Source organism: Cololabis saira, chromosome 19, assembly GCF_033807715.1.
Source record: "Cololabis saira isolate AMF1-May2022 chromosome 19, fColSai1.1, whole genome shotgun sequence".
Taxonomy (NCBI): Eukaryota; Metazoa; Chordata; class Actinopteri; order Beloniformes; family Belonidae; genus Cololabis; species Cololabis saira.
In genome coordinates this window covers 40,759,283-40,903,461 of record NC_084605.1, presented here as the reverse complement: position 1 = coordinate 40,903,461, position 144,179 = coordinate 40,759,283, and the positions used below count along the sequence as shown (strand labels likewise).

Sequence of the window (144,179 nt, the reverse complement as noted above, 5' to 3'; positions counted from 1 at the left end):
CCTGCTGAGGCTGCTGCCCCCCGCGACCCGGTAACGGATAAAGCGGGAGAAGATGAGTGAGTGATGAGTGAGCTTGTCAGTTGCCCCAAGAGCTAATGTTAATTACCATTTTGCCATTCTAACTTGCAGCTGCCAGGATTTATGTTGTTTTGGTCGTTAAAATAAGTGTACACTCCTTACGGTCTAATAACACACCTAGGGTTGTTCCTCTTTATTACTTTTGAAAAGCAGCTTAAGGAGCCTTTGTGTATACGTATGTGGAAATTTGACTTGCCTACAGCAATGTGACTGTTGTACCGGGGTATCATAACAAGTTTAGCAAGTTGTTACATATTGTCCCACCAGCAGGTTTCATCACCTCATATGCATTTAAAAAATTTGGTTTGACTTAAATAGTCATGGGCGTTGTCAGCGGACTTAGTAGGAATTAGGAATTTCTTTTCTTTCTTTTTTTTCTTCTGACGAAAGGAAGGCCTTTTTGCCCCCCTAAACGTGCCCAAAAAGTCACCAAATTTTGCATGCAAGTCAGGCCTGGCGAAAAATTTGATAATTAATGGTTTGCATTAATGGGCGTGGCAAAATGGCTCAACAGCGCCCACTTGAAAACTTTGTGCCTCAAGCCCCACGATACGGTTTGACGTACATGCACGAAAATCGGTACACACCTGTATCATATCACAACTTAAAGAAAAGTCTCTTGGCGCCATGACCGAAACCGAAGAGGATGTCAGCCATTTTGAATTAGTCGTGTCATTTTGGCGAAATTTATGCCATTCCTTCGGCAGTTAATACGGCCCGAACCGTAACGTGGACCCGGGTGTGTTATACATCAAAATGTGCGTCTCCATCTTGCGACTACGCGCATTACTTTTCTCTTTCAAAAGTGTTACCGTGGCGACGCTAGACGCCAAAAAGCGCGCCCCCCTTCATCTGATTGGTCCATATTTGATAGTTCCCCAAAAGTCACCAAATTTTGCATGCAAGGCAGGCCTGGCGATAAATTTGATATTTCATGGTTTGTATTAATGGGCGTGGCAAAATGGCTCCACAGCGCCCCCCGGAAAACTTTGTGCCTCAAGCCCCACAATACGGTTGGACGTACATGCACGAAAATCGGTACACACCTGTGTCATGTCGCAACTTACAGAAAAGTCTCTTGGTGCCATGGCCGAAACCGAACAGGAAGTCGGCCATTTTGAATTAATTGTGTAATTTTGGCGCAATTTATGCCATTCCTTCGGCAATTAATATGGCCCGAACTGTAACGTGCACCCAGGTGTGTTATACATCACGTTTATTTGTTTAAAAGATTCTTTTCAAGTGGTGCTTTAAAGTAAATACATTAGTGCCATAGACTGCCATAGACTGAACAAGAAGAACTGGAAAAACTCCCCATAGTGTCAGTCATAGATTTTCTTAGAAGACCTTTTGAAATCTTTTCCCCTTGGGCTGCATGTGGCGTTGTTGCAAATGAGTGGAATGAGCAGGCCTGGAGCCCAGCTGCAACACATCCACCTCACTGCAGTTACAATTTGCTAATTTAGCACCAGTGGCGGCTGGTGATAAAAAAATTTGGGGGGGGGGCGCACTGGCGAGTGGGGATTACAACACAACTATAAACTCTACTTGAACATAATTTTTTATTTTTTATTATTTATTTATTATTAGGGCCCGAGCACTTGCAGTGCGAAGGCCCTATTGTAATTGCAGGAATTATTCTTCTTCTTCTTCTTATTGTTCTGACAAAAGGAAGGCCTTTTTGCCCCCCTAAACGTGCCCAAAAAGTCACCAAATTTTGCATGCAAGTCAGGCCTGGCGAAAAATTTTATATTTAAGGGTTTGCATTAATGGGCGTGGTAAAATGGCTCAACAGCGCCCCCTTGAAAACTTTGTGCCTCAAGCCCCACAATGCGGTTTGTCGTACATGCACGAAAATCGGTACACACCTGTATCATGGGGCAACTTAAAGAAAAGTCTCTGGGCGTCATGTCGAGAAACCGAACAGGAAGTCGGCCATTTTGAATTAATCGTGTCACTTTGGCGCAATTTATGCCATTCCTTCGGCAGTTAATACGGCCCGAACCATAACGTGCCCCCAAGTGTGTTATACATCAAAATGTGCGTCTTCATCCCACGACAACACGCATTACTTTTCTCTTTCAAAAGCGTTACCGTGGCGACGCTAGACGCCAAAAAGCGCGCCCACCCTTCATCTTTTTGGTTCAGACCGAAAAAACTTTGCTCCTCAAGCCCCATAATACGGTTTGACGTACATGAACGAAAATCGGTAAACACCTGTATCATGTCGCAACTTAAAGAAAAGTCTCTTGGCGCCATGGCCGAAACCGAACAGGAAGTCGGCCATTTTGAACATTCTGAATTAATCACGTAATTTTGGAGCAATATATGCCATTCCTTCGAGAATTAATACGGCCCGAACCGTATCGTGAACCCAGATGTGTTATACGTACAAATGTGCGTCTCCATCCTGCGACTACACGCATTACTTTTCTCTTTCAAAAGTGTTACCGTGGCGACGCTAGACGCCAAATAGCGTGCCCCCCCTTCATCTGATTGGTCCATATTTGATAGTTCCCCAAAAGGCACCAAAATTGGCATGCAAGCCAGGCCTGGCGATAAATTTGATATTTCATGGTTTGCATTAATGGGCGTGGCAAAATGGCTCAACAGCGCCCCCCGGAAAACTTTGTGCCTCAAGCCCTACAATACGGTTTGACGTACATGCACGAAAATCGCTACACACCTGTATCATGGCACAACTTAAAGAAAAGTCTCTTGGAGCCATGGCCGAAACCGAACAGGAAGTCGGCCATTTTGAAATCTAATTGGTCCATATTTGATAGTTCTCCAAAAGTCACCAAATTTGGCATGCAAGACAGACTTGGCGATAAATTTGATATTTCATGGTTTGCATTAATGGGCGTGGCCTAACGGCTCAACAGCGCCCCCTATAATACTTTTCTCTGCCATAACTTTTGAATGGTTTGACATAGGAAGTTGTGGGTGGTGTCATGGGACTCTGTATGGAGTCTTTGAGCTTCGTTGGCCTTAATTAGCCCCGCCCCTTCTTCTGATTGGTTGTCCCGATTTTCTGCTATAACTTTTGAATGGTTTGACATAGAGAGTCGTGGGTGGTGTCATCAGATTCTGTATGGAGTCCTTGAGCTTCGTTGGCCTTAATTAGCCCCGCCCCTTCTTCTGATTGGTTGTCCCGATTTTCTGCTATAACTTTGGAATGGTTTGACATCGGAAGTCGTGGGTGGTGTCATGGGACTCTGTAATGAGTTCTTAAGCTTCATTGGCCTGAATTAGCCCCGCCCCTTCTTCTGATTGGTTGTCCCTTTTTTCTGCTATAACTTTTGAATGGTTTGACATAGGAAGTCGTGGGTGGTGTCATTTCTGATATGCTTATGGGGGGCGGTGGCCGTGAGTGCGAGGGCCCGTTCATCGCTGCTTGCAGCTTTAATTTTTATTATTATTATTATTATTTTATTATTATTATTTTTTATTATTATTTTTTATTTATTATTTTTTATTACATATCACTACATATATTATATATATACTACATATACATGTAGTATTTTACATAAACATATTTAAACATTTTCAAGTAACAAAATAACATATTTGAACCATTTTTCAAATTTTTTCAGTTATTATATAGAGATAGATTGACAGATATTGTCTGATTTGATTTGACTAATTTCAGGTCAACGCAGGTCAAGGACTCAATACAGCGTCCGATGAGACCACCCACAAATCTCTATGTCAAACCATTCAAAAGTTATCGCAGAAAATAGGGACAACCAATCAGAAGAAGGGGCGGGGCTAATTCAGTCCAATGAAGCTCAAGGACACAATACTGAGTCCAATGACACCACCCACGACTCTTTATGTCAAACCATTCAAAAGTTATGGCAGAGAAAAGTATTCTAGGGGGCGCTGTTGAGCCGTTAGGCCACGCCCATTAATGCAAACCATCAAATATCACATTTTTCGCCAGGCCTGGCTTGCATGCAAAATTGGGTGACTTTTGGGGAACTATCAAATATGGACCAATCAAATGAAGGGGGGGCGCGCGTTTTGGCGCGTAGCATTGCCACCGTAACGCTTTTGAAAGAGAAAAGTAACGCGCGTAGTCACAGGATGGAGACGCATATTTTGATGTATAACACACCCACGTTACGGTTTGGGCCGTATTAACTGTCGAAGGAATGGCATAAATTGCTCCAAAATTACGCGATTAATTCAGAATGTTCAAAATGGCCCACTTCCTGTTTTGTTTCGTTCATGGTGCCAAGAGACTTTTCTTTACGTTGCGACATGATACACGTGTGTACCGATTTTCGTTCATGTACGTCAAACCGTATTGTGGGCTTGAGGCACAAGATTTTTTCTGTCTGAACCAATCAGATCAAGGGTGGGCGCACTTTTTGGCATCTAGCGTCGCCACGGTAACACTTTTGAAAGAGAAAAGTAAGGCGTGTTGTCGCAGGATGGAGTCGCACATTTGATGTATCACACACCTGGGTGCACGTTACCGTTCGGGCCCGTATTAATTGCCGAAGGAATGCCATAAATTGCGCCAAAATTACACAATTAATTCAAAATAGCAGACTTCCTGTTCGGTTTCGGCATGGCGCCAAGAGACTTTTCTTTAAGTTGCGACATGATACAGGTGTGTACCGATTTTTGTTCATGTACGTCAAACCGTATTGTGGGGCTTGAGGCACAAAGTTTTCCGGGGGGCGCTGTTGAGCCATTTTGCCACGCCCATTAATGCAAACCATTAAATATCAATTTTTCGCCAGGGCCTGGCTTGCGTGCAAAATTTGGTGACTTTTGGGGAACTATCAAATATGGACCAATCAGATGAAGGGGGGGCACGCATTTTGGCATCTAGCTTCACCACGGTAACACTTTTGAAAGAGGAAAAGTAATGCGCGTAGTCACAGGATGGAGACGCATATTTTGATGTATAACACACCTGGGTGCACGTTACGGTTCGGGCCGTATTAATTGCCGAAGGAATGCCATAAATTGCGCCAAAATTACACAATTAATTCAAAATAGCAGACTTCCTGTTCGGTTTCGGCCATGGCGCCAAGAGAGATAAGCATATCAGAAATTACACCACCCACGACTTCTATGTCAAACCATTCAAAAGTTATAGCAGAAAATAGGGACAACCAATCAGAAGAAGGGGCGGGGCTAATGTTCACCAATTATGGTCAAGGACTCAATACCGAGTCGATGACACCACCTACGACTCTCTATGTCAAACCTATCAAAAGTTATAGCAGAAAATAGGGACAACTAATCAGAAGAAGGGGCGGGGGCTAATGTTCACCAATTATGGTCAAGGACTCAAAACCGAATCAGGTGACACCACCCACGAGTCTTTATGTCAAACCATTCAAAAGTTGTGGCAGAGAAAAGTATTCTAGGGGGCGCTGTTGAGCCATTAGGCCACGCCCATTAATGCAAACCATGAAATATCAAATTTATCACCAGGCCTGGGTTGCGTGCAAAATTTGGTGACTTTTGGGGAACTATAGGAATAGGCTATGGACCAATCAGATGAAGGGGGGGCGCGCCTTTTGGCGTCTAGCTTTGCCACGGTAATGCTTTTGAAAGAGAAAAGTAATGCACGTAGTCGCAGGATGGAGACGCATATTTTGATGTATAATACACCTGGGTGCACATTACGGTTCGGGCTGTATTAACTGCCGAAGGAATGGCATAAATTGCACAAAATTACACGATTAATTCAAAATGGCTGACTTCCTGTTTGGTTTTCGATATGATAGTTGCGACATGATACAGGAGTGTACCGATTTCCGTGCATGTACGTCAAACCGTATTGTGGGCTTGAGGCACAACGTTTTCTAGGAGGCGCTGTTGAGCCATTTTGCCACGCCCATTAATGCAAACCATTAAATATCAAATTTTCGCCAGGCCTGGCTTGCGTGCAAATTGGTGACTTTCGGGGCACGTTTAGGGGGGCAAAAAGGCCCTCCTTTCGTCAGAAGAATAAAGAAAAATTCCTACAGATACAATAGGGCCTTCGCACTGTAAGTGCTCGGGCCCTAATAAACCCAGTACTGGATGGGAAGGCTTGAAAAATTGTGTCAGACACATTTTATGAGTGCACAGATGTGATCATTACTTTTTATTACGTAATTTATGTGTACTGTGTCTACATATATTTTTTTTCCTGTAATTTTAATGGTGGCGGCGCCCTAGCGCCCCCTATTGACAAGCCGCCACTGTTTAGCACTTTTGGGCTTAGTTAGCTATGATGCTAACGAGGATTACTTGGCATTCATTATGATGAAATGTGTCCAGTCATCCTCCTTTCAAGAGTTTCTGATGAAACAACATGCAAAATGAGTGCTGCCAGAGCTAAAACGGAGACTAACAGCAATCAGACTAATCACAGTTGGGCAAGTCAATGTCAACCAGCCCCCTAGTCTCGCGCTCAGAAGCTGTGCCGATTTTTTCCAGTGGCCAGCCGCGGTACTGCAACAAAAAATCCCATGGGGCCCAGAAAGCTTTTTTCCCATAGACTGCAATAGTAAAGAGAAGCCTCTAAAACTGTTCACCAGGACACCTCAGCTGTAATCACCGGCAATTACTAATCTTTGTATTCTATATTTTTAAGTCATGGACTCTATATCCGTCAAAAATTATTTATAACGGCCAGAAAAGTCAAAGAAAAGTCTCTTTCTGGGCGTGACGTCACGGCTTTGTCCGTGCACTCGCAAGCGCGGTCGTGTGTGTCTCGGGAACGAGCATGGCTGAATCTAAGCCGTTCGGTGGAATAATCACTCAGAAAAGTGGAAAACACGGCTCAAAGGTGAGTTTTTGTTTGGTCACATCGAGTTAGTTTAACTTTATGATAGTTAAAGTCTGTTATTAGTCTCTTGTCAGCTTTCGTTTTTAACCCTCTGATGCACACATGGGTCAAAAGTGACCCGACTGAGATTTTATGTTCTTTATATTTGTAATGGATAGTTTTATCTTTTGGTCTTCCAGGTATTCCTTTGCCAGCAGAGCATGCGTTTCCTGCGCCGGCACAGGAAGGTCAACCTACATCTGGAGCTGCTGATCCAGTTTTACTCTGCACTTGCCTGATTGTCTGGTTTGGTTCAGCCACCAAACAGGACAGACACAGTGTGTGTATATATGTATATATATATATATATATATATATATATATATATATATATATATATATATATATATATACACACACACACACGTATTATTTATCCAGTTTTTATTATGTATCCCATTGCACTACTACCTCTTTTTTTTGCACTACAGACTGACCACCTTAACCCACCTGCTATCTATGTTTGTACTTGTTCCTGTTCTCTATTTTATGTTATTGCTCAGTTCTTGTTGCTATCTCCATGTCTTTTTTATGTGTGTACAAGTGAGTACGTAAACCGGAGGCAAGTTCCTTGTATGTCTGTACAGGCAAATAAATCTGATTCTGATTCTTCTGATATTTGAACTTTATTGGATTCACACACAACACACAGTGAGGTGTAACGTGTGGCGCTAAATGCAAAGTTTGTTAGTTCCAACACAATCTGATTTTCTGAGTTGCTAATTCAACAAATTAACTTGATACATGATATTTCTTCAGACAGGTTGTTGACTTGAACAGTCACAAACATTTAGGTGATTAAGAAGATAAATGACTTGTAACTTGTTACAGGGAGAGCTCCTTCCACATCATGGCTGAAAACCATCCTGCGATCAGGGCCTTGAAACGGTGTCACAGACAGGCCACAGGCTAAGCTCTCTTGTCTCAGTAAAACAAAAGAAAAAGCTTCCAGTTTCTGGAAAAGCAATGCTTTTATTCTGCACCTCTAAGTTTTGAAAATATTTAAGCAAATATTGCAATATAGATAAATTAGGGATTAAATGGTGACTTGACAAACATTTGTATTGTGTTATTGTTTAAAGTGATAAACGTTAAAGCACATTTAATACCACATGTTCCATAAATTAAGTAAGTGGTTTCTCTCAAAAGGAGGTTGGCGGGAGAGGGACATGACTCCAGGAGAAGACTGAACTGGCTGGTAATGCTTTCCAGGGCTCATCAGTGGAATAACATCTTGTAATCCATCCATCAATCCTGTGTGGCATGTAGCTGTAGAGGATTGAGAAAACAGAAGTTTAATTAATGATAGAACAGTAAAAAGTAATTTCAAATTCATTATTCAGTCTAATTCAGTGAGTCATCATTTGCACACCACCAATGCCTCTAGTGCCCACACACACAACATAAATAGCCTGTCTTAGTTAAGAAGCCCACTCACCACGGCAAGGTGCAGGCCAAGAGTGGGAACACAAGACCAAAGACAAACAAGACAAACCCTGACAAGACCACAAAAAAATGAAGACACCGACCTCAGTTTGATTAGACTTATTTTATTTTATGTCACAGTAACCTATATATTTATAAAACATAATAACTTTAACAATCAAAAACACAACAATTTGTATGAACTTTATTTGAATTTTATTTATGTATTTGTTATTCTACTAAATTTTATTATAACAAGAAAAATATCAAGAAAAATATCAAAACATCTAAGGCATGGAACATTTTTTGCCTGTTTGAACAGAGTTCCTTTTGGAAAATTACTATTGAACAGTGAACATGTTAACTGAACTGTTTGTAATATAAATGAACAATGAAACAGAAAAAATCCCCTTTCTGTGATTGTGTGTGGCCTTGAGGTCTTGGACATATGAAAAGTATATGTTATGGTACCTATATGTCCAGGTAAAGACTTGTGCTCTGTAATGCAAGGTACAAGTTTTACTTTGAACACTAAGTTTTTACTTTTGTATAGACTGCTTTGTCCAGGTAAAGACTTGTGCTCCGTAATGCAAGCTACAAGTTTTACTTTGAACACTAAGTTTTTACTTTTGTATAGACTGCTTTGTCCAGGTAAAGACTTGTGCTCCGTAATGCAAGCTACAAGTTTTACTTTGAACACTAAGTTTTTACTTTTGTATAGACTGCTTTGTCCAGGTAAAGACTTGTGCTCCGTAATGCAAGCTACAAGTTTTACTTTGAACGTTGCATTTCTATTTCTATAGAGCAGAAAACTTAATCACATCAGAATTGGAAACTATGGAGCCATGTCGAAGTTGTTTTACACCACTGAGGAAAAAGGACTGCTCAAACGAAACACACACACACACACACACACACACACACACACACACACACACACACACACACACACACACACACACACACACACACACACACATATATAAATATATACAAATATACACACACACACACACACACACACACACACACACACACACACATATATATATACACACACACACACACACACACACACACACACACACACACACACACACACACACACACACACACACACACACACACACACACACACACACATATAAATATATACAAATACACACACACACACACACACACACACACACACACACACACATACACATACACACACATATAAATATATAGAAATACACACACACACACATATATATCCTCACACACACAGAAATGGACCCACATACATACACATTCACAGGGCACATAGACAGCTATATACACTGCAGTCCTAATTCACGCACACTACTGATGGTGAAAATGGATCAGTTTGGTAAATTTGTGTCTAACAATGTCTTTTTTCAATTTCTCAGTCTCTCGCTTCGCCAAATGGTGGAGTCTGATGGTGCAGTAAATGGAGGATGCCATTTCCACCAGGTAGTGCACATGATTGTCTTCAACAGTGGTTTCAAACATGTGGTCATGCAGCCCTGGGAAGAGAGTTTTCTCAGCACTGTAGCTTAGCACTTCCTTGGTAACAGCTCATGCTAAGCCACGTCCCTGGGGAAGCTTGCCAGAGGTTATTCTCAAAATCCTTTGAAAACAACGCTCTGACTCTGTGCAGACAGCAATGATGCCTGCTCATGGCTTCTGCAAACCTCCTCGATTCTTCAAGAGAAGGAAGGGATGGACGGCGGAGTCACTGGTTAGGGCATCGTTGCAAGGAATACAGTGGTGTTTTTCCTTGATCTTTTTCACCACAAAGCCTGCAATGTAACTGATAACAGCCTCTTTGTATTCAGAGACTGCTTCAACATTTGGACAGAGTGGGTAATCGTGGTCAGACTGGGGTGGTTCAACAGGTTTCAGGTCAAACCTACGCATGGTGTTTACTGATGCAGGTGTTACAACCAAGTTGTTAGTGTCATCCATGAGGAGACAGTTTCCTGTTCCAATCTTGACGTGATGCTTAACCAGAAGACGCTTGTAAGCAGCAGTGAATTGTGTGGAAGTGGGATTGTTGTTGAATCCACCACGTGCTCTGACAGTGGAGAAGAAAAGCTCCAGGTGATCTTGGCTGAGCTTGTACGTAAGGAGATAACGACATGGGGCATCTGGCTTTTCCACCAGGTCATGGAAGATGTTTCGCACACTTCTTGAACTGGCGATAAAGCCAATGATGCATGTCCGTCGCTTCCCTGCATGTACAGGCACTCCTTTGACATCTTTGAGATCCACTAGCAGTTGTTCTGCTTTCAGCAGGATTTTTTCTGTGCGCTCTTTGTTTGATGTTCTCATTGGGGCTTTGTATCCCTTCCCCAGAAGGTTCCTGCTGTTGAGAACATCAAAAGCAGCATCAATGGTTCTCAAGAGGTCCACTGTTTCTTCACATCCTCTGAACTGCGGCAAATGCAGGTGTTTGTTGCAGTACTCCAGAGCATCGGCCACACTGCTGCTGAAAACTTGAGTTGCAAGTTTTACCTTCATCTTCTGTCTCTCCCACCGTATGTGTGCCATCTTCAGTTTGTTTCCTAATCTCAGTCCTTCTGCCTCTTGAAGTTTGTTTAACTCCACAATGTACTGCCACTTGATTGTACCTGATGGCGTTTGTAGTTAAGCTGCATCAGCCAGTGTGTTCCTGAGCAGCTTCATCATGTGGCACACATCCAAAACCACATGAACAACTTGCGAGGTATCAGCAGGATGAGGAAATGAGGGCCTCATTGAATTTACATTTAAATCAGCACCTAGTGCTCTTAACATGGCAAAATGACAAGATGGTCCGTCGCATGTCAAAGACACTGTACGTACCCCAGCAATGTGAAGTCGTTGGAGGCATTCGCTGATGATGTTTGCGCGCTCCTCCCCAGCCAGTGCATCGACTAAGAAATATGCCACAGGGATTTTCCAGGATTGATCAACAGTAACAGCCATGATAACCAATGCATCTCTTGCTGGTGGCAAGCTGTCATCAACTGTGCCACAGCCAAGATCTACATATCCCTGGAATTTCCCTGCAGAATATTCCACATGCTTTCTGATGGCCATTTCATCCATCATCAAGGCACAAATTGTTTCCTTGCCCTCTTTTTTCCTGTCCTCTACATTAGCCTGTAATGCAGAAAATGATGCCTTGGTAAATCCTGGGTCTGCAGAGAGGTTGCTGTACCAGGTCCGGATGGTTTCAGGATGGGGCAAAGCAAGGTCAAAACATTCACGCACATAAGCATACGCTTTGGCGGAATAGAAGTGCAGAGTCATTGCAAATGATCGCAATTCATCTGACACTTTTAACCTCTTTCCATGCTCCACTCTGGTGAGGATTTCCTTAGGAACTCCACCAAAGGAATTCTCTAACATTTCTGCACATCCAGAAGAAATCAGGCTTTTCTGTTTCAGGGTGCTGATGACCTCTGCCAGGGAATCTACTCTTTGCATGAGTCTTTTTGTTTTTTGTTTTGCCACTTTCAATTTTTTTCAACAAATTCCTCATTTCTCCTCCATTGAAAAAAATCGAGACTGAAATTTACGTTTTAATGTTTTTGGGGATTCCCTCAGCATATAGTTGTGCTCTGTGGTTGTAGTTTCCACTGATGCACTTGCATCATGATTTAGCTCATCAATTTCCTCTTTAAAAATTTCTACCGGTTTTTCAGCGTAATTGTGATGCAGGACATCAGACACAATCTGGCTTTTGGATGAATCCTGTATCACAATGACACTGTCTTTATCCAAGACCTCTGCCACATTTGGTGTGTGTTTTTGTGCATAACCGTGATCAGTGACATGTGTCTGTCTTGCACTTACCTTGTGGGGGGCTGACAACCCCTTACCTACTAGTGAGTAGTCAAAAATTGTGGGCACAGCTGTTGAAGAGAGGCACTTTCCTCCACTGCTCAAAACGAAGCACTCCTCTTCAAAGTGCAGTGCACACAGCCTAGAGTTCTCATTTGGTGCCCAAGACTTCCGCCTCACATTGTCCAACCAGTGTCGCAGCCTCTTCACATCACCCAAAGGAAATCTGTAAAACCAGAAAATGCTAAGTGTGTGTAAATGTCATGCTTTGTCTCTATTTACTTCCTACCTGTAATTACCTCATGTTTCTCACTTTTGACTTTTGACTTGATTTATTGACTGCATGCACGTTTATCTTTATTTACAGACTCCAGGTTCAAAGACTAAAAAATAAACAGGGGCCAGATTCACAAAACATTCTTAAGAAAAAAAATCTTCTTAAGTTCTTAGGTTCAGTCTTAAGACGAAAGAAGAGAAGAAGTCATATTCTCCAAAGAAGTTTTTAAGTATTTTCTCAACTTTCTTCTTAAGTTTCTTAATAAGAAAAAAATTAAGAATAAATGGTATTCTTGAAATAAAAGTTCTCAAATTTGTTCTTGACTTTTTTCTGAACTTTAAGACTACCTAGACCTGTCTTAACATTTCTTCTGTGAAAAGGTAATAATAATAATAATAATAATAATAATAATAATAATAATAATAATAATAATAATAATAATAATAATAATAATAATAATAATAATAATAATAATAATAACTAGAACATTTCTGGAAATTTTGATATGGGCATGCCCTACCGCCCATTCGTCCCGTCTCGCTGCTTTGGTTTGGGGCTGTAGTGTTTGTGTTCGGGGTAGTTTTATGTCAGTTTGAGGTGTTTACGGTTGTATTGCATTCATTCCTGTGCTCCCAATAGCTATTAATGGGGCGCGCTTTTTGCCGTCTAGCGTCCCCACGGTGACGCTTTTGACTGAGAAAAGTAATGCCCATCGAGGCACGATGGAGACGCATCCAACGATATATGCCATGCATGGGTGCACGTTCCGGTTCAGGCTACGTTAACGGATAGGTTTTTTTTCCACCATGGTAAAAAAAAACCCATCCGAACGAATGGGGCCATTTGGCATGGATTTTACATTAAACTTTCCTTAAATCACAGCTTCATGAAATTTGAATATGTTGAAGGTCACACCGTGCCGAGTCGGGGAACATTTGTATGATGTCTCTACGATAATCTGTTGCCTAGCAACAAGCGTCCAAAGTCAAACGGAAATTAAAAAAAAATGAAAGGTCAATATCGCAAAAACTTTAAAAATTGGCATAATGAGGTTCTAGGGTCGGTTAGCAGTGTTGGGCAAGTTACATCCAAAATATAATACATTATATATTACTAGTTACTGTCATTTGAAAGTAATTAGTTACATTACAATATTACTATATCTGAATTGTAATGCGTTACACTACTTGTGTATTACTTTTGAGTTACTTTCAACAAAATAGCAAAAAAAGATAAATCTTGTCCCACTGGCAGATTTTTCTACTTATTTCAAGTGAAAATTTACTTGAAACAGGTGAAAATTGTCAAATAAGTTATTTTTCTGGTGTTATTTTTCTGGTGATGACTCTAAATGTTGAAATAGCAGTAAAACCACATTCATTGATGAAATGACATAAGGGATGGAAAGGAGGGATGGCAGTTTTACAGGGGGGATGATTTGGACCGTTTTTATTTCAGGGGGGGATGATTTGGACCGTTTTTATTTCAGGGGGGGGATGATTTGGACCGTTTTTATTTCAGGGGGGATGATTTGGACTGTTTTTATTTCAGGGGGGATAATTTGGACCGTTTTTATTTCAGGGGGGATGATTTGGACTGTTTTTATTTCAGGGGGGATGATTTGGACCGTTTTTATTTCAGGGGGGATGATTTGGACTGTTTTTATTTCAGGGGGGATGATTTGGACCGTTTTTATTTCAGGGGGGGGATGATTTGGACCGTTTTTATTTCAGGGGGGATGATTTGGACCGTTTTTATTTCAGGGGGGATGATTTGGACTGTTTTTATTTCAGGGGGGATGATTTGGACCGTTTTTATTTCGGGGGGGGGGGGGGGGGGGGGGGGGTGATTTGGACCGTTTTAATTTCAGGGGGGGTGCCATCACATCACCCCTCATCCCCCCTCAACTCGAATACTGCTCACACGGAACTCAGAACTTCTTCATAAATAACTCCCAGAGAGAAAAAAAACACCAGCAAGCTAACAAACAAACCAATATTTCTCTCAGAGTTAACAAAACGTACCAGCAATCAACAACTCGCAGCTGTTTTAACCTCTCCTCCTGATGGGCTGCAGGTGTGGTTTAAGGCTGATTTATGGTTCCGCGTTACACCAACGCAGGCCATACGCCGTGGGTTACGCGAACTACTGCGTACCCTACGGCGAAAGCTCTGCGTCGATTTAACGCGGAACCATAAATCCGCTCTCACAGCGCGACTGACTGTGAGCCCGGCTCCTGCTCCTCGCCGGGCGCAGCTCCTCGCCGACTCCGCGCTCATATATATTTAATAAATGTATAAAGCCCATATATTAATAAAGCCTCACTTGGCCGAGCTCTAACGCTGAGACCATGGTAGATTTAAGTTACACGCGGACACGCCGCACTGTTGACTTTTCCCTGCCGGCTCTGCTCACTGGCTAAACAGTCCCCACACAAACAGTGTCCAGCGGCGCTACGTTCCGCCGCGCCGCGTTCCCAACGCTTTTTTCTGTTGTCGGGATGTCTCGCGGACGCGGTGTTGGTGAATTCTTTAAAAAACAACAGCTAAACGGGTTAAAATGCGTTGTAACGCGCGTTACTTAAATTGTTACGAGTAAAATATTACCGAAAATTTATTAGTAATGCGTTATATTACTGCGTTACAGCAAATAGTAATACATTACTGTAATTGCGTTACTTTTGTAACGCGTTACCCCCAACACTGTCGGTTAGTGCCAATCAGGCCGAGTGTTTGAAAGTTTGAACGATGTCTCTACGATAAAGTCCGGCCGAGCAATAAGCGTCTGAATTTTCGCGCTTTTTTTTGCTTTTTGGCATCTAGCGTTGCCACGGTAACACTTTTGACTGAAAAAAGTAATGCCCATTGAGGCACGATGGAGACGCATCCAACGATATATGCCATGCATGGGTGCACATTGCAGTATTAACAGATTGTTTATTCACATGCTCCCCCATACAAATGCATAGGTTTTTGTTGCCATGGTAACAAGCCCCATAGGATAGAATGGGACAATTTGGCTTCAATATCTCAAAAGCTGTAAACGACAGCGTAATGAGACCTCAGTATGTTGTAGTCCACATCAACCTGAGTCTTTTAACATTGGAACCAAGTCTCTACCATACCGCGTTGCCGCGCAACAAGCGTCCAAAGTTCTGTTAGCATCAAAATGAGAAAAGTAGAATATCTCAAAAACCGTAATAGCTAGCATGGTGAGACTAAAATATGTTGCAGTACAACGTGTCCCGGGTTTGTCAATGTTGTAATGATGTCTGTACGAAAAACCGTTGCCTAGCAACAAGCGTCCAAAATAAAATGGATCTTTTTTTTAAATTGAAAGTTAAATATCGCAAAAACCGTAATAACTAGCATGATGAAGTTGTAGGGTCCTTTAGTGACAATCGGGCCGAGTGTTTGAAAGTTTGAACGATGTCTCTACGATAAAGTTCGGCCGAGCAATAAGCGTCCGAATTTTCGCCTTTTTTTTTGCTTTTTGGCAACTAGCGTTGCCACGGTAACCCCCATTACTGAGAAAAGTAATGCCCATCGAGGCACGATGGAGACGCATCCAACGATGTATGACATGCATGGGTGCACGTTGCGGTTCGGGCCGTATTAACGGACGAAAAAAGAGTGCGGAATAAGAATAACTAGAAAATTTCTGGAAATTTTGATATGGGCATGCCCTACCGCCCATTCGAGCCCTCTCGCTGCTCTGGTTTGGGGCTGCAGTGTTTGTGTTCGGGGCGTTTTTATGTCAGTTTGAGGTGTTTACGGTTGTATTTCATTCATTCCTGTGCTCCCAATAGCTATTAATGGGGCGCGCTTTTTGCCGTCTAGCGTCCCCACGGTAACGCTTTTGACTGAGAAAAGCAATGGCCATCGAGGCACGATGGAGACGCATCCAACGATGTATGCCATCTATGGGTGCACGTTCCGGTTCAGGCTACGTTAACGGATAGGTTTTTTTTCCACCATGGTTTTAAAAAACCCATCCGAATGAATGGGGCCATTTGGCATGGATTTTACATTAAACTTTCCTTAAATCACAGCTTCACGAAATTTTAATACGTTGAAGGTCACAGCGTGCCGAGTCAGGGAACATTTGTATGATGTCTCTACGATAATCTGTTGCCTAGCAACAAGCGTCCAAAGTCAAACGGAAATTAAAAAAAAAATGAAAGGTCAATATCACAAAAACTTAAAAAAATGGCATAATGAGGTTCTAGGCTCCGTTAGTGCCAATCGGGCCGAGTGTTTGAAAGTTTGAACTATGTCTCTACGATAAAGTCCGGCCGAGCAATAAGCGTCTGAATTTTCGCCTTTTTTTTGGCTTTTTGGCATCTAGCGTTGCCACGGTAGCACTTTTGACTGAAAAAAGTAATGCCCATCGAGGCACGATGGAGACGCATCCAACGATATATGCCATGCATGGGTGCACATTGCGGTCCGAGCAGTATTAACAGATTGTTTATTCACATGCTCTCCCATACAAATGCATAGGTTTTTGTTGCCATAGTAACAAGCCCCATAGGATAGAATGGGACAATTTGGCTTTAATATCTCAAAAGCTGTAAACGACAGCGTAATGAGACCTCAGTATGTTGTAGTCCACATCAACCTGAGTCTTTTAACGTTGGAACAAAGTCTCTGCGATACCGCGTTGCCGCGCAACAAGCATCCGAAGTTCCGTTAGCATCAAAATGAACAATGTGGAATATCTCAAAAACCGTAATAGCAAGCATGACGAGACTAAAATATGTTGCAGTACAAAGCGTCCCGGGTTTGTCAATGTTGTAATGATGTCTGTACGATAAACCGTTGCCTAGCAACAAGCGTCCAAAATAAAATAGATTTTTTTTTTAAATTGAAAGTTAAATATCGCAAAAACCGTAATAAGTAGCATGATGAAGTTTTATGGTCCTTTAGTGACTATCGGGCCGAGTGTTTGAAAGTTTGAACGATGTCTCCACGGTAAAGTTCGGCCGAGCAATAAGCGTGGGAATTGTCGCCTTTTTTTTTGCTTTTTGGCAACTAGCGTTGCCACGGTAACCCCTATTACGGAGAAAAGTAATGCCCATCGAATCACGATGGAGACGCATCCAACGATGTATGCCATGCATGGGTGCACGTTGCGGTTCGGGCCGTATTAACGGACGAAAAAAAGTGCGGAATAAGAATAATAATAATAATAAGAAGAAAAGGGAAACCTTTTCTGGGTACTAATTTACGCCTTCATTTTCATGTTTTTCCTCATTTTTTCGGCCGTGTTTTACTTTTTGGGGATTTTTTTTTTCCACATCAGTGCGGGGTCATGCTGTACACCCGCTGGTGCGCAGTGGGACTTTTGCGACTTTAGCATGCTAGCAGCATTGCCCTTTGGGCCATTCTGGACGATTGCAATATGGTCATGCCACTACTTGGCATGCCCATAATAAGAAAAGGGAAACCTTTTCTGTATACTAATATATCGCCTTCATTTTCATGTTTTTCCTCATTTTTTCGGGCGTGTTTTATTTTTTCGGGGATTTTTTTTTCCACATCAGAGCGGGGTCATGCTGTACACCCGCTGGTGTGATGTGGGACTTTTGCGACTTTAGCTTGTTAGCAAAATGCTAGCAACAATGCCCTTTGGGCCATTCTGGACGATTGCAATATGGTCATGCCACTACTTGGCATGCCCATAATAAGCCTCTAATAACACCTTTTTCAACACATTTTAGACAAGTTTAGACTAGTAGGTCATAGTTTGAGGATATACTTTGTAGTTAATTACACAAAGAGCCTGTTAACTGTTTGTTAGCATGTTAGTTAGCATGGTAGTTAATTATTATTAATTTTCCCCAATAGTATTTTTTTTCAACACATTAATCTCATCCACCATAACCTTGAAAAGTTCCTGCATATTACATTTATATTGAATTAAAAAATATAATATAAATAAATATACTAAATAATATAATACAAATAAAAAATATCATACCTAAACAATTGTTGTCCTTTGCAATCTGATCGATTGATGCAATTGATGGCAGCACAGGACGGCATTTTGTCGTTGTTCGGGCGGGTCAATCACACGTTCAACGCTCCAGATACGGATGTGTGAGGGGAAAGAGAAAAAAAGTCATGTATGTGCATCTTTTATAGTCTGATTCGGCTGTCAAGCGCCCCTCCCCCACACACCATGCAGACCATGGATGTAGAGAACCCCTCACACCCCTCACACCTCCCCCCATGGATCTATTAATAAAATCCCTCCCCGACTCCAAAATCAGCGCGCACAGGATCCTCAAACGAGAGGTAGGCTATGCTTTTCTTCTTTAAATCAATCGATTTTCGATATCATTATTAAACATCTGTATCAACATAAACTATGTGAAACTATATGATAACAATTAATATGGTCATCAAAGGGAGAAATAAAATACATGTCATGTCATCTTGATCTTTCAGTCTAAAACTCGAATACTGAGAGGGAAACTCAAAAAAGAAAGCTTGCTATGGAGCCCATACAAAGCGGTAAGACGGAATCTGCGATTAGCCTCAAGTATTCAACTTTTTGAGGCCAATTTCTTTATAAATCATCATGGGTCTAAAACAAGAAAACGATTTGTTCAACAGGACAAAACGTGTGGATCATAGGCTCCAGCTACGTGAGGAGAGGAGAGGGGAGAGCCCTGGAGACCGTGGGCCCGCACCTCGGGCTGGATGCCAGGGTCCACTGGTTTGGTTGGGGAGGCCTCAGGTGACACGGTCTGTGCTTCTCTGTCTTCTTTAATGAGTGCCTGCGGGGCAGGGCGGCCCCGGACGTCCTGGTGGTGGTCTGCGGGTTCAAAATCTGCCTATATAGAAATGAATGGGATTCTGAATGGGCGATTGGCTTTGCTTTTTTTTATCATTTTGTTAGACTTTAGTAAAACTACAAAAAGTAATGACATATGTATCTATTTCAAGACATGAAAATAATAATACTAGCCGTTTTGAAGCCGTCAACACGCTTTACCGTACAACGCGATGTAGACGGGCAATTGATTTCCAAGCGCAGATAGCGCGACTGCGCCTCTCCGAAGCGGAGATGGCGTGACCGCAGTGGTTTGAATGTTTATGGCAGCGTTAGTGCATCATTACACTCTGCTTTTGTTGTCTCTTGTTCGTTCTGCTGTATTGTCATGCGTATTATATACTGACGGATTAAGACCAATGCAGCCTATAGCCTACGTTTATTGAGTCTACACATTGTGGATGTCCGCGATCACCTCTCTCATAAGTATAACAATGTGAACAATATAAACTTATATTTAAAACATGAAGCATCACGATCTGATTCCTCTGCTGCAGAAATAAAGACAACTTGTGCCAACGGAATTATCGAGGTGCAAACGTGAGAAATAAAGAGCAAGATTGCTTAAACTCGGAGTGTTGCATCCGCAGGAGGAGAGACCGGTCTAGATCCCGGTCCATCACCGAGGAAACAGTGTCAGGAGTCCTGCAGCACTTGCAGCCGACTCCATATCAGACTCTGAAAGTTGCCTAAACATTCAATAAAAACTTTATTCATTCATTGGATCCTGGACCAGCAGATCAGTCTGGTCCCTGAGGACTCGCTCCTGATCCTGCCATCAGCAGGTTCCTCTAACGGAGCCAAAGCTCCATCAGGATTTGCTGGTTCCATCGTTGAGCTCCTTTAGTTGTTTGTTCAGATCATGTGGTTGATTGTGAGATTGTTGCAGCTCCACTCTTGTGTAACTTATCTGGTGATGTGGGGACTGTCATGTCCTTCACGTGGTCGTGAATTTATTGTTGACGTTAAGTTTCCTCATATTCTGCACTTCACTGCATCACCAGTGAGTGTCGCCAACGGACAAAACCTCAGAAAAGTGCGTACGCCAGACTTGGTGTGTGTGTGTGAAGGACCGCAGCTTTCTACGTTCACGTCATTCTTTGTACATCCGACCGTGAGCGTTGAAAGTGGCGTACGCACGTTTTTTGTGCGCCGCACTCTTAGTACATAAGGCCCCTGGTCTATTTGTGCGTGATGGAGTTCATTTTTCCACTCTGGGAAATGACATTTTTTTAAAAGACTTTTTTGAAGCCCTTAAAACCCACTATCAAGGATAGATTTATGGGTTAGGGTTGTTTGTTGTTGTTGTTCCTTTCCTTTTTTTGTCTTCTTTTTCCTTACCTGATAGTGGGTTTTATTGTTTTTTTTTGTAAATAAATTTAAGCCCACGAATAGACCAGGGAAAGTGAGGGTGGCCTTTTTTGTTTGCTTTAACGTCTTGCTTTTTGGTTGTTTTATTTTATTTTAGTTTTTTATCACACTGTTCACCCCAAGTCCTATTGTTTAAATTCGTTGTGTTTTGTGTCTTGTAAATCATTTTTTGTTGTATATAGTTGACCTTTTGTTGTTTGTGACTTGTGTAATTTATTTGCTTTTTTTTCTCTGTTTGTTGTTCCCCCCAAGTTCTACGCTTAACCCATAACCCATTGTATTTGCTTAATACAAATCTGATATTTGCTGTATTTGTATCTGTATTTGCTTAATACAAATACAAAATTGTATTTAAATTAAAGAAATGCTCATCAAGGAGTTGTTTGTGTTGATATTTAAAAGAATGACTAGATATGCTTTTAAGAAACACTTGCAAGTGGTCTCTTAATTTTTTTTTCCATGACAAAAGACATTGGGTTTATAATAAAACCTCAGTAAACGAGGGGGAGCTGCTCTGATCAGTGTTGAGCAGCAGCTGAGCAGGAGACCCTCTGTCATTCATTGAGCTGGAGCTGCGCGCTATGGCACAGAGCTCAGGTGGGACACTCAGGTCACACTCGGTCTAAACGCCCTGACCAGGGGGATCACAGACGGAGTGAAGGCAGCGGTGACCACTCTCAGAATCAGAATAAGAACTGTTTTTATTGCCAAGAGCGGTAAAGGTCAGTTTACAGCACAAGGAACTTGTCTTGATGTAAGGTGCAAACATAAAGGTACCGGTAACAAAAATACTTTAAAGAGAAGTATAAAAATAGAATTAAGAATTAAAATAAAATACCTCCCCCCCGCATAAATACACATAAAATAATAGAACAAAGAGGCTAAGTTATCGTGAAAAATGTTGTAGTGCGGTGACTGCCAATAGATTTGGGGTTATTTAGGGGGAGCTGGGCCATTGTTCAATAGGCTGACTGCAGAGGGGAAGACAGACACTACTTGTGGCGTGAAGTCCTGGTCCTAGTCCTTTTGACAAAGGGGAGGGACTGCAAGTGATAGTGTCCAGGGTGAGAGGGGTCAGCAGCAACTCTGGCTGCACTTGTCCGGGTCCTGGAGATGTCTTGCAGCCAGGTCTTGCAGAGATGGGAGGCTACAGCCGATCACCCGCTCAGCAGAGTGAAAGCATGCTGCAGTTTGGTCTTGTCTCTGGCTGTAGCTGCAGCACACACACCACACTGTCAACACATTGCATTGCCAATTTGCACCAAACAGAAATGTTTAATAGCAAGAATAATAATGGTTTGTCATTCTTGTACTTAAACATTTCCGTTGTAGCCAACGGTGTATGGTTTGTGAAAATAAGATATCAGGCAGGAATAACACTTAATGTGAGCCCAGAAGCTGTAAAAGAATCAGAGAAAATGCTAAGTTAATTACGCCTATCATTCGGACTGCACGATAATTAATAGACAAAAAGATTTACCCAAAGGTATATAGATAAATAGCATATGACAGCTTGTGTTATTGTGGGGAATCCCATGTGTTTTTTTGTTTGTTTGTTTTTATAAAGATGACTCGTTTTATCCTTACTCAAAAAAATAAAACTCCACAAATTAACCACGTATAGTCGACAACCATGGATTTATGGGGCAAATCAATCGACGGTGTTCTCAAAGTCATGTTAATAGTGTTGTGCGTCTCGGGTAGCTTGACTGTCCAGTTATCAAGGCTAATGATAATTCTATTAAAGAATTATTAATAATTAATAAAGTGGACTATTTATCAAATTGAATGACCAATATGATAATAATTCTCGTCGGGGCACCACTCCGATGGCCTTAAATCCGGAGAAATTCGATAACTAAAACAGCAGAAAATCAGTCTCATTATGATTGGAATTATCCTGCAGAACAGCAAATCTTACAGAATAACAGTGAAGGCGTGATATCCGAACACTGGGCTCTGCTTAAACAAATCAACTTGTGACCAAATCTTGCATGAAATAACACAACCACCCATTAAGAATCAATCAGAATTTATTTACATACGGGTATCAAAAGGGATGTAAATAAATACCCGAATAAATCTGATGGCACACGACATTATTATAAAACCATTAACTAACAAGAAAAACGACAATCAATAAAATGAAACATAAACGTTAAATGCATGGAATGAAAAAAAAAGAAATCAAGCAATAATAACGAAGATACAGAACATCTACAGATCAAACGGGGCTCCTGTGGTCTTTTAAAGATGGACGCGCCCTCTGGGCCACGTGCAATCGGACCGGATGGCGAACGCAGCATTTAAAACGTGCCTACGGCAGAAAACAACGACTACCAAATAATCAAACATGATAATGATAACAATGATGATGTAATCTCAGCTCTGAACACAGATTTAGCTCTGTAACACTCTTAAGTTACTGATAACCCAGGTCTCACAATCTCACACACAGTTCTGAACACTCTTAAATCCTACTGATCACTGCTACGCGGGCTCACGTCTCCTCTGGGATCCGGAATCGGGTGCTTGCGGGTTTGTCGACTGGGTTCGCGGTCCTGCTGGGGTTTCGCAGTCAGGCTATCGCGTCCCGTCCCTTCCCCTGAAACGGATTAGACAGCGGCGGGGCCGCCTCGTGCCGGGCCGTGGTTCCGGGCCAAAACGGAGGCTCACACGCATTCCTAGGCGCGGCGGGGGGACCGGTCTCTCCGCCGTGCTTCCCACTCTGCGCCGGTCGCCGACGCGCGGCCGGCCGGGCCCCGGGAGAGCTCACGCCGGGCGAGACGCCGGCCGTCCGTCCCCGATCCCTGCGCCGGTTGGCAGACAGGGGCTCGGAGCGGGGAGGGGGGTTCAGTCTGAGTCGCAGCTGTGTCCCGATCTGGTTGCCGGGAGCGCGTGGGCGTCGGAAGCTTGGATCTGTGAACTTAGAGGACAGAGTTAGTGGAAGCCGGAGGCTCCCCGGGGGACCGCCGCTTCAACGACCGGACCCCGCAGGGCCCAGTCCGAGCAGGCCTCCTGCCTCCCCCCAGCCCGGGGGGAGAGAGAGGTGGGATCTTTGGCCCAGAGCCAAGAAGATCCAGCTGTTCCAGGACGAGATGTTGTTGAGAAGAGAGAGAAAAGCGGCAGGGGTTTTGATCCTACGCGCGCTGCGGTGACGTCATCGGTGCCTCACTCGGGATTGGGTGCGCGCCGCTCTCAGGCGCCGCCCCATCCCGCAAGGCATGCTGGAATTGTAGTTCATGGCACAGTCGCCATTTTATGAGGCACATTAAAGCGGAAAAGGGGGGGTTCAAAGAAGCAGTACCATTTTGAGGTCTGGTTTTGGGGCTCCGCTGCATCCGGCTCCCCCCCAGGGGGTGTCGTAAATCCCCAGGGAGTCTGTTTCCCTGGCAGAAACTTTCCTGTCCTGCTTTGATCTGTTTTGACCCCCCCTCTTGGGGTCATAAACTTGCTATCTCGGGCCGGGCCGAGATGACCAGACGTTGGCAGCAGGGTTCATAAAACTGACTATAGCTTTCGGCCTTTACTGTTCTGAAAATGTTCACCCAATCATGAATACATAATCATTTATAAATTCAGAGTTCAGATGGGCATATGGGCGGGCACAACAATAGACTATACGTGGTTAATTTGTGTTGTTTAAAGTAAGGATAAAACGAGACATTTTCATGATCTTTTAATGAAAATGGCCCGTTTTATCCTTACTTATCTGTTTTTATTTATTTATTTATTTTTTAAGGCGAAACACCCCAGGCAAAAACACAGTTTTTTCATGCACTGATCAATTTTGAGATTTTTGGCTATTTTTCTTTCTTAGCATGTATTCTTTCACAAAAGTCAAACGAAATGGTAGAAAATCCACATAAAGGTGATTATTTTACATCATTTTGCCTCTTTTGTTGGTAGATTTACTAAATTCACCAAAAGTTAACATGCTGCTGTGCCTGTTGTCTGACCCATGTCTTGTCAGGTATCATTAAAAGTCTCTCTCCTGAGCCATGATATAAGCTCCAAAAATTGTCATCTCCAGCAACCATTAGTAAAAGTCCGATTTACATTAATAATCTATAGAATGTTACAGTACAAGTCTTTAAAGGCCGCTTTTCTCAAAATAAGTTTTTCCTCAGACTCTGAACCCGAAATCTGCGCTTTTTAGTCTATGTTCTGAAGGTTTTTCCAGGGGGGATTGTTGATATAGCATTCACAGCCCGATTTATACAACATTTTATTCCTAAAAACATGATGTATGCAAATTAGCATTTTCAACAGATTGCCTCATTTAGATATTTAAACATAATATTTGACATATTTAAACTTAATACTTGACAAAACTTGTAATACAAAAAATATGTGTCTTAATGTAAGTGATAAACTTGGGAAGTTTCATGGTGATACCTGCTATTTACATTTTTACCCTATTTTAGCCTATTAACCTGGGGTGTCTCATCTTACAAAAAAATGACTCGTTTTATCTTTACTTAAAAAAAACACACAAATGAACCATGTATAGTCTATAACCATGACTTTGAGAACAGCATCGGTTGATTTGGTTGATTTGCCCTATAAATCCCTAATTTCATTGTGTACATCTATCATTACCGGTCTAAAGGACTCATGAGCGCGCAGCGCTTGTCCAGGGCTCGTTCACATTGCCCCGGGGCATGATGGGAGGTCCCAGAGCATCATGGGAGGTGACTCAACTGCGCATGCTCTATGGGCCCGTGTACCAGGAAGTAAACCAGGAAGTCAGAAATCTTTTCGGCACATGCGCTGGCTGAGCAGAATGCATTGAAATGAATGGGCGGCCATTTTTGGCACTGTATCCAGTTATATAATAGATCCATGATGTCAACACCCAATGTCACATGTGACTTCTCTTGCTAACGTTCTTGTAACTTTGCTTTTTTAATGGGTTATACACTTTGGTACTTTAGCAGTGTTATATAATTTAATGGAAGCAAAAATAAAAAAATGCCAAAGGGATTTTTAAAATAGGCTGTACCCTTGATAACAAAAAGAAATAAAAATAACTACATTCTCACATGAAAATATCTTTAAACTACATTTCATAACATGACAATGTTGTAACTTTCTTTTTATTTCTTTCTCTTTGGCTATTTACTTCTCCCTATTTTATGCGCAATGCATTCTGGGATACTTTGTCATCTAATGTCCAGACAACTGAAAGCATCTTTAATAAAATGGCCAAGAAAGAACATTTCTGGGGACTTCAACTGCTGAAGATACAGACTTTGAACTGGAACAGTACTTTGGCTGTGACTGATGATGATTCACAAGTATACAAACACACAAATACAGACAAGTATGTGTATTGGGACCAGCCAATCAGAATTAAAATCAGAATCAGAATCAGAATCAGACTCAGACTTTAATGACAGAGTTTGAATACATAAAACAGGGAATTTGACTTCGGATACACCGTCGGCGACATAGATGTTTATAATGCGCATCCAAGTGAGCGCCGCGGCCTTCGTGGCCATACCCAATACAGTAATGATGCACATGCAGGGCCCTCCCTAATCGCAGAACACGCCCCTCATCTAGGGCCTCATCTTCCAACACATTTTGCGCGAGGGGACACATTTGCACGTTAGCGAGAAAGGAGACCTCTAATCTGACCGTGCAATGATTGTTGGCACTCGACATCTGACCAATCAAAGGGGTGCCCTTGCAGGCAGGTTCTGTCAGAGCTACAGAAGGTGAGATTTCAACATCGTTCAAAAGACATCACAAATCAGGAGCGAGCAACAGAAAAAAAAGGCAAACATGAGGAAATTCGTGCTTTATTTAAAGGTGGGTATGCTGTTGAAATAAGGAATATCTGTCTTCAATTTCTGCCTACACTGGAGGATTGTGCTTTTCACACAGCCCTGATGAACATGTATTGAACGCCTTGTTAAAGCCTTTCTGCATTCACCGCTGTTAAAAAAGAGGGGTAAAATCACTTTTCTGTGCTGAGGTGTTTTTTCGCACCTTGACACTAGGTATTAATACACAGTGTGAAGATGCCTTTTTTTCCCTCCTCCCCCCCCCATCCCAGTGTCATCCTTTCTCTAAAAATGGCGTCCGTATTAATGGTGCCATCGGTGTAAACCGGAGTCAAGTTCTCTCGTCTGATTTATGTCTGACCTGGCAATAAAGCTTTTTCTGATTCTAAACTTCAGCCAATATATAAATATTGGTTTTGTGCCACAAAGGAGGTGCTGGTTCAGTTATTAATGATTGTCCTTCGACAATTATTAATAATTAATAAAGTCGATTATTTATCAAATTGAATTATCAAAATGAATTAATCAAGGCGGGGCACCACCTGACGTAATCAGGAAAATGGCAACAGCAAAATCAGTCTCAAGTTAAGTTATTCCTCCAAATAATAGTGAAGGAAGGAGTCCGAGCACAGACCTTTGCAACCAGCAGTTGTGAGAAATATGTATAAAATAAGCACAAACAACTTCTCTCATTCAAATTAAACAGAATTTATTTACACAAGTGTTAAAAGATGATAAAACAACACTTAAGATACATTCTGATGGCTAAACAACACAAAAACAACAGTAAACACAAACTTCAGATTATGTGTGTGTGTGTGTGTGTGTGTGTGTGTGTGTGTCGCGATACAGTGGTGAGGCAAAAGAAAAGATGGCTGATAAAGTCACGTGGTGACTGAGTCTCACGTGACTCCAAATGGCGGACGAGATTTTGTTTCATCCAGTGAAAACAAACTCGGAGGTTTTATGACCAAGATAAGAGTGTGCGTGTGTGTGTGTGTGTGTGGGAGGGGGGGCGGCGGGTTAGTAGGAGAGGGTGAGTGGAGAAAAGTAAAACCCAAGACACTAGAATAATTTCTCACTACAAGAAAACCAAGTTCTTCTGTTTCCCACACAGAGACACACCAATGTGAAACTGGCTTCACACAAGTGCTCTAGTCATTCAACTGAGAAAGGAGGAAGGGCTTTGTATTCTGTTGTGGAAGAGCATGTCATCAAGATCCAGCAATGTGGATGCAACAGTAGACAAACGATAAAATAAACAAACACGCTTAAACTAATAAAGCCAGTTGTGGCAGGATCAGCGGTCCGGCTCACAACGTACAACTGAACTTGTTAAATAAGTTAACTAAGTTTCTCAGCCCAGACACAAAACAGACTCTTGCATGGATCTTTGCAGTTGCAGAAAAAGGTGGTTTGGTCTGGCCGGTCAGCATTCCTTGGTGAACAGAAAGTTGGTTACGCTTAGCAGGGGATCCTGATAAAGCGCGGCTCTCTCTTCCTCCTGCCTTCTCAGTATGGATGAGGGGATGCAGCATGGGCACAGCAGCTGGGCCTCCTTCAGCTCCAGGTCGGTCCAAAGGCGTTCACGTTGGGGCATGCAAGGGTCCCTTGTTCGGCCCATCTGGGCTCGGAACATTCGTGGGTCACTCGTTGCAGACAGACGCTTCTTCGGTCACGATCATGGAGGAGGCCGGCCCGTAGCTAGTAGCTCTTCATGCTAAAATCAGAGTTGGGGCCTTCTTTATTGCTTTAGGCCATTAACATGGGGGACTGGTTTGCCACTGTGGACCTCAAAGATGCGTACTTCCAGATACCCATCTGGCCGGGGCACTGGCGGTTTCTGAGGTTTGGCTTCGAGGGCAGACGGTTCGAGTTTCGGGTCCTGCCTTTCGGCATATCCCTGGCTCCCCGGACATTTACCCGATGTATGGATGCGGTCCTCGCGCCCATGAGGCTGCAGGGGCTCCGCATCCTCAATTACCTCGACGATTGGCTGGTCTGTGCGTCTTCGGAGGAGCTCTGCCACCACCATGTGGCCCTGCTCCTGGAGCACATTCAGACCCTGGGCCTGCGCTTGAACTACAGGAAGAGCAAGCTCCAGCCTTCTCAGGTGACAACCTTCCTGGGTACAGTTCTGGACTCCAGGAGGGCGGTTATCATGCTGACTCGGGAGAGGCAGCAGGCCTTCACGGCCTGCCTCAGCCACTTTCAGCTGCGCTCTCGGGTCAGCTGGGGACTCTGCCTCCGCCTGATGGCAGCCATGGTGCAGGTTGTCCCTCTTGCCCTCCTGTATATGCGACCTGTCCAGCGGTGCCTGCTGGGCCTGGGCCTGTGCCCACAGATGTCCCGCCGGATCACGGTTGTGGTTTCTCGGAGGCTCCACAGGGCCCTCTCCTGGTGGAGGGATCCGGCCAATCTGGCGAACGGGAGTGCTCTGGGACCGGTGGTGTATCGCCAACTGGTATTCACAGACGCATCCCAAATAGGCTGGGGCGCTGTCCACGAAGGCTGCGGGGTCAACAACCGCTGGAGCGGTCGCTGGATGTCCCAGCACATAAACGTCCTGGAGCTGAAAGCTGTCCTCTTGGCACTCAGACAGTTCCTGCCAAGACTGAGGGGTCACCATGTCATTGTCAGGACCGACAGCACAGTAGCGGCGGCCTACATCAACAGACAGGGGGGTCTGGGCTCCCCTGTCCTATGCAAGCTGGCAACCACACTGTGGCAGTGGGCTCACCCCCTCTTCTGTTCGCTCAGGGCTGTGAACGTGCCGGGACCGTTGAACTCAGCAGCGGACCTCATGTCGAGAGGAGGGCCGTCACCGGGGGAATGGAGACTCCATCTTCAGGTGGTCGAGGAAATCTGGCGTCGTTTCGGCAGGGCGGACGTCGACCTGTTTGCTTCCAGGGAGTCGACGCATTGTCGCCTCTTCTTTTCCCTAAAGAACGACGATCCTCCCCTGGGGTGGGATGCGCTGGCGCACCCCTGGCCTCGGGGCCTCCTCTATGCCTTCCCTCCGTTCACTCTCCTCCAGCCTCTCCTTTACAGGATTCAGGTGGCTCCTCTTTGGCCCCACATGCTGTGGTTCTCTGCAATCCCTCCTCTCCTGGACGGCACGCCATGGGTTCTCCCGCTTCGGCGAGACCTGCTGTCCCAGGCGAACGGAGCCCTGTTTACGGTCCTTCCCAGCGGGGCTCAGACTGGTGGCCTGGCCCCTGAGAGGGACGGGCTCCTGGCTTTAGGCTTGCCAGAGTCTGTGGTAAAGACTGTGCAAGCTGCCCGGGCACCTTCCACTAGGGCTGCCTACTCATACCGATGGGGGGTATTTACCACTTGGTGTGGGGTGCACCAGATGGATCCCTATTCGGCCAACGCCCGGGGCATCCTGTCGTTTTTACAGTCTCAATTGGAGGCTGGGAAGTCTGCTGCCACCCTACGAGGTAGGGTGGCAGCTGTCAAGGCAGTTCGTGTCGGTGAGCATGCTTTGTCTCCCGATGACTGCTCCCTGATTTCCCGATTCCTTAAGGGTGCCCAGAGGCTTGCGGTTCGTAGGACTGGACCTTCTGTCCCTCCTTGGGACTTGGATATCATCCTTGGTGCACTTCAGCATTCCCCCTTTGAGCCCCTTGGGGTTGCTGATTTGCAATGGCTCTCGTTTAAGACCGCCTTTCTGCTGGCTGTGACTTCTGCCAGGAGGGTGAGCGAGCTCCATGCCATGTCTGTTCACAGTGACTGCTGCAGGTTCCTGCCGGATGGCTCGGGGGTTGTCCTCCGCCCCAATCCAGCTTTTCTGCCTAAGGTTCTGTCTGAGTTTCATCTGTCCCAGACAGTCGAGCTGCGGTCACTGTCCTCTTCTGAGGTGGGACAGTCGAATGAGCAGCTCCTGCCCGTGCTATGCCCTGTCAGGGCCCTGACGGAGTACATACGGCGCAGTGCAGTGAGTTGCACCGTCTCCTCACAGGGTGTCTTAAAGAGTTCCACGTACATATGGAATATGTAACGGAGTGGAGAGATAGTCTCGATACGATAGAGAACGTTTGGTTACTTTGTAACCTTGGTTCTCTGAGTGAGAGACTATCTCTCCTGCTCTTCAGGCCGCTCGGAGACATGTTTCGATCAAACTATCACTGATTACACGCCAGCACAGGTGCTTTATAGGTAAACCTAAGGGCGTGGCCGGGCAAGCCGGTGTGTCTTAAAGAAATATCCACGTACCTTGACAGCAGGGGGATCAATCCCCGTACATATGGAATATGTAACGGAGTGGAGAGATAGTCTCTCACTCAGAGAACCAAGGTTACAAAGTAACCAAACGTTCTGCCAGGAACATAAGTTACTATCAGGTCTTGCAAATATTGCGGAGCTAAGCCGTTTTGGGCTTTATACGCAAGTAATACAATTTTAATTTGGATTCTGAATTTTACGGGTAGCCAATGGAGTGACGCTAACACTGGAGAGACGTGGTCTCTCCTGTTGATTCTTGTCAGCACTTGTGCTTCTGCATTTTGGATCAGCTGGAGCCTATTCAGCAAATTACTTGGACATCCTGCTAATAACACATTACAGTAATCTAGTCTAGAAGATATAAATGCATGAACTAGTTTTTCTCCATCACTCTGCGAGAGGATTTTCCTAATCTTTGCAATATTACGGAGATGGAATTGAATTGGAAAAATGCCATTTTACAAACCTGATTAATATATGGTTTAAACGACAAATCCTGATCGAAAACAACACCAAGATTTCGCACAGTTGCACTTATTGGTGACTTTGCATCCAGAAAATAGAATGTGCATCTGTAAAAGGCACACGTGCATGTTTAGTGCTGATTTCAGACCTGCTAGACTGCTTTGAGGTTTTTTGTGGGGGATTGAGGTGGTTGAAGTAACTTTCTTTTGATGAGTAATTGATGGCTATCTGTGACTCGGATTTGTTTATTTATTTAAGTTTTCATTTTTCTATTCAAAATGTATTCATCATTTCAGGTTGAAGTTTTTTAATTTGATATTTATTTATTTCATGATGAAGTTTATTTAATATTTATTAATTTCAGGTTGAAGTGTTTTATTTTATTTGACTCATACAGTCAAACTACTGTATCAATACTTACAGTACATTTGTTATTATTAATAAAGGTTTGTCAAGTAAAATGGCCATGGGACCCGGTCGGGCTCAGGCCGAAACAGCGACGTGGGCCCGCCTTCCTGTAGGCTCGCCACCTGCAGAAAGGCCATGAAAGGCTGGTGCAATGTGGTCTGGGTAGCAGTCATGGCGAGGTGCCTCAACGAACCAATCCCTGGACCAAAACCATTGCAGTAGGGACATGGAATGTCACCTCGCTGGAGGGGGAGGAGCCGGAGCTTGTGCGGGAGGTTGAGAGATACCGGCTAGAGATAGTTGGAACCCAGGTCCTTGAAAGGGGCTGGACCCTCCACTACTCTGGAGTTGCCCAGGGTGAGAGGCGCCGAGCTGGTGTAGGCTCGTTTATAGCCCCCCAGCTCAGCCGCAATGTGTTGGAGTTTACCCCGGTAAAGAAAAGGGTTGTTTTCTTGCCCCTTTGGGTTGGGGAAATGTCTCTCACTGTTGTTTGTGCCTACGGGCCAAACAGCAGTGCGGAGTACCCGGCCTTCTTGTAGTCCCTGGGAGGAGTACTTGATAGTGCTCCAACTGGGGATTCCATTGTTCTACTGGGGGACTTCAACGGTCACGTGGGCAATGACAGTGATGTCTGGAGAGGCGTGATTGGGAGGAACAGCCTCCCCGATCTGAACCCTAGTGGTTCTCTGTTATTAGACTTTTGTGCCAGTCACAGTTTGTCCATAACGAACACCATGTTCAAGCATAAGGGTGTCCATCAGTGCACCTGGCACAAGGACACCCTAGGCCAGAGGTCAATGATCGACTTTGTTGTTGTTTCATCTGATCTTCGTCCATATGTCTTGGACACTTGGGTAAAGAGAGGGGCTGACCTGTCAACTGATCACCACCTGGTGGTGAGTTGGATACGCTGGTGGAGGAGGAAGTTGGACAGACCGGGCAGACCCAAACGTATTGTGAGGGTCTGTTGGGAACGTCTGGCTGAGTCCTCTCACAGGGAAGTCTTCAATTCTCATCTCTGAGAGAACTGGGGACATTGAGTCCAAGTGGACCATGTTCTCTGCCTCCATTGTCGATGCGGCAGCTCGGAGTTGTGGATGCAAAGTCTCTGGTGCCTGTCGTGGCGGAAACCCCAGAACCCGGTGGTGGACACCGGAAGTAAAGGATGCTGTCATGCTGAAGAAGGAGTTCTACCAGGCCATTTTGGCCTGTGAGACTCCTGATGCAGTAGATAGCAAGCCGCAGCTCGGGCAGTTCTGGAGGCAAAACCTCCTGGAGGAAGACTTTTCGGTCAGCCCCCGAACTTTCAACCATAGAGGGATCACACTTCTCAGCCTCCCCAGGAAAGTCTACGCCAGAGTACTGGAGAGGAAAACACGGCCGATAGTTTAATCTCGGATTAATCAAGAGGTAAAATCCAGGACACACTGGAGAGACTATGTTTCTCGGCTGGCCTGGGAACATCACAGACTCCCCTCGGAATAGCTGGAGGAGGTGTCTGGGGTAGTCTGGGCATTTCTGCTAAGACTGCTGCCCCCGCGACCCAGTAACGGATGAGCGGAAGAAAATGGATAGATGGATGGAAGTTAAATGGCATGTTGTTATACGGTCATTTTTTACCTATGATACATTTGGTCAGGGGTGGACATGCTATTGATGATCTGTTCAATTGTTCAATTCAGTTTATTTGGGAAGGGACAGTGTACATTCATATACATTTAGAATTAAAAATGCAAATGCACCCAATTTTAGCTACAGAGCTAGTTTCCATTGGCAGTCCCCGGGCTAGAAATATAAAAGAAAGACAAGTTAAACAACAAGTTAAAACAAATACAAATAAAGCGTGCAAAAAGTTTCTGTTCTTGTTATTTTGCTTCTATTTAAGATAGAAGGAACAGGAGAACACCCTGACACATCAATCTTCATACTAACACGATCTTACAGACATTTATATATATTACAATAGTGAATACATTACACACATAGTTTCACATTTAACAGTTAAAAGTTTAGGCGGTAAAGTGCCAGAGTAAGTTAAAGTGCTGGGGCCTCATCTATAAAGCTTGCTTGCGCAGAAAAATCGCCTGAAAGTTGCGGAAGCCACCTTCTACGCAAAGCCTCGGATCTAAAAAGAAAAAACTAACCGAAAAATCTGCGTATCCCTACGGCAACCCTCACCCTCCCGTAAGAATGTACTTAAGACACGAGGAACTGGCGACGCAGGCTGTGAGGTGGTGAAATGAAGCCAGATTCATGTCATACTCTTAATAATGTCATCACATATCACAACATATATCAGACTTATAATAAAATATTGCTGATAACGGAGCAGGCGGCGGGGGGGGGGGGCCGAACCCACTACTCCACGCCGAAGAGGAAAAAAGAAAGTGTTCTGATTAAAATAAGGAAAGTTGGACTTTATAACAATTGCGTTCATAAGGATAAAGTTTTAAAAAAAATAAAAATGAAAGAAATAGTCTCTTCTCCCCGTGTGTGTCTGCCTGTCATGCACGGGTACGTGCGCTCATGTTGTTTACTTTTAAGCCGGAATTATGGTTCTGCGTCACACCAACGCAGAGCCTACGCCGTAGGGTCCGGCGTAGGTGCGCGTCGCCGCGTATCCTACGCCGTAGGCTCTGCGTTGGTATAACGCGGAACCATAAAACAGCCTAGAGCAGCTCTGAGGGGAGACGGGAGGGAGGAGAGGGAGCGGGGGCTGCCGGGCCGCCGTCCCGAGTGTCTTGATGATTTGCTGAGCCTACCGTTAGTTTTTAAACTGTAAAAAGTGGGGGGGACAAATACATCATTTTGAAAAGTGGGGGGGACATGTCCCCCCTGCCCCCAGTGGAAATTGCGTTGTGCGATCGTGGCACTAATGGGCAGCAACGACGTGCTGCCACTCACTCGCTTTATTTTATACTATTTATATACTTTTCCTACTTTTACTGTGACCACCAAATAATCTCGTTTCACTGTCCTCTCTCCACATCATCCACAACATCTAGATCTCAGATCTCAGCGAAATTCAGTGGCACGGTGGCTCGACACGTTCATTCATTCTGACGCATTCATCCGGATTCATCCCTAACAGGCTGCAGGAAGCCACTGCGCATGCTCAGTAGGCTCATCCATATGGATTTATGGGCGTGTTGAGGGCGGGATATGGGGCAGAGTCAGTTGCGCAGCTTTCCAGGTGGACTGTGATTCATAAAGGGAACATTGCGTGGAAGTCTGCGTGCACGCGGTTTTATAGATCCAGATTTTTTTTTGCGCCCACCATTTTCGGCTTTTGGGCGTACGTGCACTTTTAGTATGAATCCTACGCACTCCATTTTAAATGAGGCCCCTGGTTACGATTAAAGTGCTGAGGGTTTAAAGTTAAAGTGCTATAATGGGGGAAAGAGAAGGAGGATGGGAGGGGAGGGGAGAGTGAAGATGAAATGAGCTGCAGCAATGCAAAACCAGATCATATGTATTGTTCGGTTGTGGAATTTAAGGTTCTATGCCAGTTGTAGGGGGCCGGAAGGAGAAGAGAAAGGAAAAAAAGGGAAATGAAGTACAACATAACTGGGGAGGGTAGAAAAAACAAGGAAAAAGTAAGAAGAGGTAGATAATTACTAGTCAGCTGAGTAATCATTTACATAAAAAAATAGCAAACCAAGAGGTGATGGCATGAAGCATCACCTCTTGTTTACAATCAGATTATCAGTGTTTAAATAAAGTGACAAAGTGCATTATTAACACTATAATGTTATTATGCAGTAAAGTGACAAGGTGACAAATTAATCTTTAGCGAGGGTCATGGTTACAGTCCTGTTTACTTAATAGCCATTTCTTTAAGCTGTTCTTGAATGTGGCAAATGTGTTGCAGTCCCTTACTATGACAGGTAATGAGTTCCAGATGCGGCTAGCCTCGACTGACAGTACGGTCTGCCCCTGTGCAGTGCGTCTGAATGGGATTATGCAATCACCTCTGGAGGTTGCCCTGGTTGTATGGCTGGCGTTTTCGTTTTGTCTTATGTAGACAGACAGTGGGGGCGGTGTTAAACCTTTTAGGATCTTGAATGTAGCACAGGCATATTTAAAGGTAGTGAGGTTGTCAAAACTAAGGAGTTGATATTTTTTAAGTATCTGACAGTGATGATGTGTTACTGGTTTTTTGTCCAGTATTTTTATCGCTCTCTTATACAAAGATTCCACCTGGTTGAGCATGGTTTTGTTGGTAAAAGACCAGTTCGTGAAGCCATATTCAATATGGGATAACACCATTGCGTGCATAAAGACTCTGGCTGCCTCAGTTGTTAATGAGGGTCTAATTGATTTAAAATTTGCAAGGTTAAATTTTACCGTTTTTGTAATTTTGTTTACGTGACTCTTGAAGGAGAGGGTAGAGTCTAGGAATACTCCTAGATACTTGAACTCCTTTACGACTTCAAGCTCCTCTCCTCCTAAGAAAATACCAGAGTGGGATATGACCTTCGGTGTTTTTGAGAAGTACATGCAGACGGTTTACTTGGTGTTTAGGGTGAGACATGATTTCTTAAGCCAACTATAGATGTGGGATAATTCTGTTGTTAAAATATTGGCGGCCTCTTGGATAGATTTCGAAGATGTTAATATCACTGCATCGTCTGCATAAAGTTGTAGATGAGTATTTTTGCACGCAAGTGGCATATCATTGATATAGAGTGAAAAGAGCAGTGGCCCTAGTATCGACCCTTGTGATACCCCCATTTTACACTTAAGGTGAGGGGATTTAGTCCCTTCCACTGCCACATACTGTTTTCTGTCCTCTAAGTAAGATTTTACCCACATGGTGGCCTTTTCTGAGAAGTTAAAAGAAGAAAGTTTGTCTATCAGGACCGTATGATTTACCGTGTCAAATGCCCTTTTTAGATCTAAAAAAAACGCTCCAACATATGAAGTCCTGTCCAGATAATGCCTGGTTTTCTCTAAAAAAAGATTAATGGCTGTCTCCGTCGAGTGATGTTTCCGGAAACCAAATTGTGCGGGGTGTAGTGGAGTATGACCTAAATGTAGATGGTCGGTAAGTTGGGTAAGTACCCATTTCTCAATCACCTTTGAGGTGGCAGGGAGGATGCTAATAGGTCTATAATTATTCATGTCTGTCCTGTCTCCTGCCTTGAAGACAGGGTTAACTACAGCTGTTTTCCACAAGTGTGGTACTGTGGCTTTGCGTATGGACAGGTTGACTAAGTGGGTGATGGGCCCAGCAAGGGAATCTTTGTAAGTTTTTAAGAACATGGTATCCAAACCATGGACATCCCTGGCCTTTGAGTTGTTAAGAGAGCCAATGACGTCAACTACTTCAGCCTCTGTGATAGGTAAGATGTCAAACACTGGTCCTCCACCAGTGGCGGCAGACCCCCTCCCCCCTGATGACCCCCTGGGCATCTCGAGGTCAACCCGTCCCCCACCAGCAGTGCCAGCCCCCCGGCTGAGACCACTGGCGGAGGAGGTCCCCACAGCCGGAGACTTAGTGGCCGTCTCGACGTAGGGTAGCCCCCCCCCACCGATGCCAGCCCCCCCGACTGACACCGGCGGGGGAAGGCGGCCCCCCAGCCGTAGGCATAGTGGCCCCCTTGGGGATAACCAGATCCCCACCAGTAGCACCAGCTGTTATGTTTAATCTGTGCGACAGCAGTGTAAACACTGCCAATAATATTACTGCAGTAGTGTCTAAAATGTCATTCAACTGATGAAATCACGACGCAGTTCTCTACATGAGTCCCTTCATAGTAACCTTGGACATGTGGACTATACAGTGACGAGTGGGTGGTTTTGGAGTCTCTTTTGGAATCTTGTGTCATATGTGTGGTATATGACAGCAATAATACAACCGTTGCCAGACAAGAAATACAACATTAATTTTGTTCTCTGGATATTTCAGCCATGCCTACTTTCTGACCGAATCTCATGTTTAATTCAATAATTATTTTTTTCTTATAAATAAGTAGGAATGTATACATATATAAGTATTCATAAAAGTAACTTACATGCCGACATGTACGTGGGACGTATCAGTGAAGTTGAGTTGTTAAACTCTTAGGATTTTAACTGTTAGACTCTCACACAGAGTATGGTACAGGCAAAGAGACCATCAGGACTAACTACAGAGAAATGACACAGTTAGACTATAAATCAATCCGAAACAACTTCACTTCTGTGGGGTGACATGGTGGATTTCATGTTTGGAGGCAAAGTTAACGCAGTCTGTCCACATTTTTGAAACATACTGTAAAGTACGTTATGTTCTGTCTGTGTTCTGGGAAAAGGGTGTTCTCCAGTTTTTGCCTTTTTTGTTATTCTGTCATGAAAACAACTTGTGCAAATCTAAATGAACATTTAATGAATTGTGATTTAAATATATTTACTCTGGGCACAGCTAAATATCTGTAAAGAGTGTGTTTTGGTCATATTGGTGTGTTTTAGCACCTGAATGTTATTGTGCAGGTCACAAATATCGTGTGGAAATAATTGCCTGAATGATTAAGTATTTCAAAATGTTTTGTCTGCTCTTCAGAAACTTTGTTTTATGGATAGTGCTTTTGTACAAAATAATCTGGTTACTTGTTGATAAAATTGAAAAATGAGTGTATGTTGACATATTTGTGGATAATGAGTTGTAGATGGTAAAAACAAAGAAATAAATTGGATATGTTGTAGCAATGATTTTGTTCAAGACAAACATGAGGCAATGGGTGAGCAAATGAGAAATGCTTGTGGCATACAGTAATTCACTTTCAGAGGTGGAAGCAAAATTGCTCTTTTTTTGCTTTATCACTATAATAGCTGTTCATGATACGAACTTTGTTTGGTCATTAAACATATAAAAATGTTAAGACAAACCATTTTCTTTTGAGCAGGACCCCAATGCATGAATTTGACCAATGTTATTATTGATTAAAAGTTCAGCCCTTAAACTTTCCATTAAAAATTGCAGGAATTAATTTCTTATTTTCTAAATAGTAATTTAGTTGTTCTTTCGAGTAACCATCTTTTTATTCAGCTAAATTTCAGGACATAATAACTTAAAATTGTATAAAAAAAGTGTTTTTCATAATGAACTTGTGGAAGAACAACTTTCTTAGAGTTATGACAGCAATCTGAGTTATGATAATAACTCTCCAGGTAATTACAATAAATGACATTTTAACCGCACCAGCATTACACCACACCTGTAACATCTGCCAGCATGTCTCAATTCAACTTACTTTGAAGACATGAATTAATCCTACCACTGACTAACAAGGTTTAGGCTGCATCCATGCTTTACTTTACTTACTGGCACTATTCTCTAAAGTTTCATGACTTTCCAGGAGAGCATATGTGATCTATTTCTCGGAAAAAAATCAGTCTAAAGACAAAAGTTAAATGAAAATCATCCATTAGTTCTGCCACAACAGATTTCAACAGGAGCACAACTGGCCATGATGACATACACACAATTACAGGTTTAAACATTTACATAAATAATGGTTAATGTGGAAAAAAAACGACTTATTGTGTCTGGATGCTTTACCACAATAAAGTACTCACTCAGTTAAAGTAATTAAGTAAAGCTCAAAAAAGATCCATTGACAGGAACTTTTATCTTTCAGATGGAAAAATGTGATAACAGAGCATAATCAGACTAGCCAACCTCATTTTGGGGCATATGATGCTGAACCTATTTGACCAACAGAAACAACAATCATAATACTGCTCCTTTCAGGCTTACATGGTAGACACTCGGCATGATGGTTCCATCACTTACTCTGCCCCTCTTCCTGCACTGATGCACTCATCAATCTGAAACAGGATAGATCTAAAGTCATAAGACTATGTGGTCAGGCTCCTTTCAAACATTTTTAAAGCTGTCTTTTAAAGATTAATATCACTTGATTGCCTTAATAAGTAACACCGTCAGATCATCATCTGGTTATTTCATTACGGTGGCCGGTTAATTGGGTCAGCTGATTGACCTTAAGCTAGTTGTTGTAAGAACTAACTTATGCAGGCTGAGAAAGAGGTTCATGGGAAATTTGCTCTTGGAGTGCTGCTACAAGCTAAATCTGAACTCTAACTGTAAAGACAAATCTCAATATACCAAGAAAAAATAAAAACACAAATATATTTTTTTAGGAAAATAATGCAATGACCATGAATCACAAATGATACTACACGATAAAGTGTAGTAATCACAAATGATTAGTGATGATCATTAAGATTTGAGGAATCAGAAAGAACCCTAGGCAGTCACACAGACAGACAAAGAAATGAGCAACCTTTGTTTTCATTTGTTTCCCTTTGGGGATTAATGAAGTATTTTGAATTGAACTTGAATAAGGTATTCCATGCAGATTGAAGTTCAAAATATTTTACTCATACACTTGCTGCAATAAGGTTCTCCGTACTTGCCTATAATCTAACACTGGGTGTAACTTCAGTCAGTAGATTCTTAACACAGTCAATACACATGGAAATTAATTTCTAGCCGGATCACAAAGCACACACCAAATAAATATTTCCATAAAAACAAAAAAAAAGAAAGAAGAGAAATACACTTAACGATGAAGTAAAAAAAAAAAATTAAAAAAATTCTCCACTTTTTTTTCCATACCAAATGAAAAAAACGATTTTTAATGCTGCCTAAGTATCATTGTTCTTCATGGACTTTTAAAAAGACTGTTAACACAGTTAATACTAACAGAATTAGTCAAAACAAAAATGTATAAAGGGATTAGCATGGAAAAAAGTCAAACAAAACTAAAACATTTAGTAATAATTGTGATTAATCAATTGGGATATTGATTTAACGTCATATCAGCCTGCCTTTGCATCCAACCCAGTGTCACAGGAAAACGTGGTCGAGGCTACGTTGGTCCACATACGTTTTGCATACCGCAAAACGTGGCAATGTTACGATTTGCCCTCCTAAAACGTGAGATGTGAACGTGTTCCGTGGCGCATTCATTTTAATAGGTTTCGTTAGGTTTTGTTTCCTTCACGTGACTTTGAAGTTTTCGGCTGTGGAGGGAAAACAAAATTGCTGCCATTTCTTTGATTCTCGGTCTAAATTGCAATATTTTAAGATAGTTTCGCCATGAAAAGCAGATTTTATCATATTCATAGCAAGAAATACATATTGAAATGTCACAATATTTGTGTGTCTGTTTACCTCACGTCGAGACCGGCAACTTTTTTTTTTTTTTTTTTAACTTACTCCTCCTCCGTGGCTCTCTCGCGGTAAAAACTTCTTCTTATAATTACGCGCGGCCCATTCTGACACCATGTGTTGTCTGTCTTAATATATATGTATATAGCAGACGAGGCGTGTAGCTGGTCTCATCAAGACGTTTATTCCCAGACCGTTATAATCAACGACTGGCTGTCATGGCAACAACAAACAACTGACGCTTTCACCTGGCGCTCTGCTAAAGCTACTGCACATGTGCTAAGCACCTAGGGCATGCTGGGTAATGGAGTTCCTACACAGTAATCCATACAACACAGAAACCAAGTGGCTTATATGCTATTTTAATTACTTTTAATATTAGGTAGTTGTGTGAACGGTTAAGATATTTGTGTAATTTTGTATAACTGTAGATGATATTATTTCAACATAGAACATAAAACGGCTTTTAGTGTCCCCAGGGTCACGCATTTCTTCTTTGAATTTCAGCACCCCCGTGTTTTTGTGAGACAACCTGGAAATTGTTGCTCGCTCCAAAAAAAAGCATGTTGTTTTTTTATTAGGGCCCGAGCACCTTCAGTGCGAAGGCCCTATTGTATCTGTAGGAATTTTTTTCTTTTTTCTTTCTTCTGACGAAAGGAGGGCCTTTTTGCCCCCCTAAACGTGCCCAAAAAGTCACCAAATTTTGCATGCAAGTCAGGCCTGGCGAAAAATTTGATATTTGATGGTTTACATTAATGGGCGTGGCAAAATGGCTCAACAGCGCCCCCCGGAAAACTTTGTGCCTCAAGCCCCACAATACGGTTTGACGTACATGCACAAAAATCGCTACACACCTGTATCAGTACACAACTTAAAGAAAAGTCTCTTGGCGACATGGCCGAAACCGAACAGGAAGTCAGCCATTTTGAATTAATCGTGTCACTTTGGCGCAATTTATGCCATTCCTTCGGCAGTTAATACGGCCCGAACCGTAACGTGCACCCAGGTGTGTTATACATCAAAACGTGCGTCTCCATCCTGCGACAACACGCATTACTTTTCTCTTTCAAAAGCGTTACCGTGGCGACGCTAGACGCCAAAAAGCGCGCCCACCCTTCATCTGGTTGGTTCAGACAGAAAAAACTTTGCGCCTCAAGCCCCATAATACGGTTTGACTTACATGAACGAAAATCGGTACACACCTGTATCATGTCGCAACTTAAAGAAAAGTCTCTTGGCGCCATGGCCGAAACCGAACAGGAAGTCGGCCATTTTGAACATTCTGAATTAATCGCGTAATTTTGGAGCAATATGAGCCATTCCTTCGAGAATTAATACGGCCCGAACCGTAACGTGCACCCAGGTGTGTTATACATCAAAATGTGCGTCTCCATCCTGCGACTACGCGCATTACTTTTCTCTTTCAAAAGTGTTACCGTGGCGACACTAGACGCCAAAAAGCGCGCCCCCCTTCATCTGATAGGTCCATATTTGATAGTTCCCCAAAAGTCACCAAATTTTGCATGCAAGGCAGGCCTGGCGATAAATGTGATATTTCATGGTTTGCATTAATGGGCGTGGCAAAATGGCTCAACAGCGCCCCCCGGAAAACTTTGTGCCTCAAGCCCCACAATACGGTTCGACGTACATGCACGAAAATCGGTACACACCTGTATCATGTCGCAACTTAAAGAAAAGTCTCTTGGCGCCATGGCCAAAACCGAACAGGAAGTCGGCCATTTTGAATTAATTGTGTAATTTTTGTGCAATTTATGCCATTCTTTCGGCAATTAATACGACCCGAACCGTAATGTGCACCCAGGAGTGTTATACATCAAAATGTGCGTCTTCATCTTGCGACTACGCGCATTACTTTTCTCTTTCAAAAGTGTTACCGTGGCGACGCTAGACGCCAAAAAGCGTGCCCCCCTTCATCTGATTGGTCCATATTTGATAGTTCTCCAAAAGTCACCAAATTTTACATGCAAGCCAGGCCTGGCGAAAAATTTAATATTTCATGGTTTGCATTAATGGGTGTGGCCGAACGGCTCAACAGCGCCCCCTAGAATACTTTTCTCTGCCATAACTTTTGAAAGGTTTGAAATAAAGAGTCGTGGGTGGTGTCATGGGACTCGGTATTGAGTCCTTGACCATAATTGGTGAAAATTATGAAAATTATGGTGAGAAAGGGGCCCCGCCCCTTCTTCTGATTGGTTGTCCCTTTTTTCTGCTATATCTTTTGAATGGTTTGACATAGGAAGTCGTGGGTGGTGTCATTTCTGATATGCTTATGGGGGCGGTGGCCGTGAGTGCGAGGGCCCGTTCATCGCTGCTTGCAGCTTTAATTATACCTTTTATTTGACAAGGCAATCACTAAATTAATTAATTTTATGCTGCGTAAATGCAACCTATAAATAATTATCCATACATATATGTTCCTCAGAATATATTGGACACTGGACAATGTAAACCTTTTTTTGGTAATTAATGATCTCTGGCTTGACAGCTCGCCAGATCGTTTAGTGTATGTGGTGGTTTTATTTTGGAGGGGTGCAGCGTAAGCAATAATATTAAGACCTTTTTTTTTATCAATTGTCATCATTTCACTTATGTTTACAACATGTAGAGTAATTAATTGGGCAGCGAAGCCTCTGTGTTTTTATATAGGAGGAGGAGGAGTAAGTTACACAAATATTGTGAAATTTCAATATGTATTTCTTGCTATGAATATGATAAAATCTGCATGGCTTCATGGCGAATCTATCTTAAAATATTGCAATTGAGACCCACAGCCGAAAACTTGAAAGTCACGTGACAGAAACGAAACCTAACGAAACCTATTAAAATGAATGGGCCACGGAACGCGTTCACATTTCACGTTTTAGGAGGGCAAATCATAACATTGCCACGTTTTGCAATGTGGACCAACGTAGCCTCTACCACGTTTTCCTGTGAGACTGGGTTGTTGCATCATTACATGACAACAGGTGGCTCTGAGTGGAATGATTGGAATGGAAAATCCACCTAACTGGAAAAACAAGATTCTACTGGAAGTGTCACGATAAAGTGTCACGATAATGACTATATAAAGTCTCTCTGCAGCTCTGCATTTCCACATGAGATGTGAACAGAAGAGGCACATGAGCAGGTAACATGTTTATTTTAAAACATTTTAATTTCCATCCAGGTGTAATTGAATCTCTGAAAGGGCTTTTGATTTAGTTTTGATTGTGTTAGGCTGACAGATTTTCTGATATTTCAGAAATGGAAGGTAAAATCCCACTGCTTGTGCTGCTTTTGTCAGTGATGAGTAAGTATTTTATCCTTTTTATTCTCTTCCATTTGCTCGGGCGCATTTCAAATTCATTAACTTGCTTGTGCGCATTTTATTGACTTTCTCAGATTTTTATACAGTAATGTGTTTATCTTCATAGGTCGAGCGGCTGAACAGGATCTAGGTCAGTTGAGATTTAATCTGTTCAGTTGTTAGTCATGAAAAGAATTAAACATTTGTGAATATGTATTTTGTTCTTTGACTGGATGAACATTTGGAGCCGTTTTCTGTGGCTAATGTCATTGAAATGAGTATTTAGATCTCATTTTTTTCAAGGTTAGTGACATGTTTCACAAACTGGTGTTATCATTCATGATAATATGACTAATATATATACCGTAATCTTTATTTGTAATCATTTATATACTGGCCATTGAAGAATATTCCATTTTCATTCAAAATGTCTTAAACCGTATTCAAAGTATTTTTAGGGCCATTTGCCATCTGTACCGAGGTGCTGTAATATGAGTTTTGTAACGTTTAGCTGAATTCGAGCAGCGATTACAACCGTAAACACCTCTGATTTGATCTTTCTACTTCTGTCAGCAGTTGTATTATAAATTAACACCAGTAAATCTGTTCCACTAGAAGCCGTACATAGTATAGGCTACCTAAGAGTGCCTCCACCTTGTTTGACAAATTATGTTTTAAAAAAACAGCTTTTCATTTTGCTTTGAATAAAAAAGCAAATCCTTTTTTAAAAGTTTCTCTTTCCTTGAAAATGTAGATACTTTGCTTAGAAAACATGTAACGCTTAAATGGTATATGATGTACTTTTGTGAAACCTTTTAGATAAATTAAGACTGAAATTATACACTTTCATCACATCTTGACTGTTTTCTTTCAAATCCATTGAGGTTATAAAGGCAACCTCATAAAAACTATTTTGCCCAAATACAATACTATTGGACCTGACTGTATGGTACAGGTTTGCTGAGCACTAACTATTGCAAAGTCCTATTTAAAGGAGCTTGAGGCCGGATTGAGGCAGGATTTATGAAAAAAATCTGTATACATTTTAAGTTTTGTAGTAATAATGTCAGATGAAGCGTTCCAAACACAAAAGAATGAGCCCTCTAGTGTATCTCTCCTTTGCCTTGAACAGGCTGTGTGCTGCAAAATGTGCTGCAATTCGGTCCTGAATTTCCCGCGCTGGCCTGCGGATGTGACGTCACATGACGCTGCATGTGCGTTCTCCCCGTTCTCCCGTGCCGGCTTCACTGTTGGCTGCAGTACCCCCAACGGCCGTCGTGGTGAAGGGTGGCGCTAGAGAGTCTCATTTCTTTTTTTTTAAAAAGGTTTTTTTGGGCTCTAGTGGCCCTTTATTGGAGATGCAGACTGGAAAGGGGTAGAGAGAGAGAACGGGGAAGACACGCAGCAAAGGTGCGCGGGCTGGATTCGAACCCGCGACCGCTGCAGGAGGACTGTAGCCTCAGTATATGGCCCGCTGCTTAACCCACTGCACCACCGAGCGACCAGAGAGTCTCATTTCTTAAAAGGAGCCTCAAGCTCCTTTAAGACCTATATGTGTAATATAATAATAACTAGAAAATTTCGGGAAATTTTGATATGGGCATGCCCTACTGCCCATTCGTCCCCTCTTGCTGCTTTGGTTTGGGGCTGCAGTGGTTGTGTTCGGGGTGGTTCTATGTCAGTTTGAGGTGTTTTTACGCTTGTATTTCATTCATTCCTGTGCTCCCAATAGTTATTAATGGGGCGTGCTTTTTGGCATCTAGCGTTGCCACGGTAACACTTTTGACTGAGAAAAGTAATGCCCATCGAGGCACGATGGATACGCATCCAACGATGTATGCCATGCATGGGTGCACGTTCAGGTTCAGGCTACGTTAACGGATAGGTTTTTTTTTCATCATGGTAAAAAAAAAACATCCGAATGAATGGGGCCATTTGGCCTGGATTTTGACATAAAATTTCGTTAAATTACAGCTTCATGAAATTTGAGTATGTTGAAGTCCACAGCGTGCCGAGTCAGGGGACATTTGTACGATGTCTCTACGATAACGTGTTGCCTAGCAACAAGCGTCCAAAGTCAAACGGAAAAAAATAAAAAAATTAAAGGTCAATATCGCAAAAACTGTAATAATTGGCATAATGAGGTTGTAGGGTCCGTTAGTGCCAATCGGGCCGAGTGTTTGAAAGTTTCAACAATGTCTCTACGATAAAGTTCGGCCGAGCAATAAGCGTCCGAATTTTCGCCTTTTTTTTTGCTTTTTGGCGTCTAGCGTTGCCACGGTAACACTTTTGACTGAGAAAAGTAATGCCCATCGAGGCACGATGGAGACGCATCCAACGATGTATGCCATGTATGGGTGCATGTTCCAGTTCAGGCTATGTTAACGGATAGGTTTTTTTTTCACCATGGTAAAAAACTCCATCCGAATGAATGGGGCCATTTGGCCTGGATTTTGACATAAAATTTCCTTAAATCCCAGCTTCATGAAATTTGAGTATGTTGAAGTCCACAGCGTGCCAAGTCGGGAAACATTTGTACGATAACCTGTTGCCTAGCAACAAGCGTCCAAAGTCAAACGGAAAAAAAAAAAGTCTCTACGATAAAGCTCGGCCGAACAATAAGCGTCCGAATTTTCGCCTTTTTTTTTGCTTTTTGGCAACTTGCGTTGCCACGGTAACCCCTATTACTGAGAAAAGTAATGCCCATCGAGGCACGATGGAGACGCATCCAACGATGTATGACATGCATGGGTGCACGTTGCGGTTCGGGCCGTATTAACGGACGAAAAAAGAGTGCGGAATAAGAATAATAAGAAAAGGGAAACCTTTTCTGTATACCAATATATCGCCTTCATTTTAAGGTTTTTCCTCATTTTTTCGGGCATGTTTTATTTTTTGGGGATTTTTTTTTTCCACATCAGAGCGGGGTCATGCTGTACACCCGCTGGTGTGACGTGGGACTTTTGCGACTTTAGCTTGTTAGCAAAATGCTAGCAACAATGCCCTTTGGGCCATTCTGGACGATTGCAATATGGTCATGCCACTACTTGGCATGCCCATAATAATAATAATGACTTGGATTTATATAGCGCCTTTCTAGGCACCCAGAGCGCTTTACAGAAATCATTATTCATCCATACACATTCTCTCTGGTGGTGGTAAGCTACGTTTGTAGCCACAGCTGCCCTGGGGCAGACTGACGGAAGCGTGGCTGCTATATCGTGCCAAATACAATACTATTGGACCTGACTGCATGGTACAGGTTTGCTGACCATTAAATATTGCAAAGTTCTATTTGACACCAATATGTGTGTTAAAGTTGTTTCTTCAGGAACTCTTTATCCAATAAGTGGGACTGAAGGCCCTCAAGCAGATGAAGGAGGCACACCAAGGATTTCCCTGGAAAGACCTTTCGTCTATTTTGGACGGACGTACAATGGCATTTATGTATGTAACATTAACGGCAGAATCACATACGAGTTTAATGGAAGGCCATAAAAACATTTGAGAAAACTTAAAGTTTCCTCCATTGGTTAAAAAAACCTCCACCAAGGTCATTGCAAAATATAAAATTGTACATAGAAATTGCCATAAGTGACAGAAATGTTTTCACCTGCTTATTTATTTCCAGATTCTTAACAATGGACTCCTAATATTTGACGGCTCAGTCAAAGTAAAGTTACCTGAAAGGTTCCCACGACATGCAAAAGCAGACGTTATTGCTCCATTGTGGACAGATTTGGACAACAGTAAAAATGGTCATATATTCTACAACCAATACACCAGTGGCAGTGTTCTCCGGCAGGCTACACAGGACATTAATTCCTACTTCCCAGACATCTACTTCAGTGCCACTTGGGTCTTTGTGGTGACATGGCATGAGGTGGCCTACTTCCCAAATACAGAAGCAGTAAGTCAACATGAGCTAGTGTTGCTCACACAAAGTACTTCTTGAAATAAAGTCTATGATTTAAAGACAGTCTGTGATTTAAAGACATGAAAATGCTCATTCAAAAGACAGAATTGTAAATGTGCATTTAATCTGAGTAGATGTAAATGATCTTTTGAATAAAAAAAAAAAAATCAAACAGTGCACATGATAATAAACTGATCTTTTCCAGAGGGCAACTTTCCAGGCGGTGATAATCTCTGGAAACGGCAACACATTTTTGTTTATGAACTACGGGATAATTGACGCAACTGGTCATAGTGTACAGGTCTGAACCATTACAGTTGATTTATGGACAACTATTTGTTGTGACTGTGAATGACTGCATCTGTTAATGTTTAAATTTACAGGCTGGCTATGATACAATAAACTCTGAGCACCATTTCTCTATCCCTGGATCATTAACTGATGCTGCAACAGGCGATGACTCTGTTTTCCGCCGCAGCAGCAACGTCAACGTGCCTGGTCGTTGGGCCTTTCAGGTCAACTATGGTCCAAAAGGCTGCACTTTCAATGGTAATCTCAGGCTGTTCTTTAATGAGTTGAAATAAGATAAACAATCTGCGGAAATGATATCCAAGCCAAGTTGAAAGTTTTTCACAACAAAGATCAGAATTCACCCTTGAAATCACTGGATTAGACTTCTTAAAAATGTCATTACACTAACAATAAATCGTGTTGAATCACATCATTATTCCTTTGAATAATCTTGTGGGAAAAAAACCTCAGAGAACACCTTAAACATCAAGATCGATATAGCATTTTACAATTTACACAAGTACATTTAGCAGACTTTTGTGTACCATTGGCTCCATCTAAAGCCAGACAATATAGAGCGCCAATATGGCATTAATATTCCTTGCAGTTCTTCATTGGTCCAATAGGCTCAACCTTAATTTTGAAACTTAATTTGACATGTTTTTAATGTTCATATTTTTTTTTTCAAGGTAAAAAAAATATATATATAAAAAAAGAACATATTATAATCTAATAGCTGGATAATAAAGAGAACATTTAACCGAAATGTTTAACTTTGATCATAAATTACATGCTACTTCCCTCACACAAAGATTCCTTTTAAATCTCCCAGGACAACCATGACAAGTTTAAATCCATGTTACTGTGCACAGTGACTAGTTAACACATTAAATATGTGCCTTAGACTAAGCTTATGTTTTGATTTTGTTTAAGGGAAACCTGTGCAGCCTGGGGATTCCTTCTGGAGTGACAGCACGTGTGCAGAGAAGTGCATCTGCACCTCATCAGGCGTGCAATGTTCCTACCAGCCCTGCTCCTTTTCCCAAATATGCCAGGAAACTTCCTTTTATTTCTCCTGCCAGACAGTGGAGAGACGCACCTGCACCATCAGTGGTGATCCACATTACTACACCTTCGATAAGTCATTGTTTCACTTTCAGGGCACCTGCACTTATGTTCTTTCAGAACAGTGTCAGAATAGCCTGCCCTATTATAGAGTAGAGGGTAAGAATGAGCACCGAGGCAGCACAGATGTTTCTTGGACGCGACTGGTGAAGGTGTATGTCTATAATGAAACCATTGAGCTTGTCAAAGGACATCCTGGTAAAGCTAAGGTCAGTGAATTTGAATATGGGTAAATACCATTTATCAAGTATGTTTTTTGCTGAGTTAACTAACCTGCTGGTGTGCTTCCAGGTTAATGGAATCTTTGCATTCACTCCATTCTTCCTCAATAACGGCACAGTTCATGTTTATGAGTCAGGTTTTACTGTGACTGTCAGCACTAACTTTGGCCTGATGGTATCATACGATGCAAACCATTATGTCCGGATCAGCCTGCCCTACTCTTACCAGAATGCAACATGCGGCCTCTGTGGAGACTTCGACGATGACCCTGACGATGATTTCAGAACCCGTGAGGGCGAGGTCGTGAGCTCTGATGTGGTTTTTGCCAACAGCTGGAAAGCAGCTGGTGATGATGAACCTGGTTGTGAGGCACAGTGTGGAGGTCTGGACTGTGCTGTCTGTTCTCCAGATGAAACAGCATTATACAGCAATGATGCCCACTGTGGTATCCTGCAGAACAGTTCTGGACCCTTTGCTGCAGGTCACCAAGAGCTTCCCCCTCAAGAATTTATGGAAAGTTGTGTTTTTGATCTGTGTGTTGGTGGAGGGTACCAGCCCATTCTCTGTCAAGCCTTAAATGTGTACACAAGTGAGTGTCAGCAAAATGGTGTCCAACTACCAAGCTGGAGGAGACCTGGCTTCTGTGGTACGTCTGTCAGTTGCTCAAAATATATCTGAAATAAAACACTTTTCAATTTGCTGAAATGTACGGAATAATGTTTTTCTTTTTTGCAGAAATCCCCTGCCCAGCTAACAGCCACTTTGAGTCCCAATCCTCAGGATGTCCACCCACCTGTGTCAACCCAAATTCCACCTACAACTGTCCTCTCCATGATCTGGAGAGCTGTGTCTGTAATGAAGGCTACATCCTCAGTGGTGGTATCTGTGTCCATCATGATGAGTGTGGCTGCAGCTTTGAGGGTCGCTACTATAGGTCTGGGCAGACTGTCATACTAGATGAGGACTGTGGGAGGCAATGTAGCTGCAGTTATGGCTCCATGACATGCAATTCACATGGTTGCGGCCTACATGAATCATGCCTTGTAGTGGATGGAGAAAGAGGATGCAGACCCAAAAGCTATGCTACATGCTGGATTAGAGGCCCTGGGTCATATCAAACATTTGATGGAGTGACATACCAATATCCTGGGGCTTGTCGACTGACCCTTACCAGGGTGATGGAATTGTCAGATCACCCACACTTTATGGTGACTGCAGAGAAAATCCCCAGAGGGCAGCAGGGTTTTGCACGTGTCCTGAAGTTTGAGGCAGAGGGGACACACTTCTCCATTGAGATGGCTAGAAGCAGCAGAGTTAAGGTAAATTGTTGAAGTCTATATTAAGTAACTAAGACACATGTATTTAAGTGCAGTGGCAGTACTTTCTGTCACATAAACATATTTACAGCCTATTTCAAAAAAGGATTTTGGCCTCCATAGTTAGATAGCATAATTTTTTGTGTGATTTATATGTAAGTATATGCATCTATTTGAATTAATACATTTATTTAAAAAGTGAATTGTAGCCTTTTGACAGTTGGCTCAGCTAATTAATAAACCACTATCACATCCTCATTAGTCATTGTCATATTACTAAGCTTAGTGAAGCAATTAGCAGTTTGTGCCAAACCAATGTTGGCTGACAGCAGCAGCAGTCATTTCTATGTTTGCCAGCGAAACTGGATATTCTGCTCCAAAGCTCCTGAAGCAGCTGGTAGCCATGGACTAATTTTGATTGATATTAGGTGGACATGTTCTGTTTGGCTGCCCGGGCCTGTTTGTTCCACCTATTTACAATGTTGTGTTGCCTATTGTGAACAAAAAGAGGCTTCAAAGAGAAAACGTACTTGTAACATCACAGAATGTGTGTCCAGTCATTTTTCAGTCTATGGTGATCATCCATTGGTTTTCTAAAGGGTGCCTTTGAAACCTCTTTTTCTTTATGCTGTGTTGTGCCATGCTGTAAATGAACAGACTGGAAACCGTCCACAACCTGATTATTTCCATTAGCTATTTTAGTTTGGCTGCCATAGTTGATTTTAACCTATAACGCTTTTTAATATTATTCTCTCTGATCAAATAAGTACAAACATTGCCATTTCAAGTGTTCCTACCTAAACATCAGGCCAAATTCAGCTAATGCATGGTTAGCACAACCTGCCCCCTGCTTCACTAAGGTTTGTCCTTGAACCCCTATAGGCCAACCTCAGCCAGTCGCAGTGGTCTGTACAGTTACAAGCAGAAAAAAACATATTAAATGACTATGCTATGTTATTTATCGCTCAGAAGTCAACACAGTGGTGCTGGGTAGCAAGAGTGATGACAACCAGCCGTTGGCTTTACTAGTCACCAATCCGAGGATCCTGCCCCCAGACCACCCCCTTAAATTGTTCCTTGATAGTCTGATGTGGTACAAAAAAAAGACAAACATGGAGGTCAACTGATATTAACCCAGTTTTGGAGAAAACAATGTCCATAATGGAGTCTTTCCTTTTTAAATAACATTTTATCATTTTTGTTTTCAACACGGAAATTTCTGTTACCTGGGAAAATTGACATCACCTGTTTAAATGCCCTGCAGGTTAATGGTGAGCTGGTCAGACTGCCCTACGACTCTGGATCCACCCGTATCCGCATTTACCAAAGCAGTGTTTTCAGTGTCATCCTTCACACAGCCTTTGGTGTAACTGTGCAGGCAGTCTGGCCTCACTTTGTGCGTGTCACTGCACCTGCTGTCTACGATGGCTCACTTGGTGGACTCTGTGGAAACTACAATGGTCACCCGCATGATGACTTCCTTACACCCAATGGCGCTCTGGTCAACAGTTCTCAGGAGTTTGGGGAGAGTTGGCGAGATGGTTCCCTCACTGCTCACTGTGTGGAAAGTGTGAACCATAACTCATCAGTCAATTTTAATTCTAGTGAGTTCTGTGGCATTCTCAGCTCACATCTTGGACCATTTGCATCTTGTTTCGGTGTGGTGGACCCACGGGAGCAGGTGGATGTGTGTTTGGATATCCTCAGAGGCTCTAGAGATCCTGCATCAACACTGTGTGATGTTCTTCGCGATTATGCACTAATGTGTCAAGAGAAGGGGGTTTCTTTGGGGCCGTGGAGGAATTCAACTGGCTGTGGTAAGCAGCTTATCTCCATATTGGATACATTTTAGATATAGATTCCAGTCATGTGACAATTTCTGCTTGAATTAACCTGTTATGTTTTATTTATCAATGTGTTTCATTGTAGAGCTAGCCTGTCCTTCAAACAGTCATTATGAACTCTGTGGGACCACTTGTCCTTCTGCCTGCCCGAGCCTCTCCTTCCCCTTCACCTGTGGCACTCCGTGTCAGGACGGGTGCCAGTGTGATGACGGCTTTGTCCTCAATGGAAACCAGTGTGTACCACCAACATCTTGTGGATGCTACCACCAAGGACGCTATCGGCAAAGTGGGGAAAAGTTCTGGGATGGTGAAGAGTGTCAGAGCTTGTGCACCTGTAATGGTATGACTGCTGCAGTCCATTGTGTCCCGGACTCCTGTGATCCTCAGGAGTCGTGCCGTGTGGTGGAGGGTGAGTTTGGATGCCATCCCAGCCCTCATGGCACCTGCTCGGCCTCCGGAGATCCTCACTACTTCACTTTTGATGGCCAGGCCTACGACTTCCAGGGAACCTGTCGCTATGTTTTGGCAGCGGTTTGTAATGCCACTGATGAAGTCCAACATTTTTCTGTGGAAGCTAAGAATGAAGCGTGGAATGGCTTGCAAGTTTCTATCACAGCTGAAGTCTTTGTTGATGTGTTGGGCTACCAAGTGCTTATGTCTAGAAACATCCCAGGTATGGTAGAGGTGAGTCAAGCCATTTAAGGAAGAATTTCTGAATATATCAGTAAAAAGTGTTTTAGCTGCTGAGTTCAATGTCACACTGTACATTTCTTAAGTTTTTTTAATTATATTTCTACAGGAATATGTCATCATCATACTTGTCCATTTCTCACATATTCTTGTGATAAAAGAATATAGACGCAAAACGAATACATAATACGAATACAATACGTAAAAAATTATACATTCTTTTATTTTTGTTGCCACAGGTAAATGGTATAACAAGAAATCTCCCTATTCTGTTGAATGGAAATCTATCTATTTTCGCCAGTGGATTTGAAACATTTGTCAGAGCAGATTTTGGTTTGAGTGTTACGTATAATGGACGAGGCAGAGTGTCTATCTCTGTACCTTCAAATTACAGGTATCTGCTGTTCGCTACACCTCATATTGAAGTATTTTAATGATCAAGAGTTTCACGAAAAGGTTAGCACTTCATAAATGAGTTTCCTATGAGTTGCTTATGAATAATATCAATTATGATATTATCAACAGAGGAAAACTGTGTGGACTCTGTGGGAACTTCAATGGGAACCAAAGTGATGAATTCCTCATCCCAAATGGATCAATAGTCACTGCTCCAGATGATTTTGGGGCAGCCTGGAAGGTTCCAGGTAACTACTCCTGCAGTGATGGTTGCGGATCCTCCTGCCCACAGTGCAACAATGATGGCCCTGCCAGAGCTCAGTGTGAGGTGATTCAGGCATCCGACGGGCCATTCAGCTTCTGTCATGATGAAGTGGATCCAGAACCATATTTCAATGACTGCGTGTTTGATGTTTGCGTGTCGGGAAATGGGGGCCACGATCTTCTTTGTAGGGCCATTGAAGCATATGTCACTGCCTGTCAGTCTGCTAATGTCCGAATCTACCCTTGGAGACAGAACACCACCTGCAGTGAGTAAACAGTCACTGTGTTGTTAGATAATCAGTTTAAGCCTTTAAAGCCTGATATATTACATAACACAAAAAAATGTCCCACATTTTCTTTTTATTTGAAATGTTAATTATATGTTGGAACCAGAAACACTTTTGTATTAAATTTTGTATTAAAACAATTTCTAAATAGTTATTTTCCTTATCAGTGTGAATACATTAGGTACATTTATGTATTATTTCTTAAAGTGTTTTATTTTTTATAATTTTTTGGTTTGTATGAAACTGTATTTCCTTTGTAGATCACAATATTCCTACAAAGGTCTTAGAAATTAAGTTATTAAATATAATACATCAGGCAATGTAGGGATAAGAAGTGTTTTCTCAAAATTTTTATTAAATATTGCAACTATTGACAACTGACATTGTGTATATTTTTTGTATGAAGTAATTGACTGTCCAGAAAACAGTCATTATGAGCTGTGTGGAACGGACTGCGGCCACACCTGTGCCAGCAGCACTGATGCCACCTGTGAGCATGTTTGCTCAGAGGGATGTTTCTGTGATGAGGGCTTGGTCAGGAGCGGGATGACGTGTGTCCCAGTGGAGAGATGTGGCTGCCAATATGATGGCTTCTACTATAATGTAAGCCACTTTTAAGTTATTTTATTTTCTCCTTGGATTAATTTATGAAATTATTGAACAAAGTTGTAGCAATAACTTTCTTATCGGAAAAGAGGGTAAAAATGTGCCTAATTGGTAACAGGAAATAAACAAATCTTGTTCGAAGCAGTGCAGCTACTGTGTAACCGGCAATAAGTGGAGCATTTGTTTAAAAAAAGAGTAGAATACAATAACAGGAAATATTAACTTTTTTAATTCCTTTTTTCCCCTCAGCAGCATCTATTTTTTTTTACATTAAAAAAAGCTCAGAAAATGGGGATTAATAAATGAAAAATATACAGAAGCAGCTTTCTTCTGTTCAGGTATGAATGGATAGCTCAGAAATCTAGATGTATCATTAGGAAATTTAAATGTGTTTTGCAGCTACATTTTTTTTTTGTACGTACATCTTTCTAGATGTGGGTCTGGTTAATGAAAGGAGGGAGCACTCTGCTTCTTTCCGTAGCTCAACAGCTTTATAGTCCCTCTGCTGCTGCCCTGCAGTTACTACTTATGCTCATTCTGATGTTAAATTTAGCACGTGAAAACAGGAAGAATATTATTTGAATGCATAATGAAAACTAAGTTTCACCCAACTTGGTTCTTTGCCTCTGGGTCTAACTCTAATCCAGAGAGGAAATGAACTAATCCTTTACAGTAACAGAGCCTCAGAGTAACTCTTCATCTTCTGTGCTGCAGGATGTTGAGTCCTTCTGGACAGAGGGTTGCTCGCAGAGATGTGAATGTCACGCTCCCAATGACCTGCGCTGCTCACCTGCATCGTGCACTCCTGCACAGCAGTGCACCATCAGGAATGGCCAGCTGGGATGTTATGATGCCATGTCCACTTGCACTGTGTGGGGAGACCCTCACTACATCACCTTCGATGGAGCCCTGGCACATTTCCAGGGCACATGCTCTTACATCATTACTGAGAGTGTAAGCCACAGCAGCAATGAGACCCAGTTTATGGTAGTAGCCACCAATAATCACCGTGGCAACAACCATGTGTCGTTTGTGTCTGCGGTGGATATTTACCTCTCAAACCAGCCAGAAAGTGTGCATGTCAGGCTTGGACCCAACAAAAGAGTGAAGGTAAACGCTCCTTTCAAGATGAACAGCTTTCCATGTGTTCTGACTTCCTGTTTAACCATCTGATATCTCCTCCTACCAGGTAAATGGAACTGAGGTGTCTCTTCCCACCGCCGCAGGGACTTTAGCTCAGGTGTTCAGGCAGGGTAGCAACATAGCGCTTGATGCAGTTGACTTCATTGTCCAGTTTGATGGCCAAAGTACTTTACTGGTCAGAATGGACCAACACCATCAGAACAGAGTCACCGGGATGTGTGGGAACTTCAACAGTGATCCCACAGATGACAAAGTGTTACCAAATGGCACACGAGCACTAAATGACAATGAATTTGGTCACGGCTGGAAGTCCTCCACAAGCCAACCATGGTGAGCTGTCATGATAAGCTCAGCAATTTAACTGTAACTCTGCCACACTAATAGAAGCGTGCTCTGTCTTTTCCAGGTGTGGATCCACAGATGAAGATAGCGATGGACTGAATGACTGTCCCTGTTTCGAAGAATACTCTGAACTCTGCAGTGTCATCACCAACACCAGTGGTCCATTCAGTGATTGTCACCTACACTCTGACCCACAGCCATTTTTCACTTCCTGTGTCTATGATCTCTGTCTCTACACTAAAGCCAATGGGATGCTGTGTTCTGCTGTCTCGGCCTACGAGAGCACCTGCTCTGTTTTGGGGTTGAACATCCCTGACTGGCGCCCTGCTTTACAGTGTGGTATGTTTCCACCGGTCAAATAAGATTTTTCAGAGGTTGTTACTTGTCTTTTTTATCTTTTCTTGTGACTTCATGCCTTTGTTTTATGTCATTGCTTCTATCACCGTGTACATTTTTTTCTCTAGCGGAGTCAGACCCCTGTGAACAGCTGGACTGCACAGAGGATGAGTGGTGTGGGCAGAAAGATGGTGTGTACGGCTGCTTCTGTGATGAACACCACCATCGGAACAACAGTGAAAGCTTTGGTGAGAGACAGCCTCTTAAAACCCTACCGTGTCATTGGTGAGCTGACATGGTGTTGCTGTTTGTAGACACTGTTAGAGAATGATGACATTGTCAACTGCATGAAGTATCTTTGTGGCATATTGATACTCCATATATTTTCAGCACCACTTCTGTTTTAAAAACCTGCAGACTTCGCTAAGTATCTCTAACCCAGTGATTCCCAACCTGTGGGCTGCGGCCCCCTGGTGGGCCGCGGAGGTATTGTAAGTGGGCCGCCAAATCATTTCCAAAAAAGTATGATTTTTTTTGGAGGGGAATATAATTTTTTAAAATTAAAGCTGCAAGCAGCGATGAACGGGCCCTCGCACTCACGGCCACCGCCCCCCATAAGCATATCAGAAATGACACCACCCACGATTCTCTATGTCAAACAATTCAAAGGTTATAGCAGAAAATCGGGACATCCAATCAGAAGAAGGGGCGGGGCTAATTAAGGCCAAAGAAGCTCAAGGACTCATTACAGAGTCCCATGACACCACCCACAACTCTCTATGTGAAACCATTCAAAAGTTATAGCAGAAAATAGGGACAACCAATCAGAAGAAGGGGCGGGGCTAATTCAGTCCAATAAAGGTCAAGGACTCAATACATAGTCCGATGACACCTCCCACGAGTCTCTATGTCAAACTATTCAAAGGTTATAGCAGAAAATAGGGACAACCAATCAGAAGAAGGGGCGGGGCTAATTTTCACCAATTATGGTCAAGGACTCAATACCGAGTCCCATGACACCATCCACGACTCTTTATGTCAAACCTTTCCAAAGTTATGGCAGAGAAAAGTATTCTAGGGGGCGCTGTTGAGCCGTAGGCCACTCCCATTCATGCAAACCATGAAATATCAAAAGCCTGGCTTGATGCAAAATTTGGTGACTTTTGAAGAACTATCAAATATGGACCAATCAGATGAAGGGGAGGCGTGCTTTTTGGCATCTACCGTCGTCACGGTAAGACTTTTGAAAGAGAAAAGTAATGCGCGTAGTCGCAAGATGGAAACGCACATTTTGAGGTCTCACACACCTGGGTGCACGTTACGGTTCGGGCCGTATTAATTGCCGAAGGAATGGCATAAATTGCGCCAAAATTACACAATTAATTCAAAATGGCTGACTTCCTGTTCGGTTTCGGCCATGGCGCCATGTGACTTTTCTTTAAGTTGGGCCATGATACAGGTGTGTACCGATTTTTGTGCATGTGCGTCAAACCGTATTGTGGGGCTTGAGGCACAAAGTTTTCCGGGGGGCGCTGTTGAGCCATTTTGCCACGCCCATTAATACAAACCATGAAATATCAAATGTATCGCCAGGCCTGCCTTGCATGCAAAATTTTGTGACTTTTGGGGAACTATCAAATATGGACCAATCAGATGAAGGGGGGCGCGGCTTATGGCGTCTAGCATCGCCACGGTAACACTTTTGAAAGAGAAAAGTAATGCGCATAGTAGCAGGATGGAGACGCACATTTTGATGTATAACACACCTGGGTGCACGTTACGGTTGGGGCCGTATTAATTCTCGAAGGAATGGCATATATTGCTCCAAAATTAAGCGATTAATTCAGAATGTTTAAAATGCCTGACTTCCTGTTCGGTTTCAGCCATGGCGCCAGGAGAGTTTTCTTTTAGTTGCGACATGATACAGGTGTGTACCGATCTTCGTTCATGTACGTCAAACCGTATTATGGGGCTTGAGGCACAAATTTTTTTCGGTCTGAACCAATCAGATGAAGGGTGGGCGCGCTTTTTGGCGTCTAGCGTCGCCACGGTAACGCTTTTGAAAGAGAAAAGTAATGCGTGGTCTCGCAGGATGGAGACGCACATTTTGATGTATAACACATCTGGGTTCACGATACGGTTCGGGCTGAATTGATTCTCGAAGGAATGGCATAAATTTCGCCAAAATGACACGATTAATTCAAAATGGCCGACATCCTGTTCGGTTTCGGGCATGACGGCAAGAGACTTTTCTTTTAAGTTGGGCCATGATACAGGTGTGTACCGATTTTCGTGCATGTATGTCAAACCGTATCGTGGGGCTTGAGGCACAAAGTTTTCAAGGGGGCGCTGTTGAGCCATTTTGCCACGCCCAATAATGCAAACCATTAAATATCAAAAATTTTCGCCAGGCCTGGCTTTCATGCAAAATTTGGTGACTTTTTGGGCACGTTTAGGGGGGCAAAAAGGCCTTCCTTTTGTCAGGAAAATAATAATAACTAGAAAATTTCATGAAATTTTGATATGGGCATGCCCTACTGCCCATTCGTCCCCTCTTGCTGCTTTGGTTTGGGGCTGTAGTGGTTGTGTTCGGGGCGGTTCTATGTCAGTTTGAGGTGTTTACGGTTGTATTTCATTCATTCCTGTGCTCCCAATAGTTATTAATGGGGTGTGCTTTTTGGCATCCAGCGTCCCCACGGCAACGCTTTTGACTGAAAAAAGTATTTCCGATCGAGGCACGATGGAGACGCATTAATCGATGTATGCCATGCATGGGTGCATGTTCCGGTTCAGGCTACGTTTACGGATGGGTTTTTTCTTCACCATGGTAAAAAACCCCATCCGAATGAATGGGGCCATTTGACATGGATTTTGACATAAATTTTCCTTAAATCACAGCTTCATGAAATTTGAATATGTTGAATTCCACAGTGTGCCGAGTCAGGGAACATTTGTACGATGTCTCTACGATAATCTGTTGCCTAGCAACAAGCGTCCAAAGTCAAATGAAAAAAAAAAAAAAAAGAAAGGTCATTATCGCAAAAACTGTAAGAATTGGGATAATGACGTTGTAAGGTCTGTTAGTGCCAATCGGGCCGAGTTTTTGAAAGTTTGAACGATGTCTCTACGATAAAGTTCGGCCGAGCAATAAGCGTCTGAATTTTCGCCTTTTTTTTTGCTGTTCGGCATCTAGCGTTGCCACGGTAACACTTTTGACTGAGAAAAGTAATACCCATCGAGGCAAGATGGAGACGCATCCAACGATGTATGCGATGCATGGGTGCACGTTCCGGTTCAGGCTATGTTAACGGGTAGGTTTTTTTTTCACCACGGTAAAAAATCCCATCCGAATGAATGGGGCCATTTGGCATGGATTTTCACAAAAAATGTCCTTAAATCACAGCTTCATGAAATTTGAATATGTTAAAGTCCACAGCGTGCCGAGTCGGGGAACATTTGTACCATGTCTCTACGATAACCTGTTGCCTAGCAACAAGCGTCCATAGTCGAACGGGGGAAAAAAAATGAAAGGTTAATATGGCAAAGACTGTAATAATTGGCATAATGAGGTTGTACGGTCTGTTAGTGCCAATGGGGCCGAGTGTTTGAATGTTTGAACGATGTCTCTACGATAAAGTTCGGCCGAGCAATAAGCGTCCGATTTTTCGCCTTTTTTCTTGCTTTTTGGCAACTAGCGTTGCCACGGTAACCCCTATTACTGAGAAAAGTAATGCCCATCGAGGCACGATGGAGACGCATCTAACGATGTATGACATGTATCCGTAAACATTACGGTTCAGCCTACATTAATGGATAGGTTTTTTTTTCACCATGGTAAAAAACCCCATCCGAATGAATGGGGCCATTTGGCCTGGATTTTGACAAAAAATTTCCTTAAGTCACAGCTTCATAAAATTTGAGTATGTTGAAGTCCACAGCGTGCCGAGTCGGGGAACATTTGTAAGATGTCTCTACGATAACCTGTTGCCTAGCAACAAGCATCCAAAGTCGAACTGAAAAAAAAAAGAAAGAAAAGTCATTATCGCAAAAACTGTAAGAATTGGGATAATGACGTTGTACGGTCTGTTAGTGCCAATCGGGCCGAGTGTTTGAAAGTTTGAACGATGTCTCTACCATAAAGTTCGGCCAGGCAATAAGTGTCCGAATTTTCGCCTTTTTTTTTGCTTTTTGGCAACTAGCGTTGCCACGGTGACCCCTATTACTGAGAAAAGTAATGCCCATCGAGGCACGATGGAGACGCATCCAACGATGTATGGCATGCGTGGGTGCACATTGCGGTTCGGGCCGTATTAACGGACGAAAAAATGTGCGGAATAATAATAAGGAAGACTAGAAAATTTCTGGAAATTTTGATATGGGCATGCCCTACCGCCCATTCGTCCCCTCTTGCTGCTTTGGTTTGGGGCTGTAGTGGTTGTGTTTAGGGTGGTTCTATGTCAGTTTGAGGTGTTTTTACGCTTGTATTTCATTAATTCCTGTGCTCCCAATAGTTATTAATGGGGTGCGCTTTTTGGCATCTAGCGTTGCCACGGTAACGCCTTTGACTGAGAATAGTAGTGCCCATCGAGGCAAGATGGAGACGCATCTAACGATGTATGCCATGCATGGGTGCATGTTCCGGTTCAGGCTACGTTAACGGATAGGTTTTTTTTTTCACCATGGTTCAAAACCCCATCCGAATGAATGGGGCCATTTGGCATGGATTTTGACATAAAATTTCCTTAAATTCCAGCTTCATGAAATTTGAGTATGTTGAAGTCCACAGCGTGCCGAGTCAGGGGAAATGTGTACGATGTCTCTACGATAACCTGTCGCCTAGCAACAAGCGTCCAAATTCAAACAGAAATTAAAAAAAAAATGAAAGGTCAATATCGCAAAAACTGTAATAATTAGCATAATGAGGTTGTAGGGTCCGTTAGTGCCAATCGGGCCGAGTGTTTGAAAGTTTCAACAATGTCTCTACGATAAAGTTCGGCCGAGCAATAAGCGTCCGAATTTTCGCCTTTTTTTTTGCTTTTTGGCGTCTAGCGTTGCCACGGTAACACTTTTTACTGAGAGAAGTAATGCCCATCGAGGAACGATGGAGACGCATCTAACGATGTATGCCATGTATGGGTGCATGTTCCGGTTCGGGCCGTATTAACGGACGAAAAAAAGTGCGGAATAAGAATAAGAAAAGGGAAACCTTTTCTAGATACTAATATATCGCCTTCATTTTCATGTTTTTCCTCGTTTTTCCGGCCGTGTTTTATTTTTTGGGGATTCTTTTTTTCCACATCCGAGCGGGGTCATGCTGTACACCCGCTGGTGCGCAGTGGGACTTTTGCGACTTTAGCTTGTTAGCAAAATGCTAGCAACATTGCCCTTTGGGCCATTCTGGACGATTGCAATATGGTCATGCCACTACTTGGCATGCCCATAAAAAGGGAAACATTTTCTGTATACCATTATATCGCCTTCATTTTCATGTTTTTCCTCATTTTTTCGGGCGTGTTTAATTTTTTGGGGATTTTTTTTTTCCACATCAGAGTGAGGTCATGCTGTACACCCCCTGGTGTGACGTGGGACTTTTGCAACATTAGCTTGTTAGCAAAACACTAGCAACATTGCCCTTTGGGCCATTCTGGACGATTGCAATATGGTCATGCCATTACTTGGCATGCCCATAATAATAATAATAATAATAACTAGAAAATTTCATGAAATTTTGATATGGGCATGCCCTAGCGCCCATTCGACCCCTTTTGCTGCTTTGGTTTGGGGCTGTAGTGGTTGTGTTCGGGGTGGTTCTATGTCAGTTTGAGGTGTTTACAGTTGTATTGCATTAATTCCTGTGCTCCCAATAGTTTATAATGGGGTGCGCTTTTTGGCGTCTAGCGCCCCCCACGGTGACACTTTTGACTGAAAAAAGTAATGCCCATCGAGGCAACATGGAGACGCATCTAACGATGTATGCCATGCATGGGGGCACGTTGCAGTTCAGGCTACATTAATGGATAGGTTTTTTTTTCACCGTGGTAAAAAACCCCATCCGAATGAATGGGGCCATTTGGCATGGATTTTCACATACAATTTCCTTAAATCACAGCTTCATGAAATTTGAATATGTCGAAGTCCACAGCGTGCCGAGTCGGGGAACATTTGTAGGATGTCTCTACAATAATCTGTTGCCTAGCAACAAGCGTGCAAAATCAAATGAAAATAAAAAATAAAAATAAAAGGTCAGTATCGCAAAAACCGTAATAAGTAGCATGATGAAGTTGTACGGTCCTTTTTTGACAATCGGGCCGAGTGTTTGAAAGTTTGAACGATGTCTCTACAATAAAGTTCGGCCGAGCAATAAGCGTTCGAATCTTCGCCTTTTTTTTTTGCTTTTTGGCAACTAGCGTTGCCACGGTAACCCCTATTACTGAGAAAAGTAATGCCCATCGAGGCACGATGGAGACGCATCCAACGATGTATGGCATGCATGGGTGCACGTTGCGGTTCGGGCCGTATTAACGGACGAAAAAAAGTGCGGAATAATAATAATAAGGAAGAAAAGGGAAACCTTTTCTGTATACCAATATATCGCCTTCATTTTCATGTTTTTCCTCATTTTTTCCGGCGTGTTTTATTTTTTGGGGATTTTTTTTTTCCACATCAGAGCGGGGTCATGCTGTACACCCGCTGGTGTGGCGGGGGACTTTTGCGACTTTAGCTTGTTAGCGAAATGCTAGCAACATTGCCCTTTCGGCCATTCTGGACGATTGCAATATGGTCATGCCACTACTTGGCATGCCCATAATAATAATAATAAAAATTCCTACAGATACAATAGGGCCTTCGCACTGAAGGTGCTCAGGCCCTAATTAAAGCTGCAAGCAGCGATGAACGGGCCCTCGTACTCACGGCCACCGCGCCCATAAGCATATCAGAAATGACACCACCCACGACTTCCTATTTCAAACCATTCAAAAGATATAGCAGAAAAAAAGGACAACCAATCAGAAGAAGGGGCTAATTTTCACCAATTATGGTCAAGGACTCAATACCGAGTCCCATGACACCACCCACGACTCTTTATGTCAAACCTTTCAAAAGTTATGGCAGAGAAAAGTATTCTAGGGGGCGCTGTTGAGCCGTTAGGCCACGCCCATTAATGCCAACCATGAAATATCAAATTTATCGCCAGGCCTGGCTTGCATGCAAAATTTGATGACTTTTGGAGAACTATCAAATATGGACCAATCAGATGAAGGGGGGCACGCTTTTTGGCATCTAGCGTCGTCATGGTAACACTTTTGAAAAAGAAAAGTAATGCGCGTAGTCGCAAGATGGAGACGCACATTTTAATGTATAACACACCTGGGTGCACGTTACGGTTTGGGCCGTATTAATTCTCGAAGGAATGGCATATATTACTCCAAAATTACGCGATTAATTAAGAATGTTCGAAATGGCCGACTTCCTGTTCGGTTTCGGCCATGGCGCCAAGAGACTTTTCTTTAAGTAGCGACATGATAAAGATGTGTACCGATTTTCGTTCATGTACGTCAAACCGTATTATGGGGCTTGAGGCGCAAAGTTTTTTCTGTCGGAACCAATCAGATGAAGGGTGGGCGGGCTTTTTGGCGTCTAGCGTCGCCACAGTAACGCTTTTGAAAGAGAAAAGTAATGCGTAGTGTCGGAGGATGGAGACGCACATTTTGATGTGTAACACACTTGGGGGCACGTTACGGTTCGGGCCGTATTAACTGCCGAAGGAATGGCATAAATTTCGCCAAAATGACACGACTAATTCAAATTGGCCGACATCCTGTTCGGTTTCGGGCATGACTCCAAGAGACTTTTCTTTAAGTTGCGACATGATACAGGTGTGTACCGATTTCCGTGCATGTACGTCAAATCGTATCGTGGGGCTTGAGGCACAAAGTTTTCTAGGGGGCGCTGTTGAGCCATTTTGCCACGCCTATTAATGCAAACCATAAAATATCAAATTTTTCCCCAGGCCTGACTTGCATGCAAAATTTGGTGACTTTTTGGGCACGTTTAGGGGGGCAAAAAGGCCTTCCTTTTGTCAGAAAAATAATAATAATAGTTAAAGCTGCAAGCAGCGATGAACGGGCCCTCGCACTCACGGCCACCGCCCCCCATAAGCATATCAGAAAAGACAACACCCACGACTCTCTATGTCAAACCATTCAAAAGTTATGGCAGAAAATCGGGACAACCAATCAGAAGAAGGGGCGGGGCTAATTCAGGCCAATGAAGGTCAAGGACTCAATATCGAGTCCCATGACACCACCCACGACTCTCTATGTTAAACCATTCAAAAGTTATGGCAGAAAATCGGGACAACCAATCAGAAGAAGGGGCGGGGCTAATTAAGGCCAACGAAGCTTAAGAACTCAGTACAAAGTCCCATGACACCACCCACGACTTCCTATGTCAAACCATTAAAAAGTTATAGCAGAAAAAAGGGACAACCAATCAGAAGAAGAGGCGGGGCTAATTCAGGCCAATGAAGGTCAAGGACTCCATAAAGAATCTGACGACACCACCCAGGACTCTCTATGTCAAACCATTCCAATGTTATAGCAGAAAATCGGCACAACCAATCAGAAGAAGGGGCGGGGCTAATTAAGGCCAACGAAGCTTAAGGACTCATTACAGAGTCCCATGACACCACCCACAACTTCCTATGTCAAACCATTCAAAAGTTATGGCAGATAAAAGGATTCTAGGGGGCGCTGTTGAGCCGCTAGGCCACGCCCATTAATGCAAACCATGAAATATCAAATTTATCGCCAAGTCTGGCTTGATTGCAAAATTTGGTGACTTTTGGAGAACTATCAAATATGGACCAATCACATGAAGGGGGGGGCGCGCCTTTTGGCGTCTAGCGTCGCCACGGTAACACTTTTGAAAGAGAAAAGTAATGCGTGGTGTCGGAGGATGGAGACGCACATTTTGATGTATAACACACCTGGGTTCACGATACGGTTCGGGCCATATTAACTGCCGAAGGAAGGGCATAAATTGCGCCAAAATTACACAATTAATTCAAAATGGCCGACTTCCTGTTCGGTTTCGGGCATGACGCCAAGAGACTTTTCTTTAAGTTGCCACATGATACAGGTGTGTACCGATTTTCGTGCATGTACGTCAAACCGTATCGTGGGGCTTGAGGCACAAAGTTTTCAAGGGGGCACTGTTGAGCCATTTTGCCACGCCCATTAATGCAAACCATCAAATATCAAATTTTTTGCCAGGCCTGCCTTGAATGCAAAATTTGGTGACTTTTTGGGCACGTTTAGGGGGGCAAAAAGGCCTTCCTTTTGTCAGAAAAATAATAATAATAATAACGCGAAGAATTCCTACAGATACAATAGGGCCTTCGCACTGAAGGTGCTCGGGCCCTAATTAAAGCTGCAAGCAGCGATGAACGGGCCCTCGCACTCACGGCCACCGCCCCCCATAAGCATATCAGAAATGACACCACCCACGACTTCCTATGTCAAACCATTCAAAAGTTATAGCAGAAAAAAGGGACAACCAATCAGAAGAAGGGGCCGGGCTAATTCAGGCCAATGAAGGTCAAGGACTCCATACAGAATCTGATGACACCACCCAGGACTCTCTATGTAAAACCATTCCAAAGTTATAGCAGAAAATCGCAACAACCAATCAGAAGAAGGGGCGGGGCTAATTAAGGCCAAAGAAGCTCAAGGACTCATTACAGATTCCCATGACACCACCCACGACTCTTTATGTCAAAACATTCAAAAGTTATAGCAGAAAAAAGGGACAACCAAACAGAAGAAGGGGCGGGGCTAATTTAAGCCAATGAAGGTCAAGGGCTCCATAAAGAATCCCATGACACCACCCACGACTCTCTATGTCAAACCATTCCAAAGTTATAGCAGAAAATCGGGACAACCAATCAGAAGAAGGGGCGGGGCTAATTAAGGCCAACGAAGCTTGAGGACTCATTACAGAGTCCCATGACACCACACACGACTTCCTATGTCAAACAATTAAAATGTTATAGCAGAAAAAAGGGACAACCAATGACAAGAAGGGGCGGGGCTAATTCAGGCCAATGAAGGTCAAGGACTCCATACAGAATCTTATGACACCACCCAGGACTCTCTATGTCAAACCATTCCAAAGTTATAGCAGAAAATCGGGACAACCAATCAGAAGAAGGGGCGGGGCTAATTAAGGCCAACGAAGCTTAAGAACTCATTACAGAGTCCCATGATACCACCCATGACTTCCTATGTCAAACCATTCAAAAGTTATAGCAGAAAAAAGGGACAACCAATCAGAAGAAGGGGCGGGGCTAATTAAGGCCAACGAAGCCTAGGGACTCATTACAGAGTCCCTCGACACCACCCACAACTCTCTATGTCAAACCATTCAAAAGTTATGGCAGAGAAAAGTATTCTAGGGGGCGCTGTTGAGCCGTTAGGCCACGCCCATTAATGCAAACCATGAAATATTAAATGTATCGCCAAGTCTGGCTTGCATGCAAAATTTGGTGACTTTTGGAGAACTATCAAATATGGACCAATCACATGAAGGGGGGGCGCGCCTTTTGGCGTCTAGCGGCGCCACGGTAACACTTTTGAAAGAGAAAAGTAATGCGTGGCGTCGCAGGATGTAGACGCACATTTTGATGTATAACACATCTGGGTTCACGATACGGTTCGGGCTGAATTAACTCTCGAAGGAATGGCATAAATTTCGCCAAAATGACACAATGTATTCAAAATGGCCGACATCCTGTTCGGTTTCGGCCATGGCTCCAAGAGACTTTTCTTTAAGTTGTGCCATGATACAGGTGTGTAGCGATTTTCGTGCATGTACGTCAAACCGTATTGTGGGGCTTGAGGCACAAAGTTTTCCGGGGGGCGCTGTTGAGCCATTTTGCCACGCCCATTAATGCAAACCATGAAATATCAAATTTATCGCCAGGCCTGGCTTGCCTGCCAAATTTGGTGCCTTTTGGGGAACTATCAAATATGGACCAATCAGATGAAGGGGGGGTGCGCTTGTTGGCGTCTAGCGTCGCCACGGTACCACTTTTGAAAGAGAAAAGTAATGCGTGTAGTCGCAGGATGGAGACGCACATTTTGATGTATAACACATCTGGGTTCACGATACGGTTCGGGCTGAATTAACTCTCGAAGGAATGGCATATATTGCTCCAAAATTACGCAATTAATTCAGAATGTTCAAAATGGCCGACTTCCTGTTCGGTTTCGGCCATGGCGCCAAGAGACTTTTCTTTTAGTTGCGACATGATATAGGTGTGTACCGATTTTCGTTCATGTACGTCAAACTGTATTATGGGGCTTGAGGCACAAAGTTTTTTCTGTCGAACCAATCAGATGAAGGGTGGGCGCGCTTTTTGGCGTCTAGCGTCGCCACGGTAACGCTTTTGAAAGAGAAAAGTAATGCGTGTTGTCGCAGGATGGAGACGTACAATTTGATGTATAACACACTTGGGGGCACGTTACGGTTCGGGCTGAATTAACTTTCGAAGGAATGGCATAAATTTCGCGAAAATGACACGACTAATTCAAAATGGCCGACTTCCTGTTCGGTTTCGGGCATGACGCCAAGAGACTTTTCTTTCAGTTGCGCCATGATACAGGTGTGTACCGATTTTCTTGCATTTACGTCAAACCGTATCGTGGGGCTTGAGGCACAAAGTTTTCAAGGGGGCGCTGTTGAGCCATTTTGCCACGCCCATTAATGCAAACCATTAAATATCAAATTTTTCGCCAGGCCTGGCTTGGGTGCAAAATTTGGTGACTTTTTGGGCATGTTTAGGGGGGCAAAAAGGCCTTCCTTTTGTCAGGAAAATAATAATAATAATTAAAGCTGCAAGCAGCGATGAACGGGCCCTCGCACTCACGGCCACCGCCCCCCATAAGCATATCAGAAAAGACACCACCCACGACTCTCTATGTCAAACCATTCAAAAGTTATGGCAGAAAATAGGGACAACCAATCAGAAGAAGGGGCGGGGCTAATTCAGGCCAATGAAAGTCAAGGACTCAATACCGAGTCCCATGACACCACCCACGACTCTCTATGTTAAACCATTCAAAAGTTATGGCAGAAAATCGGGACAACCAATCAGAAGAAGGGGCGGGGCTAATTAAGGCCAACGAAGCTTAAGAACTCAGTACAAAGTCCCATGACACCACCCACGACTTCCTATGTCAAACCATTAAAAAGTTATAGCAGAAAAAAGGGACAACCAATCAGAAGAAGAGGCGGGGCTAATTCAGGCCAATGAAGGTCAAGGACTCCATAAAGAATCTGACGAGAGCACCCACGACTCTCTATGTCAAACCATTCCAAAGTTATAGCAGAAAATCGGGACAACCAATCAGAAGAAGGGGCGGGGCTAATTAAGGCCAACGAAGCTTAAGGACTCATTACAGAGTCCCATGACACCACCCACGACTTCCTATGTCAAACCATTCAAAAGTTATGGCAGATAAAAGTATTCTAGGGGGCGCTGTTGAGCCGTTAGGCCACGCCCATTTATGCAAACCATGAAATATCAAATGTATCGCCAAGTCTGGCTTGCTTGCAAAATTTGGTGTCTTTTGGAGAACTATCAAATATGGACCAATCACATGAAGGGGGGGCGCGCCTTTTGGCGTCTAGCGTCGCCACTGAAACACTTTTGAAAGAGAAAAGTAATGCGTGGTGTCGCAGGATGTAGACGCACATTTTGATGTATAACACACCTGGGTGCACGTTACGGTTCGGGCTGAATTAACTGCCGAAGGAATGGCATAAATTTCGCCAAAATGACACAATTTATTCAAAATGGCCGACATCCTGTTCGGTTTCGGCCATGGCTCCAGGAGACTTTTCTTTAAGTTGTGCCTTGATACATGTGTGTAGCGATTTTCGTGCATGTACGTCAAACCGTATTGTGGGGCTTGAGGCACAAAGTTTTCCGGGGGGCGCTGTTGAGCCATTTTGCCACGCCCATTAATGCAAACCATGAAATATCAAATTTATCGCCAGGCCTGGCTTGCATGCCAAATTTGGTGCCTTTTGGGGAACTATCAAATATGGACCAATCAGATGAAGGGGGGGTGCGCTTGTTGGCGTCTAGAGTCGCCATGGTAACACTTTTGAAAGAGAAAAGTAATGCGTGTGGTCGCAGGAGGGAGATGCACATTTTGATGTATAACACACTTGTGTGCACGTTACGGTTGGGGCTGAATTAACTCTCGAAGGAATGGCATATATTGCTCCAAAATTACGCAATTAATTCAGAATGTTCAAAATGGCCGACTTCCTGTTCGGTTTCGGCCATGGCGCCAAGAGACTTTTCTTTTAGTTGCGACATGATACAGGAGTGTACCAATTTTCGTTCATGTACGTCAAACCGTATTATGGGGCTTGAGGCGCAAAGTTTTTTCTGTCTGAACCAACCAGATGAAGGGTTGGCGCGCTTTTTGGCGTCTAGCGTCGCCACGGTAACGCTTTTGAAAGAGAAAAGTAATGCGTGTGGTCGCAGGAGGGAGATGCACATTTTGATGTATAACACACTTGTGTGCACGTTACGGTTGGGGCTGAATTAACTGCCGAAGGAATGGCATGAATTGCGCCAAAGTGACACGATTTATTCAAAATGGCCGACATCCTGTTCGGTTTCGGCCATGGCTCCAAGAGACTTTTCTTTAAGTTGTGCCATGATACAGGTGTGTACCGATTTTCGTGCATGTACGTCAAACCGTATTGTGGGGCTTGAGGCACAAAGATTTCAAGGGGGCGCTGTTGAGCCATTTTACCACGCCCATTAATGCAAACCATGAAATATCAAATTTTTCGCCAAGCCTGAATTGGGTGCAAAATTTGGTGACTTTTTGGGCATGTTAAGGGGGGGAAAAAGGCCATCACTTTGTCAGAAGAAAAATAATAATAATAATAATAATAATTAAAGCTGCAAGCAGCGATGAACGGGCCCTCGCACTCACGGCCACCGGCCCCCATAAGCATATCAGAAAAGACACCACCCACGACTTCCTATGTCAAACCATTCAAAAGTTATAGCAGAAAAAAGGGACAACCAATCAGAAGAAGGGGCGGGGCTAATTCAGGCCAATGAAGGTCAAGGACTCCATACAGAATCTGATGACACCACCCAGGACTCTCTATGTCAAACCATTCCAATGTTATAGCAGAAAATCGGGACAACCAATCAGAAGAAGGGGCGGGGCTAATTAAGGCCAACGAAGCTTAAGGACTCATTACAGAGTCCCATGACAGCACCCACAACTTCCTATGTCAAACCATTCAAAAGTTATGGCAGATAAAAGTATTCTAGGGGGCGCTGTTGAGCCGTTAGGCAACGCCCATTAATGCAAACCATGAAAAATCAAATTTATCGCCAAGTCTGGCTTGCATGCAAAATTTGGTGACTTTTGGAGACCTATCAAATATGGACCAATCACATGAAGGGGGGCGCGCCTTTTGGCGTCTAGCGTCGCCACGGTAACACTTTTGGAAGAGAAAAGTAATGCGTGGTGTCGCAGGATGTAGACACACATTTTGATGTATAACACATCTGGGTGCACGTTACGGTTCGGGCTGAATTAACTGCCGAAGGAATGGCATAAATTTCGCCAAAATGACACAATTTATTCAAAATGGCCGACATCCTGTTCGGTTTCGGCCATGGCTCCAAGAGACTTTTCTTTAAGTTGTTCCATAATACAGGTGTGTAGCGATTTTCGTGCATGTACGTCAAACCGTATTGTGGGGTTTGAGGCACAAAGTTTTCCGGGGGGCGCTGTTGAGCCATTTTGCCACGCCCATTAATGCAAACCATGAAATATCAAATTTATCGCCAGGCCTGTCTTACATGCCAAATTTGGTGCCTTTTGGGGAACTATCAAATATGGACCAATCAGATGAAGGGGGGGTGCGCTTGTTGGCGACTAGCGTCGCCACGGTAACACTTTTCAAAGAGAAAAGTAATGCGTGTAGTCGCAGGATGGAGACGCACATTTTGATGTATAACACATCTGGGTTCACAATACGGTTCGGGCTGAATTAACTCTCGAAGGAATGGCATATATTGCTACAAAATTACGCAATTAATTCAGAATGTTCAAAATGGCCGACTTCCTGTTCGGTTTCGGCCATGGCGCCAAGAGACTTTTCTTTTAGTTGCGACATGATACAGGAGTGTACCAATTTTCGTTCATGTACGTCAAACCGTATTATGGGGCTTGAGGCGCAAAGTTTTTTCTGTCTGAACCAACCAGATGAAGGGTGGGCGCGCTTTTTGGCGTCTAGCGTCGCCACGGTAACGCTTTTGAAAGAGAAAAGTAATGCGTGGTGTCGGAGGATGGAGACGAACATTTTGATGTATAACACACCTCGGTGCACGTTACGGTTCGGGCTGAATTAAGTGCCGAAGGAATGGCATAAATTGCGCCAAAGTGACACGATTAATTCAAAATGGCCGACTTCCTGTTCGGTTTCGGGCATGACGCCAAGAGACTTTTCTTTAAGTTGTCCCATGATACAGGTGTGTACCGATTTTCATGCATGTACGTCAAACCGTATCGTGGGGCTTGAGGCACAAAGTTTTCAAGGGGGCGCTGTTGAGCCATTTTGCCACGCCCATTAATGCAAACCATTAAATATCAAATTTTTCGCCAGGCCTGACTTGGGTGCAAAATTTGGTGACTTTTTGGGCATGTTAAGGGGGGCAAAGAGGCCATCACTTTGTCAGAAGAAAAAAAAAAATAATAATAATAAAAATTCCTGCAAATACAATAGGGCCTTCGCACTGCAAGTGCTCGGGCCCTAATAAAAATTCCTGCAAATACAATAGGGCCTTCGCACTGAAGGTGCTCGGGCCCTAATAAAAATTCCTGCAAATACAATAGGGCCTTCGCACTGCAAGTGCTCGGGCCCTAATTAAAGCTGCAAGCAGCGATGAACGGGCCCTCGCACTCACGGCCACCGCCCCCCATAAGCATATCAGAAAAGACACCACCCACGACTCTCTATGTCAAACCATTCCAAAGTTATAGCAGAAAATCGGGACAACCAATCAGAAGTAGGGGCGGGGCTAATTAAGGCCAACGAAGCTTAAGAACTCAGTACAAAGTCCCATGACACCACCCACGACTTCCTATGTCAAACCATTAAAAAGTTATAGCAGAAAAAAGGGACAACCAATCAGAAGAAGAGGCGGGATTAATTCTGGCCAATGAAGGTCAAGGACTCCATAAAGAATCTGATGACACCAGCCACGACTCTCTATGTCAAACCATTCCAATGTTATAGCAGAAAATCGGGACGAACAATCAGAAGAAGGGGCGTGGCTAATTAAGGCCAACGAAGCTTAAGAACTCATTACAGAGTCCCATGACACCACCCACGACTTCCTATGTCAAACCATTTAAAAGTTATAGCAGAAAAAAGGGACAACCAATCAGAAGAAGGGGCGGGGCTAATTCAGGCCAATGAGGGTCAAGGACTCCATAAAGAATCTGATGACACCACCCACGACTCTCTATGTAAAACCATCCCAAAGTTATAGCAGAAAATCGGGACAACCAATCAGAAGAAGGGGCGGGGCTAATTAAGGCCAACGAAGCTTAAAGACTCATTACAGAGTCCCATGACACCACCCACGACTCTATATGTCAAACTTTTCCAAAGTTATAGCAGATAAATCAGGACAACCAATCAGAAGAAGGGGCGGGGCTAATTAAGGCCAACGAAGCTTAAGGACTCATTACAGAGTCCCATGACACCACCCACCACTTCCTATGTCAAACCATTCAAAAGTTATGGCAGAGAAAAGTATTCTAGGGGGCGCTGTTGAGCCGTTAGGCCACGCCCATTAATGCAAACCATGAAATATCAAATTTATCGCCATGTCTGGCTTGCATGCAAAATTTGGTGACTTTTGGAGAACTATCAAATATGGACCAATCAGATTTCAAAATGGCCGACTTCCTGTTCAGTTTCGGCCATGGCTCCAAGAGACTTTTCTTTAAGTTGTGCCATGATACAGGTGTGTAGCGATTTTCGTGCATGTACATCAAACCGTATTGTGGGGCTTGAGGCACAAAGTTTTCCGGGGGGCGCTGTTGAGCCATTTTGCCACGCCCATTAATGCAAACCATGAAATATCAAATTTATCGCCAGGCCTGGCTTGCATGCCAATTTTGGTGCCTTTTGGGGAACTATCAAATATGGACCAATCAGATGAAGGGGGGGCACGCTTTTTGGCGTCTAGCGTCGCCACGGTAACACTTTTGAAAGAGAAGAGTAATGCGTGTAGTCGCAGGATGGAGACGCACATTTGTACGTATAACACATCTGGGTTCACGATACGGTTCGGGCCGTGTTAATTCTCGAAGGAATGGCATATATTGCTCCAAAATTACGTGATTAATTCAGAATGTTCAAAATGGCCGACTTCCTGTTCGGTTTCGGCCATGGCGCCAAGAGACTTTTCTTTAAGTTGCGACATGATACAGGTGTGTACCGATTTTCGTTCATGTACGTCACACCGTATTCTGGGGCTTGAGGCGCAAAGTTTTTTCGGTCTGAACCAACCAGATGAAGGGTGGGCGCGCTTTTTGGCGTCTAGCGTCGCCACGGTAACGCTTTTCAAAGAGAAAAGTAATGCGTGTTGTCGCAGGATGGAGACGCACATTTTGATGTATAACACACTTGGGGGCACGTTACGGTTCGGGCCGTATTAACTGCCGAAGGAATGGCATAAATTGCGCCAAAGTGACACGATTAATTCAAAATGGCCGACTTCCTGTTCGGTTTCGGGCATGACTCCAAGAGACTTTTCTTTAAGTTGCCCCATGATACAGGTGTGTCCCGATTTTCGTGCATGTACGACAAACCGTATCGTGGGGCTTGAGGCACAAAGTTTTCCGGGGGACGCTGTTGAGCCATTTTGCCACTTCCATTAATGCAAACCATAAAATATCAAATTTTTCGCCAGGCCTGGTTTGCATGCAAAATTTGGTGACTTTTTGGGCACGTTTAGGGGGGCAAAAAGGCCTTCCTTTTGTCAGAAAAATAATAATAATAATAATTAAAGCTGCAAGCAGCGATGAACGGGCCCTCGCACTCACGGCCACCGCCCCCCATAAGCATATCAGAAAAGACACCACCCACGACTCTCTATGTCAAACCATTCAAAAGTTATGGCAGAAAATAGGGACAACCAATCAGAAGAAGGGGCGGGGCTAATTCAGGCCAATGAAAGTCAAGGACTCAATACCGAGTCCCATGACACCACCCACGACTCTCTATGTTAAACCATTCAAAAGTTATGGCAGAAAATCGGGACAACCAATCAGAAGAAGGGGCGGGGCTAATTAAGGCCAACGAAGCTTAAGAACTCAGTACAAAGTCCCATGACACCACCCACGACTTCCTATGTCAAACCATTAAAAAGTTATAGCAGAAAAAAGGGACAACCAATCAGAAGAAGAGGCGGGGCTAATTCAGGCCAATGAAGGTCAAGGACTCCATAAAGAATCTGACGAGAGCACCCACGACTCTCTATGTCAAACCATTCCAAAGTTATAGCAGAAAATCGGGACAACCAATCAGAAGAAGGGGCGGGGCTAATTAAGGCCAACGAAGCTTAAGGACTCATTACAGAGTCCCATGACACCACCCACGACTTCCTATGTCAAACCATTCAAAAGTTATGGCAGATAAAAGTATTCTAGGGGGCGCTGTTGAGCCGTTAGGCCACGCCCATTTATGCAAACCATGAAATATCAAATGTATCGCCAAGTCTGGCTTGCTTGCAAAATTTGGTGTCTTTTGGAGAACTATCAAATATGGACCAATCACATGAAGGGGGGGCGCGCCTTTTGGCGTCTAGCGTCGCCACTGAAACACTTTTGAAAGAGAAAAGTAATGCGTGGTGTCGCAGGATGTAGACGCACATTTTGATGTATAACACACCTGGGTGCACGTTACGGTTCGGGCTGAATTAACTGCCGAAGGAATGGCATAAATTTCGCCAAAATGACACAATTTATTCAAAATGGCCGACATCCTGTTCGGTTTCGGCCATGGCTCCAGGAGACTTTTCTTTAAGTTGTGCCTTGATACATGTGTGTAGCGATTTTCGTGCATGTACGTCAAACCGTATTGTGGGGCTTGAGGCACAAAGTTTTCCGGGGGGCGCTGTTGAGCCATTTTGCCACGCCCATTAATGCAAACCATGAAATATCAAATTTATCGCCAGGCCTGGCTTGCATGCCAAATTTGGTGCCTTTTGGGGAACTATCAAATATGGACCAATCAGATGAAGGGGGGGTGCGCTTGTTGGCGTCTAGAGTCGCCATGGTAACACTTTTGAAAGAGAAAAGTAATGCGTGTGGTCGCAGGAGGGAGATGCACATTTTGATGTATAACACACTTGTGTGCACGTTACGGTTGGGGCTGAATTAACTCTCGAAGGAATGGCATATATTGCTCCAAAATTACGCAATTAATTCAGAATGTTCAAAATGGCCGACTTCCTGTTCGGTTTCGGCCATGGCGCCAAGAGACTTTTCTTTTAGTTGCGACATGATACAGGAGTGTACCAATTTTCGTTCATGTACGTCAAACCGTATTATGGGGCTTGAGGCGCAAAGTTTTTTCTGTCTGAACCAACCAGATGAAGGGTTGGCGCGCTTTTTGGCGTCTAGCGTCGCCACGGTAACGCTTTTGAAAGAGAAAAGTAATGCGTGTGGTCGCAGGAGGGAGATGCACATTTTGATGTATAACACACTTGTGTGCACGTTACGGTTGGGGCTGAATTAACTGCCGAAGGAATGGCATGAATTGCGCCAAAGTGACACGATTTATTCAAAATGGCCGACATCCTGTTCGGTTTCGGCCATGGCTCCAAGAGACTTTTCTTTAAGTTGTGCCATGATACAGGTGTGTACCGATTTTCGTGCATGTACGTCAAACCGTATTGTGGGGCTTGAGGCACAAAGATTTCAAGGGGGCGCTGTTGAGCCATTTTACCACGCCCATTAATGCAAACCATGAAATATCAAATTTTTCGCCAAGCCTGACTTGGGTGCAAAATTTGGTGACTTTTTGGGCATGTTAAGGGGGGGAAAAAGGCCATCACTTTGTCAGAAGAAAAATAATAATAATAATAATAATAATTAAAGCTGCAAGCAGCGATGAACGGGCCCTCGCACTCACGGCCACCGGCCCCCATAAGCATATCAGAAAAGACACCACCCACGACTTCCTATGTCAAACCATTCAAAAGTTATAGCAGAAAAAAGGGACAACCAATCAGAAGAAGGGGCGGGGCTAATTCAGGCCAATGAAGGTCAAGGACTCCATACAGAATCTGATGACACCACCCAGGACTCTCTATGTCAAACCATTCCAATGTTATAGCAGAAAATCGGGACAACCAATCAGAAGAAGGGGCGGGGCTAATTAAGGCCAACGAAGCTTAAGGACTCATTACAGAGTCCCATGACAGCACCCACAACTTCCTATGTCAAACCATTCAAAAGTTATGGCAGATAAAAGTATTCTAGGGGGCGCTGTTGAGCCGTTAGGCAACGCCCATTAATGCAAACCATGAAAAATCAAATTTATCGCCAAGTCTGGCTTGCATGCAAAATTTGGTGACTTTTGGAGACCTATCAAATATGGACCAATCACATGAAGGGGGGCGCGCCTTTTGGCGTCTAGCGTCGCCACGGTAACACTTTTGGAAGAGAAAAGTAATGCGTGGTGTCGCAGGATGTAGACACACATTTTGATGTATAACACATCTGGGTGCACGTTACGGTTCGGGCTGAATTAACTGCCGAAGGAATGGCATAAATTTCGCCAAAATGACACAATTTATTCAAAATGGCCGACATCCTGTTCGGTTTCGGCCATGGCTCCAAGAGACTTTTCTTTAAGTTGTTCCATAATACAGGTGTGTAGCGATTTTCGTGCATGTACGTCAAACCGTATTGTGGGGTTTGAGGCACAAAGTTTTCCGGGGGGCGCTGTTGAGCCATTTTGCCACGCCCATTAATGCAAACCATGAAATATCAAATTTATCGCCAGGCCTGTCTTACATGCCAAATTTGGTGCCTTTTGGGGAACTATCAAATATGGACCAATCAGATGAAGGGGGGGTGCGCTTGTTGGCGACTAGCGTCGCCACGGTAACACTTTTCAAAGAGAAAAGTAATGCGTGTAGTCGCAGGATGGAGACGCACATTTTGATGTATAACACATCTGGGTTCACAATACGGTTCGGGCTGAATTAACTCTCGAAGGAATGGCATATATTGCTACAAAATTACGCAATTAATTCAGAATGTTCAAAATGGCCGACTTCCTGTTCGGTTTCGGCCATGGCGCCAAGAGACTTTTCTTTTAGTTGCGACATGATACAGGAGTGTACCAATTTTCGTTCATGTACGTCAAACCGTATTATGGGGCTTGAGGCGCAAAGTTTTTTCTGTCTGAACCAACCAGATGAAGGGTGGGCGCGCTTTTTGGCGTCTAGCGTCGCCACGGTAACGCTTTTGAAAGAGAAAAGTAATGCGTGGTGTCGGAGGATGGAGACGAACATTTTGATGTATAACACACCTCGGTGCACGTTACGGTTCGGGCTGAATTAAGTGCCGAAGGAATGGCATAAATTGCGCCAAAGTGACACGATTAATTCAAAATGGCCGACTTCCTGTTCGGTTTCGGGCATGACGCCAAGAGACTTTTCTTTAAGTTGTCCCATGATACAGGTGTGTACCGATTTTCATGCATGTACGTCAAACCGTATTGTGGGGCTTGAGGCACAAAGTTTTCAAGGGGGCGCTGTTGAGCCATTTTGCCACGCCCATTAATGCAAACCATTAAATATCAAATTTTTCGCCAGGCCTGACTTGGGTGCAAAATTTGGTGACTTTTTGGGCATGTTAAGGGGGGCAAAGAGGCCATCACTTTGTCAGAAGAAAAAAAAAAAAAATAATTAAAGCTGCAAGCAGCGATGAACGGGCCCTCGCACTCACGGCCACCGGCCCCCATAAGCATATCAGAAAAGACACCACCCACGACTTCCTATGTCAAACCATTCAAAAGTTATAGCAGAAAAAAGGGACAACCAATCAGAAGAAGGGGCGGGGCTAATTCAGGCCAATGAAGGTCAAGGACTCCATACAGAATCTGATGACACCACCCAGGACTCTCTATGTCAAACCATTCCAATGTTATAGCAGAAAATCGGGACAACCAATCAGAAGAAGGGGCGGGGCTAATTAAGGCCAACGAAGCTTAAGGACTCATTACAGAGTCCCATGACAGCACCCACAACTTCCTATGTCAAACCATTCAAAAGTTATGGCAGATAAAAGTATTCTAGGGGGCGCTGTTGAGCCGTTAGGCAACGCCCATTAATGCAAACCATGAAAAATCAAATTTATCGCCAAGTCTGGCTTGCATGCAAAATTTGGTGACTTTTGGAGACCTATCAAATATGGACCAATCACATGAAGGGGGGCGCGCCTTTTGGCGTCTAGCGTCGCCACGGTAACACTTTTGGAAGAGAAAAGTAATGCGTGGTGTCGCAGGATGTAGACACACATTTTGATGTATAACACATCTGGGTGCACGTTACGGTTCGGGCTGAATTAACTGCCGAAGGAATGGCATAAATTTCGCCAAAATGACACAATTTATTCAAAATGGCCGACATCCTGTTCGGTTTCGGCCATGGCTCCAAGAGACTTTTCTTTAAGTTGTTCCATAATACAGGTGTGTAGCGATTTTCGTGCATGTACGTCAAACCGTATTGTGGGGTTTGAGGCACAAAGTTTTCCGGGGGGCGCTGTTGAGCCATTTTGCCACGCCCATTAATGCAAACCATGAAATATCAAATTTATCGCCAGGCCTGTCTTACATGCCAAATTTGGTGCCTTTTGGGGAACTATCAAATATGGACCAATCAGATGAAGGGGGGGTGCGCTTGTTGGCGACTAGCGTCGCCACGGTAACACTTTTCAAAGAGAAAAGTAATGCGTGTAGTCGCAGGATGGAGACGCACATTTTGATGTATAACACATCTGGGTTCACAATACGGTTCGGGCTGAATTAACTCTCGAAGGAATGGCATATATTGCTACAAAATTACGCAATTAATTCAGAATGTTCAAAATGGCCGACTTCCTGTTCGGTTTCGGCCATGGCGCCAAGAGACTTTTCTTTTAGTTGCGACATGATACAGGAGTGTACCAATTTTCGTTCATGTACGTCAAACCGTATTATGGGGCTTGAGGCGCAAAGTTTTTTCTGTCTGAACCAACCAGATGAAGGGTGGGCGCGCTTTTTGGCGTCTAGCGTCGCCACGGTAACGCTTTTGAAAGAGAAAAGTAATGCGTGGTGTCGGAGGATGGAGACGAACATTTTGATGTATAACACACCTCGGTGCACGTTACGGTTCGGGCTGAATTAAGTGCCGAAGGAATGGCATAAATTGCGCCAAAGTGACACGATTAATTCAAAATGGCCGACTTCCTGTTCGGTTTCGGGCATGACGCCAAGAGACTTTTCTTTAAGTTGTCCCATGATACAGGTGTGTACCGATTTTCATGCATGTACGTCAAACCGTATCGTGGGGCTTGAGGCACAAAGTTTTCAAGGGGGCGCTGTTGAGCCATTTTGCCACGCCCATTAATGCAAACCATTAAATATCAAATTTTTCGCCAGGCCTGACTTGGGTGCAAAATTTGGTGACTTTTTGGGCATGTTAAGGGGGGCAAAGAGGCCATCACTTTGTCAGAAGAAAAAAAAAAATAATAATAATAAAAATTCCTGCAAATACAATAGGGCCTTCGCACTGCAAGTGCTCGGGCCCTAATAATAAAAATTCCTGCAAATACAATAGGGCCTTCGCACTGCAAGTGCTCGGGCCCTAATAAAAATTCCTGCAAATACAATAGGGCCTTCGCACTGAAGGTGCTCGGGCCCTAATAAAAATTCCTGCAAATACAATAGGGCCTTCGCACTGCAAGTGCTCGGGCCCTAATTAAAGCTGCAAGCAGCGATGAACGGGCCCTCGCACTCACGGCCACCGCCCCCCATAAGCATATCAGAAAAGACACCACCCACGACTCTCTATGTCAAACCATTCCAAAGTTATAGCAGAAAATCGGGACAACCAATCAGAAGTAGGGGCGGGGCTAATTAAGGCCAACGAAGCTTAAGAACTCAGTACAAAGTCCCATGACACCACCCACGACTTCCTATGTCAAACCATTAAAAAGTTATAGCAGAAAAAAGGGACAACCAATCAGAAGAAGAGGCGGGATTAATTCTGGCCAATGAAGGTCAAGGACTCCATAAAGAATCTGATGACACCAGCCACGACTCTCTATGTCAAACCATTCCAATGTTATAGCAGAAAATCGGGACGAACAATCAGAAGAAGGGGCGTGGCTAATTAAGGCCAACGAAGCTTAAGAACTCATTACAGAGTCCCATGACACCACCCACGACTTCCTATGTCAAACCATTTAAAAGTTATAGCAGAAAAAAGGGACAACCAATCAGAAGAAGGGGCGGGGCTAATTCAGGCCAATGAGGGTCAAGGACTCCATAAAGAATCTGATGACACCACCCACGACTCTCTATGTAAAACCATCCCAAAGTTATAGCAGAAAATCGGGACAACCAATCAGAAGAAGGGGCGGGGCTAATTAAGGCCAACGAAGCTTAAAGACTCATTACAGAGTCCCATGACACCACCCACGACTCTATATGTCAAACTTTTCCAAAGTTATAGCAGATAAATCAGGACAACCAATCAGAAGAAGGGGCGGGGCTAATTAAGGCCAACGAAGCTTAAGGACTCATTACAGAGTCCCATGACACCACCCACCACTTCCTATGTCAAACCATTCAAAAGTTATGGCAGAGAAAAGTATTCTAGGGGGCGCTGTTGAGCCGTTAGGCCACGCCCATTAATGCAAACCATGAAATATCAAATTTATCGCCATGTCTGGCTTGCATGCAAAATTTGGTGACTTTTGGAGAACTATCAAATATGGACCAATCAGATTTCAAAATGGCCGACTTCCTGTTCAGTTTCGGCCATGGCTCCAAGAGACTTTTCTTTAAGTTGTGCCATGATACAGGTGTGTAGCGATTTTCGTGCATGTACATCAAACCGTATTGCGGGGCTTGAGGCACAAAGTTTTCCGGGGGGCGCTGTTGAGCCATTTTGCCACGCCCATTAATGCAAACCATGAAATATCAAATTTATCGCCAGGCCTGGCTTGCATGCCAATTTTGGTGCCTTTTGGGGAACTATCAAATATGGACCAATCAGATGAAGGGGGGGCACGCTTTTTGGCGTCTAGCGTCGCCACGGTAACACTTTTGAAAGAGAAGAGTAATGCGTGTAGTCGCAGGATGGAGACGCACATTTGTACGTATAACACATCTGGGTTCACGATACGGTTCGGGCCGTGTTAATTCTCGAAGGAATGGCATATATTGCTCCAAAATTACGTGATTAATTCAGAATGTTCAAAATGGCCGACTTCCTGTTCGGTTTCGGCCATGGCGCCAAGAGACTTTTCTTTAAGTTGCGACATGATACAGGTGTGTACCGATTTTCGTTCATGTACGTCACACCGTATTCTGGGGCTTGAGGCGCAAAGTTTTTTCGGTCTGAACCAACCAGATGAAGGGTGGGCGCGCTTTTTGGCGTCTAGCGTCGCCACGGTAACGCTTTTCAAAGAGAAAAGTAATGCGTGTTGTCGCAGGATGGAGACGCACATTTTGATGTATAACACACTTGGGGGCACGTTACGGTTCGGGCCGTATTAACTGCCGAAGGAATGGCATAAATTGCGCCAAAGTGACACGATTAATTCAAAATGGCCGACTTCCTGTTCGGTTTCGGGCATGACTCCAAGAGACTTTTCTTTAAGTTGCCCCATGATACAGGTGTGTCCCGATTTTCGTGCATGTACGACAAACCGTATCGTGGGGCTTGAGGCACAAAGTTTTCCGGGGGACGCTGTTGAGCCATTTTGCCACTTCCATTAATGCAAACCATAAAATATCAAATTTTTCGCCAGGCCTGGTTTGCATGCAAAATTTGGTGACTTTTTGGGCACGTTTAGGGGGGCAAAAAGGCCTTCCTTTTGTCAGAAAAATAATAATAATAATAATTAAAGCTGCAAGCAGCGATGAACGGGCCCTCGCACTCACGGCCACCGCCCCCCATAAGCATATCAGAAATGACACCATCCACGACTTCCTATGTCAAACCATTCCAAAGTTATAGCAGAAAATAGGGACAACCAATCAGAAGAAGGGGCGGGGCTAATTAAGGCCAAAGAAGCTTATGGACTCATTACAGAGTCCCATGACACCACCCACGACCCTCTATGTCAAAACATTCAAATGTTATAGCAGGAAATAGGGACAACCAATCAGAAGAAGGGGCGGGGCTAATTCAGGCCAATGAAGGTCAAGGGCTCCATAAAGAATCTGATGACACCACCCACGACTCTCTATGTCAAACCATTCCAAAGTTATAGCAGAAAATCGGGACAACCAATCAGAAGAAGGGGCGGGGCTAATTAAGGCCAAAGAAGCTTAAGGACTCATTACAGAGTCCCATGACACCACCCACGACTTCCTATGTCAAACCATTCAAAAGTTATAGCAGAAAAAACGGACAACCAATCAGAAGAAGGGGCGGGGCTAATTCAGGCCAATGAAGGTCAAGGGCTCCATAAAGAATCCGATGACACCACCCACGACTCTATGTCAAACCATTCCAAAGTTATAGCAGAAAATCGGGACAACCAATCAGAAGAAGGGGCGGGGCTAATTAAGGCCAACGAAGCTTGAGGACTCATTACAGAGTCCCATGACACCACCCACGACTCTCTATGTCAAACCATTCAAAAGTTATGGCAGAGAAAAGTATTCTAGGGGGCGCTGTTGAGCCGTTAGGCCACGCCCATTAATGCAAGCCATGAAATATCAAATTTATCGCCAAGCCTGGCTTGCATGCAAAATTTGGTGACTTTTGGAGAACTATCAAATATGGACCAATCAGATGAAGGGGGAGCGCGCCTTTCTGCGTCTAGCGTCGCCACGGTAACACTTTTGAAAGAGAAAAGTAATGCGCGTAGTCGCAGGATGGAGGCGCACATTTTGATGTATAACACATCTGGGTTCACGATACGGTTCGGGCTGAATTAATTCTCGAAGGAATGGCATATATTGCTCCAAAATTACGCGATTAATGCAGAATGTTCAAAATGGCCGACTTCCTGTTCGGTTTCGGCCATGGCGCCAAGAGACTTTTGTTTAAGTTGCGACATGATACAGGTGTGTACCGATTTTCGTTCATGTACGTCAAAGCGTATTATGGGGCTTGAGGCGCAAAGTTTTTTCTGTCTGAACCAATCAGATGAAGGGTGGGCACGCTTTTTGGCGTCTAGCGTCGCCACGGTAACGCTTTTGAAAGAGAAAAGTAATGCGTGGGGTCGGAGGATGGAGACGCACATTTTGATGTATAACACACTTGGGGGAACGTTACGGTTCGGGCTGAATTAACTGCCGAAGGAAGGCATAAATTTCGCCAAAATGACACGATTAATTCAAAATGGCTGACTTCCTGTTCGGTTTCGGCCATGTCGCCAAGAGACTTTTCTTTAAGTTGTGTACTGATACAGGTGTGTAGCGATTTTCGTGCATGTACGTCAAACCGTATTGTGGGGCTTGAGGCACAAAGTTTTCCGGGGGGCGCTGTTGAGCTATTTTGCCACGCCCATTAATACAAACCATGAAATAACAAATGTATCGCCAGGCCTGGCTTGCATGCCAAATTTGGTGCCTTTTGAGGAACTATCAAATATGGACCAATCAGATGAAGGGGGGGCGTGCTTTTTGGCGTCTAGCGTCGCCACGGTAACACTTTTGAAAGAGAAAAGTAATGCGCGTAGTCGCAGGAGGGAGACGCACATTTTGATGTATAACACACCTGGGTGCACATTACGGTTCGGGCCGTATTAATTCTCGAAGGAATGGCATATATTGCTCCAAAATTACGTGATTAATTCAGAATGTTCAAAATGGCCGACTTCCTGTTCGGTTTCGGCCATGGCGCCAAGAGACTTTTCCTTAAGTTGCGACATGATACAGGTGTGTACCGATTTCCGTTCATGTACGTCAAACCGTATTCTGGGGCTTGAGGCACAAAGTTTTTTCTGTCTGAACCAATCAGATGAAGGGTGGGCAGCGCTTTTTGGCGTCTAGCATCGCCACGGTAACGCTTTTGAAAGAGAAAAGTAATGCGTGGTATCGGAGGATGGAGACGCACATTTTGATGTATAACACACTTGGGGGCATGTTACGGTTCGGGCCGTATTAACTGCCGAAGGAATGGCATGAATTTCGCCAAAATGACACGATTAATTCAAAATGGCCGACATCCTGTTCGGTTTCGGGCATGACTCCAAGAGACTTTTCTTTAAGTTGTGCCATGATACAGGTGTGTACCGATTTTCGTGCATGTACGTCAAACCGTATCGTGGGGCTTGAGGCACAAAGCTTTCCGGGGGGCGCTGTTGAGCCATTTTGCCACGCCCATTAATGCAAACCATTAAATATCAAATTTTTCACCAGGCCTGGTTTGCCTGCAAAATTTGGTGACTTTTTGGGCACGTTTAGGGGGGCAAAAGGGCCCTCCTTTCGTCAGAAAAATAATAATAACGCGAAGAATTCCTACAGATACAATAGGGCCTTCGCACTGAAGGTGCTCGGGCCCTAATTAAAGCTGCAAGCAGCGATGAACGGGCCCTCGCACTCACGGCCACCGCCCCCCATAAGCATATCAGAAAAGACACCACCCACGACTCTCTATGTCAAACCATTCAAAAGTTATGGCAGAAAATCGGGACAACCAATCAGAAGAAGGGGCGGGGCTAATTCAGGCCAATGAAGGTCAAGGACTCAATATCGAGTCCCATGACACCACCCACGACTCTCTATGTTAAACCATTCAAAAGTTATGGCAGAAAATCGGGACAACCAATCAGAAGAAGGGTCGGGGCTAATTAAGGCCAACGAAGCTTAAGAACTCAGTACAAAGTCCCATGACACCACCCACGACTTCCTATGTCAAACCATTAAAAAGTTATAGCAGAAAAAAAGGGACAACCAATCAGAAGAAGAGGCGGGGCTAATTCAGGCCAATGAAGGTCAAGGACTCCATAAAGAATCTGACGACACCACCCAGGACTCTCTATGTCAAACCATTCCAATGTTATAGCAGAAAATCGGGACAACCAATCAGAAGAAGGGGCGGGGCTAATTAAGGCCAACGAAGCTTAAGGACTCATTACAGAGTCCCATGACACCACCCACAACTTACTATGTCAAACCATTCAAAAGTTATGGCAGATAAAAGGATTCTAGGGGGCGCTGTTGAGCCGCTAGGCCACGCCCATTAATGCAAACCATGAAATATCAAATTTATCGCCAAGTCTGGCTTGCATGCAAAATTTGGTGACTTTTGGAGAACTATCAAATATGGACCAATCACATGAAGGGGGGGGCGCGCCTTTTGACGTCTAGCGTCGCCACGGTAACACTTTTGAAAGAGAAAAGTAATGCGTGGTGTCGGAGGATGGAGACGCACATTTTGATGTATAACACACTTGGGGGAACATTACGGTTTGGGCCGTATTAACTGCCGAAGGAATGGCATAAATTTCGCCAAAATGACACGATTAATTCAAAATGGCCGACATCCTGTTCAGTTTCGGGCATGGCACCAAGAGACTTTTCTTTAAGTTGCGCCATGATACAGGCGTGTACCGATTTTCGTGCATGTACGTCAAACCGTATCGTGGGGCTTGAGGCACAAAGTTTTCAAGGGGGCGCTGTTGAGCCATTTTGCCACGCCCATTAATGCAAACCATTAAATATAAAATTTTTCGCCAGGCCTGGCTTGCATGCAAAATTTGGTGACTTTTTGGACACGTTTAGGGGGGCAAAAAGGCCCTCCTTTCGTCAGAAAAATAATAATAATAATAATTAAAGCTGCAAGCAGCGATGAACGGGCCCTCGCACTCACGGCCACCGCCCCCCATAAGCATATCAGAAAAGACACCACCCACGACTCTCTATGTCAAACCATTCCAAAGTTATAGCAGAAAATCGGGACAACCAATCAGAAGTAGGGGCGGGGCTAATTAAGGCCAACGAAGCTTAAGAACTCAGTACAAAGTCCCATGACACCACCCACGACTTCCTATGTCAAACCATTAAAAAGTTATAGCAGAAAAAAGGGACAACCAATCAGAAGAAGAGGCGGGATTAATTCTGGCCAATGAAGGTCAAGGACTCCATAAAGAATCTGATGACACAAGCCACGACTCTCTATGTCAAACCATTCCAATGTTATAGCAGAAAATCGGGACAACCAATCAGAAGAAGGGGCGTGGCTAATTAAGGCCAACGAAGCTTAAGAACTCATTACAGAGTCCCATGACACCACCCACGACTTCCTATGTCAAACCATTTAAAAGTTATAGCAGAAAAAAGGGACAACCAATCAGAAGAAGGGGCGGGGCTAATTCAGGCCAATGAGGGTCAAGGACTCCATAAAGAATCTGATGACACCACCCACGACTCTCTATGTAAAACCATCCCAAAGTTATAGCAGAAAATCGGGACAACCAATCAGAAGAAGGGGCGGGGCTAATTAAGGCCAACGAAGCTTAAAGACTCATTACAGAGTCCCATGACACCACCCACGACTCTATATGTCAAACCATTCCAAAGTTATAGCAGATAAATCAGGACAACCAATCAGAAGAAGGGGCGGGGCTAATTAAGGCCAACGAAGCTTAAGGACTCATTACAGAGTCCCATGACACCACCCACCACTTCCTATGTCAAACCATTCAAAAGTTATGGCAGAGAAAAGTATTCTAGGGGGCGCTGTTGAGCCGTTAGGCCACGCCCATTAATGCAAACCATGAAATATCAAATTTATCGCCATGTCTGGCTTGCATGCAAAATTTGGTCCATATTTGATAGTTCTCCAAAAGTCACCAATCAGATTTCAAAATGGCCGACTTCCTGTTCGGTTTCGGCCATGGCTCCAAGAGACTTTTCTTTAAGTTGTGCCATGATACAGGTGTGTAGCGATTTTCGTGCATGTACATCAAACCGTATTGTGGGGCTTGAGGCACAAAGTGTTCCGGGGGGCGCTGTTGAGCCATTTTGCCACGCCCATTAATGCAAACCATGAAATATCAAATTTATCGCCAGGCCTAGCTTGCATGCCAATTTTTGTGCCTTTTGGGGAACTATCAAATATGGACCAATCAGATGAAGGGGGGGCACGCTTTTTGGCGTCTAGCGTCGCCACGGTAACACTTTTGAAAGAGAAGAGTAATGCGTGTAGTCGCAGGATGGAGACGCACATTTGTACGTATAACACATCTGGGTTCACGATACGGTTCGGGCCGTGTTAATTCTCGAAGGAATGGCATATATTGCTCCAAAATTACGTGATTAATTCAGAATGTTCAAAATGGCCGACTTCCTGTTCGGTTTCGGCCATGGCGCCAAGAGACTTTTCTTTAAGTTGCGACATGATACAGGTGTGTACCGATTTTCATTGATGTAAGTCAAACCGTATTCTGGGGCTTGAGGCGCAAAGTTTTTTCGGTCTGAACCAACCAGATGAAGGGTGGGCGCGCTTTTTGGCGTCTAGCGTCGCCACGGTAACGCTTTTGAAAGAGAAAAGTAATGCGTGTTGTCGCAGGATGGAGACGCACATTTTGATGTATAACACACTTGGGGGAACGTTACGGTTCGGGCCGTATTAACTGCCGAAGGAATGGCATAAATTGCGCCAAAGTGACACGATTAATTCAAAATGGCCGACTTCCTGTTCGGTTTCGGGCATGACTCCAAGAGACTTTTCTTTAAGTTGCCCCATGATACAGGTGTGTCCCGATTTTCGTGCATGTACGACAAACCGTATCGTGGGGCTTGAGGCACAAAGTTTTCCGGGGGACGCTGTTGAGCCATTTTGCCACTCCCATTAATGCAAACCATAAGATATCAAGTTTTTCGCCAGGCCTGGTTTGCATGCAAAATTTGGTGACTTTTTGGGCACGTTTAGGGGGGCAAAAAGGCCTTCCTTTTGTCAGAAAAATAATAATAATAATAATTAAAGCTGCAAGCAGCGATGAACGGGCCCTCGCACTCACGGCCACCGCCCCCCCATAAGCATATCAGAAAAGACACCACCCACGACTCTCTATGTCAAACCATTCAAAAGTTATGGCAGAAAATCGGGACAACCAATCAGAAGAAGGGGCGGGGCTAATTCAGGCCAATGAAGGTCAAGGACTCAATATCGAGTCCCATGACACCACCCACGACTCTCTATGTTAAACCATTCAAAAGTTATGGCAGAAAATCGGGACAACCAATCAGAAGAAGGGGCGGGGGTAATTAAGGCCAACGAAGCTTAAGAACTCAGTACAAAGTCCCATGACATCACCCACGACTTCCTATGTCAAACCATTAAAAAGTTACAGCAGAAAAAAGGGACAACCAATCAGAAGAAGAGGCGGGGCTAATTCAGGCCAATGAAGGTCAAGGACTCCATAAAGAATCTGACGACACCACCCAGGACTCTCTATGTCAAACCATTCCAATGTTATAGCAGAAAATCGGGACAACCAATCAGAAGAAGGGGCGGGGCTAATTAAGGCCAACGAAGCTTAAGGACTCATTACAGAGTCCCATGACACCACCCACAACTTCCTATGTCAAACCATTCAAAAGTTATGGCAGATAAAAGGATTCTAGGGGGCGCTGTTGAGCCGCTAGGCCACGCCCATTAATGCAAACCATGAAATATCAAATTTATCGCCATGTCTGGCTTGCATGCAAAATTTGGTGACTTTTGGAGAACTATCAAATATGGACCAATCACATGAAGGGGGGGGGCGCGCCTTTTGGCGTCTAGCGTCGCCACGGTAACACTTTTGAAAGAGAAAAGTAATGCGTGGTGTCGGAGGATGGAGACGCACATTTTGATGTATAACACACCTGGGTTCACGATACTGTTCGGGCCATATTAACTGCCGAAGGAAGGGCATAAATTGCGCCAAAATTACACAATTAATTCAAAATGGCCGACTTCCTGTTCGGTTTCGGGCATGACGCCAAGAGACTTTTCTTTAAGTTGCCACATGATACAAGTGTGTACCGATTTTCGTGCATGTACGTCAAACCGTATCGTGGGGCTTGAGGCACAAAGTTTTCAAGGGGGCGCTGTTGAGCCATTTTGCCACGCCCATTAATGCAAACCATCAAATATCAAATTTTTTGCCAGGCCTGCCTTGAATGCAAAATTTGGTGACTTTTTGGGCACGTTTAGGGGGGCAAAAAGGCCTTCCTTTTGTCAGAAAAATAATAATAATAATTAAAGCTGCAAGCAGCGATGAACGGGCCCTCGCACTCACGTCCACCGACCCCATAAGCATATCAGAAATGACACCACCCACGACTCTCTATGTCAAACCATTCAAAAGTTATAGCAGAAAAAAGGAACAACCAATCAGAAGAAGGGGCGGGGCTAATTCAGGCCAATGAAGGTCAAGGACTCCATACAGAGTCTGATGACACCACCCACGACTCTCTATGTCAAACCATTCAAAAGTTATGGCAGAAAATCGGGACAACCAATCAGAAGAAGGGGCGGGGCTAATTCAGGCCAATTATGGTCAAGGACTCAATACCGAGTCCCATGACACCACCCACGACTCTTTATGTCAAACCATTCAAAAGTTATGGCAGAGAAAAGTATTCTAGGGGGCGCTGTTGAGCCGTTAGGCCACGCCCATTAATGCAAACCATGAAATATCAAATGTATCACCAGGCCTGGCTTGCATGCAAAATTTGGTGACTTTTGGAGAACTATCAAATATGTACCAATCAGATGAAGGGGACGCGCGCTTTTTCGCGTCTAGCGTCGCCACGGTAACACTTTTGAAAGAGAAAAGTAATGTGCATCGTCGCAGGACAGAGACGCACATTTTGATGTAAAAAAAACACAAAAATTGCTGACAAAAAATTTCATCATAGGTACAGCCAGGCTCGAACTCTCAACTTCTGGCACCAAAGACCACAATGCTGCGGCTGAGCTATGTCTCAGCTATCCCTTTCACTTCGACTTACTGCCTTAAGAGAGACCAACATAGCGATAAAATGTCTGGAAATTTTTTTTCCTAATTTTTTAAATATTTGTAAGGTATAAATATTAGTAAAACACTACTATTTTTATTACTTTTTCTGTAACCATTCTACGGAGGTTCTAACCGGGCTGAGCACGGGTCTATTTCTGATGTCACCATATTACAGGGAGCTGATTGGTCGGGGAGCGGGTCGTCATCACCCTACTCGCCACTGATTGGTCGGGGAGCGGGGCCGTCATCACCCTACTCGCCACTGATTGGTTGGGGGGCGGGGCCGTCATTACCCTACTCGCCACTGATTGGTCGGGGGCGGGGCCGTCATCACCCTACTCGCCACTGATTTGTCGGGGGCGGGGCCGTCATCACCCTACTCGCCACTGATTGGTCGGGGGGCGGGGCCAGCAGACGTTTGAATCAGGAAGAGGGACTCTCTATGTCAAACCATTCCAAAGTTATAGCAGAAAATCGGGACAACCAATCAGAAGAAGGGGCGGGGCTAATTAAGGCCAACGAAGCTTAAGGACTCATTACAGAGTCCCATGACACCACCCGCGACTTCCTATGTCAAACCATTAAAAAGTTATAACAGAATAAAGGGACAACCAATCAGAAGAAGGGGCGGGGCTAATTCAGGCCAATGAAGGTCAAGGAGTCCATAAATAATCTGATGACACCACCCACGACTCTCTATGTCAAACCATTCCAAAGTTATAGCAGAAAATCGGGACAACCAATCAGAAGAAGGGGCGGGGCTAATTAAGGCCAACGAAGCTTAAGAACTCATTACAGAGTCCCATGACACCACCCACAACTTCCTATGTCAAACCATTCAAAAGTTATGGCAGAGAAAAGTATTCTAGGGGGCGCTGTTGAGCCGTTAGGCCACGCCCATTAATGCAAACCATGAAATATCAAATTTATCGCCAAGTCTGTGTTGCATGCAAAATTTGGTGACTTTTGGGGAACTATCAAATATGGACCAATCAGATGAAGGGGGGTGCGCTTGTTGGCGTCTAGCGTCGCCACGGTAACACTTTCGAAAGAGAAAAGTAATGCATGTAGTCGCAGGATGGAGACACATATTTTGATGTATAACACATCTGTGTTCACGTTACGGTTCGGGCTGAATTAATTCTCGAAGGAATGGCATAAATTTCGCCAAAATGACACAATTTATTCAAAATAGCCGACATCCTGTTCGGTTTCGGCCATGGCTCCAAGAGACTTTTCTTTAAGTTGTGCCATGATACAGGTGTGTACCGATTTTCGTGCATGTACGTCAAACCGTATTGTGGGGCTTGAGGCACAAAATTTTCCGGGGGGCGCTGTTGAGCCGTTAGGCCACGCCCATTAATGCAAACCATGAAATATCAAATTTATCGCCAAGTCTGGCTTGCATGCAAAATTTTGTGACTTTTGGAGAACTATCAAATATGGACCAATCACATGAAGGGGGGGGCGCACCTTTTGGCGTCTAGCGTCGCCACGGTAACACTTTTGAAAGAGAAAAGTAATGCGTGTAGTCGCAGGATGTAGACGCACATTTTGATGTATAACACACCTGGGTGCACGTTACGGTTCGGGCTGAATTAACTGCCGAAGGAATGGCATAAATTTTGCCAAAATGACACAATTTATTCAAAATGGCCGACATCCTGTTCGGTTTCGGCCATGGCTCCAAGAGACTTTTCTTTAAGTTGTGCCATGATACAGGTGTGTAGCGATTTTCGTGCATGTACGTCAAACCGTATTGTGGGGCTTGAGGCACAAAGTTTTCCGGGGGGCGCTGTTGAGCCATTTTGCCACGCCCATTAATGCAAACCATGAAATATCAAATTTATCGCCAGGCCTGGCTTGCATGCCAAATTTGGTGCCTTTTGGGGAACTATCAAATATGGACCAATCAGATGAAGGGGGGGTGCGCTTTTTGGCTTCTAGCGTCGCCACGGTAACACTTTTGAAAGAGAAAAGTAATGCGTGTAGTCGCAGGATGGAGACGCACATTTTGATGTATAACACACCTGGGTTCACGATACGGTTCGGGCTGAATTAACTCTCGAAGGAATGGCATAAATTGCGCCAAAGTGACACGATTAATTCAAAATGGCCGACTTCCTGTTCGGTTTCGGGCATGACGCCAAGAGACTTTTCTTTAAGTTGTCCCATGATACAGGTGTGTACCGATTTTCGTGCATGTACGTCAAACCGTATCGTGGGGCTTGAGGCACAAAGTTTTCAAGGGGGCGCTGTTGAGCCATTTTACTACGCCCATTAATGCAAACTATTAAATATCAAATTTTTCGCCAGGCCTGACTTGGGTGCAAAATTTTGTGACTTTTTGGGCATGTTAAGGGGGGCAAAAAGGCCATCACTTTGTCAGAAGAAAAAAAAAAATAATAATAATAATAAAAATTCCTGCAAATACAATAGGGCCTTCGCACTGCAAGTGCTCGGGCCCTAATAACGCGAAGAATTCCTACAGATACAATAGGGCCTTCGCACTGAAGGTGCTCGGGCCCTAATAAAAAAAAAAATAATACAAAGAATTCCTGCAAATACAATAGGGCCTTCGCACTGAAGGTGCTCGGGCCCTAATTAAAGCTGCAAGCAGCGATGAACGGGCCCTCGCACTCACGTCCACCGCCCCACATAAGCATATCAGAAAAGACACCACCCACGACTCTCTATGTAAAACCATTCAAAAGTTATAGCAGAAATAAGGAACAACCAATCAGAAGAAGAGGCAGGGCTAATTCATGCCAATGAAGGTCAAGGACTCCATACAGAGTCTGACGACACCACCCACGACTTTCTATTTCAAACCATTCAAAAGTTATGGCAGAAAATCGGGACAACCAATCAGAAGAAGGGGCGGGGCTAATTCAGGCCAATGAAGGTCAATGACTCAATACAGAGTCCCATGACACCACCCACGACTCTTTATGTCAAACCATTCAAAAGTTATGGCAGAGAAAAGTATTCTAGGGCGCGCTGTTGAGCCGTTAGGCCACGACCATTAATGCAAACCATGAAATATCAAATTTATCACCAAGACTGGCTTGCATGCAAAATTTGGTGACTTTTGGAGAACTATCAAATATGGACCAATCACATGAAGGCGGGGCGCGCCTTTTGGCGTCTAGCGTCGCCACGGTAACAGTATTGAAAGAGAAAAGTAATGCGTGTAGTCGCAGGATGGAGACGCACATTTTGATGTATAACACATCTGGGTGCACGTTACGGTTCGGGCCGTATTAATTCTCGAAGGAATGGCATATATTGCTCCAAAATTATGCGATTAATTCAGAATGTTCAAAATGGCCGACTTCCTGTTCGGTTTCGGCCATGGCGCCAAGAGACTTTTCTTTAAGTTGCTACATGATACAGGCGTGTACCGATTTTTGTTCATGTACGTCAAAGCGTATTATGGGGCTTGAGGCGCAAAGTTTTTTTGGTCTGAACCAATCAGATGAAGGGTGGGCGCGCTTTTTGGCGTCTAGCGTTGCCACGGTAACGCTTTTGAAAGAGAAAAGTAATGCGTGGTGTCGGAGGATGGAGACGCACATTTTGATGTATAACACACCTGGGTGCACGTTACGGTTCGGGCCGTATTAACTGCCGAAGGAAGGGCATAAATTGCGCCAAAATTACACAATTAATTCTAAATGGCCGACTTCCTGTTCGGTTTCGGGCATGACGCCAAGAGACTTTTCTTTAAGTTGCCACATGATACAGGTCTGTACCGATTTTCGTGTATGTACGTCAAACCGTATCGTGGGGCTTGAGGCACAAAGTTTTCAAGGGGGCGCTGTTGAACCATTTTGCCACGCCCATTAATGCAAACCATTAAATATCAAATTTTTCGCCAGGCCTGACTTGCATGCAAAATTTGGTGACTTTTTGGGCACGTTTAGGGGGGCAAAAAGGCCCTCCTTTCGTCAGAAGAAAAAAGAAAGAAAGAAAGAAAAAAAATTCCTACAGATACAATAGGGCCTTCGCACTGAAGGTGCTCGGGCCCTAATAATAATAACGCGAAGAATTCCTACAGATACAATAGGGCCTTCGCACTGAAGGTGCTCGGGCCCTAATAACGCAAAGAATTCCTACAGATACAATAGGGCCTTCGCACTGAAGGTGCTCGGGCCCTAATAATAACGCGAAGAATTCCTACAGATACAATAGGGCCTTCGCACTGAAGGTGCTCGGGCCCTAATTAAAGCTGCAAGCAGCGATGAACGGGCCCTCGCACTCACGTCCACCGCCCCCATAAGCTTATCAGAAATGACACCACCCACGACTCTCTATGTCAAACCATTCAAAAGTTATAGCAGAAAAAAGGAACAACCAATCAGAACAAGGGGCAGGGCTAATTCAGGCCAATGAAGGTCAAGGACTCCATACAGAATCTGATGACACCACCCACGACTCTCTATGTCAAACCATTCAAATGTTATAGCAGAAAATAGGGACAACCAATCAGAAGAAGGGGCGGGGCTTATTAAAGCCAAAGAAACTCAAGGACTCATTACAGATTCCCATGACATCACCCACGACTCTCTATGTCAAAACATTCAAAATTTATAGCAGGAAATATGGACAACCAATCAGAAGAAGGGGCGGAGCTAATTTTCACCACTTATGGTCAAGGACTCAATATCGAGTCCCATGACACCACCCACAACTCTCTATGTCAAACCATTCAAAAGTTATGGCAGAGAATAGTATTCTAGGGGGCGCTGTTGAGCCGTTAGACCACGCCCATTAATGCAAACCATGAAATATCAAATTTATCGCCAGGCCTGGCTTGCATGCAAAATTTGGTGACTATCAAATATGGACCAATCAGATGAAGGGGGGGCGCGCCTTTTGGCGTCTAGCGTCGCCACGGTAACACTTTTGAAAGAGAAAAGTAATGCGCGTAGTCGCAGGATGGAGACGCACATTTTGATGGACAACACACCTGGGTGCACATTACGGTTCGGGCCGTATTAATTGCCGAAGGAATGGCATAAATTGCGCCAAAATTACACAATTAATTCAAAATGGCCGACTTCCTGTTCGGTTTCGGCCATGGCGCCAAGAGACTTTTCTTTAAGTTGTCCCATGATACAGGTGTGTAGCGATTTCCGTGCATGTACGTCAAACCGTATTGTGGGGCTTGAGGCACAAAGTTTTCCGGGGGGCGCTGTTGAGCCGTTAGGCCACGCCCATTAATGCAAACCATGAAATATCAAATTTTTCGCCAGGCCTGGCTTGCGTGCCAAATTTGGTGCCTTTTGGGGAACTATCAATTATGGACCAATCAGATGAAGGGGGGATGCGCTTGTTGGCGTCTAGCGTCGCCACGGTAACACTATTGAAAGAGAAAAGTAATGCGCATAGTCGCAGGATGGAGCAAACATTTTGATGTATAACACACCTGGGTTCACGATACGGTTGGGGCCGTATTAATTCTCGAAGGAATGGCATATATTGTTCCAAAATTACGCGATTAATTCAGAATGTTCAAAATGGCCGACTTCCTGTTCGGTTTCGGCCATGGCGCCAAGAGACTTTTCTTTACATAGCGACATGATACAGGTGTGTACAGATTTTCGTTCATGTACGTCAAACCGTATTATGGGGGTGAGGCGCAAAGTTTTTTCTGTCTGAACCAATCAGATGAAGGGTGGGCGCGCTTTTTGGCGTCTAGCGTTGCCAAGTTAACGCTTTTGAAAGAGAAAAGTAATGCGTGGTGTCGGAGGATGGAGACGCACATTTTGATGTATAACACATCTGGGGGCACGTTACGGTTCGGGCCGTATTAACTGCCGAAGGAATGGCATAAATTGCGCCAAAATTACACAATTAATTCAAAATGGCCGACTTCCTGTTCGGTTTCAGGCATGACCCCAAGAGACTTTTCTTTAAGTTGTGCCATGATACAGGTGTGTACCGATTTTTGTGCATGTACGTCAAACCGTATCGTGGGGCTTGAGGCACAAAGTTTTCAAGGGGGCGCTGTTGAGCCATTTTAGCACGCCCATGAATGAAAATCAAAAAATATCAAATTTTTCGCCAGGCCTGGCTTGCATGCAAAATTTGGTGACTTTTTGGTCACGTTTAGGGGGGCAAAAAGGCCTTCCTTTTGTCAGAAGAAGAAGAAGAAGAAGAAGAAGAAGAAGAAGAAGAAGAAGAAGAAGAAGAAGAAGAAGAAGAAGAAGAAGAAGAAGAAGAAGAAGAAGAAGAAGAAGAAGAAGAAGAAGAAGAAGAAGAAGAATTCCTGCAAATACAATAGGGCCTTCGCACTGCAAGTGCTCGGGCCCTAATTAAAGCTGCAAGCAGCGATGAACGGGCCCTCGCACTCACGGCCACCACCCCCCATAAGCATATCAGAAACGAGACCACCCACCACTTCCTATGTCAAACTATTCAAAAGTTATAGCAGAAAAAAGGGACAACCAATCAGAAGAAGGGGCGGGGCTAATGCAGGCCAATGACGGCCAAGGACTCCATACAGAATCTGATGACACCACCCACGACCCTCTATGTCAAACCATTCAAAAGTTACAGCAGAAAATCGGGACAAGCAATCAGAAGAAGGGGCGGGGCTAATTAGGGCCAAAGAAGCTCAAGGACTCATTACAGAGTCCCATGACACCACCCAAGACTCTCTATGTCAAAAAATTCAAATGTCATAGCAGGAAATAGGGACAACCAATCAGAAGAAGGGGCGGGGCTAATTTTCACCAATTATGGTCAAGGACTCAATACCGAGTCCCATGACACCACCCACGACGCTTTATGTCAAGCCATTCAAAAGTTATGGCAGAGAAAAGTATTCTAGGGGGGGCTATTGAGCCGTTAGGCCACGCCCATTAATGCAAACCATGAAATATCAAATTTATCACCAGGCCTGGCTTGCGTGCAAAATTTGGTGACTTTTTGAGAACTAACAAGTATGGACCAATCAGATGAAGGGGACGTGCGCTTTTTCGCGTCTAGCGTCGCCACGGTAACACTTTTGAAAGAGAAAAGTAATAGCACGTAGTCGCAGGATGGAGACGCACATTTTGAGGTCTACACCTGGGTGCACGTTACGGTTCGGGTCGTATTAATTGCCGAAGGAATGGCATAAATTTCGCCAAAATGACACGATTAATTCAAAATGGCCGACATCCTGTTCGGTTTCGGCCATGGCTCCAAGAGACTTTTCTTTAAGTTGTGCCATGATACAGGTGTGTAGCGATTTTCGTGCATGTACGTCAAACCGTATTGTGGGGCTTGAGGCACAAAGTTTTCTAGGGGGCGCTGTTGAGCCATTTTGCCACGGCCATTAATGCAAACCATGAAATATCAAATTTATCGCCAGGCCTGGCTTGCATGCCAAATTTGGTGCCTTTTGGGGAACTATCAAATATGGACCAATCAGATGAAGGGGGGGTGCGCTTGTTGGCGTCTAGCGTCGCCACGGTAACACTTTCGAAAGAGAAAAGTAATGCGTGTAGTCGCAGGATGGAGACGCACATTTTGATGTATAACACACCTGGGTTCACGATACGGTTCGGGCTGAATTAACTCTCGAAGGAATGGCATAAATTGCGCCAAAGTGACACGATTAATTCAAAATGGCCGACTTCCTGTTCGGTTTCAGGCATGACGCCAAGAGACTTTTCTTTAAGTTGTCCCATGATACAGGTGTGTACCGATTTTCGTGCATGTACGTCAAACCGTATCGTGGGGCTTGAGGCACAAAGTTTTCAAGGGGGCGCTGTTGAGCCATTTTACCACGCCCATTAATGCAAACCATTAAATATCAAATTTTTCGCCAGGCCTGACTTGGGTGCAAAATTTGGTGACTTTTTGGGCATGTTAAGGGGGGCAAAAAGGCCATCACTTTGTCAGAAGAAAAAAAAAAATAATAATAATAATAATAATTAAAGCTGCAAGCAGCGATGAACGGGCCCTCGCACTCACGGCCACCGCCCCCCATAAGCATATCAGAAATGACACCACCCACGACTTCCTATGTCAAACCATTCAAAAGTTATAGCAGAAAAAAGGGACAACCAATCAGAAGAAGGGGCGGGGCTAATTCAAGCCAATGAAGGTCAAGGACTCCATACAGAGTCTGATGACACCACCCACGACTCTCCATGTTAAACCATTCAAAAGTTATAGCAGGAAATATGGACAACCAATCAAAAGAAGGGGCGGGGCTAATTGTCACCAATTATGGTCAAGGACTCAATACCGAGTCCCATGACACCACCCACGACTCTTTATGTCAAACCATTCAAAAGTTATGGCAGAGAAAAGTTTTCTAGGGGGCGCTGTTGAGCCATTTTGCCACGCCCATTAATGCAAACCATGAAATATCAAATTTATCGCCAGGCCTGGCATGCATGCAAAATTTGGTGACTTTTGGAGAACTATCAAATATGGACCAATCAGATGAAGTGGGCACGCTTTTTGGCGTCTAGCATCGCCACGGTAACACTTCTGAAAGAGAAAAGTAATGCGCGTAGTCGCAAGATGGAGACGCACATTTTGATGTGATTGAGGTGTGACAGAAAAAAAAAAAAATGCTGACAAAAATATCTGGATTCTGCGGGAATCGAACTCTGGATCTCTGACTCCAAAGACAGGAATGCTCTGGCTGAGCTAAGACTCAGTTACTTATTTCGATTTGACCTACTGGGTTAGGAGAGACCAACATATCGATATTTAGTAATGTAAGTCTCGGTTTTTTTCAAATTTTTTTAAATATTTGTAAGTTATAAATATTAGTAAACCCTACTATTTTAATTATTACTTTTTCTGTAACCATTCTGCCAAGGTTGTAACCGGGCTGAGCCGGGAATATTTCTGACGTCACCACATTACAGGGAGCTGATTGGTCGGGGGGCGGGGCCGTTACCACCCTCCGCGCCACTGATTGGTCGGGGGGCGGGGCTGTCATCACCCTACTCGCCACTGATTGTTCGGGGGGCGGGGCCGTCATCACCCTCCGCGCCACTGATTGGTCGGGGGGCGGGGCTGGCAGACGTTTGAATCAGGAAGCGGGAGTCAGCGCGAGAGCGACTGGCGGCTCGTGGCGATTTTATTATAAAAAAGGGACATTCAATCAGAAGAAGGGGCGGGGCTAATTCAGGCCAATGAAGGTCAAGGACTCCATAAAGAATCTGATGACACCAGCCACGACTCTCTATGTCAAACCATTCCAAAGATATAGCAGAAAATCGGGACAACCAATCAGAAGAAGGGGCGGGGCTAATTAAGGCCAACGAAGCTTAAGGACTCATTACAGAGTCCCATGACACCACCCACAACTTCCTATGTCAAACCATTCAAAAGTTATGGCAGATAAAAGTATTCTAGGGGGCCCTGTTGAGCCGTTAGGCCACGCCCATTAATGCAAACCATGAAATATCAAATTTATCGCCAGGCCTGGCTTGCATGCAAAATTTGGTGACTTTTGGAGAACTATCAAATATGGACCAATCACATGAAGGGGGGGCGCGCCTTTTGGCGTCTAGCGTCGCCACGGTAACACTTATGAAAGAGAAAAGTAATGCGTGGTGTCGCAGGATGTAGACGCACATTTTGAGGTATAACACACCTGGGTGCACGTTACGGTTCGGGCTGAATTAACTGCCGAAGGAATGGCATAAATTTCGCCAAAATGACACAATTTATTCAAAATGGCCGACATCCTGTTTGGTTTCGGCCATGGCTCCAAGAGACTTTTCTTTAAGTTGTGCCATGATACAGGTGTGTAGCGATTTTCGTGCATGTACGTCAAACCGTATTGTGGGGCTTGAGGCACAAAGTTTTCCGGGGGGCGCTGTTGAGCCATTTTGCCACGCCCATTAATGCAAACCATGAAATATAAAATTTTTCGCTAGGCCTGGCTTGCGTGCCAAATTTGGTGCCTTTTGGGGAACTATCAAATATGGTCCAATCAGATGATGGGGGGGTGCGCTTGTTGGCGTCTAGCGTCGCCACGGTAACACTTTTGAAAGAGAAAAGTAATGCGTGTAGTCGCACGATGGAGACGCACATTTTGATGTATAACACATCTGGGTTCACGATACGGTTCGGGCTGAATTAACTCTCGAAGGAATGGCATAAATTGCGCCAAAGTGACACGATTAATTCAAAATGGCCGACTTCTTGTTCGGTTTCGGGCATGACGCCAAGAGACTTTTCTTTAAGTTGTCCCATGATACAGATGTGTACCGATTTTCGTGCATGTACGTCAAACCGTATAGTGGGGCTTGAGGCACAAAGTTTTCAAGGGGGCGCTGTTGAGCCATTTTGCCACGCCCATTAATGCAAACCATTAAATATCAAATTTTTCGCCAGGCCTGACTTGGGTGCAAAATTTGGTGACTTTTTGGGCATGTTAAGGGGGGCAAAAAGGCCATCACTTTGTCAGAAGAAAAATAATAATAATAATAATAATAAAAATTCCTGCAAATACAATAGGGCCTTCGCACTGCAAGTGCTCGGGCCCTAAAAATTCCTGCAAATACAATAGGGCCTTCGCACTGCAAGTGCTCGGGCCCTAATTAAAGCTGCAAGCAGCGATGAACGGGCCCTCGCATTCACGGCCACCGCCCCCCATAAGCATATAAGAAATGACACCACCCACGACTTCCTACGTCAAACCATTCAAAAGTTATCGCAGAAAAAAGGGACAACCAATCAGAAGAAGGGGCGGGGCTAATTCAGGCCAATGAAGGTCAAGGACTCATTACAGAGTCCCATGACACCACCCACGACTTCCTAGGTCAAACCATTAAAAGGTTATAGCAGAAAAAAGGGACAACCAATCAGAAGAAGGGGCGGGGCTAATTCAGGCCAATGAAGGTCAAGGACTCCATAAAGAATCTGATGACACCACCCACAACTTCCTATGTCAAACCATTCAAAAGTTATGGCAGAGAAAAGTATTCTAGGGGGCGCTTTTGAGCCGTTAGGCCACGCCCATTAATGCAAACCATGAAATATCAAATGTATTGCCAAGTGTGGCTTGCATGCAAAATTTGGTGACTTTTGGAGAACTATCAAATATGGACCAATCAGATTTCAAAATGGCCGACTTCCTGTTCGGTTTCGGCCATGACTCCAAGAGACTTTTATTTAAGTTGTGACATGATACAGGTGTGTAGCGATTTTCGTGCATGTACGTCAAACCGTATTGTGGGGCTTGAGGCACAAAGTTTTCCGGGGGGCGCTGTTGAGCCATTTTGCCACGGCCATTAATATAAACCATGAAATATCAAATTTACCACCAGGCCTGGCTTGCATGCCAAATTTGGTGCCTTTTGGGGAACTATCAAATATGGACCAATCAGATGAAGGGGGGGGGCGCGCTTTTTGGTGTCTAGCGTCGCCACGGTAACACTTTTGAAAGAGAAAAGTAATGCGCGTAGTCGCAGGATGGAGACGCACATTTTGATGTATAACACACCTGGGTGCACGTTACGGTTTGGGCCGTATTAATTCTCGAAGGAATGGCATATATTGCTCCAAAATTACGTGATTAATTCAGAATGTTCAAATTGGCCGACTTCCTGTTCGGTTTCGGCCATGGGGCCAAGAGACTTTTCTTTAAGTTGCGACATGATACAGGTGTGTACCGATTTTCGTTCATGTACGTCAAACCGTATTATGGGGCTTGAGGCACAAAGTTTTTTCTGTCTGAACCAATCAGATGAAGGGTCGGCGCGCTTTTTGGCGTCTAGCATCGCCACGGTAACACTTTTGAAAGAGACAAGTAATGCGTGGTGTCGGAGGATGGAGACACACATTTTGATGTATAACACACCTTGGTGCACGTTACGGTTCGGGCCGTATTAACTGCCGAAGGAATGGCATGAATTTCGCCAAAAAGACACGATTAATTCGAAATGGCCGACATCCTGTTCGGTTTCGGGCATGACTCCAAGAGACTTTTCTTTAAGTTGTGACATGATACAGGGATGTACCGATTTTCGTGCATGTAAGTCAAACCGTATCGTGGGGCTTGAGGCACAAAGTTTTCAAGGGGGCGCTGTTGAGCCATTTTGCCACGCCCAATAATGCAAAGCATTAAATATCAAATTTTTCGCCAGGCCTGGCTTGGGTGCAAAATATGGTGACTTTTTTGGCACGTTTAGGGTGGCAAAAAGGCCTTCCTTTTGTCAGAACAATAAGAAGAAGAAGAATTCCTACAGATACAATAGGGCCTTCGCACTGCAAGTGCTCGGGCCCTAATAATAATAATAATAAGAATTCCTGCAAATACAATAGGGCCTTCGCACTGCAAGTGCTCGGGCCCTAATAATTCCTGCAAATACAATAGAGCCTTCGCACTGCAAGTGCTCGGGCCCTAATAATTCCTGCAAATACAATAGGGCCTTCGCACTTCAAGTGCTCGGGCCCTAAATATACAGAATAATGTTTTAAATGTTAAATCTCAGTTATGTTTTAAATTATATTAAAAATGTTTAAATATTATTTTCATTATTAGGGCCCGAGCACGTCATGGTTTCATGGTTTGCATTAATGGGCGTGGCCTAACGACTCAACAGCGCCCCCTAAAATACTTTTTTCTGCCATAACTTTTGAATGGTTTGACATAAAGAGTCGTGGGTGGTGTCATGGGACTCGGTATTGAGTCCTTGACCATAATTAGTGAAAATTAGCCCGGCCCCTTCTTTTGATTGGCTGTCCCTATTTCCTGCTATAACTTTTGAATGGTTTGACATAGAGAGTCGTGGGTGGTGTCATCAGACTCTGTATGGACTCCTTGACCTTCATTGGCCTGAATTAGCCCCGTCCCTTCTTCTGATTGGTTGTCCCTATTTCCTGCTATAACTTTTGAATGTTTTGACATAGAGAGTAGTGGGTGGTGTCATCTGACTCTGTATTGAGTCCTTGAGCTTCATTGGCCTGAATTAGCCCCGCCCCTTCTTCTGATAGATGTCCGATTTTCTGCTATAACTTTTGAATGGTTTGACATAGAGTCATGGGTGGTGTCATCAGACTCTGTATGGACTCCTTGACCTTCATTGGCCTGAATTAGCCCCGCCCCTTCTTCTGATTGGTTGTCCCTTTTTTCTGCTATAACTTTTGAATGGTTTGATATAGGAAGTCATCGGTGGTGTCATTTCTGATATGCTTATGGGGGGCGGTGGCCGTGAGTGCGAGGGCCCGTTCATCGCTGCTTGCAGCTTTAATTTTGTTTTGTTTTCCTTCAAGTATTAGACATGTGACAAGCAAATGAGCGATAGGAACTTTTGTTGTTATCGGTGGGACCACTTTGCAGCGGGACTGCATTGCACTTGAATTATTTACGTTTGATGCTGATACCTGAAACTGGAGTATAAAGATGGATAGCCGGCTAGCAACAGGGGGAATTAAAAAGTTCGGAGGTGGGCCGCAAACATTTCTGAGACATAAAAGTGGGCCCTGAGTTGGAAAAGGTTTGGAACCACTGCTCTAACCTTCAAAAATATCTTTTTCACTGTCAAACAGACTCTTCCATCACTTGTGAGAGCAGTTCAGGCACCATGTCATTGTCTCGCTGCCAGCTGTTTGAAGCAGGCTTTCACTCCAATGTCCTTCATCTCCGAGACGACTCCTGCAAAGGGACCATTCAGGACGGACGACTGGTGTTCCACTTTGACAACGATGAACACCTGTGTGGGACAGTTCTAAAGGTAAATTTTATAGACTTGCATAATGTTATTGGAGACTTGATGCTACCATCATGAACTTATACCATTTTGTACAAAACTTTAGAGCAATGGAACCCATCTCATGTATGAGAACACCATCCAGGGTGACGTGGACCATTATGGAGAAGTAATCAGTCGTCGGAGAGGCATCCAACTCCTTTTCTGCTGTGAATACTCTCTGAGCCAGGCCTTGTCTATGGATGTGGGCATCAGCCCTGTGGAGAGGTGAAAATATGATTTCTGCATGTTTAAATTATTGTGCAACTTACCTCAGTCCTTATTCTGACTCTTCACTACAAAGGATACCGTTTTACAACGGTATACTTTGTAGCCCAGAACTTGAAGATCAAAGATGAATGTGTAATATTCTCAACAAGACTTTGTCTGACAAAGTCAATGTATCTGCCACACAAAAATGAGAGAGGAGGGTTAATATATAATTTCAAATTTTGTATTTGTTTTTGTTTCACAGTCTACTGAAGAAGAAGCTTCCAGTTGGCAATGGTTTATATCATATGAGAATGATCCCCTTCCGGGACCCAAGCTTCCTTAAACCTTACCAAAGTGATAGCAACATAGGAATACGAGTGGATGAGAGGATTTACGTGGAGGTGCGGACAGAAGGAGTGGATGGACGGCAACTCTTCACCCTTCTAGACTCATGCTGGGCCACCCCAGTCGACGATCCAAACTACTATGTCCGCTGGGATCTCATTATTGCAGAGTAAGAAAAATAATCTCTTCTCTACTCATTCGCTCCATCCAACCTTCATCCCAAGTTCATCCTTGTTACGTCTCTACAGTTTGCCTGCTCATATTCTAACTTTTGTCACTGTCACAATGTAACAGGTGTCCTAATCCAAAAGATCGTACAGTAGAGCTGATTCAGAATGGCAACTCCACCGAGGCCCATTTCTCCTTCAATATGTTCACCTTTAAGAGCTACAAATCCATTTACATTCACTGTAACGTCCATTTGACTCTTTTGAGAGGAAATGACGACTGCACAGCTGTAAGTACTAGCTGCTATGTGTACAGTATAATGAAGTGATGGACCAGGAGAAGCCTAATGTTGTTTTCCTGCAGCACTGCAAGCCGGGTCACAAACGACTTCAGAGGGATGCATCATATCATGACTCTTCAAGCATCTCAGTTGGGCCACTTGTCTCACAGACCGATCCCTTTGGTGAATCTCTCCCCTGTTTTCATGACTCTGTAGTATTGTAGATAAAATACAGCTTGGGTGACTCACTCCATCCATGTTTCTCCTTCTACAGATGCCAGAGTCGAGAGTAGCGGTGCTTCAGGCCAGCTGACTTCCATCATCATCCTGACTGTGATCTTGCTGACTGCCAAAATTCTCGTCCAGTAAGACGGAAGAGGAATTGAAGTTCAGATTCTTTCAATATTTATCTAGTTTTTGATGTTTTGAGGGCTTTCACTTTGGGCGTGTTTTTTTTTTTTTTGACACATTGTGTAGCACAGTGAAATGAAATTCTGTATTCACTGTACATTTGATATTTGTCTTTGGGTCTTTTATAGGGATTTTTAATCATAAAATGTATGTCACAGGACGGGTTATCATATAATGAGTGTAGAAACATACAAATTGACTTCATTCTCATGCTGCGAATCTCAAGATTTGAAATTTTCATGAAACTGTTCTTGTTGCTTTCGCTCGTAAATATTTTAGCATTTATAGTATGTTTGATTCAACATATGCTTTGAAACATGCAATAAAATGTCTTTCAAGGGACATATATCTCAGATGGTAATTTACAAATGAATTGTTCTAAAAAATAAGTATGGGTGCATGATGGTGATAAGGGAAATGCTTGTAAAAACATTTATGACATGTTCTATGTAATCTTTGTATCTTCAAATAAATATCTAAATGTATGCAGTGTTGAATAAAATAATGCATAACTAAACTGTATGCTGATCAACTTAATGTGTGTATGTGCTAAGCTTCTCACTGAAAGGAACATTCTTTACCAGGCACGAGATAAGAGGTGTCATCCTCCCACTTTGAAAAAGCAATAAAATCTAGTCTCACGCACAGAGTGGTCAGAACTCAGCGGAGCAGGCTGACTTCTCCTTCTGCGGAAGACTATTAAATTCTGTCCCAGTCTTCTGTCCTTCTTTAACCTTTCCAGTTCGATCAACAGATCCGGTGATCAGGTTTAAGAACAGAAATTTAAGAACAATTGCTAAATTTAATGAGAACTGCTAAATTTAATTGCTAAATTTAAGAACAACTGCTAAATTTAATGACAACTGCTAAATTTAGTAACTGCTATATTTAAGAACAATTGCTAAATTTAATGACAACTGCTAAATTTAATTGCTAAATTTAGAGGAGCATGAGGCTCCTTTTAAGAAATGAGACTCATGAGCGCCACCTTCGCCACGACCGCCGTCGGGGGTACTGCAGCCAACAGCGAAGCCGGCACGGGAAAACGGGGAGAACGCGCATGCAGCGTCATGTGACGTCACATCCGCAGCCCAGCGCGGGAAATTCGGCCCCACAATTGCAGCACATTTTGCAGCACACAGCCTGTTCAAGGCAACAGAGAGATACACTAGAGGGCTCATTCTTTTTGGTTTGGAACACTTCATCTGACATTATTACTAGAAAACTTAAAACGTATACAATTTTTTTTCATAAATCCTGCCTCAATCCTGCCTCATGCTCCTTTAAGAACAATTGCTAAATTTAATGACAACTGCTAGATTTAATAACTGCTAAATTTAAGAACAATTGCTAAATTTAATGACAAAAGGAGACAGAGGCTGGAATAGAAATTAAGAGGAAGTGTACACAAAGTGGGTTTGAGGCCCAGAAAGTGGGTTTGAGGCCCATAGAAAGTGGGTTTGAGGCCCACCGAGAGGGTTAGAGGCCCGGGGTGTCTGGGTTTGAGGCCCTTTTAAGGTGCAGGGTTTGATGCCCTGTTACCGTTGGCATGAATGTAGAACTTGGCATATTTGTCCTAATAACGTTAATACAAAGTAACGTTACTGTTAACGATAGTGAGCCGTCAAGAAGAAAACATATAACTTATCTTTATTAGGGACACTGAGGCGATGATTGTGTGGTGGTCCGCCAACAAAGCCTCTTCAGTGGGCGGTGAAATGCCGCCCTAAAAGGATTTAAGTTAGGTTTTTAATAGTATGTTAGGTTTTTGTTTCTTATCTTAGCATGCTTGCTAGGTAAATAAAAGTGATTTAAGTGTTATGACAACGTTATATATCGGTAGTTCGTTGTATTTTCATGAAATAACTACTTTTCATTGCTGTGTTTTGACAGAGAATTTGTCCGGGAGCTGAAATAAAGATGAAGAGATGCAGAGAGAGCGTATGGACAAGGGGGAGAAGATGGAGAGAGAGCAACTCGACAGAGAGGAAAAAAACTTTGTTAATAATAAAATAAAATGAAATTCAATAGACTGATATGTTCATTTTAATACATTTATTAAAATCCCTTTCCATCCCTTATGTCATCTCATCAATGAATGTGGTATTACTGCTAGTTCAACATTTAGAGTCTTCACGAGACAAATAACACCAGAAAAATAACTTATTTGACAATTGTCACCTGTTGCAAGTAAATTTTCACTTGAAATAAGTAGGAAAAATCTGCCATTGGGACAAGATATATCTTCTCATTACAAGCAATAAAATCTTGTTCCACATGCAGATTTTTTCCACTTATTTTAAGTGAAAATCTACTTGAAACAGGAGAAAATCGTTGTTTTTTCCAGTGATGAGTCTGGTTTTAAGTGTAATGAGATTTTTTTTACTAAAATGAGACATTTTAACTAGAAATAAGACAAATATTCTTGTTAAGATTGTGAGTTTTTGCAGTGATCCATTTTACTGTGAAGGACAGAGTCATATTGATAAGTTCAGAAAACTGTTTTTTATTGTTGTGTTTTGATGTATTTGATGTAAGCCCAGTGGATATTTAAAGCTTACAGAATATATATATATATATATATATATATATATATATATATATATATATATATATATATATATATATACATAATTATCTAACTGTTGTAGCTTTGTTTTGTCTGTAGTTTGTAGTTTTGTCTGAATATAAAGTGAAGCTTCATGTTGTCTTTTTTTACTAAATAGATGAATAAAGTTCTATCTATCTATCTGTCTAGTAAAAACATGAAGCGTCACTTTATATTCAGACAAACTAATGTGACAGCTACAACTGTTCATCTATTAAACCAACATTTATCTTCCTAAATGATTTATTTCAGCCAGCAGTAATTCTCCACAGAGGCGCAGGTTGACCCAGCGATCACGTCTGTCCCCCCGGCCGTGAGCTGCTGCTGTGCCCCGGGGCCGGCAGCTCTTCTGATCCCCGGAACATCGGATAAAATTTTTTAACAGGCGTTATTTGGATAAAGGTTGGGGATCTTAACGGTTACTTTTACGCCTGAAAAAATATTTAAACTTAATAAAGTGGCATATTAACAGCGCTACAGCTGAAATTAAAACAGCTTCTAGCCTGCTTTTAAATCTCAGCTTTCGCTGTCGTTTTGGTGCGAAATGCATTCTGGGATACACTGTAGCACATTGCTGTGTGAACGGTCTGCTGGAGCAGCGTAATGAATCGTTCATTTAGTAGGCAGTATACAGTGCATACGTTGCAGTATGTAGCATGTAATGCGGTAGTATACGAATTCGGAAACAGCCTTACCTTTCTGGACAGAGGTACACGGCGATGCGTGGGTCAACCATCCAGTGGACAATGCATGTTATCTCCTCAGCCAGGTCCGGCCGCAGATATATATTGGGCTTTGTTGGAACCAGAAACACCGGCTACTCCTGGCCTCTATACGGTCTATCAACAGTGGCACCCCTGGATTGACACCGTGGGTCCTTATGCTCCTCCTCCCAACCCCTTACATCTCACATTACTTTATGACAGACACGACACCCAATGGTACCATTATGCCTTCCAAGACAAAAAGGGGGACCAGTGGAGTATTGCGCACAGACATATGTATGTTTCGGTGATAGGCGTTGCCGCCTCCGCTGCACTCACGACTGCACGACTAAGGTGGTATGAAATGGCGAATGAGGCCTACCCTCATGTTGCGTTGAGCTCAGGCGATCAGGCTAAGGATTTAAGGTATCCAAAGCAAAATTACAATGCGCTAGAAAACAGATTTCATTCCTGGGGAGATTGGTATCGCAAAAGGGGTTGCACATCTCTCCAGAACGCCTCTCCTCCATCCTCCACCACCCCTCACCCCTGACTGTAGAGGACATGTTGTCTTTTTAGGACTGACGACGTACTGACTACACCTCCACCACCCAACTGTTGCGCGACATGGTAAAACAACTAGGTGTGAGGAACGGAACGGCACAATTAGATTGGGCCGAGGCTGCAGAAAATGCGTTTATTCTGCTGACACAATCGCTATCATCGGGAGCAGTCCTCTCCACCCCAGATTACTCATCTCCATTTTATTTAGATGTTTCTGTAACAGGATCATCAGCAAACAATGTCCTGTTCCAGAAAAAAGGGGAGTACGGTTGGTAATCATGTATGTCATGGAAACACGACACCCTACATGCACACAGCATGTAGCAGCTACGGCGAGTACGGTTGGTAATCATGTATGTCATGGAAACACGACACCCTACATGCACACAGCATGTAGCAGCTACGGGGAAATTAAAAACGGAAAAACGGCCACATCAGCTTCGTTCACAATGACTCCATTGAGACAAAGACGATTGTGCAAAGTGATAGAAGCACCAAATATTTCGTACACACACGAAGGAATCAACATGGCAGATCATAGCACAGAGGGAGAACCACACAAGTGCATGGAAAGAATCGTTTGAGATGAAAAAGTCAGGGAAGACTTAGGGGCAACACCATTTGAAGAAACGATTAATTTATTTGTAGACGGATGCTGTTTTAAACACTGGGACGAAGGGTTACAATCAGCATACGTGGTGGTAAAAGAGGAAGACGAAACATGGGAAACAGTAGAAGCTAGAAGGATTGAAGGCATCCAATCAGAATCAGAATCAGCTTTATTGGCCAAGTTTGAACATTGCCCAACAAGGAATTTGACTCAGTTTTTTTTGCTCATTGTACCCAGATTTAAAATAGCAACAGTAAATAACAAATGTACAGTAGATAAAAAATGTGGCACTTATTAACATATATACGATTAAAAAAAGTGAAAGGTGCAGCAGTACTGAGGTAGACATGGTGGTGGTGGCTCTTGATGACAAATATACATTTTTTTTTTTTTTAAAGTGAGCAGTCAGCCCAGGGAACAGAAGTAATAATAATTAAAGCTGCAAGCAGCGATGAACGGGCCCTCGCACTCACGGCCACTGCCCCCCATAAGCATATCAGAAATGACACCACCCACGACTTCCTATGTCAAACCATTCCTATGACAACCAAAAGTTATAGCAGAAAAAAGGGAAAACCAATCAGAAGAACGGGCGGGGCTAATGCAGGTCAATGAAGGTCAAGGACTCCATACAGAATCTGATGACACCACCCACGACTCTCTATGTCAAACCATTCAAAAGTTATAGCAGAAAATCGGGACAACCAATCAGAAAAAGGGGCGGGGCTAATTCAGGCCAAAGAAGCTCAAGGACTCATTTCAGAGTCCCATGCCACCACCCACGACTCTCTATGTCAAAACATTCAAATGTTATAGCAGGAAATAGGGACAACCAATCAGAAGAAGGGGCAGGGCTAATTCAGGCCAATGAAGCTCAAGGACTCAATACCGATTCAGGTGACATCACCCACGACTCTCTATGTCAATGCTGCCGGTTTGGGCTCTGCGCTGTGTTTTGTATGGAAGGACACAGGGACTCAGGAATACTGCTCAGCCAGTTTATTTCTTCTCCTGAAATAAACGGGAAAAAACTAGGCTTTAGTGCTTGCTCGTACAACACTAGAGCCTCGACACCAGTTCTCCCTCGATTGTCAGTGGCAAGCGCACTGCAGCCACACTTAGACTACAGTACATGACAAATTCAAACAGAAAATACATAAATACAAATACATATAACACACTTCACAATAAACACAACACTAGCTGAACAGCATATTTTATATAAAGTTAATAAAAGAATAAATTAAAATCCAACAAAACGTGGGAGCAACAGAAACATACCTGAAATAAACGGGAAAAAACTAGGCTTTAGTGCTTGCTCGTACAACACTAGAGCCTCGACACCAGCTGCAATGAGGGAAACAATGTGTCAACAAATGGAGTGGTTTGTGAGTGCGTGTGTGTGTGTGTGTGTGTGTGTGTGTGTGTGTGTGTGTGTGTGTGTGTGTGTGTGTGTGTGTGTCAGAGTGTAGAGCAGAGTGGGGGGTCCCCACAATGCTATTAAAACAAGCCTCTGACAAATTAACTCAATTAAAAGAAAATCGCCCAAAACGCCACAACTGCTCACAAAAGAAACACATAACAACAAAACTTCAGACTACAACAATACTCCCCCGTTTGTAACACTTAAAGACACTTATAAAGCAAAATTGTAACAGCTGGAAAGTAATGCACTTACTTCTCCCTCGATTGTCAGTGGCAAGAGAGAGAAACCGCGCGAAAGCAGGTGGATGATGTCATCGCGCTTGTGAGGACCCCACCAAAATAAGAGAAAAATAACAAAATAAGAAAATAAAATAATATGGCGTGAGGGATTTTTGATGGAATGCATAACATATATATACTATTATATACCTGCTACATCAACACATTCAAAATTTATAGCAGGAAATATGGACAACCAATCAGAAGAAGGGGCGGAGCAAATTTTAACCAAATTATGGTCAAGGACTCAATATCGAGTCCCATGACACCACCCACAACTCTCTATGTCAAACCATTCAAAAGTTATGGCAGATAATAGTATTCTAGGGGGCGCTGTTGAGCCGTTAGGCCATGCCCATTAATGCAAACCATGAAATATCAAATGTATCGCCAGGCCTGGCTTGCATGCAAAATTTAGTGACTATCAAATATGGACCAATCAGATGAAGGGGGGGCGCGCCTTTTGGCGTCTAGCGTCGCCACGGTAACACTTTTGAAAGAGAAAAGTAATGCGCGTAGTCATAGGATGGAGACGCACATTTTGATGTATAACACACCTGGGTGCACATTACGGTTCGAGCCGTATTAATTGCCGAAGGAATGGCATAAATTGCGCCAAAATTACACAATTAATTCAAAATGGCCGACTTCCTGTTAGACAAGAGACAGGTGTGTACGGATTTTCGTGCATGTACGTCAAACCGTATTGTGGGGCTTGAGGCACAAAGTTTTCGGGGGGGCGCTGTTGAGCCATTTTGCCACGCCCATTAATGCAAACCATGAAATATCAAATTGATTGCCAGGCCAGGCTTGCGTGCCCAATTTGGTGCCTTTTGGGGAACTATCAAATATGGACCATTCAGATGAAGGAGGGGCGCACTTTTTGGCATCTAGCGTTGCCACGGTAACACTTTTGAAAGAGAAAAGTAATGCGCGTAGTCGCAGGATGGAGACGCACATTTTGATGTATAACACATTTGGGTTCACGATAAGGTTCGGGCCGTATTAATTCTCGAAGAAATGGCATATATGGCTCCAAAATTACGCGATTAATTCAGAATGTTCAAAATGACCGACTTCCTGTTCGGTTTCGGCCATGGCGCCAAGAGACTTTTCTTTTAGTTGCGACATGATACAGGTGTGTACCGATTTTCGTTCATGTACGTCAAAGCGTATTATGGGGCTTGAGGAGCAAAGTTTTTTCTGTCTGAACCAATCAAATGAAGAGTGGGCACGTTTTTTGGCGTCTAGCGTCGCCACGGTAACGCTTTTGAAAGAGAAAAGTAATGCGTGGTGTCGGAGGATGGAGACGCACATTTTGATGTATAACACACCTGGGTGCACGTTACGGTTCGGGCCGTATTAACTGCCGAAGGAATGGCATAAATTTCGCCAAAATGACACGATTAATTCAAAATGGCTGACATCCTGTTCGGTTTCGGCCATGGCGCCAAGAGACTTTTCTTTAAGTTGCAACATGATACATGTGTGTACCGATTTTCGTGCATGTACGTCAAACCGTATTGTACGGCTTGAGGGACAAATTTTTCCGGGGGGCGCTGTTGAGCCATTTTGCCACGCCCATTAATGCAAACCATTAAAGAGCATATTGCAGGTTAGAATTTTTTCAAAAAGGATACCTGACCTTATGTGAAAATGACTATGTGAGAAGTTAATGTAGGATTTAATATGTTTTACAAGACATAAGGGCACTTATTCAGAGGAAAAAGTGGCTGATTTTAGCCAAGCTCGTACAAACGCTTTTTTTTTCAACCACCGCGTCATATGACGTCACACCAGGGAGCAGTCTCCACAGCTCTGCCCCATCTGACTGTGCAGACCCCGTACACACGTAGCCGGATATCTGCGGGTATCTGCTAAACCCAAGATATTTTCCTACGTTTGGACCTGTCATCCACATGAAAACACAAATAAACCAATGTTTAAAAAAACTCCGGGCAAAGGGAAGATTTTTGAAAACTCCGTTTATGTAGATGCGTGTAGACCTGGTGTAAACAGAGACAACCGGGGTTTTGCGTTTTCGAACGTCACATTATGCACCAAAACAACAAGAATCTGCTCTGATTCTGACGTCTAACGTGCGACCTTTGTTTACTACAGTTCTACAGATGATCCACCATCTGTTCTCCAAGCTATTTATTAAATAAATGGTCTCTGCTCTTGACACCGTTACACCGACGCGGAGCCTACGCCGTAGGGTACGCGGCGATGCGCAGCCCTGCTGCAGCCCGTCGGTTTAACATGGCAGCTCCGCGGTGGGACCATGGATCTGACACGGGGAGTCGAGCTCGTACCCGAGAATGAGACGCGGGACCCGGGACAGCTGCCCAGCCCGGCTGCAGCAGGGCTGCGTGGATTAACGCGGCAGCTCCGCGGCGGACACGGGGGGAAACTCTAGCTCGTTGCCCGAGGAGGAGGCGCTGATCCCGGGGTAACTGTGCCACGGAGGCGGCCCGGAGTCCGGAAGACCAGATGATCTACAGGTCTGTGCTTATGAAAGTGGTCGAAAATGCTGATCTTCGGTTCTGTGTGGAAGGTTTTGTTTTTTTTTAACAACGATGTAATGTGGATACAAATTATTTTATAAACGAAGGGGGGGGTATATTCGGTTTTAAAAATACCCGGCCATTTCGGATGCTTTTAAAAAAAAAGAGAAGATAATAAGCCTGTTTTCTGTTTAGAAAGTACAAACGTAGACAGATTACAAGTACTCACCCCTTTTTAAGGAGTTATTTTCGGAGTTTCTTTCAGGAGCACGGAGCAGGAGTGCTGCAGTGAATAAAGGCGGATTTATGGTTCTGCGTAAAATCGACGGCGTAGCCTACGGTGTAGGGTACGCGGCGCACGCAGCGTTCTGTGCGCGACGCACAGAACGCTGCGTGCGCCGCGTACCCTACGCCGTAGGGTCTGCGTTGGTGTAACGCGGACCCATAAATCAGCCTTTTAAAAAGCGAGTTTCAGCTGTCAATCAAAAGAACGTGGGGGCCCTAACGGGTTCGTAATTATAAGGCTGTGGCCCGTCATATTGGTGTGAATACACATTCACAACCTCTTCAGTGTCACAACTAACATTAAGATCCATTATTTTTCCTATTGTTGAATTCACCGCGCTCCCCAGTGCGACGTCACTCCCGGTTCAGCTTTTTCAGATGCGGAAGTAAAATACTCTCACAAAAACAACTCCAGAGGTCACTGTAGTATATATTTATGCGTATTTCAATGAAAATTCAGTTCCTACATTATTTTCCTACACATTGATTCACAGGGGTCTCCAACCTGCAATATGCTCTTTAAATATCAAATTTTTCGCCAGGCCTGGCTTGCGTGCAAAATTTGGTGACTTTTTGGGCACGTTTAGGGGGGCAAAAAGGCCCTCCTTTCGTCAGAAGAAAGAAAAAAAATTAAAGCTGCAAGCAGCGATGAACGGGCCCTCGCACTCACGGCCACCGCCCCCCATAAACATATCAGAAAAGACACCACCCACGACTTCCTATGTCAAACCATTCAAAAGTTATAGCAGAAAAAAGGGACAACCAACCAGAAGAAGGGGCGGGGCTAATTCAGGCCAATGAAGCTCAAGGACTCCATAAAGAATCGGATGACACCACCCACGACCCTCTATGTTAAACCATTCCAAAGTTATAGCAGAAAAAAGGGACAACCAATCAGAAGAAGAGGCGGGGCTAATTCTGGCCAAAGAAGGTCAAGGACTCCATAAAGAATCTGATGACACCACCCAGGACTCTCTAAGTCAAACCATTCCAATGTTATAGCAGAAAATTGGGACAACCAATCAGAAGAGGGGGCGGGGCTAATTAAGGCCAACGAAGCTTAAGGACTCATTACAGAGTCCCATGACACCCCCCACAACTTCCTATGTCAAACCATTCAAAAGTTATGGCAGATAAAAGTATTCTAGGGGGCGCTGTTGAGCCGTTAGGCCATGCCCATTAATGCAAACCATGAAATATCAAATTTATCGCCAAGTCTGGCTTGCATGAAAAATTTGGTGACTTTTGGAGAACTATCAAATATGGACCAATCAGATGAAGCAGGGGCGCGCCTTTTGGCGTCTAGCGTCGCCAAGGTAACACTTTTGAAAGGGAAAAGTAATGCGTGGTGTCGAAGGATGTAGACGCACATTTTGATGTATAACACACCTGGCTGCACGTTACGGTTCGGGCTGAATTAACTGCCGAAGGAATGGCATAAATTTCGCAAAAATAACACAATTTATTCAAAATGGCCGACATCCTGTTCAGTTTCGGCCATGGCTCCAAGAGACTTTTCTTTAAGTTGTGCCATGATACAGGTGTGTAGCGATTTTCGTGCATGTACGTCAAACCGTATTGTGGGGCTTGAGGCACAAAGTTTTCCGGGGGGCGCTGTTGAGCCATTTTGCCAAGCCCATTAATGCAAACCATGAAATATCAAAATTATCGCCAGGCCTGGCTTGCATGCCAAATTTGGTGCCTTTTGGGGAACTATCAAATATGGACCAATCAGATGAAGGGTGGGCACGCTTTTTGGCGCCTAGCGTCGCCACGGTAACGCTTTTGAAAGAGAAAAGTAATGCGTGGTGTCGGAGGATGGAGACGCACATTTTGATGTATAACACACTTGGGGGCACGTTACGGGTCGGGCTGAATTAACTGCCGAAGGAATGGCATACATTTCGCCAAAATGACACGATTAATTCAAAATGGCCGACATCCGGTTCGGTTTCGGGCATGACGCCAAGAGACTTTTCTTTAAGTTGTGCCATGATACAGGTGTGTACCGATTTTCGTGCATGTACGTCAAACCGTATTGTGGGGCTTGAGGCAAAAGTTTTCAAGGGGGCGCTGTTGAGCCATTTTACCACGCCCATTAATGCAAACCATTAAATATCAAATTTTTCGCCAGGCCTGACTTGGGTGCAAAATTTGGTGACTTTTTGGGCATGTTAAGGGAGGCAAAAAGGCCATCCCTTTGTCAGAAGAAAAAAAAAAAAAAATTATTAAAGCGGCAAGCAGCGATGAACGGGCCCTCGCACTCACGGCCACCGCCCCCCATAAGCATATCAGAAAAGACACCACCCACGACTTCCTATGTCAAACCATTCAAAAGTTATAGCAGAAAAAAGGGACAACCAATCAGAAGAAGGGGCGGGGTTAATTCAGGCCAATGAAGGTCAAGGACTCCATACAGAATCTGATGACACCACCCACGACTCTCTATGTCAGACCATTCCAAAGTTATAGCAGAAAATCGGGACAACCAATCAAAAGAAGGGGCGGGGCTAATTAAGGCCAACGAAGCTTAAGAACTCATTAGAGTCCCATGACACCACCCACGACTTCCTATGTCAAACCATTCAAAAGTTATAGCAGAAAAAAGGGACAACCAATCAGAAGAAGGGGCGGGGCTAATTCAGGCCAATGAAGGTCAAGGACTCCATACAGAATCTGATGACACCACCCACGACTCTCTATTTCAAACCATTCCAAAGTTATAGCAGAAAATCGGGACAACCAATCAGAAGAAGGGGCGGGGCTAATTAAGGCCAACGAAGCTTAAGGACTCAGTACAAATTCCAATGACACCACCCACGACTTCCTATGTCAAACCATTAAAAAGTTATAAAAAGGGACAACCAATCAGAAGAAGAGGCGGGGCTAATTCTGGCCAATGAAGGTCAAGGACTCCATAAAGAATCTGATGACACCACCCACGACTCTCTATGTCAAACCATTCCAAAGTTATAGCAGAAAATCGGGACAACCAATCAGAAGAAGGGGCGGGGCTAATTAAGGCCAACGAAGCTTAAGGACTCATTACAGAGTCCCATGACACCCCCCACAACTTCCTATGTCAAACCATTCAAAAGTTATGGCAGATAAAAGTATTCTAGGGGGCGCTGTTGAGCCGTTAGGCCATGCCCATTAATGCAAACCATGAAATATCAAATTTATCGCCAAGTCTGGCTTGCATGAAAAATTTGGTGACTTTTGGAGAACTATCAAATATGGACCAATCAGATGAAGCAGGGGCGCGCCTTTTGGCGTCTAGCGTCGCCAAGGTAACACTTTTGAAAGGGAAAAGTAATGCGTGGTGTCGAAGGATGTAGACGCACATTTTGATGTATAACACACCTGGCTGCACGTTACGGTTCGGGCTGAATTAACTGCCGAAGGAATGGCATAAATTTCGCCAAAATAACACAATTTATTCAAAATGGCCGACATCCTGTTCAGTTTCGGCCATGGCTCCAAGAGACTTTTCTTTAAGTTGTGCCATGATACAGGTGTGTAGCGATTTTCGTGCATGTACGTCAAACCGTATTGTGGGGCTTGAGGCACAAAGTTTTCCGGGGGGCGCTGTTGAGCCATTTTGCCAAGCCCATTAATGCAAACCATGAAATATCAAAATTATCGCCAGGCCTGGCTTGCATGCCAAATTTGGTGCCTTTTGGGGAACTATCAAATATGGACCAATCAGATGAAGGGTGAGCACGCTTTTTGGCGCCTAGCGTCGCCACGGTAACGCTTTTGAAAGAGAAAAGTAATGCGTGGTGTCGGAGGATGGAGACGCACATTTTGATGTATAACACACTTGGGGGCACGTTACGGGTCGGGCTGAATTAACTGCCGAAGGAATGGCATACATTTCGCCAAAATGACACGATTAATTCAAAATGGCCGACATCCGGTTCGGTTTCGGGCATGACGCCAAGAGACTTTTCTTTAAGTTGTGCCATGATACAGGTGTGTACCGATTTTCGTGCATGTACGTCAAACCGTATTGTGGGGCTTGAGGCAAAAGTTTTCAAGGGGGCGCTGTTGAGCCATTTTACCACGCCCATTAATGCAAACCATTAAATATCAAATTTTTCGCCAGGCCTGACTTGGGTGCAAAATTTGGTGACTTTTTGGGCATGTTAAGGGGGGCAAAAAGGCCATCCCTTTGTCAGAAGAAAAAAAAATAATAATTATTAAAGCGGCAAGCAGCGATGAACGGGCCCTCGCACTCACGGCCACCGCCCCCCATAAGCATATAAGAAATGACACCACCCACGACTTCCTACGTCAAACCATTCAAAAGTTATCGCAGAAAAAAGGGACAACCAATCAGAAGAAGGGGCGGGGCTAATTCAGGCCAATGAAGGTCAAGGACTCCATACAGAATCTGATGACACCACCCACGACTCTCTATGTCAGACCATTCCAAAGTTATAGCAGAAAATCGGGACAACCAATCAAAAGAAGGGGCGGGGCTAATTAAGGCCAACGAAGCTTAAGAACTCATTAGAGTCCCATGACACCACCCACGACTTCCTATGTCAAACCATTCAAAAGTTATAGCAGAAAAAAGGGACAACCAATCAGAAGAAGGGGCGGGGCTAATTCAGGCCAATGAAGGTCAAGGACTCCATACAGAATCTGATGACACTACCCACGACTTCCTATGTCAAACAATTAAAATGATATAGCAGAAAAAAGGGACAACCAATGACAAGAAGGGGCGGGGCTAATTCAGGCCAATGAAGGTCAAGGACTCCATACAGAATCTGATTACACCACCCACGACTCTCTATGTCAAACCTTTCAAAAGTTATAGCAGAAAAATCGGGACAACCAATCAGAAGAAGGGGCGGGGCTAATTAAGGCCAACGAAGCTTAAGAACTCAGTACAATGTCCCTTGACACCACCCACGACTTCCTATGTCAAACCATTAAAAGGTTATACCAGAAAAAAGGGACAACCAATCAGAAGAAGAGGCGGGGCTAATTCTGGCCAATGAAGGTCAAGGACTCCATAAAGAATCTGATGACACCACCCACGACTCTCTATGTCAGACCATTCCAAAGTTATAGCAGAAAATCGGGACAACCATTCAGAAGAAGGGGCGGGGCTAATTAAGGCCAACGAAGCTTAAGAACTCATTAGAGTCCCATGACACCACCCACGACTTCCTATGTCAAACCATTCCAATGTTATAGCAGAAAATCAGGACAACCAATCAGAAGAAGGGGCGGGGCTAATTAAGGCCAACGAAGCTTAAGGACTCATTACAGAGTCCCATGACACCACCCACAACTTCCTATGTCAAACCATTCAAAAGTTATGGCAGATAAAAGTATTCTAGGGGGCGCTGTTGAGCCGTTAGGCCACGCCCATTAATGCAAACCATGAAATATCAAATTTATCACCAAGTCTGGCTTGCATGCAAAATTTGGTGACTTTTGGAGAACTATCAAATATGGACCAATCACATGAAGGGGGGGCGCGCCTTTTGGCGTCTAGCGTCGCCACGGTAACACTTTTGAAAGAGAAAAGTAATGCGTGGTGTCGCAGGATGTAGACGCACATTTTGATGTATAACACACCTGGGTGCACATTACGGTTCGGGCTGAATTAATTGCCGAAGGAATGGCATAAATTTCCGCCAAAATGACACAATTTATTCAAAATGGCCGACATCCTGTTCGGTTTCGGCCATGGCTCCAAGAGACTTTTCTTTAAGTTGTGCCATGATACAGGTGTGTAGCGATTTTCGTGCATGTACGTCAAACCGTATTGTGGGGCTTGAGGCACAAAGTTTTCCGGGGGGCGCTGTTGAGCCATTTTGCCACGCCCATTAATGCAAACCATTAAATATCAAATTTATCGCCAGGCCTGACTTGGGTGCAAAGTTTGGTGACTTTTTGGGCACGTTTAGGGGGGCAAAAAGGCCTTCCTTTTGTCAGGAAAAAAAAAAAAAATAATAATTAAAGCTGCAAGCAGCGATGAACGGGCCCTCGCACTCATGGCCACCGCCCCCCATAAGCATATCAGAAAAGACACCACCCACGACTTCCTGTGTCAAACCATTCAAAAGTTATAGCAGAAAATCGGGACAACCAATCAGAAGAAGGGGCGGGGCTAATTAAGGCCAACTAAGCTTAAGGACTCATTACAAAGTCCCATGACACCACCCACGACTTCCTATGTCAAACAATTAAAATGTTATAGCAGAAAAAAGGGACAACCAATGACAAGAAGGGGCGGGGCTAATTCAGGCCAATGAAGGTCAAGGACTCCATACAGAATCTGATGACACCACCCACGACTCTCTATTTCAAACCATTCCAAAGTTATAGCAGAAAATCGGGACAACCAATCAGAAGAAGGGGCGGGGCTAATTAAGGCCAACGAAGCTTAAGGACTCAGTACAAATTCCAATGACACCACCCACGACTTCCTATGTCAAACCATTAAAAAGTTATAAAAAGGGACAACCAATCAGAAGAAGAGGCGGGGCTAATTCTGGCCAATGAAGGTCAAGGACTCCATAAAGAATCTGATGACACCACCCAGGACTCTCTATGTCAAACCATTCCAATGTTATAGCAGAAAATCGGGACAACCAATCAGAAGAAGGGGCGGGGCTAATTAAGGCCAACGAAGCTTAAGGACTCATTACAGAGTCCCATGACACCACCCACAACTTCCTATGTCAAACCATTCAAAAGTTATGGCAGATGAAAGTATTCTAGGGGGCGCTGTTGAGCCGTTAGGCCACGCCCATTAATGCAAACCATGAAATATCAAATTTATCGCCAAGTCTGGCTTGCATGCAAAATTTGGTGACTTTTGGGGAACTATCAAATATGGACCAATCAGATGAAGGGGGGAGCGCTTTTTGGCTTCTAGTGTCGCCACGGTAACACTTTTGAAAGAGAAAAGTAATGCGTGGTGTCGCAGGATGTAGACGCACATTTTGATGTATAACACACCTGGATGCACGTTACGGTTCGGGCCGTATTAATTCTCGAAGGAATGGCTCATATTGCTCCAAAATTACGCGATTAATTCAGAAGGGGCGGGGCTAGTTCAGGCCAATGAGAGTCCCATGACACCACCCACGACTCTCTATGTCAAAACATTCAAATGTTATAGCAGGAAATAGGGACAACCAATCAGAAGAAGGCGCGGGGCTAATTTTCACCAATTATGGTCAAGGACTCTATACCGAGTCCCATGACACCACCCACGACTCTTTATGTCAAACCATTCAAAAGTTATGGCAGAGATAAGTATTCTAGGGGGCGCTGTTGAGCCGTTAGGCCACGCCCATTAATGCAAACCATGAAATATCAAATTTATCGCCAAGCCTGGCTTGCATGTAAAATTTGGTGACTTTTGGGGAACTATCAAATATGGACCAATCAGATGAAGGGGGGCGCGCTTTTTCCCGTCTAGCGTCGCCACGTTAACACTTTTGAAAGAGAAAAGTAATGCGCATAGTCGCAGGATGGAGACGCACATTTTGATGTATAACACATCTGGGTTCACGTTACGGTTCGGCCGTATTAATTGCCGAAGGAATGGCATAAATTGCGCCAAAATTACACAATAAATTAAAAATGGCTGACTTCCTGTTTGGTTTCGGCCATGGTGCCAAGAGACTTTTCTTTAAGTTGCAACATGATGCAGGTGTGTACCGATTTTCATGCATGTACGTCAAACCGTATTGTGGGGCTTGAGGCACAAAGTTTTCCGGGGGGCGCTGTTGAGCCATTTTGCCACGCCCATTAATGTAAACCATAAAATATCAAATTTATCGCCAGGCCTGCCTTGCATGCAAAATTTGGTGACTTTTGAGGAACTATCAAATATGGACCAATCAGATGAAGGGGGGCGCGCTTTTTGCCGTCTAGCGTCGCCACGTTAACATTTTTGAAAGAGAAAAGTAATGCGCGTAGTCGCAGGATAGAGACGCACATTTTGATGTATAACACACCTGGGTGCACGTTACGGTTCGGGCCATATTAATTCTCGAAGGAATGGCTCATATTGCTCCAAAATTACGCGATTAATTCAGAATGTTTAAAATGGCCGACTTCCTGTTCGGTTTCGGCCATGGCGCCAAGAGACTTTTCTTTAAGTTGCGACATGATACAGGTGTGTACCGATTTTCGTTCATGTACGTCACACCGTATTGTGGGGCTTGAGGCGCAAAGTTTTTTCGGTCTGAACCAACCAGATGAAGGGTGGGCGCGCTTTTTGGCATCTAGCGTCGCCACGGTAACGCTTTTGAAAGAGAAAAGTAATGCGTGTTGTCGCAGGATGGAGACGCACATTTTGATGTAGCGATTTTCGTGCATGTACGTCAAACCGTATTGTGGGGCTTGAGTCACAAAGTTTTCCGGGGGGCGCTGTTGAGCCATTTTTCCACGCCCATTAATGTAAACCATTAAATATCAAATTTTTTCGCCAGGCCTGACTTGCGTGCAAAATTTGGTGACTTTTTGGGCACGTTTAGGGGGGCAAAAAGGCCCTCCTTTCGTCAGAAGAAAAAGAAAAAGAAAAAGAAAAAAAAATTCCTACAGATACAATAGGGACTTCGCACTGAAGGTGCTCGGGCCCTAATAATAATAATAAAAATTCCTGCAAATACAATAGGGCCTTCGCACTGAAGGTGCTCGGGCCCTAATAATAAAAATTCCTGCAAATACAATAGGGCCTTCGCACTGAAGGTGCTCGGGCCCTAATAATAAAAATTCCTGCAAATACAATAGGGCCTTCGCACTGAAGGTGCTTGGGCCCTAATTAAAGCTGCAAGCAGCGATGAACGGGCCCTCGCACTCATGGCCACCGTCCCCCATAAGCATATCAGACATGACACCACCCACGACTTCCTATGTCAAACCATTCAAAAGTTATAGCAGAAAATAGTGACAACCAATCAGAAGAAGGGGCGGGACTAATTCAGGCCAATGAAGGTCAAGGACTCAATACAGAGTCATATGACACCACCCACGACTCTTTATGTCAAACCATTCAAAAGTTATGGCAGAGAAAAGTATTCTAGGGGGCGCTGTTGAGCCGTTAGGCCACGCCCATTAATGCAAACCATGAAATATCAAATGGATCAACAGGCCTGGCTTGCATGCAAAATTTGGTGACTTTTGGGGAACTATCAAATATGGACCAATCAGATGATGGTAACACTTTGGAAAGAGAAAAGTAATGCGTGTTGTCGCAGGATGGAGACTCACATTTTGATGTCTAACACACCTGGGTTCAGTTTTGGCCATGTGCCAAGAGACTTTTCTTGAAGTTGCGACATGATACAGGTGTGTAGCGATTTTCGTGCATGTACGTCAAACAGTATCGTGGGGCTTGAGACACAAAGTTTTCCTTTTGACTGAGAAAAGTAATGCCCATCGAGGCACGATGGAGACGCAGTCAACGATGTATGGCATGCATGGGTACACGTCGCGGGTTCGGGCCGTATTAACGGACGAACGGAATAAGAATAAGAAAAGGGAAACCTTTTCTGTATACTAATATATCGCCTTCATTTTTCAGGTTTTTATGGCCGTGTTTTATTTTTTGGGGATTTTTTTTCCACATCAAAGCGGGGTCATGCTGTACACCCGCTGGTGCGCAGTGGGACTTTTGCGACTTTAGCTCGTTAGCAAAATGCTAGCAAAATTGCCCTTTGGGCCATTCTGGACGATTGCAATATGGTCATACCACTACTTGGCATGCCCATAATTAAATGGTGATTAGGGACAACCAATTAGAAGAAGGGGCGTGGCTAATTTTCACCAATCATGGTCAAGGACTCAAAACCGAGTCCGATGACACCACCCACGACTCTCTATGTCAAACTATTCAAAAGTTATAGCAGAAAATAGGGACAACCAATCAGAAGATGAGACTCGGTTTTGACTCCTTCACCTTAATTGGTGCAAATTAGCCCCGCCCCTTTTCTGATTGGTCGATATGTGATAGTTCCGATTTTCTGCATTAACTTTTGAATGGTTTGACATAAAGACTTGTGCGTGGTGTCATCGGACTCGGTTTTGAGTCCTTGAACATAAATGCTGCAAATTAGCCCCGCCCCTTCATCTGATTGGTCGATATCTGATAGTTCCTACTTTCTAACATAACTTTTGAATGGTTTGGTATAGAGAGTCGTAGGTGGTGTCATCCACTAAATGTCCAGGCCTGAAGAATCTACATGCAAGTCATACAAGCGCTTCCACCGCAGCACGCCTGAACGTGCACAAGGGTGCGAGGGCCCATTCATCGCTGCTTGCCGCTTAAATTTATATATTAATTTCTTATTTTATCTTATTTTGTCTCAGGAGATGTAGCCTACACATGTGGATTTTTGCACTTTTAAGAATTGGCTACCGTTTATTGCTGTTACTGTAATTTGAATAAATGGCTTTAATTGATTTGAATAATACTGTCTGAATTTCAGTTTTTTTTAGCACCGGGAAAGCGAGGCCAGGTTTTGACATCGCCCACATCCCTTTAAATACTCCTAACAACCTTTCAGAAGGTCTTTGTCATCTCCTTGCTGTCCGCTGTTTTCCCCCACCACCCTCAAACAGAAACACACACACAATCCTCATCTTCTTCAGATTGTGTTATACTAATTTGATTTTAACCGCTTCTTGCTTCACAAAAACAGCAAGACTGTAGCTACAGCTCATTTCTGGGTTATTCATTTTCTGGAGGTCCTGTCACAGTAGCAGACACAGCACATGGTAAGCCTGAATATCATTTGCAAAAAACTGATCATCAAAAATCTCCCATTCTCTTAAAACCTTGACTGCTTTGTGGGTGGGCACCACCATCGAGGAGCCTGCCCACAAGGCAGTCTTGGTTCTAAGAGACAACCAAGGTTGGAGTTTTGAGCAACTTAGTCTCCTGGGAAACACAGAAAAATGCCCTTACAGGACAGGGCTCAACTTAACTTTTGCAGGGATCAATTTATTTACTAAGTTCCTCTTTCTTAGAAATGTGATTTTATTGTGACCATAAATAATACTTAACACTACTTAAAACATCTTGTTTGATCAACTTAAATACTAGCATTCATGTTGACAATTATTAAGTTCATGTAACTAAGAAATGTGTTTTATTGTGGCCAAAATGGTACTTCATCATACTCGATACATTGCTTTGAATTAATGTAATTCTGCCAGCAGTTGGCTTAACTTAAAAATTCTAGTGGAACACGTTAACATATTTTTTTTTGTTGAGCCAATGTTAAAGTCTCTGAATGTTGCAAGGCTGTCTTGGTTGACAGGCCTCTGCAACATTGCAGGGAAATGGGAGTGGCAATTTGAATGGCAAACTGGGGTGGTGGTCCCCCTTTTTAAAAAGGGGGACCGGTGAGAAATTAAAGCTGCAAGCAGCGATGAACGGGCCCTCGCACTCACGGCCACTGCCCCTCATAAGCATATCAGAAATGACACCACCCACGACTTCCTATGTAAAACCATTCAAAAGTTATAGCAGAAAAAAGGGACAACCAATCAGAAGAAGGGGTGGGGCTAATTCAGGCCAATGAGGGTCAAGGACTCCATACAGAATCTGATGACACCACCCACGACTCTCTATGTCAAACCATTCCAATGTTATAGCAGAAAATCGGGACAACCAATCAGAAGAAGGGGCGGGGCTAATTAAGGCCAAAGAAGCTCAACGACTCATTACAGAGTCCCATGACACCACCCACGACTCTCTATGTCAAAACATTCAAATGTTATAGCAGGAAATAGGGACAACCAATCAGAAGAAGGGGCGGGGCTAATTTTCACCAATTATGGTCAAGGACTCTATACCGAGTCCCATGACACCACCCACGACTCTTTATGTCAAACCATTCAAAAGTTATGGCAGAGAAAAGTATTCTAGTGGGCGCTGTTGAGCCGTTAGGCCACGGCCATTAATGCAAACCATGAAATATCAAATGTATCGACAGGCCTGGCTTTTCTTTAAGTTGCAACATGATACAGGTGTGTACCGATTTTTGTTCATGTACGTCAAACCGTATTATGGGGCTTGAGGCGCAAAGTTTTTTCTGTCGAACCAATCAGATGAAGGGTGGGCGCGCTTTTTGCCATCTAGCTTCGCCACGGTAACGCTTTTGAAAGAGAAAAGTAATGCGTGATGTCGGAAAATGGAGACGCACATTTTGATGTATAACACACCTGGGTGCACGTTACGGTTCGGGCCGTATTAACTGCCGAAGGAATGGCATAAATTAGGCCAAAATGACACGATTAATTGAAAATGGCCGACATCCTGTTCGGTTTCGGGCATGACCCCAAGAGACTTTTGTTAAAGTTGCGCCATGATACAGGTGTGTACCGATTTTCGTGCATGTACGTCAAACCATATTGTGGGGCTTGAGGCACAAAGTTTTCAAGGGGGCGCTGTTGAGCCATTTTACCACACCCATCAATGCAAACCATTAAATATCACATTTTTCGCCATGCCTGGCTTGTGTGCAAGATTTGGTGACTTTTTGGGCCGTTTAGGGGGGCAAAAAGGACCTCCTTTCGTTAGAAGAAGCAAGCAAGCAAGCAAGCAAGCAAGCAAGAGACACACATACAGAGAAAATCATGGCGGTACAGATGAGAGGATAGTAGTTAAAATCAGATCCATCAAATGAACGACGATCATACAGTACAGCTGTATCTCATGGTCCAGAATGTATGATATTATATTAATCTATTATACCATATTATATTACATGTTGTTATATCATATTAGCGTACCCAGTAATATAGCATATTGTATTATTATATTGTATGTTGCTTCATTTCATATATTTTTGACTGTATTATATATCATAGCGATTGCATTATTATATAATTTCATTTATAACACTAATATACAATTCCTCACACACACACACTCCTTCCAAATTTTTCTTTTTTTTTCGTTATGTTTTTTGTTTTAAAGTTTGTTATGTCTGTTATTCAAATATATTAATACATTCATTAATATGCTATACTGTATTTTGTATTGTGTATATTGTGTGTGTGTGTGTGTGTGTGTGTGTGTGTGTGTGTGTGTGTGTGTGTGTATGTATATATATATATATATATATATATATATATACATATACATATATGTGTGTGTGTATACCTGAAGTGTGACTACCTGCAGAACGTATTTTAGCATGAAAGCTTGCATATTTAACGTACATCAAGCATCCTGTATCATAGCTACATGTCTGCCGTTTGTAACAAAGCAAACCGCGTGAAAATCGGTTGAAAATTAAGCAAGTTATAGTTATTTTACTTATGCAGACACCTCCTTCCACAATAGAAGTGAACGCACTAGGGTGAAAGTGATACCGATCCAAGATGGCGGCCACGCCCGACGTTCTCAGGCAGTCAATGTGGCGCCTCGACCAAGATGGCGGCCGCGCTGAACATCAGCCCCTCCCCCCGCGGGAGCTGCGCGCGCAAACCAACCATAACATTTGTAAATACATATAATATAAACTCCTAAGTATGTGTTCATGTGAGTGTGTATATATAAATATATTGAAGTGTCAGTGTGTTGTTTTTTTTCTTGGTCTACTTATCATTGAATATAAACTCCTAAGTATATATTTACAAATATTATGGAAGACAACACAGTAAGCAGGCTATTAATTAATGACATCAATAACCATTTACCCGATTTTTGTTATCTGTGACTGTGATTGTGGGAAAGTATGACGAGGGGGGGCTTTTCACGGCAGGGGGGCTGAATCCGGCACAACACCGGCCCCCCGGAGCCCCCGGGTTCGGATCCCCGGGTTCGGACCTCCGGGTTCGGACCCCCGGGTTCGGACCTCTGAGCCCGGAGTTCCTCGACGGTCCGGTCCGTATGCGGCTCCGGAGCTAAGCTAAATACTTAGCCCATGCAAAGATCATATAAATATAAATGACATAAAAAAAACCTGAACTTACCGCTGACTCCTGTCAGTTACCGGGTCCGTGCTGTGGGATCTGATCCTTTTATAAGGGTTAATGTCCATGCAAAACCTCATCTTAACTCTCCCTCACTGTTCAGCAGCCACGGCTGCTAAACACTGGCTGCAGCTGGAGCGGACTGAGCTGGTGGTGGGCGTGGTTTCAGCAGCGGAGGAGACCGAGGGGTGGTGTGCATTTTGGTGACGTAAAGAAAATGCACAAATCTAAACGGCCTCACAGAAACCACATGACACGGGGGGACTCTGTAAGGGTGGGGGCGAGCAGACCCTGCAGATTTTCATGGGATTTCATCTTTCCTGTGTTGGCAGGGTGAACGTCAGAGATGTAGTTATAACACTGCATACTTGTGAATAATTATAAACATTTAATTAAACGTACTTTTATATGAAAATAACCAGAAACAGATAGCTATAACATGGTATTTATATACTGCTTTAATGAACATTATTTTTATAGCCTATAAGCTATAAATATTATTTTTCTATTTTAATAAAATTAAATGTTTTTCTCTCATTTCAATTAAAACAAATAGGAATATTATCAGTTTTAATGACAATTATTGTACATCACAGCTAATTGTAAAATACATTGATTCAATTCGATTATATACAGGAATTACAGGCTATGATAATAATAGAAAAGAAAGAAAAATGACTCAAACAAAAAAAAAACAGTGAGTGAGACAGGCAAGACAGCGACAACCAATGCAAGTGGGATGTCAACAGTGTATACATATTTCAAAACACAGACAACAACTTCTGAGCAAGTGGTTTGTTGAGCAGATATTGGAATTAATCTCAGATATTTGCATGAGGTCACTCTCACTCTCAACTAAATAAATAAATAAATAAATATATATAAATACAACAACACACCCCTCTCCTCTTAAAATAAATTCAAATAAACAATCAAACTTATTTCCTTATACAATTTATACAAAAACCATATGTCTTTGTAAAAGAGCATAATACAAAGTCTTTCAGAATAAATGTACGTATTTTTAACGTGTGACAGCATCCTGTATCATAACTACATCTCTGCCGTTTGTAACAAACCAAACTGTGTGAAAATCGGGTAAAAAGTCTGGGAGTTATGGATGATTGCAGTCCATAGAAACTATGCACTAAGCAAATGATGCCCTGTCCAAGATGGCGGGCGCATCGATCGGCACCCTCCCCAAGATGGCGGCCGCGCTGAAGATCAGCCCCCCCCCCCCCCCCTTCCCCCTGCGGGAGCTCAGCCCCTCCTCTCTCCTCTCTCAGGATCTGACTGAGACACAGCCTGATCACACAAAAATATTCATAAAAAATCCAGAATTACACATACTTTTATGGAAATCACATGATATTTTCTCATTATAGTAAACAACATATCTATGAAGTCGGATGTCAATTTTGACATTTTGTGACAAAGACATAGCTTTTTATGTTATTAGTTTTTTTTAATAAGTAATTTTTTTAATTTTTAGAGTGACGAAGTTGTTCAAAAATAATATGTTCCAGTGTATGATTTTTTAGTCCTGTTGTAAGCTATCTGAAACTGCCATTTAATTTTCCTTACACAAAATCTCTGATTTTTAATTAATATTTTACCAGAAATACAGAGTGACATAAAAATGCCAATTCCTTTCAAATTACGGCCACGATACGCGCCACGGTCAACAAGGGACCTACTGACAATCATATGTGTCGATTGTATTAAGATTGGATGAACGAAACAGCCATTACAGCACATAATTTGATGAAAAATGTATACCTGACCAAAAGGTGGCGCTATGGAGTTCATCCAAGATTGTCATATCCACTTGTTCAGAATGGAAGCCTGATTACATGTATTGATTTTGGGTTGATTCTGACCAATTATGTTTAAGTTACAACAACTTTTATGTTCATGGCGAGACACCTAAATTTGACAACCTCTGACAGCGACGCCCTTTGATAAGAACTTACAGTTTTCTCTGTCAGTCATCGTCAATGTCTTACCTATTATCTGACCAACTTTGAGATCAATCCACTCATCTCGCTTGGAGCACAGATGCATACTACAAGACATGACAATTCCTGGTGCCAACAGGTGGCGCTACAATCGATCCTGAATATTACACCATAGATGTCTTCAGGCTCAGTCTACAATCATGCACATACGTTTTCAACAACATCAAATCATGTATTGCTGAATTACAGCCAATTGATGTTTGATGGCGAGGCTTAAAAATGACCTCAAACTTCGGTGGATCACTACGGTCAAGCCCTCTGCTAAAAACGTAAAAGCTTCGCAATTTAGCGTCGGCCATGTGTCTAGATTGTACAAACCAAGTTGTGAGCCAATCTGATAAAATCTCTAGGAGGGGTTCGTTAAAGTACGAGGCCTGGAAATGACCATAATTCATGAAAAATGACATTTTCTGTTCAAAATGACGGACTTCCTGTGTAACTTAGAGCATGGGTCCAAGAGACTTTTTTGTAGGGCTTTGTCAGATATAATAGACACATAAAGGACATTGCTGTAAGTCAATCCATATTATGGGGCTCTTCAAAAACATAAAATAGGTGGCGCTATAGAGCCTATTCTTGTGGACCCATGCCTGTCGCCCATAAAATACGTAATTTTACGCGACTCTGGAAGCGTGTGCAAAATTTGGTGAGTTTTGGAGCATTTTAAGGCCTCCAAAAAGGCAATTTATTTACGGCGAGAATAATAATAATAATAATTAAAGCTGCAAGCAGCGATGAACGGGCCCTCGCACTCATGGCCAACGCCCCTCCTTCCAGCCCCCCCCAAAAAGAGAATATTAAAAATACGATAAATGTAAAAAAAAAAAAAAAATTAAACAAGATTTATCTTCTCATTACAAGCAAAAAAATCTTGTTCCACTGGCAGATTTTTCTACTTATTTTAAGTGAAAACAGGTGAACAGGTGAAACAGATGAAAATGGTGTTTTTTTTTTTCCAGTTATGAGTCTTGTTTTAAGTGTAATGAGGTTTTTTTACTAAAATGAGACATTTTCACTAGAAATAAGACAAATATTTTTGTTAAGATTTGGAGTTTTTGCAGTGATCCATGTTACTTATCCTGTGAAGGACAGAGTCATATTGATAAGTTCAGAAAAGTGTTTTTTATTGTTGTGTTTTGATGTATTTGATGTAAGCCCAGTGGATATTTAAAGCTTACAGAAGGCTGCATTTAACTGCTGCTATGTCATTCCTGCAGTATGTCTGCAGGTGTTTTGGTCACTGCTATTATTTGTAATATATTATAATATTTGTAATCAGAACAAATTATCTGTCCCCATATGATAAAATCCACCATCCCCCCTGATTTTTTTTTACAACTCGAGTACTGGCTGCGGTTCTGTTTAAAGCCGGGCAGACACTGTGCCATTGCCGGCTCGTTTTGAACCAATTTTCCTCTTGTTTCAATCATTAATATGTGTGCAGACAAGGTAAAAAAAAAAAAAAAAAAGAAAACTCAAACTCTTTCAGTTCACTGTGTTTTCTAGTAGTTCTTCTAGTTTTCTATTGTTACTTTTAAGTTTACTGTTCCCTTTGTGGTTTTACTGGTTGTAAAGCATGTAGCTTTAATTATCACCCAATTCTGTGTTTCACCTTGTTAGTCAACTTCACTCCAACTCATTACCACCAATTTTACACTTATTTTTGGAATGAATGGTCAATAGACCTCATTTACATAAAATCATAGCTCATTTTTGAGATAGATAAAGATAAGCCGAAATTCTGAATTTTTTTGACTATAGTTAAACTCAGAGGCATATAAATTGATGGATTATCACAGACAGGTATATGTGAAAATGAAATGAAATCATCTCAAATGTTTGGACCACCACCCAGCACCAGCCAGTGGTTGGTGGGTCAAATTGAATATCACAGGAGGGGAGAAATTGAATAAAATATCCATAATTCAATGCAAGTAGTGATCAGAGGAGGGTAGTAACGAGTTACATTTACTCCGTTACATTTACTTGAGTAAGTTTTGGGAAATTTTGTACTTTTAGGAGTAGTTTTGGATAACTGTACTTTTTACTTTTACTTGAGTAGATTTGTGAAGAAGAAACTGTTCCTCTTACTCCGCTACATTAGGCTACGTTGAGCTGTTACTTTTCTTTTATCCTTTTTATCCGCGTACGCGTCAATCTCATGACATCACTGGGCGGTTTTGTCACATTTACACAGACTCAAACACACACAGAGTTTCTATGAGTTCATGTTTGTTCTAGTTCTGCTGGTTAAAAAAGAAAAGTACAAAGGCTGGAAATTTTGTGCTACTGGTGCTTAATTTATTTTTTTATTCTGTTATTTTATTATTTATTAAAGTTCTTGAATTTACTTTACGCTTATTTCAATTTAAGCTATTTTTCATTTTTTTATTAATTTTAATTTATTTTATTATTTTATTGATTTTAATTTGCCTGAAGGTGATTATTTTGTACTTTTGTCTTTTTGAATGGGTGTGTTAAAAAAATAAATCAGACGTTACTCAACAGTTACTCAGTACTTGAGTAGTTTTTTCACCAAGTACTTTTTTTACTTTTACTCAAGTAATTATTTGGATGACTACTTTTTACTTCTACTTGATTTTTGGCTACTCTACCAGCTCTGGTAGTGATCATCAATTTTATTTGAAATGAGTGTAACAGAGGCAGTTATATGGATGAAAATCATATTTTTGATATAAAAGAAAAGTGAATATGGGTCAATTTGACCAAAAGACCACAGGAGGGTTATCTATTAACATTTCAACATAATCAACTCATCCAAGAGATATTCAGAAGAGCTTCTCTTCTGCAAATGGTACAGTAGATGAGCTGCCATACAAAGGAATTTCCCTTTGGGGATTAATAAAGTAATTCTTATTCTTATTCTTAAAATCCGTCTAGCTGACGTGACCCAGGCAGACCAAACAACAGGCTTCAGCTTGAGCGGCCGTTTTCCGCTTGGTCCTAGTGCTGACCTGTCTCCATTTAATATAGCGTAACATTGTTTTTGGACGGTAAAAACTGCAGGGGACCAAAACTGCCTTCTGAAAAAGTGCAGGATACATGCCCCCCCCCCCCCCCATATTACGTCCGTGTATGAACGTACAGTCAGTGTGAGCAGAGACCTGTCGCATCAGAGCATCAGGTCCGTCCCAGCCGGTGTTCTGCCAATTTCTGCTCCCTGCCGAAAAAATGCTACGTTTGGGTTCTGCGCATGCGCACAGTCGATTTTCAAAGTTTGCATCATTTCTTGCACGATGTAAAATGGATAATGGGATGTTGATTATTTGATCCTTCAAAATACACGACCCATGACATGAATGCATTACACTTTGTGAACATTATACGATAAAGAGAAAAAAAACAACAATTCTATGGCTTTATTTGATATTCATTCAGTCATTCGCCTTTATTTAACCAGGCAGGTCATTAAGACCATTCTTATTTACAATGACGGCCTGGCAAGAGACAAGGACCACTTGGGGGTGAAAGGAAGTGGTTTAGGGAGTAAAACACAGTAAAGTTGTGGCTCTACAAAGGTGGAAAACCTTTAGGTAGCATTTTTTGGCAAAGCTGCAGAAATGGGCAGAAACTGGCTCTCGGCTCTGCGCGTGGCCGCGCGCGGCCGCGCGCTCCTGATCGGGATCGCGGATGGAAGCTCAATAATAATATAATAATATAATAAAATAAAATAATTGCAACACGCATTAAAAAACCACAATACAACTTACGTGACGTGACGGCGTGACTCCACATGTTGCTGCAAGTTGCAACAACCCCCCTCCCCCGCCCCGCCCCGCCCCGCCCCCGGCAGCTTCCAGGAGCTGCGGCTGCGCGTTCCCGCGGTCTGCGCGCACGCGGCCCGCAGACAGCTTCATGCTTCTAATCCAACTCAAAACATTCATTATAAATCGCCTCTTGCACATACAATGCTCAAATCATATTATTTTCAACAATATTTTTACGAAGTTAGAAGTTAATTCGACATTGCATGACAAAGTAAAGATTTATTTCAAAATGAGTTCATATTTTGAATAAAGTCGGTGACAAACTGTCCCAAATATAGAATGGATATCAGAATGGAAGCCTGATTAAATGTATTGATTTTGGGTCAATTTGGACCAAGTATTTGAAAGTTAAAACAACTTTTATGTTCATGGCGAGACACCGAAATTTGACAACCTCTAACAGCGACGCCCTTTGAGAAAAACTTACAGTTTTCTCTGTCAGCCATCGTCAATGTCTTACCTATTTATCTGACCAACTTTGAGATCCATCCGCTCATCTCCCTTTGAGCACAGATGCATACTAGAAGACATGACAATTCCTGGTGCCAACAGGTGGCGCTACAACCGATCCTGAATATTCCACCATAGATGTCTTCAAGATCAGCCTACAATCATGCACATACGTTTTCAACCACATCAAATCACGTATTGCTGAATTACAGCCAATTGGTGTTTCATGGCGAGCCTTAAAAATGACCCCAAACTTCGCCGGATCACTACGGTCAAGCCCTCTGCTAAAAACGTAAAAGCTTCGCAATTTAGCGTCGGCCATGTGTCTAGATTGTACAAACCAAGTTGTGAGCCAATCTGATAAAATCTCTAGGAGGAGTTCGTTAAAGTACGAGGCCTAGAAATGATCAGAATTCATAAAAAATGACATTTTCTGTTCAAAATGCCGGACTTCCTGTGTAACTTAGAGCATGTGTCCAAGAGACTTTTTTGTAGGGCTTTGTCTGATATAATACTCACATAAAGGTCATTGCTGTAAGTCAAACCATATTGTGGGGCTCGTCAAAAACATAAAATAGGTGGCGCTATAGAGCCTAATCCTTTTTGACCCATGCCTGTCGCCCATAAAATACGTAATTTTACGCGACTCTGGAAGCGTGTGCAAAATTTGGTGAGTTTTGGAGCATTTTAAGGCCTCCAAAAAGGCAATTTATTTATGGCGAGAATAATAATAATAATAATAATAATAATAATTAAAGCTGCAAGCAGCGATGAGCGGGCCCTCGCACTCACGGCCACCGCCCCCCATAAGTATCAGAAATGACACCACCCACGACTTCCTATGTCAAACCATTCAAAAGTTATAGCAGAAAAAAGGGACAACCAATCAGAAGAAGGGGCGGGGCTAATTGAGGCCAATGAAGGTCAAGGACTCCATACAGAATCTGATGACACCACCCACGACTCTCTATGTCAAACCATTCAAAAGTTATAGCAGAAAATCGGGACAACCAATCAGAAGAAGGGGCGGGGCCCATTTTCGCCAATTATGGTCAAGGACTCAATACCTAGTCCCATGACACCACCCACGACTCTTTATGTCAAACCTTTCAAAAGTTATGGCAGAGAAAAGTATTCTAGCGGGCGCTGTTGAGCCGTTAGGCAACGCCCATTAATGCAAACCATGAAATATCAAATGTATCGACAGGCCTGGCTTTTCTTTAAGTTGCGACATGATACAGGTGTGTACCGATTTTCGTTCATGTACGTCAAACCGTATTATGGGGCTTGAGGCGCAAAGTTTTTTCTGTCTGAACCAATCAGATGAAGGGTGGGCGCGCTTTTTGCCGTCTAGCGTCGCCACGGTAACACTTTTGAAAGAGAAAAGTAATGCGTGGTGTCGGAGGATGGAGACGCACGTTTTGATGTATAACACACCTGGGTGCACGTTACGGTTCGGGCCGTATTAATGACCGAAGAAATGGCATAAATTGCGCCAAAATTACACGATTAATTCAAAATGTTCAAAATGGCCGACTTCCTGTTGGGTTTCGGCCATGGCGCCAAGAGACTTTTCTTTAAGTTGTTACATGCTACAGGTGTGTACCGATAAAGGAAGATAAAGGAAGCTCTGAAAACCTCTGAAAAAAATTGTTAACCAAAATTGAATCATTATCCAGGTTAATCTATCCAGCATACTCTCTTGTAATCCCACCAAAGATTATAAAAGAAATGAATAGAATACATTTTAATTTCATATGGAAAAATAAACATCACTATTAGGGATGCACCGATCCGATATTTGTATTTTTGTTTCGGGATCGATATTAAAAACAACTCTAGATCGGGTATCGGTAACAATGGGCCAATCCATAGGAGCAGATCTATTCAATTCTAATTCTCTGTGTGCTCTGTGAGTGTTGTCACACGCTAGTCACGTAATGTCAGCACGCCGTGCGGAAGTCTACACTTTTCAAAATGGAGCGAGCTAAAGGATCTGCGATATAGAATTTTGTCACATTACCTCAGCCAGCACATGCGACTGCAACTTGCAATACTTGCAAAGTCAGTGTTTCGAGGAGGTAGTAAAACGTTTTTACTTTTAAGTTTAACAGCACACTGGATGGATGAAAGCTTCGTGCCACACAGTGCAATTCTAAACACAACCTTTATCTTATTTATAAAGATAAAAGAAGCTCTGAAAACCTTAACAAACCATATAGAACTTAGGAAATTCGCTATAAGGAAAAACAAGCTCTATAAATCAAGGTTATCCCTCTTTAAATCATTTTGAACCAATAAAGCCTTTGGAGGTACTTGATATTAAGAACCTTAAAACTTCTTCTGCTGGCCATGATGATATTACAGCCTATCTGATCAAAAAAGTTGATCAATTATTGATCAATTATTGTTCCTTTAATGTGTACTTTTTCTTTGTCACTTGAATCTGGTATTATCCCACAACATTTTTTTTGCTAATAATGAGAAGATAAATCTTGTCCCACTGGCAGATTTTTTTTTACTTATTTCAAGTTAAAATTTACTTGAAACAGGTGAAAATTGTCAAATAAGTTATTTTTCTGGTGTTATTTTTCTGGTGATGACTCTAAATCAGGGGTATTCAACTAAAACTTTAGGTCCAGTCAGAGAAAATGTACTTAAGCGGAGGTCCAGAACATCATAATACATCATAATAAATAAATAAAAAATCTATTGCAGTAGTTCAAACATTAAGAATATTGTGTACACATAAATTCATATAAAAAAGTTCTAATTGAGTTTTTTGTCAAGATGAATTGGCACTAGCCTTAAAAAGGGTCATGTGGTACAACCATGATTCATATTAAAATAAATTAATTTCCTTAACATCTTGACATCTTTTTTTTGTACAAGTTTTCAGTATTTTACAAAAATGGTTGTTTTTTTAATGGTCGCGCCAGATGCCATGCCAGATTGAGCAGAAGATTGATTTAAATACATTAGTGATCTCAAAAAAAGTTTTCAAAACCACAGTCCTGGTCGGACGGTCGCACCACATGACATTTTGACGCTTAAAACAACAAAATCCCAAGTAACTAGTATATTTTGTAAAATTCAAGTGAGTCCATATGTGGGACAGGTAGTTCATATATATGATATTTTTATATCCATTTAAACCTTTTTTGAATCGAAAAAAAAAAGTTTTTTTCAGAAAATATAGGCGTCACGTCATTGACCCAGTCACGCTGTTTACACAGATCTGATTGGCTGAGCAGCATCACGTGGGATGGCTTAACTCGTATGCAATTGGTCTGTAAGGTCTGCTGAACAAATGCCATAAAGTAACGCTGCGCTGGTTAAAATAGAAGTGCCTGGGTCCGCGGAGGACGGCGTCCGGACTGTTGAAATAGCAGTAAAACCACATTCATTGATGAAATGACATAAGGGATGGAAAGAGGGGATGACAGTTTTACTGGGGGGATGATTTGGACCGTTTTTATTTCAGGGGGAGGCCATCCCCCCTCACCCCCCCTCAACTCGAGTAGTCCTACTGATTATATATCCCATTTGTTGCAAGAATAACTTTCAAAATCAGTAAATAATAATTATAATGAAGTGTCTTGTAAATCAGTCACTTTAAAATCTAAATCCTTATTTTAATTTCAAGTTAACTTACTTTATCTTTGGAACGAGCTCAGCTTCATGTCGAGCGCGTCTCCTCTCTGCTAAACACATACACACGCACACACGCACAGACGCACACACCTTCCTCCACACTGGTTGATACGGGCTGTTGGGGCGGGTGTTAATCGGAACAAACCAATCATCTTGCCCTACTCACAAGCTGCTGGCCTAAGTGGCCTCTGATTGGCCTGGCCCGACTCTCTAACTTAGAAAAAAAGTCAGAGCCGACTGCAGGGAAAACTCAGCCCCGCCTCCCTCTCCAGTGTGAGAGCTGCACTTCTCACAGGGATGAAAACTCAGCTTTCAATTCAAACCAGAAAAAATCAGTAAAAATCGCCTGTTTGATCTAAACTGCTCAAATCGACATTGTTTTTATATCACAATAAATAACATATTTGCAAAGTTGGAAGTTGACTGGACATTGCATGACAAAATTATAATTTATTTGGAGATTAGTTCATATTTTGAAAAAAGTGAGTGAGTTCATCCAAGATTGTCATATCCACTTGTTCAGAATGGAAGCCTGATTAAATGTACGGATTTTGGGTCAATTTGGACCAAATATTTGAAAGTTAAAACAACTTTTATGTTCATGGCGAGACACCGAAATTTGACAACCTCTGACAGCGACGCCCTTTGATAAGAACTTACAGTTTTCTCTGTCAGTCATCGTCAATGTCTTACCTATTATCTGACCAACTTTGAGATCAATACACTCATCTCGCTTGGAGCACAGATGCATACTACAAGACATGACAATTCCTGGTGCCAACAGGTGGCGCTACAACCGATCCTGAATATTCCACCACAGATGTCTTCAGGCTCAACCTACAATCATGCACATACGTTTTCAACAACATCAAATCATGTATTGCTGAATTACAGCCAATTGATGTTTGATGGCGAGGCTTAAAAATGACCTCAAACTTCGGTGGATCACTACGGTCAAGCCCTCTGGCAGAAACTTAAAAGCTTCGCAATTTAGCGTCGGCCATGTGTCTAGATTGTACAAACCAAGTTGTGAACCAATCTGATAAAATCTCTAGGAGGAGTTCGTTAAAGTACGAGGCCTGGAAATGACCATAATTCATGAAAAATGACATTTTCTGTTCAAAATGACGGACTTCCTGTGTAACTTAGAGCATGGGTCCAAGAGACTTTTTTGTAGGGCTTTGTCTGATATAATAGACACATAAAGGACATTGCTGTAAGTCAAACCATATTATGGGGCTCTTCAAAAACATAAAATAGGTGGCGCTATAGAGCCTAATCCTTTTTGACCCATGCCTGTCGCCCATAAAATACGTAATTTTACGCGACTCTGGAAGCGTGTGCAAAATTTGGTGAGTTTTGGAGCATTTTAAGGCCTCCAAAAAGGCAATTTATTTACGGCGAGAATAATAATAATAATAATAATAATAATTAAAGCTGCAAGCAGCGATGAACGGGCCCTCGCACTCACGGCCACCGCCCCCCATAAGCATATCAAAAATGATACCACCCACGACTTCCTATGTCAAACCATTCAAAAGTTATAGCAGAAAAAAGGGACAACCAATCAGAAGAAGGGGCGGGGCTAATTCAGGCCAATGAAGGTCAAGGACTCCATATAGAATGTGATGACACCACCCACGACTCTCTATGTCAAACCATTCAAAAGTTATAGCAGAAAATCGGGACAACCAATCAGAAGAAGGGGCGGGGCTAATTTTCACCAATTATGGTCAAGGACTCAATACCGAGTCCCATGACACCACCCACAACTTCCTATGTCAAACCATTCAAAAGTTATAGCAGAAAATCGGGACAACCAATCAGAAGAAGGGGCGGGGCTAATTTTCGCCAATTATGGTCAAGGACTCAATACCGAGGCCCATGATACCACCCACGACTCTTTATGTCAAACCTTTCAAAAGTTATGGCAGAGAAAAGTATTCTAGTGGGCGCTGTTGAGCCGTTAGGCAACGCCCATTAATGCAAGCCATGAAAAATCTAATTTATCGCCAGGCCTGGCTTGCCCATAGGAAAAACAACACCAACCGCCGCTGAGTTTGTGTGCAGTTTCCCATTGAAACAATATCTCACACTACTGAGGTTAGATGAAAAACATTAATTAGATGAAGTTGGTAATTAAAGGAGCATGAGGCAGGATTGAGGCAGGATTTATGAAAAAAATGTGTATACGTTTTAAGTTTTCTAGTAATAATGTCAGATGAAGCGTTCCAAACCAAAAAGAATGAGCCCTCTAGCGTATCTGTCCTTTGCCTTGAACAGACTGTGTGCTGCAAAATGTGCTGCAATTGTGCCCGGAATTTCCTGCGCTGTCCTGCGGATGTGACGTCACATGACGCTGCATGCGCGTTCTCCCCGTTCTCCCGTGCCGGCTTCACTGTTGGCTGCAGTACCCCCGACGGCCGTCGTGGTGAAGGGTGGCGCTAGAGAGTCTCATTTCTTAAAAGGAGCCTCAAGCTCCTTTAAAGATTACAATATTTAGATATCACTCATCACACCAGTAAACAGGAGAAACCACAATGGTCAATTCTCGCCAAATTGAGTAAATTCCAATTGTCCCTGAACGCACCAGTGGATGAAAGATGCAGTGGATGAAGAAATAATCATCAGTTTCCGAATTCCGACGGTGTATATTTTTATTTGCACCTTTTGCTATAAAAAAAAACAAAAAACAGTCAATGAAAAATGGATAGGAATACTAAGCCAAGAGGACTTATAATATTACAAAGTTCACTCTCACTCTCAAATAAATAAATAAATATATATAAATAAATACAACAACACACCCCTCTCCCCTTCAAATAAATTCAAATGAACAATCAAACTTGTTTCTTTATACAATTAATTAATTTATACATTTATCAATATTCCATACCATGTCTTTGTAAAAGAGCATAATACAAAGTCTTTCAGCATAAAAGTACGTATTTTTAATGTGTGACAGCGTCCTGTTTCATAACTAAATCTCTGCCAGCCTCTCCAAGATGGCCGTCGGTACCTTATCCAAGATGGCGGCCGCGCTGAACGTCAGCTCCAATGCCCCGCCCCCCCGCGGGAGATGCGCGCGCATAACAAGCCCCCCCCCACCCCCCACCCCTCCCTCCGTCCCCTGTGGGAGCACCCCTCCTTTCTCTACTCTCCTCTGGCTGTCACCCGCTGCAGGCAGTCAGTCAGAGTTAAGAATCCAGTGAATTTAACATAAATATTAATAGAAAATCAACGGTCCCACTCAGGCTTATGAAATTCACAAGATATTTTCTCATTATAGTAAACAACATATCTATGAAGTCGGATGTCAATTTTGACATTTTGTGACAAAGACATAGCTTTTTATGTTATTAGTTAATTTTTTTAATTTTCAGAGTGACGGAGTTCTCAGAAAATAATATGTTCCAGTGTATGATTTTTTAGTCCTGTTGTAAGCTATCTGAAACTGCCATTTAATTTTCCTTACACAAAATCTCTGATTTTTAATTAATATTTTACCAGAAATACAGAGTGACATAAAAATGCCAATTCCTTTCAAATTACGGCCATGATACGCGACACGGTCAACAAGGGACCTACTGCCAATCAAATGTGTCAATTTGCTTAAGATTGGATAAACCAAACAGCAACTAAAGCACATAATTTGATGAAAAATGTATACCTGACCAAAAGGTGGCGCTATGGAGTTCATCCAAGATTGTCATATCCACTTGTTCAGAATGCAAGCCTGATTACATGTATTGATTTTGGGTTCATTCTGACCAATTATGTTTAAGTTACAACAACTTTTATGTTCATGGCGAGACCCCGATATTTGACAACCTCAAACGGCAACGCCCTTTGACACAAACTTACAGTTTTCACTGTCACTCATCGTCAATGTCTTACCTTTTATCTGACCAACTTTGAGATCAAGAAACTGATCTCGCTTGGAGCACAGATGCATACTAGAAGACATGACAATTCCTGGTGCCAACAGGTGGCGCTACAACCGATCCTGAATATTCCACCATAGATGGGTTCAGGCTCAGCCTACAATCATGCACATACGTTTTCAACCACATCAAATCATGTATTGCTGAATTACAGCCAATTGATGTTTGATGGCGAAGCTTAAAAATGACCTCAAACTTCGCCGGATCACTACGGTCACGCCCTCTGGCAGAAACTTAAAAGCTTCGCAATTTAGCGTCGGCCATGTGTCTAGATTGTACAAACCAAGTTGTGAGCCAATTCGATAAAATCTCTAGGAGGAGTTCGTTAAAGTACGAGGCCTAGAAATGATCAGAATTCATGAAAAATGACATTTTCTGTTCAAAATGCCGGACTTCCTGTGTAACTTAGACCATGGGTCAAAAAGACTTTTTTGTAGCTCTTTGTCTAATATAATACTCACATAAAGGTCATTGCTGTAAGTCAAACCATATTGTGGGGCTCGTCAAAAAACATAAAATAGGTGGCGCTATAGAGCCCATTCTTGTGGACCCATGCCTGTCGCCCATAAAATACGTAATTTTACGCAACTCTGGAAGCGTGTGCAAAATTTGGTGAGTTTTCAAGCATTTTAAGGCCTCCAAAAAGGCAATTTATTTACGGCGAGAATAATAATAATAATAATAATAATTAAAGCTGCAAGCAGCGATGAACGGGCCCTCGCACTCACGGCCACCGCCCCCCATAAGCATATCAGAAATGACACCACCCACGACTTCCTATGTAAAACCATTCAAAAGTTATAGCAGAAAAAAGGGACAACCAATCAGAAGAAGGGGCGGGGCTAATTCAGGCCAATGAAAGTCAAGGACTCCATACAGAATCTGATGACACCACCCACGACTCTCTATGTCAAACCATTCAAAAGTTATAGCAGAAAATCGGGGCAACGAATCAGAAGAAGGGGCGGGGCTAATTAAGGCCAAAGAAGCTCAAGGACTCATTACAGAGTCTGATGACACCACCCACGACTCTCTATGTCAAAACATTCAAATGTTATAGCAGGAAATAGGGACAACCAATCAGAAGAAGGGGCGGGGCTAAT

The 144,179-nt window shown here is 43.4% G+C and overlaps 1 protein-coding gene across 1 annotated transcript; it reads left to right on the top strand.

The window, feature by feature from the left end:
• Positions 1 to 43,860: 43,860 nt before the first annotated feature.
• On the top strand, positions 43,861 to 106,935 carry LOC133419457 (alpha-tectorin-like). Its single transcript, XM_061708646.1, has 25 exons — positions 43,861 to 43,887; positions 44,002 to 44,049; positions 44,174 to 44,197; positions 47,366 to 47,493; positions 47,678 to 47,956; positions 48,168 to 48,263; positions 48,346 to 48,511; positions 49,187 to 49,587; positions 49,670 to 50,246; positions 50,336 to 50,919; positions 52,181 to 52,733; positions 52,846 to 53,444; positions 53,690 to 53,844; positions 53,976 to 54,376; positions 54,804 to 55,000; positions 55,718 to 56,113; positions 56,193 to 56,476; positions 56,553 to 56,827; positions 56,953 to 57,072; positions 104,656 to 104,840; positions 104,923 to 105,083; positions 105,331 to 105,582; positions 105,708 to 105,870; positions 105,945 to 106,044; positions 106,136 to 106,935. Exons 2-25 carry the CDS (start codon positions 44,004 to 44,006, stop codon positions 106,228 to 106,230), a joined length of 6,237 nt encoding a protein of 2,078 aa, XP_061564630.1. The 5' UTR covers positions 43,861 to 43,887; positions 44,002 to 44,003; the 3' UTR covers positions 106,231 to 106,935.
• Positions 106,936 to 144,179: the final 37,244 nt, after the last annotated feature.

Coding starts and splice junctions, on each gene's coding strand:
- LOC133419457 (XM_061708646.1), top strand. CDS start 44,004: ATGGAAGGTAAAATCCCACTGCTTGTGCTGCTTTTGTCAGTGATGA. Junction 50,920..52,180: donor CTAGAAGCAGCAGAGTTAAG/GTAAATTGTTGA, acceptor AATGCCCTGCAG/GTTAATGGTGAGCTGGTCAG. Junction 54,377..54,803: donor GAGACAGAACACCACCTGCA/GTGAGTAAACAG, acceptor TTTTGTATGAAG/TAATTGACTGTCCAGAAAAC.